At 41.3% G+C, this 135,962-nt stretch overlaps 6 protein-coding genes and 1 pseudogene across 8 annotated transcripts; 3 read left to right on the forward strand and 4 right to left on the reverse strand.

Annotated features, from left to right (window-relative positions):
- Window positions 1-12,414: 12,414 nt before the first annotated feature.
- Window positions 12,415-18,582, forward strand: LOC149299678 (NEDD4-binding protein 3-A-like). The gene is made up of 4 exons (XM_089486002.1): window positions 12,415-12,732; window positions 14,840-15,415; window positions 16,762-17,019; window positions 18,037-18,582. The coding sequence occupies exons 1-4, from the start codon at window positions 12,415-12,417 to the stop codon at window positions 18,580-18,582; spliced, it is 1,698 nt and encodes a 565-aa protein (XP_089342128.1).
- Window positions 18,583-27,581: 8,999 nt separating this feature from the next.
- Window positions 27,582-31,573, forward strand: LOC149299679 (E3 ubiquitin-protein transferase RMND5B-like). 2 transcript variants are annotated; one of them, XM_089486171.1, is made up of 10 exons: window positions 27,582-27,720; window positions 28,618-28,626; window positions 28,919-29,052; window positions 29,648-29,785; window positions 29,876-29,976; window positions 30,055-30,221; window positions 30,310-30,475; window positions 30,553-30,655; window positions 30,730-30,884; window positions 31,510-31,573. In XM_089486171.1, the coding sequence occupies exons 1-10, from the start codon at window positions 27,582-27,584 to the stop codon at window positions 31,571-31,573; spliced, it is 1,176 nt and encodes a 391-aa protein (XP_089342297.1). The 2 variants fall into 2 exon arrangements, with proteins under 2 accessions (XP_089342297.1, XP_089342295.1); XM_089486169.1 differs by lacking the exon at window positions 28,618-28,626 and having other exon boundaries at window positions 28,907-29,052.
- A 4,909-nt stretch (window positions 31,574-36,482) lies between these two features.
- LOC149299680 (H/ACA ribonucleoprotein complex subunit 2-like protein) lies at window positions 36,483-38,118 on the reverse strand. Its single transcript, XM_089486232.1, has 4 exons — window positions 37,971-38,118; window positions 37,026-37,095; window positions 36,696-36,801; window positions 36,483-36,608 (listed from the first exon to the last, which is right to left on the reverse strand). The coding sequence occupies exons 1-4, from the start codon at window positions 38,116-38,118 to the stop codon at window positions 36,483-36,485; spliced, it is 450 nt and encodes a 149-aa protein (XP_089342358.1).
- A 7,664-nt stretch (window positions 38,119-45,782) lies between these two features.
- LOC149299681 (bromodomain-containing protein 8-like) lies at window positions 45,783-55,889 on the reverse strand. The gene is made up of 22 exons (XM_089486003.1): window positions 55,871-55,889; window positions 55,098-55,194; window positions 53,712-53,781; window positions 52,872-52,921; window positions 52,598-52,720; window positions 52,015-52,095; window positions 51,842-51,906; window positions 51,470-51,606; window positions 51,145-51,363; window positions 50,883-51,024; window positions 50,445-50,675; window positions 49,648-49,913; window positions 48,940-49,323; window positions 48,765-48,846; window positions 48,587-48,627; window positions 48,271-48,491; window positions 48,090-48,182; window positions 47,768-47,836; window positions 47,484-47,661; window positions 47,066-47,170; window positions 46,452-46,496; window positions 45,783-45,842 (listed from the first exon to the last, which is right to left on the reverse strand). Exons 1-22 carry the CDS (start codon window positions 55,887-55,889, stop codon window positions 45,783-45,785), a joined length of 2,778 nt encoding a protein of 925 aa, XP_089342129.1.
- Window positions 55,890-56,732: 843 nt separating this feature from the next.
- Window positions 56,733-57,503, reverse strand: LOC149299682 (spindlin-Z pseudogene; annotated as a pseudogene).
- A 5,973-nt stretch (window positions 57,504-63,476) lies between these two features.
- On the forward strand, window positions 63,477-70,860 carry LOC149299683 (kinesin-like protein KIF20A). 2 transcript variants are annotated; one of them, XM_089486194.1, is made up of 18 exons: window positions 63,477-63,639; window positions 63,897-63,976; window positions 64,070-64,189; window positions 64,269-64,407; window positions 64,495-64,676; window positions 64,786-64,924; window positions 65,015-65,215; window positions 65,287-65,398; window positions 65,554-65,622; window positions 65,840-65,983; window positions 66,348-66,513; window positions 66,596-66,757; window positions 66,840-66,979; window positions 67,070-67,172; window positions 67,398-67,608; window positions 68,342-68,433; window positions 69,923-70,060; window positions 70,549-70,860. In XM_089486194.1, the coding sequence occupies exons 1-18, from the start codon at window positions 63,477-63,479 to the stop codon at window positions 70,858-70,860; spliced, it is 2,673 nt and encodes an 890-aa protein (XP_089342320.1). The 2 variants fall into 2 exon arrangements, with proteins under 2 accessions (XP_089342320.1, XP_089342319.1); XM_089486193.1 differs by having other exon boundaries at window positions 63,477-63,635; window positions 63,887-63,976.
- A 2,725-nt stretch (window positions 70,861-73,585) lies between these two features.
- Window positions 73,586-79,174, reverse strand: LOC149299684 (cell division cycle protein 23 homolog). The gene is made up of 16 exons (XM_089486217.1): window positions 79,068-79,174; window positions 78,474-78,546; window positions 78,191-78,328; window positions 77,827-77,869; window positions 77,146-77,251; window positions 76,931-77,063; window positions 76,400-76,577; window positions 76,217-76,314; window positions 75,918-75,999; window positions 75,672-75,825; window positions 75,333-75,452; window positions 75,164-75,239; window positions 74,812-74,873; window positions 74,353-74,431; window positions 73,933-74,052; window positions 73,586-73,762 (listed from the first exon to the last, which is right to left on the reverse strand). The coding sequence occupies exons 1-16, from the start codon at window positions 79,172-79,174 to the stop codon at window positions 73,586-73,588; spliced, it is 1,746 nt and encodes a 581-aa protein (XP_089342343.1).
- Between the last annotated feature and the right edge of the window lie 56,788 nt (window positions 79,175-135,962).

A 135,962-nucleotide genomic window follows, 5' to 3' on the forward strand; every position in this document is an offset into this window, starting at 1 on the left:
AACTGCCAGGATTTTATTTTGCCCAGGGCAAAAATGGAACAGTTTCTGTTTACAGTAAGTGGTTAAGGGCCCTCCTGCCAAATAGTTGACTTTGATAAACTATGTATCACCTGGGAGAACAGGGGTTTGGGATGAAAGAAATGAAATTAAACTGAGTCAATCCAGGATGTTTTAATTAATAGGGGAATTTTACATTCAGGCAATAAACAATCAGTTTTGCGTGACTGGAGTGTTGCAATAGTCCCAGTCTAGTGTAACACAATGATACGTAATAGAGAGAGAACTTTTCGGGCCAGACCTTGTGTCTGTCTATAAAGGAACTAGAAACCAATACCCAAAAAGCGATCTGAAACACTGCTATCCACACAAATTGTATGTTTGACAACTTAAATATGCAAATAGAAGAAAGAAGAGGAAAAATGCATTATCGGAAAGAATATGAATATGGTTTATAGGATAGGCGCAAGAGCTGGCCTGTGATTGTTAAAGGGGAACTGTCACCTTGACAGCTTTCTGTACCTGTATGTTCACCACCGATCTACTGCAGGCCTGTGTTCTTCAAAAATTCACAATAGAGTTTATTGCATGCAAAAAGATACAGGCATTCATTAGTTACTGGCATCATAAAATCAGGCTTTTCACTTATTTAACTCTTTCCTGATGGCCACTGCTGAAAGCAGTGCTGAACACGGATGTTCAACTAATATGCATGCCATTGGCTGCTGCTACTCCCACTAGTTTCAAATGGGGGGCTCAGTTCACATTGACGCGAATCGGAGTGCTACTGAGCAAGTAACAGAAGTATCCTTCCTACTTACACTCCCTAGGTTCAGTAGAGGCTGCTGGGGAAGTAGTTAAATGAGACAGAAATCTTTTTTTTATCGCAAGTAACGAAAAAAATAATATTATTAAAAAATAATAAAAAATATTGCACTTTAGTTACAGCGAGGGAGAGAAAATGAATTGAGGGTGGATACTCATGGATCATGAGTAAGGACATCTTCCAGTGGCTGTGGTGAAGTCCAAGACTTAAGAGAATCATGTCAAGTATCATATTTGAGATGATAGCCCTTGATAATTCTTATTGCTGACTTAGTCCTTAGTGACAAATGTGCCATTTTATAGAAGATGTTTTTTAAACCCCATTTGGTGAATGGTTTCATTTTTTAGGTTGGTTTTATACTTAGTGCACCTCACAGTGACAAACTGTTATGTATGTCAACCAGGTCAAAGGGACCACTGGCGAACTACTGAATTGTAACTCAATTAACCCATGACCCATCAGTGGTGTGTGTGTTGACTGGTTTGAGGTTCCCTCGATTGCTGAAGTTCTGTGATGTTTTAACAGACAAGTAAACATTGGCTTTAAATCAAAATTCACCTTATTGGGGGTCTGTAGAGGTTGAATATTTAATATAATATAGTTACTGATTATCTAAGGTTTGTTCCAGCTGGATATTTTACCAAGGGATAAATGTGGATCTACTTCACCACAAATAAACCACAACACTCTCCTTACAAATCGTAGCATTACAGTTGATATCCCTTTATTAAAAACTTAATTTTTGTATCTAAAGTTTTCACGCTACAATTGTTATAGATAGCATGACTGAACACACATTACTGAGTGGCTGAGTTGTTGAATAAGCCACCTGTTCCCTTGTGTGCTTGTGATTGATGAGGTCTCTTTTGGAGAGAAATGCTCAGCACTACCAGACCCCAGGAACCTGCTGACCTTTTGTCTTTACCCAAGTAAAAAATCTCTCCCAGGAGCTGTAGGTTTTCATTTGCCTGCAATGCTTATACGGCACACTAGCTAAATCGTTCTTATCTTTTTGTTTAATGGAGCAGTCTGTGTTGAAACTTTGAGATGTGTACTATTACAGTTGCATGGCATTTTACTTTACTAACACAACTTTCAGTGTGTAGCAAATGGCTTTTACATAAGTGGCACCACACCCTAAGGTTTGCACTTCAATAGCTCTTAATTGACTGCTAATAAATTGGGCACTCAGTGTCATACTCCAGGGATCGAGGACTACAACCAGTTTTTTGGATAGCCGGCTTGAGCAATGGTATCTAAATCAAAGGGGTTGAATCTGGTTTAATCTTTTGTGTTCAAAGCAAGGATTTACCAAAATGATTATCTTTTTGCAGCCCCCGAGGCCAGGAATTTGACACCTCAGACATTAGCCATGCTTAACCAAAGGCAAGTGCATGCAGTGGACTAAGCCGTTTCCTACAGTCCACTACATGGTGAATGTGGCCCATGAGGATGTCTGTGTGTCCGCGCCACAGTCCTGAAACAGTTTAAATGACTTTGTTAAATGTGTTTTATATCCTGCTTTTATAATTCAGCACTGCAGATATTTTTGTTCACTTACTTTTTGTTTTTTTAATAGCCATATTTTTTTTACATTTTGAGTTTCACTTCACCCTGTGGAATAGCTTTTCAGGACCTTGTGTTTTCCAAGGCTTGGCTAGCACAATGAAACATTTTATTATGTGATCATTTATTATTGAATAGTAGGGCTGAGGCACAATAGTTTGTTTTTTGGTAGTAGTAACTCTGCTACTTGTACCTGGGAAAATTCTGACTCTGGCTACCCAGAGCCCCCCTTGTGGTATGCGGGGTTGACATCACACAGGTGGGGTCCCCCCCGCTTATGATATGGATGTTGGCCCGTGTAAGTATGTTACTGTATATGTGTGTATTTTAGTATATGTGTGCAAGTTTGACACTGTGTGTGTAAGTATGTCAGTATGTTACTATGTGTTTAAGTATGTTAGTTCTTGTGTGTGTTGGTATGCGTAAGTATGTTTGTATGTAAATGTGTGTACGTTATTGTTGTTAGTTTTGTGTGCTGTTGTTAGTGTGTGTAAATATTTAACTGTGAATGTGTGTAGGGGAGGAGCTTGGGGCTCCCGGCATTTTTGTTACACCACTGAGTAGAGCGGGAGCAGCTTGTGTATATGTGCATTTATGTGTACTTTACTGTTGTTAGTATTAGTGGTACTGGGGAGGGTTAAGGAGGAGCAGGAGCAATAATGTGTATATAAGTGTAGAGTGAGTAGTGAGGCCTTGACGAAATACTGCACCTAGACATCATTAACACTATGCTTGCTCCTATTTTCAAATGGTATGCTTATGGGAGGATCTTAAGCAGGACAGTGGAATGGACATGGGGCAGACTGATGGCATGTGGGCCCAGGCATTAATCATGTATTGGGCCCCCAAGATTTCTTATAACCCCAGTTTCCCATCCTTATGGGGAATGTATAAACATGATAAATTGGTTTCCCTGTGTAGTTTATACAACCCACATACTTCAGGGTTGCACTATAGGTGGTGGTCAGCAAAATTTGCTGCATCCGGAAAAAAATGGCAGATACAGCAACCCTACTCAATAGAGAGTGCCAGGTCTAAAACCTGACAGGGTTTATATGGCCAAACACAAAAAAGGCGTTAAATTGGCTGACCTAGGAACCCACTTAACCATTGCTGATCCCATTTAACTAGATTTGGTGAAACATATTTAGAATGTCAACGTTTACAGTACCTGTTATTTCTGCATGAGACTGTAGCTAGCAGAGGTGGTGTCCAGCTGGGCTATACCTCCTATTGTTAAACCACTGGTACCAGTACTGCCGCTCTGCAGACATGCACCTACGCCTGGCTGAGCAAGCAGAAAGGCTTTCATTGTTAGGCCTGTATCTTCTGGCTCAGTATCGACAAGACAGTTCTCAGAAGATTAGTAAAACTGATCCTGTAATCTCTGCCATCTCTGGTTTTGATGCCGGTCTAGTGATTTCCATTGCATGGACAGATGAGGACTCTGCTCAAGCCTTGAAAGAGGGTTATTCTTTTCAACCATGGGAGCAGGTTCTACTGCTTGGTGATAACAGTGGTTAGGATTTAAGTGTAAACGGAGCTAGAATAGCATACAGCTTTCGTTGAAAAGATAAAGGATTGCCGCTGCACTGATGGGAAGACCAGCACGGAGTTCAGATAGCATAACTTAAAGCAACAATCCATTAATATTTTTAAAAGTAGTTTAATGTAAAATGATTTTTAGCCTCCCAGTGCATTTCAGATTGCTCCTATGAAAAACACTCTGTAGGCATACTAAACCCTTCCAATTTGCTACTAATGGATGATCAGTTTGTCTATAGCAGGTTACTGTGCCAACAGCACAACACAACAACGATGGAATCAATCCTGAACCTAGCAGTATCTTAACGTCCTGTTCTCTGGATCTGTATGATTATGTCTTCCATTTATAATATATTAGCAGTGTTGTTAAATTGCTGATTATTGTTGATTGATTCAGGTAGCCTTTGTAAGAGGGATTGGAGAGAACATTGGGACAAGAAATCGATTAAATGTTTTATTTTTACCACATTTACCACCTCTCTTGAGTTGATGGTTAAACTAAATATACCCACCAATGATATGTCAATAATTGACAAACTAAAAGTATAGCCTATAGGTAGTTTTAATTAACAAACTTAGTGATGCAAAAAGCAGTGACAGCAACAGTTCCCTTTTCAGATCTAGGGTGTTGTGTATCAGCTAGAGATAGCTTCACTGTTGTTTTGGAGACAGCAAAAGATTTGACATGGATTATTTCTAGAAGTGGTCAGATTTTGTTAGAGAGATAAATGCCCCGGATAATCTAATGCTTTGTATGAACAATTAAAGCAAAAACAAATGATGAGCCACAATACAGTTGTACTGTGTGTTTTGTGCATTACAGAATTGAAAAGTATTGGGTCCTACCTTTTGGCATTCAGACAATTACACTCATACCAAGCAAATACATCATGTTATACACAAGTGCAATAACTAGCTTGCAAAATGTGCTTCACCTTCTCATGTTGGCTTAACCATTTTGGTGCCCATTGTGTCCCTCGTCTGGCTGATTCAGTGCCACAATTCTGTTGTTTGTGTTTCAGTTCTCATGTTCATTCCAATGACAGTTTATTTAACCAGCAGGGGGGCTCCTCTTTTAAGCCTCTACTGACATATATTGGCAAATGGCAATAAATACTAGGGTTATTTTAATATTTCATTTCACCTTAATAGTCTTGAGATTTTTTTCTCTCCAATCAGGATCAGGTACAATGACCCTTGGCAATGAAAATCTGATGTATAAATTTGTTTTCATTCCAACCCCATACATTTTGGAAAGAGAAATCATAAAAAAGAAACACTAAGCTCACGGCTGGTATATATGGTTTCAAACAATTTAAAGGCTAATTTCAGCCATTTAAAAGGACAGACAGACTGTGTTAATATGCATTGGTAGAGCTGCATGGGGCACTGCAGTATCCCTTTAAAGACAGCAGACCATAAAGTTGGAACTAACCTTCAACTTTGACCTTCGGTTGTGTCTTTGAAATTGTGCAGCCAATAAATATTTGAAAACCTTACTTTTTAGCAAGTTTAACAAGTTGTTAGGAGTGTCCTAATCAAACAGCCTCACCTGCTTCCTCTTTAATCCACCCATTTAACAAGTTTAAATACCTCTCTTTTTTGTATCCATCCTACCAACACCCATCTATTCACCAAGATGCTAGAGGTCTGTGTTCATGGAGAAATTCAAGCTGCCAACGTCTGTTGAAAGAATGCTTCAAAATGTGTTACTGTTATTAGGGTAACCCAACTTAACCTGGGAATTTGAGGGAGCTTGCAGGATAGATGATCATTTCAACTTCATGATGTTACTAGGCATTAAGAAAGGCCAACCCTATTAGGCTTCTGCTGTTGGACGGACCTGTGTAATGTACAGTTAAGATTTCTTGCGAGTGCACTCACCAATTGTAAGCATGGATTCTGCAGTGACAGCTGAGCCCTTCTTGCAGAAACTTGCCAGGGCTACCCCCTCTTAATGCATAATAAAGTCATTGTATCTCTACTGCAAGCTCATCTGCCAACTACTTCTTTATTAAACCCCACGTGCTGTAAAACGGAGTAATGTCCTATTATTATATACCGTATATTTTTCTTTATATAGCAAACTAGAACAAACCAATGCATTAGGTAAAGAGGGCCTTGTTTGCTGAATATGTTTGAAGATATTAATCTACGGGGTCTAGCTAAGGCCTTGTTGTTCCCTAATTACCATAGTGCATTGGTGCTTGGAGGCATATGTAAGAGTAAGTCCCTTTTACATTTCATCAATAGTTAATCGTTGACAGTAAACTGGAATATAATAAACGTCTAGGCTTCAATCTTTGGTGGCAGATGCTGTAGTGGCTTTGTGGGCATGTTTGGTGATATATGTGCTTCTTGGAAAGCCAACGTGCACATACGGTATGCTGGGAAGCCTCCTGTAGAGTCTGAATTAATTATTTTTCTGCGAAGCATGCATGGAATGTGCTCCCCAACTCTGTGACTGCTATTGTATGCGTAAAATTGAGGTAAGCCAACAAATTCCAGGCACTAGCAGCCCTGACCCCATGGCTTACACATTATAGGTTTGCACTGTTTGTTTTATTAATTAAACAGAATCATATCTGTAAAGGAATGCGTGATAAGCAGGCTTTACTGTGGGAAGAAACTGTTCAGGTACGCGGGCAAGCAGACAGGTGCACTTAACCCCTTCTCTCTCTTCACTCGATACCTAAAGGTACTTGACACTCAACTCCCTAATAAAGGCTTTGATATATTTTCTAGAGCAGCATTCTATTCATGAGAATTTACAAAATAGAGTGGGTTATGCATCTTGAGGTCACAAAAAAGTATTCAAACAAAAAAAAATGTGTCTAAAAATTTTAATACTTATTATATCAGCGCAGCGCTGTGGAATATGATGGGGCTATATAAATAAAAACAATAACTATTATAGGTCAAAACATCCTAGAATGGAATCAGACTGCTGTGTTCTAACATTCATGTTATGACTTAAGAAAATGTTTTTTAAATGATAACAAATAGCCTATGCATTTCAGACTTATGAGGTTATTATTAAAGGAGCAGTCAGAGAAGAAAACAGAGCAGAGAGAGTGTGCCTGCAGCTGGGGCCCAAACATACTTGCGCTGAACCCTTTTCAAGAAATCGCACTGATTTAACTATGCATAAAACGGGGTCAATTAAGGTCTTATTGCACATGAGCTCACAGAAGAGCTGCAGTTTCCCATTGGCTCGATTATGGTTTATGGAGATTGCCCCTACAAAGTGTGTAGTACAACCAGTAAAGTAACTTTAAAGAATCATGATTTCATTATGCACTATAGATGGCTAGTTAAGCTATGGCTGCAGCAGAAGCTCACTTGGTCCTTTATAATGTATAGCGAAGTCAGAGTTGAAACTGCAACTGTTCTACAAACTCTCCTATCAGCTCCATCTTTAGTGGGAACTGAGCTCTGCCGGCACCTGTCTAAGCCGATGCGACTTTATCCTGCTGACCAAGCCAAAAAAATCAAGACAGAATGAGTGGAGGTAAGGTAGGCTGTGGGTCTTAAACCATATATCATGCAGTTTTCAGAACAATCGTGTTAACAGACCGGGGTGTTTTTTTTTCTTTTAATGTAGAAATAAGACCTTGAACCTACTCACCCCCGCAAAGTTTTGGTAAACACATGAGAAAGTAGAAATTCCTAAATGTAGCTTTCATTGAGGAATAACTTGCTACTAAATACACAATAACTGTAACAGATATAAAGTATGCTTTTTAAAAACTAAAAATGGTTTTCTAATGGCTTTTTTCCTCAATGAGCATGTCTAGAAATGTTAGTGTACACAAGAGTGTCCTGCAAAAATTGTTACATTGTAAAAGCTGTCTCAAGCGGAACCCTCCAGCGGAGCCATGCTTCTAGTCAATGCACAAAAAAAGGTCTCAACGAGTCTGCTCCTTCTGGTTATCTTGAATATAGGCTATGATTTTTTCAAATTATGTTATTAAAATATTTTAAAAAGCTTATGATTCATTTCAGGACACCACATAGGTGATTATATTCCTCTAAATCGAAACTATTTTATTAGGTAACAAGTCAGCTTTAAAGTTTAGAATGAGAACAAAAAACAAATAAGGAGATGACTTCTACCTTCTTGTCTTTAGATTGTGTTTACACTTTAGATAATCACTTTGGCTTCAATGAAGGGATTTGCTAGTATTGATAATGTTTTCAAATGTACCCGTAGTAAGCAGATAAATCCAGATAATGGTGAATTTTTAACCTGCTTCCCAGCAAACTGTTACACAGAAATACACAACTAATGTATTTCATCATGCGAACTCGGTGAGCTCATTCAAGGTGCATTTGTAGTAATTTTAGTGTTTCTGATCTATTTGAATTTGAGACAGTCAAGAGTACCCTTGCAACCTCTCTATCCCCTTTTTGGATATTCCTACCCAGCAGAAGTGAAGACACATTATATAATGGACATGCGAGTGGTAATTAAAGTTCGTACACAGTGGACTGTTTTGTATTCATATAAATGAAGGTTGTTTTTAATATTCTAGGTAATCATTAAATTATGCCAACCTTATTATTATTACTCATCCAAGTCAATATCATAATAATAATTGTATTATGCATTGTAATACTGCCCTATAACAAAACATCTTGCAAAAAGTTATGATAGCACACTAAAGGCATTCCCGGGAACTTCCCAGGACAGGCTACCCAGTGCTCTTTCTCCTCTGGGGGAACGGCTTTGTGATGGACCAGGGTTAGCCCCAGAAAGTCTTTGGTGGGAGTGAAGTCTTCCCAGTAGTGTTCCCAGGTATGACTTTAAATGTGACCACCCCCATCACATATAATGGTTCTTTCTTTAGTTGCCATGTGCTTTCTAGAACCTCCGACCTTGATACATTTTATGAAATATTCTCTACTGTTCACAGGTTTGGGGTCACTTAGCTGCATAATTGCAAAAGGATTTTCTAATGATCAATTATCCCTTTAAACTTAGACTAGAGAAAACAACCTACCATTGATAAAATCACGCCAGTCATTAAAAATGACTTGTTTTCAGCTACAAGTCACTTACAACAACGTCTGCACTGAATTTCTGAATATTTCCTGATCCATTTCATGTTTTTTAATGGACAAAATGTGCTTTTCTTTCATAAACATGGACATTTCTAAGTGACCTCCAACTTTTGAACGGTAGTGTATGTTGATGGAAGGATGCAGGCCACTGGACCGCTCCCAATTCCGAAATATGGTTGTTACGGCGATAACACCACTTTTAACATTTTTGCTCAAGAAGTACTTTTTAAAAAATAAACCCCTATACCTGACAAAGAATTGTTTAACTTGTAATAATGGTATATTGAATTACAACTATTTGTTGATCTATTCTTTCCGTCACTATCCATCTTAACATGTAGGCACAGACGCTAACTTTGTCTCAGTTGTACTGCTTTTATAGATACCCCTATCTATCTCAGGGTATATACTCAGGTGTGTGCATTGTGCTTAAAGCTAGTTTGTACAGTGACAATCCCCTGGTCAGAAGCCAGTTTTTGTTTTGGTTTATCTTCTCTTTCAATTGACTTTGGGATTTCTAGCCTCCTGTCTCCCTTTGTAATCACATGCAGATTATTTAAAACATTGCATTGGTTGTGAGTTTGTTCCCTAGTTTTTTTATGTTCGGTGGCAAGATTCCTTTTAATGTCTTCTTCCCTTCAAATGAAACGAACATGATGTATCTAGGACATGTGCTCACTTTTCTGTATGAAATCGTGTGGGTGGAATTCATCTGCCTGTGACTCAAAATGTGGGGGGGTTTTTTTGGTCTTACTTTTTTCCGTAACTAAACTCTAAGAATGGTGTATTTAAAGATAAATTGAATGCACTTGGGGAGATACGGCGTTCTAGTGGGTAAGTCGGAGTCTATGATGAATACAGTACTTTGGATGGGATTCATCAATCAGACTGATTGCTGATAATAGCCCATAAGTAATGATCTCTTTGCAAACCTCCCCATTTACCAACTTTGTCAAGACCAGATGGATGTTGATGTATGGCATGGCATTGCATAAAATCTGCCTTTAGGCTGCTGTTTGCTTGCCACCAACTGGAAATATCACTTAATATTTACTTAGCAACCAGAAAACAAATGCAAATATTAAATACAAATTGCCATGTGGCACTCAAAGGGTGTAACAGGATAAGTATGAATTTTCCAAAGAGGAGTGGATTCCTAGTAAAATATTTATTCCATTAAATCTACTGATACATCATGTCTTCCTGTCCTCATAAAACAGGTAGATATTGTCAGTCCAAGCCTAATTAATGCTAGTCCAGAGTGTTATTAATTTAGGGCGTTAGATTAGCTGACTACCCTGAATTTCCAGGAACGTTTAATCAGTCGAATTTCTGATATTCTTCTTACCGCTTGGCCCAACATTTAGGCGTCTGCAAATATTTTTTAAAAATTTGTCATTTCTGGCTTTGTTTCATTTTCATTTGTTTAATTTCATTGCTTTTGGTATTTTTTTGAAATTGTACACAAGATCATTGAGAATGTTTGCGGTTTCCATCTGGAACTGCATTTATGGGTAGGATAAGTCTAACATGCCAATAGAGATTTTTTTTTTCCCTTTGTCGTGGCTCAATACACAGGCAATAAATCAATCAATTGATATACTAGTAAGTGGGGACACTTTGCAAACAGGACATGTTTTGTTCTTTTATCCATTATATTACAGTTGGTTGTTGGAGGGGTGTTAAAAGATTGTTTGGAGGATCATTGCCCACATCCGCATTAAACTTTCCCCTACGTCTGTTTAGGACAATGTGCTGGTCTTTGTCTGCGATGTAGCATTCCACATATTCAGCAATTCCAGAGGCTTGGCACCATGCAGCTGCAGGATCTTTCTTGTGTGCATCAAAAGCAGTGTCTTTCTACAATGTTAACACTTTCTAGAGCAAGAAACCTATACAAACCTACACAAAAAAAAAGCAGCGCCGTAGAACCTGTTTCTATATGTTTAGGTTTCATATGCTTTTGTATCAAACTGTATTTGACATCAGATCACATTGGAGCATATGAGGTCCACCTTTGGGCTTCCATTTAGGAGACTCTTCTGGTAGTAAAATTTGGTTTTCTTGCATACTATGACAGTTATTTCTATATATACGTAGATTTTTAGATGCATTGTTCCACACACCTGCATCTTTCCCCCCTCCAGCTGGTGGTTGCCAGATACTGTCTGAAGTTCTATTACGGGAACATGTCTTTCTGGTGACTCAGCTGTGCTATGTAGAACAATCTCAGATCTCATGTCTTCCTCTAGGAAAAAAAATAATTATTGCTGCACTATGCAATACTTGAAAGTGTAACAAAAAAGGCCATTGTGAGGACAGGGATGTTATATTGATGACAGGCCATTACACTGTATTTGCTGAAATGTTTCAGTTGTTTCAACGTTAAAAACAACAACATTAGACAGTGAGCAATAGATTAGAATAATGTATTCACAGATAGTAAATTGCGGGTAATAAAATCTAGGGGAGAAGCAGACATGAGCAAAGCCGCTATCATGGGATTCCAACATGTACGGCTGTATGAGTACCCACTCTATAAAACCCTCCGCTGGCTCCCAATTACTTTTAGAATTAAGCTTAAAATCCTGGTACTGACATATAAGGCCATCCATAATACTGCTCCTCCATACATCTCTGACAGCATTAGCAAATACTCTCCTACTCGATCCTTACGTTCTTCCCATGGGCTAAGGCTCTCCTCCTCACTCATCACCTCTTCCTTTTCCCGTCTACAAGATTTCACTCAAGCTGCCCCATATCTCTGGAATCTACTTCCACAGAAGCTTCAGCATTCTCCCTCCCTCCCAACATTCAAGAAACATCTAAAAACCCACTTCTTCAGAGAAGCCGCACCATCTTAGCTGCTAGAACTTCCTTGTCATTGATACAACCCCCACAATACCTCTCACCTTTTCTCTGTGCCTTATGTTTGTCACCCCATTCCCTCAAGATTGTAAGCTTGCGCGCAGGGCTCTCTCCACCTATCGTATCGGTTTGTCTTAGTCTGTCAATTCTTGTCTTGTCATATCCCTTGAATATATGTATTGTATTAAGCGCTGCGTAAACTGTTGGCGCTATATAAATAAAAAAATAAATAAAAATATGAGGCCCAGTCCGGCAGTTGTTTACTTTTCTAACAAGGTGTGGGGCACGATGTCTAAATTGATACTGGCCTGATAATTCATGATGGTAGTCCTAGGCAGGAGTAGACATGGTGATGGTGGACACATAATCAGAGTTAAAATAGCCTTATATATGTATTTATTAATTTATTTTGTCTTTTTATGCAGACTCGCCAAGGCACCTGTTAATTCTTCATGGCAGCTGCACAGACAGTCAGTCTCACCTGTAACACTGGGAACCACCCCAGCTTCCAGTCTTTCACCCCTGACTCTGTCTCCTACAAGCACGACATGGGTAGCGTGGGTAGTTTGATTGAGAAGCACGACCTCTCGCCTGAAGATTTTAAATTGGATTTCCGGCCCCTTCAAGATTCCCACAGTCCAGGAAACTTCTTGAAGAGGGGGCTGCAACAGAGAGAGCTACTGAGTTATCTGAACATGGCAAAGAAAGACAGCAGAAACGCAAAGAAATTCCCATCGGGGGTGGGATTCAGGAGGGAGCACAGTGTGGATGGCGGGGAGAATGAGTACCCTGTCTCATACCATAAAGATCGACGGGGCACGGATTTTAGCAAGACATCCCTCCCTGAGAGAGGACGCTATGAAAAGGTCAGTACCTAATCTTTAAATTACGGCACTAGATGTATAGGCTTAGTCCTCAATGGTTATGTATAGACCCCAGCCATCCTCAATAACCCATAGTCTCTGCTATATTACTCCGACAGGTGAGATTAAGTATTTCAACTTCCGGACTTCATTGATCATATGCAGGGCCAACCTTAGCAGGTTTCCTTTGCATTTTGGAGAACAGGATACTGAACTGTAATTCTCATAATTTGGCTCTGAAATTGAATGCTGTGGTAAATTATGTTTTGAGTCCATGCTGATACATGTCATGTGCCTAAGAATAGTATCCATTCCCTGGACTAGCAATACTTTATGTCCAAAGGACAACTGTAAGGGGGACTGGGGGAAAATCGCTGTCGCCTTCCTTGTAACTGGGGAAAAAGGGTCTCCCTAAGAACTGTCCCACCAATCATGCCACGACACTCTAATTAGGATGCAAGAGAACGCACTTTATTGGGACTGGACAAAGTTTATATAGCCACTTTACCAGGGGAGAAGAAAAGACAATTACAGGAAACTGCAAAGGATTGGCATAACTAGCACATAACACAATGGCATGGATTACTTAATCCCTGTAAATCAATGCAAAATTGCAGTCCCAGTGATTTTCATAAAATAAGGCTTCAGCATTGGTTACAAGAACTAAACTATTGGAAGGGGAATAAAAAGGCACATTGTTAGAACCCACAGTTCAAGGCAGATGTGTAATGTCTGCTCAGCAGATTAGTGGAGTAGGCAAGGAGTATGTGTGCTGAAGCCTTGAGTAAAGCCAAGACATGTATTTTATTAATATTTACACTCAAAAACCATAGTTACTGCATTCATTCTGCTCCTCTTCGACATTGAATCTTTTTGCTGTGCATAATCGATAGCTATTTGAAAATATGGTAAACCATTGATTGTTACAGTCCTTGCTTCACCAGAATTAGCCTTTACGAATTACCCCTGATATACATTAGCTTGGGACTGTTGCTTTCATCCCTACCCTCAGCTTTCACGTCACCATACTTGCCAGTGGAAAAATTCCAACAACTACTGGCAGCTACACATACACAATACCGATATTCAGTTACTGTGCATATACCAAAGTATACTCATTATCTCACACCAGTGCCCATGTATTCGGAGCGGAGCTGCTTGTAAGTATGCATCACCATCAAATACCATTATTACATAGGAACAGCAGTATATATATATATATATATATATATATATATATATATATATATATATACACACACACCTTTTAGTTATATAGTATATACCTATAGCGATTGCTGACTTGCCGAGTGATAGACCATAATTTATTATGTAACAATAGTTTTATTTCAAAAACATTTATTATAAAAATCAATATACCTATTTTCCTTTCAAGGTATGTATTGGAGAAGGGTTTACATTGCTGGGTATATATCCTTTGGCAGGATGTATTCCAAAAGTATTGTGTTGCCCACAGGGCCGGCCCGACAATGGAGCCGAGTGGGGCAACCGCTCCAGGCGGCACTTTTGAAGTGCCTTTTTTTTTTTTTTTTTTTTAAAGCGAAAGAGAGAGAGAAAGGGGCGCCGAGTGGTTTTCGCTTACCAAGCCGTCAGTACCCGCTCGGCACCCCTCTCTCTCTCTCTCCTCTGCGGCGAGTCTCCCTGTTCGGTCTCAGTGCCGGCTTGTAATGCTGAGTTCCGGAAGATTAACTCATTTCCGCTGCTCAGCATTACAAGCCGGCACCGAGACCGAACAGGGAGACTCGCCGCAGAACTGCTGAAAGGTAAGTACAAGGGGGGGGGGGGTAAGGGTAGATAATAGGGAGGGAGGGAGAGGAAGGGTAGATGATGGAAAGGGGGGGCGGCAATTTTGTGAAGCAGACAGGACACCAATGAATGGAGATTCAACAATAAATAGTGTAAAGTTGTAACTTATTCGCCATAACCGCAAAGGATGTAAAACACTCATCAGGATCTTAATAGCGGCAACACCTTTATTTTACATCCTTTAGTACTGGGCTACTCTCAAGTCAATAAAACTCCCCCTTTTTTCTAAGTGAAGATGACTACAAGTAACTTGCCCCTAATTAAACAAGCTTTATCTTTGCAGTCTCGCTTTGGACCTTCTGCTTTGAAGCCATCAAATGTGAAGAATTTCATGTCCATGCAGAGTTTGTGCTCATCTGGTGGCCATAAATTATCTAAAAGTAACGGCAGCCTGAACACTCTGGGCAGTATGAGTACCCAACCCCATCATGGACCACTAAAGTCAAATAACCACTATATTAATCACCAGGAAAAAGAACGTGATGACGAAGAGGTGGAGAGCCTTTCTGACTCCAGGCAAAACTCAATAAACAGTTATAACACTTACAGTCCAGGATTTAGCGTAGCAAGGGGTCAGATAAGTGCTTCTATGGGACACATCAACCATATAGGAGGATCTTTGGATCGAGCTTCCCGGGTAATGCGAGACATGACATCTGGTGACAAAGCCTCACTCTCCTGCAAAAGCATGGCCACATTGAGCCGTCTACAGTGCTCAGGGGAGCCTCCACCACCATATGAGTACTCTCAGTCCGTTGAGGATGTGGCTCAGCAACTGGAGGAGAAACTCAATGAGAAAGGAGGGGAATTGAGGCAAATGAGAAGGAACCCAAATGACAACGAGGATCCTTTTACTCAGGTTGGTGATTACATAGATAACTATACCTAAAGAAGGCTCTTTAACGGGAAAATCTGTGGATCTTCACAGCCAATGGTTACATACAGGTGAAACCTACGCCAGTGTAAAAATCTGAAGGTGAAAGGTTCACAGTGAGTAGTTCAACTTCTGGATCATGTGGATTTGCTTTTTAAAAGCTGAATAGCACTGTTGAAAAAATGTTATCCAAATGTTTTTCATTTTGGTGAGCATAGCCTTTTGCCTTGCTCTCCTGACTCCAACATTAAAAACCACCTCCCAGGTAATAGAGACCTCCTACAAATTCATTACTCAAGGGAGTTGATGGTTGCTATAACAAAGTCACCGGATAACTAACAGGATTACTGTCTGTACTGTATCTCGGTCATCATACCTGGCCTCTGGAATTGGGAGATAGCAGAAACACTTGATTTAAAGAGGGTCTGTGTGGAGGAGGCTGAATATTTGTAGGGCAGGAGCTTAGTAGGAGAAAAAGATTAAAGAACAAGAATGCAGTGGGGGTATGCATTTTGTGATTAGTCAAGACTCATCCCCTTAACTCATCTCCTCCTGGTGCTCACAGTGGTGCGTCTTCCTTGTATATCAATATTTTGACCAGTATAACAAGATTCAATAATTGTAGATGTTTAGTTAACTGAACTACACAGCAACTAAAAAAGGTTAATAATAATGTCCTTAGAAGAGTAACGCACTCCCTTTTATAACATTTCATATAAATGCAAATTTAAAGATGAGTGACGTGTATTTTTCTCATGTTGTGTGTGTGTTAGAAAAATAGATATAGCAGTATTAGCCAGAGAGAGAGAGGTTGATGCCTTTTGCTGGCCAACAAAGAAAAATATGTAAAGTTATATCTATTACGTACACACTTATTCTTCTCATATACCATAATACAATATATATATATATATATATATATATATATATATATATATATATATATTTATTTATTTATTTTAATCATTTTTTCATAAATTACACAGTTTGCTCAATCACTTTTTCCTGTAAGGTAAGAATGGTAACTGGAATTGTGTAAAGTTTGGGCCTGTTCTGTTTCTTTGCTATTCATTAATTGTCTTCCTAAAATGTTATTACTGGCCCTCTAACATTTTGTGAAACCACATATAGAAATCTCTGTGCAACTACATATAGAAATCGCCTCGAGTCCAAACAAAATGTATGACTACTAAAATGTTCTTTCTTGCTCCTAAATTCTATGTAGATTCTTTTTTGCTTTGGGGAATATCCCATTTGTTTTCACCCCACAATGTGTCAGGAACCCATGTTACTAAAGTGTGTTCTTTGCTCACTTTCTACCTTGCCAACAGGTGTTTGAGGACAAGCGTCGGCTGTGGATGGAAGAACTAGATGAACTAAAGCAGATGTACATGTCAAAGCTCCAGCAGATCTCCCAGCAGGCCCTGCGCAGCCAACGAGCCCTGCAGTTGCAGCTGTATAAGGTGCAGCAGGAGAAGAAGCGTCTGCAGGAGGAGCTCAGCTCCTTGAGAGGGGAATATGAGGGACTGAGGCAAAAACAGTCCCAGACCGATAATTTGAACCCCAAACTAGAGGAGTCCAAGTGGGAGGTATGTAGCTCCATACGCAGAGACGTGCACAGAAATACGGATATAATCTACGGGTTATTGTGCAATAACATACTATAACATAAGTGGTTGTCAGGGTGCCACAATATTACGGTCTGCTTTGCTTAGGGCATTTGATTGAAGAGACATGAAATAAGGTTTGTTTATTATGAAGACTGATAGTGAACCCAGCATTTAATATAATTCTACATACACTGGAAGATAATGCATGATATGTGTGTTTGCAAAACCAGTGTATGCCTCTGCTATAACAGATGAGGACTGTGTGATTTACAGGAGGGTTCAGTTTCATTGCAATTTTGGAAAACAATAGGCTGTAAGACTGAATGAGCATCAGGTTTACCGTGTAGGCATATTTGACATAGATAGCGAGTTGAAAATAATATGGTACATTTTGAGGGGTAATGTTAAAATTGATCTGTCATCCACAAACAGGGTGGAATAATGTTGCTGAGAGTGGCGTGTGTGCCTACGATCCCCTATGGTCTTCACCATAATGCTACCTATACACATGCTGTCAGGGATGCTATTCGTGGACTATGCTAATACAATATACCACTTCTGTAATTTAAATGTCTAGTGCAATGCAGTGACACCTTGTCATTTTTATAATGTCAAGCAAGCTTTAAGATGAAGTCTTAGAGATTGAGGAACACTGCAATTGGCCAGCCTTTATTTGAATGAATCAGTGAAGAGGAAAAAGATAACATTTTGGTGTAATGTTTGAAAAGTGGTATTACCATTACATGAAACTGTCAAATTATCCAGCAGCAGGAGCGTTTCAAGAGTTGCTATAGTAATAAAGCAACAGGGGTTATTTATAAAAAGAAAAATGCAATTCTTCCATAGTGCCAAGCAATGTCTTATGCCTCCTACCTAAGTTACATAGTAACATAGTTCATAAGGTTGAAAAAAGACCAAAGTCCATCAAGTTCAACCTATATAAAGTTCTTGCTTTCCATGCCTACCACTAAATAGATTGTGCATTCTTCTCTATAGATCTCTCAGAAGGCGGGTGAGATTTCACTTCTCAAGCAACAGCTACGGGACTCTCAAGCAGAGATTTCACAGAAATTAGGGGAAGTCCTCACTCTGAAGACCCAACTGCGAGAGTCAAAAGCTGTAGCAAAGGAGAAAGAAAAAGAGAATGCAGAGCTCACTATGCGGCTCAGGGCTTTGGAGACACAAGAAGAGTTGTCAAAGGTGACAGGTAGCGGTCTGTGCTCTGAAAATGAGGACTCAAAGTCTCGGACTCCAAAGGAAACCTCGGAGGCCATAGATATAGAGAGGCTGAGGGCTGAATTGATGTTAGAGAGGCGCCAGAATGAGGCACAGATCCTGGATTTTGAGACTGAGAGGCAAGTTTGGAAGGAGGAAAAGAACAAAGTACTGAGGTACCAAAAGGAGATACAGGCTAGTTATCTGGAAATGTATCACCGCAACCAGACTCTAGAAAGACAGATTCAAGAGGTGAAGCACGCTTCTGGATATTCACCAAGCACACAACCAGTCTGGGTGGATGCTGTCGAATCTTGTGAGACTTGAAGCCGATTGTTCATGGTTTTCACATGCTGCTTTGAGAACTGAGCAAAGATGCCATTGGTTTGGGCTTTTATTTATGTGATGAGACAAAGTGAGGAGTTTTTATTCTCATCTTAAAGGAAACCACTGGGTTCAAGTGACAAGGTCTTTTGTGATGAAGAACGGGGACTTATGCCAACCTAAATCACTTTGACCATTTGAATTATTTGAAAATAGTCTTTATTATTATATTTGTCGTTTGTAATGAAGTAGAAAGTCATGGGTGATAGTACTCAGCAAATATAAGAGATGAATCTGCTCTTTATTCAGTTCACTTGCTATGAAGTGGAGTTTTCTCCATCATTAAAATATATGCACAAAAATGAACTCATGATTTAATGTATAGAAACTTACAGACTACACCCCAGCATTTACCAATTTGATTGAAAGGAGGGTTTTTTAAACTGCGGCAGCCCAATGGTGTTTGGATTTTATTTTAGTGACAAAGGGATGAAACACAAAAATGTATTGCTTTTTCGGACCATCTGTTCTCTGCTTTTTGCATCACTTTATCTTTGGTTGCTAATTTACTGTTTTCTACCTGGCTGTAAATATAATTATTTGATTTTGCACCAAAGCTGTTAGTGAGCTGTAAACAAGCATATTCTTATAGGGGCTTTTAGATATCATCATACATGTGTTTCATCCTGTACATGTTAGGTAATCAATACATTAATATTACGACCAAAGACAGCCGGTGCGGAGTGTGCTCAAAGTTGCATATCATTCCGTGATTTGGCCGGTCGGACGACAAATTACATTAAAATGAGTTCACTGCATTATTGTATCCATGAATCCTGGTTGTGGTTTATAGGATTTAATCTCAGGGGTGACCGGGTTAAGCCCGTATATGTGACAATGTTGGTTCCACCAGCCATGCCAAATGCTTATAGTATTTATTGTCTCACCTATAAAGGTGGCTGGACTAGCAGCTAAACGACATTTTAACAATAGGAATGCTATGGATTATTACTCTGGACAGAGAGCTTGACCAATAAAAAAAGGTTTATCTTACAACTATAATGATCTAATGATTAGCTTCCTTAATTATAAGTGGACTATGGATGTTCAGTCTAATTGCACACATGGCTCTATCCTGATGTTTGTGGCCGATGGATGTTTTGGGGGTTCTATCCATTTGTTTTAGACCTTGATTTCATAATTACAGAAATTGTCCTGCTTTAAAGGTGTACCCATTTTAGTGTTTCTAAGGGTTATATGAAGAATGTTTTGTCACAACAGAATGGGGCTTATTCACCAAAATGGGAGTTGTCAACAATGCTTGCAGTATTTTCTCTCTGACTTCACTGTATATTTGGGCTTCATCTCCAAGAAAAGCTTGAATGGCCCTGTATAAGGCATGGTCCAATCTGTGAGATGTATAAATTATGCAGGGTCAGCCCTTCTTGCAGAGAAGCTGTCATGGATGGCCCTTTATAATGCAACGTGAGCTGAAAGAAAAAGTCTTCTTGCCAACTTTAGTGAATAAACTTCAGTTTCTTTCTGCCCTTATGTACGAAATTATCAACACCTAAAACGACTTTGCGCCAGCTTCGCAGGAACAGAAAAGTGATTTTATTAGGCATCAAGAATTTTATTGCACTATAGGTCTCTCCCACTCTGTCCTTGGGGTGATATGTAACGTGGACAACAAAACTTTGTGCTAAGAAAATGAAAAGTCAAACTGAAAATAAGGAACATTCATTCTTTGTCATCATAAAAAAAACCCCCACCCATCGCGTTATACAGAAAAAGCTCCACTTTTTATACACTACACATGGAATATGCTAGAGGGAGATTACAATGCACTGTGAGCAAAGATCATTCTTGACATCTGGCTCTGCTTCTGTATATTGGGGAGGACTTACGGTGTCATTGGCAGATTTATTTTTGGGGACCCAGGCTGCAAAAGCCTCAGTCTGTGTGAAGTAAACTTCTATTTGTTTTGTTTGTTTTTATTATTAATATTTTCAAATGTGAACTGATTATTTGAAAACAATCACAAATAAATTGTTTTTTTATTTGTAATTTGAAAACAAATGGTAGTTCATTGTTCATTGACAAACAGAAATGTCTGTCAGCAAACGTTAAAAATCAAATGCATCACAAGAAGTAAAAATCTTATGGTGAGTAACAAAGTGCCAATGGTTTTACCGCTTGCTGCCCAAAATGTATGGCCCCAGCTCCGCAATTTAATGCAAGAGTGCTGATAATCTGCACTTTCATATTATAAGGTTTTAAATGCCTGAACTTCCATTAGGGCATTTCCTTTCCGGTAATGTAATCTCTGATGTGCCCCAATCAAGTCTCCAAGTAGGTCGCCTGATAAAAGCCCTGCCTCCTGATCACAGTGTGATCAGACACGGGGAAAATGCTGCAAATACAGGCTGTCACGGTAGCCTGAAGGAGTAAGAAAAACAAAAAGTGCACAGTGCTCCTTGGGCACAGGGAAAGCCCTCTAGTGATGTCATTGTGATATCACAAGGATTTCCCCGGTTTCACAAGATATCCCTGAGTGGGATCTTTTGTTATGCCGCACCGCTCTCTTGTAGAGGGGGCATTTAGGCAAAAAAATACTTTATTTAAAGGTACACTCATAGGTACAATATATATATATATATATTAATAACCCCAAGTCAGCTCTAGTGGTGGTTCAGAAACACACCAGGGGGCCTAACAAGACTTTTGGGCGCACGCACTTCAAGGTGCCAATCGGTGCTTACGAAGTACTTTAAATCCACTATTTGATGAATATACCACCTGGGACACCGGGGATTTATGCCAGCGATTCTGCCAATCTTCATTCGTGAAAACCACAGGATAACAACTTTTTGCTGAACTTGATACAATTGATACAAAGTTAAGTAGGGGGTACTAAGAAAAGTAAGTAAATTAATGTACATTTCCCTGCACTTGGGCAACCTTTGTTAACCCGGCCCCTGTTTCTGCTGACTTAATGGTGCATAACCAGAAAAATGTATTATTTGATTCCGATTAAAAGGATACAGATTTACTATCAACACATTTCGTACGTTTCCAAGGTTTTTTCATGCATGAGATGTGTTTGGCTGATCTAAGCAAATTGTTAACATAACAGGAATCCAAAAAACAGTTTCACGTGTATTTATTTTACAAATATGTTATGAAATGCTGGCATCATCACAAAATTAGAATTCCTAATTAAATGCTTTATTCCCAAACGCAGCTAGCTAGACATAGGCTAGAACTGCAGGAGAGACAGCTTACGTAATATGAAGTCTGTTCCTGAAATGGTTGTGACTCACAGAACATTTGTATTGTTTTTCTCTAGAACGTGCCCACGTCCTGTATTACAATTAAGTTGTCTGTCTGGATTTTTTTTTTTTTTTACACCACTTGCCGTATGGGTTGCATAGAATACATGCTGCAAGTTCCCACTTGTCACCGACAGCTGCAAAATCATGAAGATCTGAGACTGAACTGCAGTGGGTGGCACCAAAACTTGGCAACCATAGCAGAAACCAAGCCCGTCAGCTTGTGTCCCACCAAGAACACTGGGAATGTTTCATCATGTGCCCAAAAATGTTTGTTTGTTTGTCCATCTAATTCCTCCTTCGGGCAAACTAGAAATGCTTTTTGTTAATTGCTACTAATATTATTAGCAACTGAATACAGAATTGTAGTGTAGTATATGCTAGGCCACAGTTGGGTGACTAGGAAACGAAACCAACTGTCTTAAGCGTAAAACAATGTTTCTCTGTGGATTATGGATTTATAAATATATTATGGATGTTTTTCTGTAGGATGTTGATTTCCTGTCCCACAGAGCTTGCAATCCATGTGGAATTTCTACCACAGCATTTGTGACCTACATCGTTGACACTCTTGAAATCATAAGGTCTTGTGTCAGTTTCCTTTAGCTTACTAGATATTTTGGCCAGTTCATGGCAGTGTTTCTCATCACCTGGTACATATAAGCCACTGGGGTACTTCTGACACGGCCAGAGTATAATATATCTCATTGAATCTAAAAATATATTCAGTTTTATAGGGTGGAAAAACAGTTTGCAAGGGGTATCTAAAAATTATGGCTCACTTTTAATGGAAACGGACACTGATCCTTGACTGGGACTACCTAAGGTAGCTAACCTAGTCTGAGTGCTTTAGGAATGAAGCAGAAGGCATGACGCTTACATGAGGGAACGGCCACCTTCATAGCATTTAACATTTTAATCCTTTCATGTCCTTGTTAAGGTGGACCTTGGGTGCCAACAATATATCCCAAACATGGCAGCACGCTTTCCCCTCCTCAAAAATATTTTCTGTGGGTAGTGGGACTGCTGAACTCTCATCTCTCATGACCCTTAGTCTGAATGATGATGAGAGTTATGGGTGTTGTAGCCATTAAAATGAGTGCTGGAGTTTTACCTAGATTTTTGTGCATGCCTGGTAACTCTCCAGGTTTCTTCTCTCTTAAACAGGGAGCAGTGTTTGGATGAATTGGCTCCGCTGCCTACTCTTACACATGTCCTCCTCACTCCTCATCCACTAAAGGCTGTGTGGGGCTAACTCAACCTATAAGCAACAAGCCCTGCCAAATGTGTGACTAGCTCTGCTCCTTCATGAAGACACTACATCAAAAGGGGAGAGCCCCTGGAAGCATACCCTATGAAGTTCCCATGTAGGAGCACTTTTTTTGGGATACCACCATACCTTTTTCCATATTCAGCTGGGGACTGGAAGCTCATTACATAGAATTAACCTGCTGCAAGATTTTTCCATGTACTCATTTACATGGTCAGCTATAGTAAATAGTGAGTTTTTTTTGTGCTGGCACCCTTTTGTTCACATAATTATTGTTGGATTAATTTGGTTTAACCTAATTAAGAACATATCTCAGAATAAATGTAAATTAAATATAAGACATGCCTTGTTTTGAGCAATTAATCTACGGGCAATATATTAACTCAAGCCCTAGAAATTACTGTTGGGCCCCTTTCTCTTCCTTAAATCTAATGTAACATGAGATATTGATTGTACCTGGGAGAAACCTCCATTACCTACTTACCCTTCCCTAACTTTGACCTATGTAATGTATTGTAGGTAAGGTTCTGTTTATCTGCCTTCCAAAACTCTCATAGGAGCCACGTACAGACATATATTATGTGTAGTAAATTTAATCAAGAATAAGTTTAGAATCTTTATTTATTTGCCTCCGACAATAAGCAGAAGTAGTTTAAGGTTATTCTAACATTACATTTACTAAATGGCTGACCCAGAGGAAGGCAAAGAAAAACCCAGAGGAAGGCAAAGAAAAAACCCAGATGAAACTACAGCCAATTATGTTTCATAAGGGGAAAAGATGTATTCCTTCCTGACCCCAAGTTTGGCGATCGGTTATTCTCCCTGGATCAATCACATTGGAGTATATAATCCTGTATATATTTACAAGGAAGAAGCATTTTCTTGCTTCTAGAGCTTACAACTACACAATCAAGCAGACATGTGTCACAAGCTCTTGCTGCCGACATCTTTTGTGAGCGCTTGCCGCCATCTGCTGCATGCTCTGCAAACATCTGCTGCATGCTCTGCAAACATCTGCTGCCTGCACTGCAAATATCTCCTGCCGCAGACATCTACCATATGCTCTGCAAACATCTTCTGCCTGCTCCTGCCGCAGACATCTGCCCAAGAGCCCCTGCTGCATGTTCCTGCAAAAGACACCTGCCGCAAGCCAATGCTGCAGACATCTTTCACCTGCTGTGAAACATCTGCTGCCTGCACCTGCCGCACACATCTGCTGCCTGTTCCTGCCGCACACATCTGCTGCCTGTTCCTGCCGCACACATCTGCTGCCTGTTCCTGCCGCACACATCTGCTGCCTGTTCCTGCCGTAGACATCTGCTGCATGATCCACAGACATCTGCCAAGTGTTTTGCCGCTGCAGACATCTGTCGCATTTTCTTGCCTCAGACGTTTAACTCATGCTGAAGACATCCACCACCTGTGCTGCAAACATCTGCTGCGTACTCTGCAAACACCTGCAGCGTACCCCTGCCGGAGTCATCTACCATGTGCTCTGCAAACATCTGCCGCTTGCTCGTGCCGTGAGCCTCTGCCGCAGACACCTGCTATGAGCAACTGCCAAAGACATCTGCCACCTGCTCTGAAAACATCTGGTATGTACTCCTGCCACCGACTTCTGCCACCTTCTCTGCAAACACCTGCAGCGTATCCTTGCCGCACACATCTACCATGTGCTCTACAAACATCTGTCACCTGCTCGTGCCACAGACATCTGCCGGGAATCCCTGCCACAGACAACTGCCACGAGCAAGCTGCCCCAGACATCTGTCTCCTGGTCCTGCTCTGCAAACATCTGCTGCCTGTATCTGCCACCGACATATACCACATGCTTCTGCCGCATACTCTTCATATATAACTGCTTTATGCTCCTACTGGAAGCATCTGTTCCACCAAAGACATTTACCATCTAGCATGTGCTCTGCAAACATGCAAGTTGCTGCTGCAGACATCTGCCGCCGGCTTTGCGAAGATATGCTGCCTGCTCCTGCCACAAAGTCACATCACAGACATCTGTCACCTGCTCTGCAAACATCGGTCGCATGTTCCTACCGCAGACATGTGCCACAAGCTTCTGCCGCATGCTCTGCAAATATCCGCTGTGTGCTCCTATTGCAGACATCTGAAATGAGCTCCTGCCAAACGCATCTGCCACCTGCTCTGCAAACACCTGCTGCATGCTCTGCATGCCACAAGTGCTTGTCAGAGGCTTTTGTCACATGCTCCTCACATGCACATGGGAGACTGCTTTTGTGATGTCATCCAGTGCCCCCCCACCCCAATACATTTTTATGAGGTTAAAGTGAGAATTCAGAAATCAGGGCAACCAGCTGAAATTTCAAAAGTGCCAAAAATCTACAAAGCTCCTCAAATATGCTAAGCAGTTACAGCAACATATTTGACAAAATATTTATGGAACCAATTCCTATACACAAACATACGTACAAGGTAACAACTATATATAACATACAAAATATTGATACCTGCCTGCAAAACATACAGTATTACCCAGCTAAGATAACAATCTAAGATTGATGACACAATAGAAAGCATGAGGTCCCTGTTTGTAGAGCATATAATGGAACTCACTGAGCTTACATTGTCATTTGCAGAAGAATATCAATATATAAAAAGGATCTTTGTCCACAAGACTTACAAAGTAATATAAAGGATAAAATGAAAATATTGAGCATCTTGCACATAGTTACCCGCTCTTTTACGCCTTTCTGGACTCACAGATAACATGAAAGCTCGAAGAACAATTGGGATGAAAATCATATTGATGATTAACAGAATTCTTCCCTGTAGTTTGTGGGATGTATAAACTCCTGGAAGGGATCTGATTGCTCATACATCTCCCACACAGAGCAACACTTCACCTGTGGTGGTCAGCAATATGTGAAAATGTTATATGTACTGGAAACCTCCTTTTGTCGTGAAATATCTAGCAATGCAAGCAGCAGGAACCTCTTCTGATGGACCCCCGGTCAACCACTCCTTATATAAAAAAATAGAAATGCACTTAATAGAAATAAAATAAGGCTCATGAGCTTTTTGAAATCTAGAACAACCTTCAGCCTTCCTTCATTTTGACCTTCAGCCAGGATGATGATGATGAGGGTACAAATAAAGCTAAACCGAGCAATGTCTCACTTGCCCTGCCATACCTCCCAACTTCTAGCCTCGACAAGTCCGGATACCAGGGGCTGAAGCTTTTACCACTACTGTGCATGCGCACATTGCTGCGCAGGTGCAGTATGCATTCTCCCGAAAAGTGAGACAGAGATTGAGACAGCAGGGTAGTGGCAAAATCGGGACTGTCCCGCGCAAAGCTGGACAGTTGGGAGGCATGACGTCCAGGAATAACTTGAATACCGAGAAGTACACAGAGCCGCTGGAAGAGAATTTGTACGCCTAGAAGTGTCAGCAAAAACCCATCCCACGGTTTTGGTTTTATTGGTTTCTGTAAATTTGTAAATACAAAATCCCTAACCATTTGTTAGATGAGTAAGAGTATTGTCTTTCCCCGACAGACCATTTTCTCCTGTGGGATCATTACTTCACAACTAAATATTAACTAGATCTGAGCGGCCAAGTACATGTATTAAATATGTCTGATATTACCTCCCACGTATCTTCAGATCCTGTGCTCTCGTATGCAGCTACCAAGTGAATTCACAGGACTCTATGCTGCAAAAAGTATAACAAAGTCTACCGAGCCGGTGTCTCACGTGGATCAACTGCCGTCGTTAAAGACACAGGGCTGGCTTTCATCCCCAGTCCAGTCCTGCTCTTAACGAGGGGCTGTTGGGAGGTACAGGTAGCATGATAATTAAACAGATAAATGCCAGGTATGTTATTTTCACTTATGACTGTTAGACAGATCCCTGCATCCTAGTCTATAAGTGATGGCCTGCATCAGCTTCTTATCACATGATGTTGCGCGATAATATCAGCAAGATACAAAGCCTTCCGTTCATTCTCCCGTCTCAATGCGCCAGTGTGTATTGCCACTCGGTGGGCAGACGAGGCACTGCACGTTGTATCTTTATTAATGAACTGGCGCACTTTGTAATGGCGAGACACAAATGTAATATTGTCTCTAATTGGCCTTCCACTCATTTCATGTTTCTGGTTTTGCTTTACGTGTTAGCTAGTAACGTAAAGCAGACTTCGGCTTTAATCAAAGATTTAGCAACACGACACACACCCCGCTTTTATGTTACAATAAAAAAACACCGCTCACTCGTAGTTCCATACAAAAGCCAGGGCCAGAAGATGACTTCCGCTTTAGACCGGAACCAGATGTTCCGACCATTAGCCAATAGCGAGACGGCTCGAAGTGTGCGTGCTGTCATTCTGGAGGGCTGTTTGTTTAGACTCACACTCGGGGAGAGGAGATGGAGCGCTGTGTCGGGGTGGAGTGGGAGCTGGAGAAGGTTCTACAGAGGTTCGTGAGCTACGGAGAGAGCAGCGAGAGGAGCCTGGAGGAGCTGCTGGCGTCTGTCACCGAGCTGCGGGAGGAGCTGAGCAGCCATGGTACTGACACATATACACACACACACTCACTCACTCTCTCTCCCCCCCCAAGTGTCCCTCTTTAGGAGTTCCTCTTTTGTATGATCTTAAAATAGTTACATAGTACATAAGGTTGAAAAAAGACCTAAGTCCATCAAGTTTAACCCTTCCACCTAACCTTCCTACTCTTGATCCAAAAGAAGGAGGAACAAAAAACCCCAATTAAGTTACTTCAAATTCTGGCCTTCTTCTTGACTCCGAAAGGCAATCGGATTTCTCCTTGGATCACAAAGCTCTAAAATATTAATTCTATTTATGTCCCTGTATGTTATGCCTTTCTAATGTATTTGATAACACCGCCTCCCTAGGCGGTGAATTCCATACCTTTATTGTCCTTACTGCTTTGGTGGGTATAAATAATATAATTTCTATATAAGCAGCAGAGGCTGCAAAGTCGCATAAAAAGCCTGGAGAAAGTTTTGCACCATTAACACCCCCCCCCCCCAAAAAAAAACCAACAACAAGGGTGCTCCTCTTTGGTCATTTGAAATGTTGGGAGGTATGTGTATATTGGGTACACTTGAATACTTAATAATTACTCATATTGCTCATCATTTTCATTGTCATGTCTTGCACATCCTATTTGGTACCTTTTTTATATGTCTAGTTCATAATATGTCTAGATGCAAATGCATTTAAACTCGCAGAATGCCATTTAATCTTATTTTTTTTCATGAAACACTAATAACTTAGTGATGCCTACCAACTCTTTTGTCTGTTGGGCTCTTTGCCATCTGTTAACACATTTACATTTTGGGGATTTTGCATGCAAGTTTCTATGTTGGTCCTTTGGGGGGCCACATCCGGTCAGGCACAATTCTTATACTTACCAATGTTTGGCTCCTAAGGTACATCAAGGCCAGGAGTGTTCTTTAAAGCCCTGGCAGTTTGGCGTAGTGTTAACAAGGTTGCCAGAAAACGCCATCGGATTACATGATCTAAAATCCTTCATTTTCCATCTTTATATCCTTCGCATAGAAGCGTAAGCTGTTTCTGTATCAGTCGTCTTAGTAGTTTCTGCCCCAGTGTTCATGTGACTAATCACTGGCTTCTTATCTACATATTTGTTCTTTATATTTTTTTTTTGCATGATTGATATGTGTTTTTGTGTGTTGAAAAGCTTTTTCTTTCTCTATTTTATATATAGCTCAGAAAGGAGTGCCATTGTCCCCTGCTCTCGCCTTAATGATGACGCAGCGCTGCCGTAAAATCAGGGAAACTGTACAGAAAGTAGCATCTGACCACAAAGAAATGCACAGCAGTGTTTCTAGAGTAGGAAAAGCAATTGACAGAGTAAGTTTACTTGGCGAATGCCTTGGTTACGTTTCAAGAGTAACACAATACACTAACCGGTATGTATATATGTATGACGTGCTCCTGTCACTGTGTAATCACGATATGCTCATGTGAATAAGCAGATCTGCCAACCAGAAAAATCAGGTGTACGGAAATTCAAAAAAGCAGCTTTGTCTCGTTTTGTTAAACTGGTTAATGTTGGCAGAAAGCAAGACCATTGTGTCTTGTGAGTCAGGCTTTGTCTTGAAATAGATATTTTATATACTGCCAAATGGATCTTATTTTTTATTTTTATTTTTTTACAATCTGATTACCCTTGCAATGTAAAGTTTCAAACATTGTCCTGTTGAAACAATGAGTAACGTTAGGGGGAAATGATTGTAAGTGGTGTGCTGAATATTTGGCACCTTACTCTTGAATTGTCAGATTATCCCCACACCTCTCTGGATCTTATTTCATACATTCTTTCTCTCTGTTTGGGCGACAGGCTGGAATGAATAAAGATATAATTGTGGTGGCTCAACTTTCATTAATCAGCACAATAATAATACAGCATTACCTGCCTTTAGCTCCTTGAATGTTGTGCTTCCAGAATTTTGATCCTGACGTCTGTGCGGTAGTATCAGAGGGTGTTTGGGAATCGAGAAACAAGCAGCAGTTACTTTACAGTGCGATTATGGAGCATCTTTTCCAGCAAGGGCTTCCAACGGTGGCTGAGGAGCTCAGTCAGGTATTGCTAGTAAATATGTCTACAATTAATATTTCCCATCGGCTCCATGTTTGATTAAATAAACCTTCTACATCGTATCCCTTTTTGCAGGAGTCTGCCTTAAATATTGACACGAGTTTCAAGGAGCCGTTTTTGGAACTGAACCGAATCCTGGAAGCTCTCCAGAAGCGTGATCTCAGACCAGCCCTAGAGTAGGCATCAGGAGACCATACTGTACAAATATGTTCTAATGGTGAGGAATTAAACTAATGATTTCCTTTTGGTTCTAGATGGGCAATTTCGAACAGGCAACACCTGCAAGAACTAAACAGCTCATTGGAGTTTAGGCTTCATCGTCTTCATTTTATTAGTCTACTCAGTGGTGGGCCACACAAGCAGATGCAGGCATTAACATATGCCCGTCAGTTTCAACCTTTTGCTGCACATCACCAGCAAGGTAAAGGAGCAACAGACTTAAAAACTAAGGAACTCTGCAAGATTTGCACTCCTGATCTAACTTTGTGTTTTCTCCATTTCTGAATAAGAAATCCAGGTGATAATGGGAAGTCTTGCATACCTTCCACATGGGATTGAGAACTCTCCTTATGCCCATTTGTTAGCTGTGGAGCAGTGGATAAGCATTGGCGAACAGTTCACCAGGGATGCTTGCCATTTGCTTGGTCTGTCTATAGAGTCTCCTTTAAGTGTTGGGTAAGGTGTGTTTCAGGAAAATATAGAACTACCACTGGATATTATCTATCTCACTGGCCTTTTCCTCCCATGCCCAGCTTTGCCTCAGGTTGTGTGGCTCTCCCTGTGTTGCTGAACATCAAAGCCGTTATCGAGCAAAGACAGTGCGCAGGAGTGTGGAGTCACAAGGATGAATTACCTGTAAGTGTTGGCCTAATTTGTACTGACTCTCGCTTTATGGAACCTGTGAGTAAGAAGTTCTCTGCTTTTATCAGATTGAGATTGACCTTGGAAAGAAGTGCAGATATCACTCTGTCTTTGCATGCCCTATACTAAGGCAACAAACCTCTGATGCCAACCCACCCATCAAGCTAGTGTGTGGCCACGTTATCTCACGGGATGCTCTGAACAAGCTGATTAATGGTGGAAAGTAAGTTACTGAACAGTTTGTTTTGTTTGTTTTTTTCTTAATTTCTGTAAATAAATTTATCATGAACATTACTACATGAACATCGGGGTCTATTCACTAACAAGAGTCACCAGGAGATTCATACTACTTGTTATGAAGGGCCGACACTGGCAAGGGCAAAGAAATGCATAATTCAATGGGTAAGGAGACTGGAAAAATCTCGCTAAGCTAACTATACATTAGTCAGCGCCCGCCATGCTCTTCCTGCTTTAGAAGCTCACTTGGGTTAATCTACAGTGAAGTCAAGGCTTTGAAACCATAACACACCTGCAAACTCCTCCTTACTATATTACATTTCTTCATTCCCTGTTTCTTTATTTGGGTTATGAAAATTATATTTTTTTATTCTGCACATTTAACAATTTCTTGCAGTATTGTATTGAATTTGCATTAGCTGAACTGAAAGCAGCATGGAAAGAGTTTGTTTTGCTCTTCTTGAAACCATTAGTTCTCTCCAGATTGATGTTTTTTTTCTCCATATTATGAGTGTCTTTCAAGAACTGCATTTTTGCCCTTCTGTTGGCTTCCCCAGTGCGGTTGCCTCTGTGTTGCCCGTTATTTCTGACAGTCTTATTTCCTTCGTTAGGTTAAAGTGCCCGTACTGCCCCATGGAACAGAATCCAACAGATGGGAAACCCATCATTTTCTGACGCCCAACAGCTGGAAGGGCTCAAGCAATATGCATAAAGTATTCCAACTTTTACAGCTGGCACAGTGTTGCTCAACTATTATGCTACGACAGTGCAGTCTGTATATATTCTGTTCTATAAATGTCAGAAAAGACTTTTCAAACATTAAAAAGGAAGGTGTTTACAGAGTGGATGGCTCTGCTATGAACATAAATAAATCTTTACCATATCATGTGACCCTGAATATGTGAAGTGTTGCCTTCCTTTGTGAGAAAACAGTATTGGAAGTAAATTAGGGATTTGTTCTAGATGTACAGTGTAATGTACATGCTGTACCCGCCCCTCAAGTTCGACTTTCTGGCTTCTCTAGACGGTATCATGGGCCTCATTTATCCTGAAAAGCCTGAGTTGCTCCTGCTTAATGCATAGCTCATTCTTCTACAAAAAAGGCTGTGAAAATTCTTTTTTATCCTTTTGATCTTTTGTCTCAAACAATTCCAAACGAAACACTATTAACCAAAAAAATAAAAATTGTTAAATATGTGTGCCACAATTACTGGCACCCCTATGAAATCATGAGAAAAAATAGTTGATGTATATCTCTGGTGATCTTACATCTTTTAGTACACCTAGGTGACTAGGAACAGGAAATTGGTCAACTGTCACTTCCTGTTTCACAGGGGTATAAAAGGTTACACACAGGCTAAATTGTCAATAGTCATTCATCACAATGGGTTGTTGAGCTTCACAAGATGTGACATGGCTACTTAAATAGCAGATGCATTGAAGATGCCATAGGCTCAAGCCAACTGAAAATTTCATGAATTTACCTGGAAGAGGACGTCTCTCATTTTAATGCACTGAAGAGGATGGTTCAAGTAGCTCAAGTTAGTTGCATCTAGGGGTCAGAAGGTCTCCAACACTAAAACCCGATGTCACCTACATCACACGTGGTTAGAGGCTTTTTTTCTTGAAACCCTTCCTCTCACCCGAAAAACAAACTCAACCGTCTTTATTTGGCCAGAAACTAATGGAACTTCAAATGGGATTGGGTTTTATGGTCAGATAAAACCTAAATAGAGCTTTCCGCCAATATATACCATAGGTGGGTTTGGCGCACACAGAGATATGGAAAGGGACCTCATGCCCATGGTTAAATGTGGTGGTGGCTCTTTAATGTTTTCGAGCTGGTTTTCTGCCAGGGGACCTGGGCATTTTGTTAGGATCATATCAACAGATATTAAATGAACACCAGAGAAAGCTTAAAATGGGCCATGGTTGGATCATCCAGGAGGGCAATGAGCCAAAGCATGCATCAACACAAAAATATGGTTTACCAACAGTGATGTCGCTACAGGGGGGCAATTGCCCCCCCTAGGTTATTCCTTGCCCCCCCTGCCGAATTTGGATCCAGATGTCCCGGATTCAATCCGGGACAGTGCACCTCACTGAACGGGGCTGTCATCACCCACGAAGGTTATTGAGCTGCGCTGGCCAGCTGACTCAAATCTATTTCGGATCGACTGGGGTGTATTCTTAAAATAACGCCCCTGTCGATTTGAAATTGAATTGAGTCAGCTGGCGCCGCTCAATAACATTCGTGGGCGGCGTCAGCACGGCTCAATTACATTTGTGGGGCGGTGCCAGCCCCGTTCAGTGAAGTGGGTGGAGAAAGTTGGCAGCGGGAATTCAGCAGAGTCCACTGTCAGGCCGCGTGTCTTCAGTCAGGTAAGTTGACAAACTGGGGGCATGGTTGGCAGTGGGAGGCTGGGACAAAGATGGCTATGGGAAACTGGTGAGAAACTCTGTCCCCGGTTTCCTATAGGCATCTTTGTCACTAAATAGCTCCCCATGGTCCCATGTTCAGTGACAAAGATGCCTATGGGAAACTGGGGACAGAGTTTGCCTTTGCCCCCAGTTTCCCATAGGCATCTGTCACTAAATAACTTACCATGGTCCCGTGTTTCGTGACAAAGATGCCTATGGGAAACTGGGGGCAAACTCTGTCCCCAGTTTCCCATAGGCATCTTTGTCAGTAAATAGCTTACCATGGTCCCATGTTTAGAGACAAAGATGCCTATAGAAAACTGGGGGCAAAGGAAAACACTGCCCCTAGTTTCCCATAGGCATCTTTGGTCCCACGTTTAGTGACAAAGATGCCTATGGGAAACTGAGGACAGAGTTTGCCTTTGCCCCCAGTTTCCCTTATGCATTCCAGGTATGCTGGAAAAATGCAATAACTCAATTATGCAACCATTGTGAATAATGATAACATTATTTATGTATACCTGCAAATACAGGGTTTGAATGTCATATTTAGTTGATCATTACCTGCAGTGCTGTTTCCATGTATTTATTTGATCTATACCCTCAGTGCTGAGTTTACATGTGATTTGCAGTTGATCTATACCTGCAATGCTGTTTCCATACATTATAATTGTATACCTGCAGGATTTGTATGTCTGATTCTGTTTATTTGATCTATACCCTCAATGCTGAGTTCACAAGTGAATTTCAATTGATCTATACATGCAAAGCTGGGCTTGTATGTTAATGTGTGGATCTATACCTGCTATAGGCACCAGGGTCTAATATATATATATATCTATATATATATCTATCTATATATATATATATCGGCGGCAGGGCCTAATATTAATATAGATAATAAATAATATATTAAAGAAACTGCCAGTTCAGCTGTTATTTTGAAATCATATTTCAATTTCAAGTGATAAGTACTTATTATGATAGTTAAAAATTCATGTCTAAGGCATATATGTGATGGGGCCATCACATAAATCAATAATAAAGGGAGGGGCTCGCTGGGGGCATTAATACAAATAGTGCTGGCTGGAGATCATACAAGGGTGTGGGGGCACCACATTAATCTATACTAAAAAGGGTTCTGGCTGAGGCATCAATACACAAGGGGCAAAAACACTAAGAGGGGTATCAACAACAATGCAGTGGGGAATGTCCATCCTGGTGTAGATGTCTGTGTCATAGATTGTGTCCTGCTGTTTGTGTATTTTGGTTATCAGTGTAGCAGAGCCTGTCCTGGTGTGTGTGTATGGGTGTTGATGTGGCAGAGCCTGTCCTGGTGTGTGTATATGGGTGTTGGTGTGGCAGAGCCTGTCCTGGTGTGTGTTTGGGTGTCATTGTGGCAGAGATTGTCCTGGTGTGTGTGTGTTTGGGTGTCGGTGTGGCAGAGCCTGTCCTGGGGTGTGTGTTTGGGTGTCGGTGTGGCAGAGCCTGTCCTGGGGTGTGTGTTTGGGTGTCGGTGTGGCAGAACCTGTCCTGCTGTGTGTGTCTGGACGTTGGTGTGGCAGAGACTGTCCTGGTGTGTTTGTCTAGGTGGCGGTATGGCAGAGCTATATCCAGAGATAAAATGCCCTCCTGAATTTGTAGTGACTTCAGGGGACAAAACTTTCAAGGCCCAGAAATCATTTAGTGGAAAAGTTAAGGTATTGTGTTATTTATTTGTGGCTTCAGGCTTTCCATGTTGAAGTATTAGTCCAATAACAAAAGTATCATTACTTTTGGGAATAATTATATATATGATTTTTTTCAGTGGTATGATTTAATGGTGGAAATTATTAATGCCTGCCCAGTTTTGACTGTGGTATCTTTTGTGCCCCCCCTATATATTGTTTCTAGAGTCGCCACTGTTTACCAACCATAAAAGCAAGGTCCTACCACAGCCCTCCCAGTCCCCTGACTTGAACCCCTTAGAGATGAACCGAAGAGGAGTCCACCAGTGTCTACCCTGAAATTTGAAGGATCTGAAGAGATACTGTATGGAGGAATGGTCTCAGATCCCTTGCCATGTATTCTCCAACCTCATCAGGCATTATGGGAGACTACTCAGAGCTGTTATCTTGGGAAAGGGAAGTTGTATACAGTATAGACTAAAAAAGTGTCAATAATTGTGGCATTCATATTTAACAATTTTTTTGTTTAACCTATGTGGTATGTAATTGTTTAATATCCATTAGAGCAAAGTATTTTTGCGTATTGTATGCAGAAAAAAAAATTAAAAAGGTTAAAAAAATGTAACACCCTTCTTTGAGATTATATATATATATATATAAATACACACCGTTACACTGATGGTGCTTTAAAGAACTATGAAACTGTGGTGTTTCAGGGCAGTGACAGATACATGTATTCAGCTTCTACTAAAATGTCCTGTTCTGACACTGGAAATGTCTTCACCCGACAGGGCACATTGAGTAATTAGAAGCCACAGCGTTGCAGTGATTTTATATAAAGACGCAGCCACGGTAAATTATTTCACCTTTCTTTAATGGGAAAAAAGCTTCCCTATATACATGTTGTATGAAAACTACTGATTGTGTATTAACAAATGGCAGCACTCAGTTTGCAATAAACCCTGTTATTGACTGCACAGAAACAAAGCAGATGCTTAGAAGCAGAGCTGCAATGAAAAGAGTTCTTTGACTTATGCAAGTAGTGCCACACACTATAAAGCCGACAATTGGGATTCATGTTCTAAATGAATGTATCACACTGAATCTGAAATGCCGGAATCCATTTGACAAGCAATATACACAACGTAGCAGCTAAGATGACTGAAATAACTTTACTTAAGAATTTTAAGCCACAATAATGTTGCTGCCCCTAAATATACTGTCGAGGTACCTGGATTTTATACGGAACCAGGTGGGCCCAGAACAAAAAGAAAATCAAATTTGTTTATGGCAGCTCCTGTGCACACATCACATTCAAAATAAATCCGTTTTCTAAATAATAATAATAATAAAAAAAAACATTCGTACATCTGACAAAAATAGAAGTCCAGGTTGTAAAGATATTTTTTTCACCCCATAGCTCTTGGGGTTGTTGGACGTTGTGATGTGCGTTCTAATTTCAAAAATAGTATCTCCGTACCCCAGAAGGTACTCTGTCAATAAGGTTGAGGCAGTGCCTCCACATCTTCCAGACAGACATCATATGCCTCTTGATATTCACTGTGTGGTTTAATTAGTATTACACAGGTTGGACGCTTGGAGCCTGCAGCTGCACCTAAATCCTATTAAATAAAAGCGTAGCCATTAAGGAACAGGTCACTTTAACGGTGTCCAGTAACACAACTATTAAGTAAATGCAGTATACTTACAGATTTGGACGGGACATACGCGTATGGAATGTTGAGGTCCTCACACATCACAGGAATGTGACAATAAACTTCAATGGGAAGCGTGTCGCCAGCAAGCACTACAATGCTAGAATGAAAGTGAGACATCAGCATTGATACACAGGAGGTCTAAAAATCATTGAGTAAAATGATTGTTCATAATCTAACATAAGTACGAGCAGTTCTAGCAAAATAACCCTATATTTCTAAGGGAACATGGAATGGTCTACATACCTGGACTGAAAAAAGGTTAAGAAAAAAAAAATTCTCTTTATGCCACATACATTAGGTATTAATAAAGGATCTGCTCACCCTTTTTCTCCTTTATTGATAAACTTCTGCACTTCTTTCACTCCTCTGCGGATATTCTTTTGTTTAACAGCTAAAAGCCAGAAATGAAGAGAAGGAATGAGGATAAGGCGTTGAAGCTAAAGCAGATCTACAAAATGACCACAAGGATTATGGTCAACTTTGAGAGTCATACCCCATAAAAAAAAAAATAATAATGGAAAGTTACTTCCTTTCATCAACCCTCGAGCAGTAACGTCAAACACAACAGCTAAGCAGTTTCAAATATTTGTGTTGAATTGCCCACGGTAAACGGATTTAACCCCCTAAACCCTATATCTATACATCACCCATCTTACCTTCCAAAGGGACTATCTATAATAGTTTTTTCATTGAGTAGACGTTTGGAGTAACCAATATCAGAACACAAACATACTATATATTGTGTGTTTCTACCCATTATAATAGACTCTATATTGTGTGTTTCCACCCATCTTTAATGGTCTCATTATTAAAGTAAACAGATTTTTTTTGTTTAGAAACATAAAGATGGGTCATCAAGTACGCAATGCTAATACAGGCAAAATACATAGTTTATGTAGCGCATGTGCTCCTGATCGCCCTAAATAAATACATGATGAAGCTTTAGCCGCAGACTGTTCAGCACATGACCGCGTGAATACCTCCGAAAGAAAAGTAGTACGGCGATTATTTATCAGGACTAAACGGTGAAAGAAATACTGGTAACCCTTGAAACGACTTATAGTATTAAATATATATCATTCGGGTGATAGCTAATTAACGCCTGGTGGAGTCAATGGTTATCAGGTGAGCGATTAACAAGGAGCCGCGTAAGTGCGAGCACAAGGGAATCCTAATATTCGGTTAATAAAGGCACCGCATAAGAATCCGGCTCACGTGCAGTACATAGCGTATACTGTTAAGACGTAAATCCCCGAGCGATCCTACCTTTCTTGACGCACTTATACAGCCTCTTGGTCAGCTTACGTCCGGCTAAAGGCTTGGCGATGGGGTTGAGATATGCTAGCAAATCATCATAAGTCCTTTCCGGTACCTCCGCGGCCTCCTCCGTTTCTTCTTTTTTGATTTTCGTCATTTTAAAAAGGATCCGACCCGCCACTCACAACCACGTGTAGCAGGAACACCGTGCTTCTAAGAAGAACTTCCGTATCCGGCGGAAGTAGGCTAGAAGTCCGTGTACGCATATTCACAGCAATAAGACAGTTCCTACTGGTGATCTACGCCTTCTTAAACTTCTCTAAACTCTTGGCGAACTCCCCCAATTTAAAACCTGCCCTAAAGATTTATGAGTGTTAAATCTTAATAAATATGTGTTGATACAAATAATAGTAATAATCAAGGAATTATGCTTTGAAAACGTTTTAATTACAACAATATTATGAAAATACAAACAGTTCGGATTATTATATGTAACAAACTCGTAACAAGTAAAACGTTAGTTTGCTTTCCTGAAGGGGGAGGATCTTTAGGTAAATTGCTCAGGACTATGTGGCTCTTCACATGGGATGGCATGGAGTGTCACGTGATAAGCTGTATGCTTTAGGTAGAGGAGGAAGGATCGATGCTTTAGTGAAATAATAGCATGGATGTCTGTCCTATGGAAGGTTTAAAAGAACCTGTGGAAGAAAAACCCCCCCACAAAATATTAGTAAAAAATACTCTTGCTGTTTCATGCATGTGTCTCCAGTGGGATGCCAACACACAATGTCCACAATCATATACACACGTTTATATTCTGTAGTTTTGAATGGGGCCCGTGATCACCAAAAATGGCTTTTTTTTCTTGATTACATACTCATCTGATCTCACGGCACACAAAACACTAGCATACTAATGACTCATGTATATCCACTGCCTTTAAAATGGGATGTTTGGAATATTGCACCTGTAATAATTCCACAGTGTCCTTCTGCATCTCTACAGCTTTCTGGTAGACACTGTGATTATGGCTGTTGTACATGATGGCATTAAAAAGCATTAGCAGGACATCTCTTTGGAACTCCACTGTAGTCTTAATCCTTCCTTTTGATAGCCCGCGCTTTATTGTAGTGAGGTCCATGGGCCTGGAAAGACAGTACATTTGAAAAGCCAGCAGTGAGAATTCAGGCATTTCGGGCATTTTCAATTCGTTGCCTGGTGCCCGCATTCTCTCACACTCTCACTCACAGATTGGAGAATAATTAGGAGAGGTGTCTACATTCTTTTGGTCATATAGTGCATATCTCTTTCAGAACCATTTAAGTAAATGTGTAAGCTTCCAACCAATTTTACTTTTGCGATGTTGCAGTTAAGCTACACCTACAATAAATGAGATATTGCTGATCATGGAATGAACTCCAGCAATTACCGTATTTGCTCGATTATAAGACGACCCCCCAAAATCTAAATATTAATTTAGGAAAAAAACAAAAAGCCTGAATATAAGACTACCCTATAGGGAAAAAAAGTTTTAATAGTAAATATTAATTCATGTAAACTATTTTTTCATATTTCATAAAAGCTATGATTGAGAAAAATATATATTTTTTTATTTCCTTTTATTTGCCACTCTGCCCCCCCAGTTATGCACATCTGCCCCCAGGGTTGCCACTCTGCCCCCAGAAATGCCTTATACCCCCTATTTGCCACTCTGCCCCATGATGTGCCTTTTAACCCTCTATATGCCACTCTGCCTCCAGAAATGTCTTATACCCTCCTATATGCCACTCTGCCCCATGATATGCCTTTTAACCCCCTATATGCCAGAGTGGCATATAGGGGGTTAAAGGGCATATCATGGGGCAGAGTGGCATATAGGGGGTTAAAAGGCATTTCTGGAGGTATATATATATATAACTGCTAACAGCAATCACACTCCTATCAAGCCAAGGCAGCCAGTACATGCTGGAACCTGGGGATGATAGGAGTGTGAGTACAGCCTCCCTATGCCATGCTACCACCACCACCCCCCTTACACATCCATGCTATCACACACTCATTCACAAACATTTAAATACTCATTCATTCCATTTATCACACATACTTGCTCAAAAACCCTCCCCCACCCCCTTACTCTCACTCTAAGACTTCTGCAGGGGCCCGGCTGTGCAAGCAACTTCTCTGGCCCCGCCCCCAGAAGAAGGAAGGGGGAGGCAGAGTTATGTGACACTCTTCTAGCTTCCTGTTCTCCTGCCGCTGGTAGAAGAGAAGCTGCTCGTGACCAAAGCACCGGTAAGCAGCCTGGCCCCAGCGGAGGTCTGATTAGAAGATGACCTCGATTATAAGAGCATTTGCTCTGAATAAAACCTCGTCTTATAATCGAGCAAATACGGTATATTATTTTTGGTTGTAATGTCTCAAAAATCCATTTGGGAAGTCACTTGCCAGCATATATGGCAGATATTGCGAGGGAAGCAAAGTGACATGAGTCAAGTTACAAATTTGGTTATTGGATCTACCGGTTTCCAGATATGACTCCTTTTTCGGTAATTCTTCTTTACCTTTTAACTATTTCCTGATATCCTGGAGCCTGCTTCTCCCGCACTGGTCTCATGAAAGGTCCAACAAATCTGCAAGGTAGTAAAATAGCAAACAAAATGAGCCAGGACCATCAGAGAAGACTCTTGTGTTTAGAAGTTCACTCTCGCCTTTTTCAAGTTTTTCCAAATTCAATATGAGAATGTACCAACCCACCTGTGGCTAGCTATCATTTTCCAGATGGGTGTCAACATCTTTTTCAGTACAAGAGGTTCTTGAGATGTTTCTCTGATGTGTAAGTTGAGCCTGTAGGACAAGATTTGACGACAGTATATACAAAGAATAGTAGGGGTTTCTACCTGTGAAACACATGCTGACATTTTTAAATCTACTTTTTGAGCAGTTCTTTAAAACAAATACCATTGCATAATACCTCCTAATGTTAGGGCATGTTAGCTGTTATAAACAAGTGAACAAAAAAGAGCCACACATTTTAAAAAGGCAAAATCTAGTGTTCCTACTACCCTGTCAATGAATAATATCAAAAATGTTGTGTGAACACATCTGTCCCAAACAATTGCTCAATTTGTATGCATTTTACGTGCTACTATGTTTCTACCTTATGAAGCTGTTACGGCTCAAGTTTCATGTGAGGCAGTCCCCTTATCATATATATTAAAGTCTTGTTCCAAATGATTATGCATGTATAGTATAGTATAGTAGTTGAGAAAAGACTTGCGTCCATCAAGCTCAACCCTTTTCCTGTTCCTTGTTAACCTTTAAAACAGAACTCACAATGCTAGTAATGTAGGATGACTGGATGAGGAATCTTCTTGCATCTCATACTGGAGATCACATACTGAGGACTCACTATCACTCTCACTGGCTGAAGTACTGTCATTTGCTTCCCATGCACACCAACCACCAGTATAATCTTCATGTGAAGTCATTGGAGTCTCACACCATTTCTTTTTGTCTTTTTGATGACCCTGACAATAAAAAGCTATAGTCAATGTAATAAAAGCTTAATTATAGGCGTCATGCCTTTTAGCAGCGTAAACAATTAAACTATTGGTACTTTAACATTTTACACTGGAACAGCGTGGTTTTTACTTCCAACAATAAAATACAGAAATATAAAAGTATGAATACAGCTCCAATATGGATGTACTCTACAACGTTCAAAAAATATCCGATTACTTGGACCTGTAATGAATTCTTTATTAATCAATTAAAAGAAGCAATGGAGTAACTTGGAAATTCTACCAAGTGAAGATATCTGAACAGGTAATGAGATCTTTAATCCTATGCCCCTGCTCATAACAAGAACATAGACATATAGCTTGATTTTTATTATATTGCCCTACTAATTAGACATTACTTCTTTGCACACTCAATGGAAAGGTAATCCTTTGCGTATCGTTTATTTGAAATCACTTGAATAAGATTGACTGACCATAAAGGATTCATAGGTGTATATGATTCAGGATTCTCTAACCTGTACAGAGCTCGAGACCACACTCTGCAATACATGGGCTCTGTCCGACGCTACATCTTGGTCATGTTCTAACTCTTTTGCAGTAGATCTACCTCCTTCACACTCACTGTATGCTTCCGGTAGTAACATTGGTGTCGAGAAACAGCCCTGCTCATCGTCTGAGCTGTCGGAGGACTGAGTGCTCGAGAAATAGGAAAAATCCTACCGGAAGTAATACATAGAAAGGTAAACCATGTATGTATGTTGTAAACATGTTGAGGTATTAAGAGCAGTTCCAAACCCAGGAACATAAAAATCTGTTAAAAATACTACATATTTAATAAATTGAGGAAAAGAATTGTATAGGAAAATTATTTCCGTCTTCATGTGTGAGTCTGTAAGATGTTGAAACCTGAGGGCAGTCTAGGGGCAATATTAGTCTCCATGCCAGACAGAAGCACTTCACCTTACGTTAAGACATGCGTGGATGCAAGCAAGAAGTGGAGACCACAGTACCGAGGCATAAGGAAGAGCAAGGTCATGGCAATTGAAAGGTTAGAGGCTGGAAGCAGTAAGTCAATAGACTGAACAGACAAAATAATGGTACTAAAAGCATGCAGCCCTACTGAAGTAGCAGTCATTGTGAAGATACTGGAAGTAGAACTTTGTGTCTGGTATCTTTGGACAAACAGGTGAGATTTATACTGATACTGTTTTTAGAGAACATCTATAGAGATCTTCATTGGGTGCACTTGAAATGTATTGGTACTTATCTCAGTAGGTGCACATTGGCAGCTTCTTCTCATAGAATCATGTAATAGAGTTCAAGATACTAAGCAGCCTCTACTTCACATAATTATAGTGGGGTCATGTAGTAAGTCCATGGTCTTTTAGTCTATAAGATGCTGAAACCGAATCATAGATGTAAATCGCAATCTAGCTACGGATTTGCTTGTAACTTTGTTTACCTGGAAGATGACTGGTGGAATATATCTTTCTCCCTCATTCAAGTATGTACCAGCATCATCCAAGATTCCTTCATGTAGCTGCTCGAGGTCACCTAACCTTATGTAGCTTCCTCCTTCCTGATCTTCACAGGTGTCCCAGAAATCACTTAAGGATGTGGACCATGATCTGAATAACTTGCGCCACTCCTTGCCTGATTTGGGATGCATTTCGCGCCCTATCTGCTCAGGATTACATAGAATGGCATAAAAATGATTCAATAATGTTGCCATTAATATGAACAAAGTTAATATGTCATAATTCAAACTCTCATACATCACTCCTGTTCAATAGCACTTTATGTATACATGATAATATCTCTTAAATGGGTGTATTAAAAGAGGGAGGGTAACAGCTATGAGGCAAGCAAGGAAGAAAGCGATAAAAAAGGAACAATTCAAGAAATTATAAATGGTTACTTTTCTCATTACAAGAGACTCTTGGTTATTCTACAATTAGCCTATTACGTTCTTGTGTTTACTGCAGGCTTTAAGTTAAAATAGTTCACAAACAAGATTATATAGCCGAAGTTCAATTCCTTATGGTCCCCAAAGCTAATATGAGGGGGTCATGGGAGTCAAAGAGAGGGATTAGTGTCGCTATAGTACTGGGTAGGAGGAAAGGGTAAATTACAGAAACCACTGGTATTTATGATTAGAGACTATATCCATGTACCTTTAACAAACAAACAAAAAAGAATATATCCATGGTAAGGAGTCTAAAATTGTATTGGATCTCTGTAAGGAGTCTTTGAGTAGCATTAAAAATAACAAGGGAGATTTGTATTTCTGCTTTTGACAAATTTCTTAGTCGTGTGAATATGTATGGGGCGGACATTGCATGTACTTTTCAGTAAAAGGTGTATAGTGAACACATTGATGGATCTGAAAATGAGCTGTTTAAGAAGAAAAATCCCATCAGGCAAGTAGGTGATGATTTAGCGGCCGTTTCAATAAGTGGCACATCCAGCAGTAGATCACATTAAAACTTTTTTGTAACTTGTGATACGATTTGGGAATGTAAACATCCATTTTGGATGTCCCCATACAAGGAGGGAAACCTGATTTTAGAAATGTATTCTGCACATAATAATGCACACCATTGTGAATTAACTGTGAAAAAGGTAAGGGCCAGAAAGGCAACAGTACAGGTATGAAAAATCTATGTCATAAATTAAGTCTTTAAAAAAGCTTTACTATTTAAGGAAAAAAAATCTGGATCTGTGGTTTGAGAGCTCAGATTAACTGGGATGTAAAACCAAGATACCAAAAATCTTCTGGATGGAACAGAGACAAAATGGCAGTAACGTGATGGTGTATTGGATTTCACACAAAATTAGTACAATAATGAGATCCAGAAGTCCAAACCAAAGTCAGTAAGTGAAAGATATAATACAATAGGTGCATAGACCAAGGGAGTAGCATGTAGGGCCCCCCCAATAGATATATAAAAAATGAAAAACAGTCAAGCACACTCTATGGTAAAGAAAACAATGAATTTGAAATGAAAAAGATCCACACAGAAACCAAAGTTTCAATCACTTGTGTTGTGGCTCTTCATCAGGGCAAAAAATGAACAGGAGCCCAGACATGGAAATATACATAAACTAGCATTTAAATTCACAGAGCACAGGCAGAGCCTCAGAAAAAAGTATAAAATTGCCAAGTTTGTAGTCAGGAAGCCTCTAACTTGGCTTGGCCCCTCCAACGCTACAGCATGGAAAGTTTACCACGGTTTCTTTTCTGTAGACCTTAACTAAATCACACAAGAGACCAGAAACATACTGTAAGTCATGGAGGAAATGGAATTTTATTTCATGTAAGTCAACATATACATTAATACAAAAAGTATACACTAGTTACAATTCACATTATTCTGCTGAGAATTATTATTTTGCTTTGAAGTTAATCGTCCTTCGTTACGGCGCACATGTATTAGTCGTTTTCAATCTGATGCGGTAGAATCCATTCTACCAGTTTACGAATAGCCTCTTTTTATTTTTTTACATAATATATTCTTGTTTGTAGCTTCAATCATTGGCAGATCGCCACCATAAACATGATGCCTAATGTCACAATTTGAAGCTATACAATACTATCACTTTATGTATAGCTTTGCTGTGATACCACTAAAAACACAATGAGTATTATAAATGAAGTGGTACATATAGAATAATACTAACTAGTGGAATTAAAGTTCTAGTAATTTCTGGGCCTTGTGTTAAGGCTTCCATTGAAGATAAATACGCAGCCAATTTGTGGTACACATAAAACATATTTATAGCAAAATGATGAGTATGTCCGCTTGATGGCATGTTGATGTAATAAAAAAAAACAAAAACCCAAGCTGTAACAGCATTAAATTACAGCTGGGGTTGCACAAGAACAAAAGATAATTGTCTGATGTTGAGAATTGTCTAAGTGATTGCATTTAGAACAGGCTCCTGGAGCCCAAATAAAAACAACTTAATAAATACAAAGGGAATTGTTCTGTGTTCCACACTTCCACAAATAAATACTCATCTCCACACAAAATCACACTTGGTTTACATGGCAATCACAACGACCAATTCAGGCTTTGCACACAAGATGGTAGGCGCTATTAAGCTTGTTTGCTGTACATATCTACAACCTATTTACACCGTTCTGTCACAATACCACACGGCAGCGCAAAATGGTCTCACAGTAAAACCCATACAAAAGGGATTTATAAGCCACACAAAAACCGCCTCTAACACAACAGCGATTCTTCATTCGTTAAGCGTAGCCCAACGTGGTGCCCAACTTCAGGCCAAACACGGCTCACTTTTTCATTTTCATGTCGGCTTCAATCGCACAACGCCGGCCTCGAGTACCGCCATCCTGTGAAGCAAGAACACAAAGATCAGATTTACCCAGAACCTTCGCTAAACACATTTTCTTTTCCTGTTCGGATTTTTTTTTTTTTCCAGTAACTGAAGGTTTTCATGAGATATAAATATCTCTGTTTCTATACTGCAATAAACACGGCTCACATACCTGCGATCCTAAGCTGGGAACTCCTGCTGCCTCAACCCTGTCTGTATTCAGAGATCATGGCTTTCCCAATCACTGCTTTAACTTGGAATAAAAACTATGCTTTCAGGAACAAATCATCTTTTTCCATGGCAGGATAGCTGACCCTATAAACTCTGGACTCAACGCTGCATTATAATGGAATTGCTGACAGTCGCCCTGCATGCAGCATTTCTGTAGCTGCATCAAGGCAAACACAGAACTCTGTCTCTTTAAGGAGTAGATGGGATGAACGGAAGGGATACTTAGGAAAGAAAGCAGTTGACTTCACAACAGACAAAGTGAGAGGACTGGGAACAAGAGCAATAAATCACATTGAAACGAGTATATTAATTAGCTTTGTAGAAGAACAGCTCACGCACACACACACAATGTATAAATTATTTCCCCAACTCACTGCAGCTATTCAATACTTACAAAGAGAGAGAGAAGGAAGGCAGGAGAGCCCATGGGGACACTGTCCTGTTAAAGGACAAACAGAAAAACAGGTCATATACCACAGAGACTCTCCAAACACAAGACACACTAAGAAGCGCTCAGATACACATAAAGCAGAAGAGGAGCCAGAACCCGGACACGGAGCCCAGAGTGGCAAGCGCGAGAGTCAGACAACGGCATAGCGGGGATACTCCATTTAGTGTTATTCTCAGAACAATACGGTGCTGGCTTCTCTTGCAACTCAAAGCAAACAAAAAGAGGAGAACTCAACGACAATTCCACTCCCAGCTGATTAGCCTGACTAATGGAAACGGCAGAGAGGACTTGCAATGAATAAATGAATAGCCATCACGCTGCAACGGTGGGAAATTTTTTGTCTAACAATATTGATCCTCTATTACACGGCAAACAAAGAAAATGATGCTTTGAGCTAATTTCCACTGAAGACTTCTAGGCAGGAAAGTCCAACATAAAACAAGCAGTGCTTAACCAACGGTTATTTCCAACTATACCTGTTCCAGCATGTTGGAATTACCATGCATTTTACCAGTGATCTGATTCCTATTATCTGAATGTGTTAGGGCTGTTCATACCTTCTCGGAGGCATCCTGCTTGCGTGTGGAGTCGCGACCCCTTAAGCTCTTGGCGCTTATCCCTGACTCAGATGTCTGCATGATTAACTGGGTAGCCAGGAATTGCTATTTGAAGGAGGAGACAGAGAGTAACCACTTTTAGGCCGTCACACTTAAAAAGGATAGCAGTGCCAAAAAGCAAGTTTAAATAAAACAATATTTATGCTAAAATTAAATTTTCCGGGAATGAATAAAAGCGTGTTTTCAATGCATAAATGACAATAGAAATCCGTCAACGGAAACAAAACATAGCGAGTCGTTCTATATATTCAAACGACTGTGAGGCTGGCGGAGAGGGAATATTTGATAACTTCTTGTGATATTTATTTCTTCGTAAAAATTGTTATTTGTGTAAACACACAATGTTGTAAAGACCTACCTGGATCTGTTCCAGCACATCTCTCTGCATCTCCACAGCCATGTGATATACATCATGATCAGAGCTGTTGTACATGACAGCATTCTGAAACATGAGCATGATGTCCCTCTGGAATTCTGCGGTGGTTCGTATCAAACCAGTCTCAATGTTTTTCTTTATAGTAGACAGATCCATGGGTCTTAGAGATGGCAAATGAATCGAAGATGGCAAAGATTCAAAATTAGTCTAATTAGCAGTTACAAAAAAAAAAAAAAGTAAAAGTGCAGAATTACATACTGATTTACCTCTGAACAATGCTGTGGTAGCCAGGAGCAATATCATCCGTCACAGGTTGGAGGAAAACATTGGCGTATCTTGGAAATGAGAGGATATATATTTTAAAACCTGTGTGTTACATTGCCTTTTAAAAATGGGAGAAAAAAAACCTTCTGAAAGTGTGCTTTCATGCTTTTTACAAATATATCACCACATGGGGGAATTAGATTTTCTTTTTATATACTGTGTGCACCATTGAACATTTTTTACTGAATGGTATAATGAAAATACGTCATCATTCATATGCGTGGGCAGCCATCTTTGTTATGCAATACACATCTAGTAACTGACCTGTGATTGGCTGCAGCTCTCCATACCAACATGATGGCTTTTTTCCAGATTTTCTGAGCTTGGATAGCCTCCTGGTCTTCACTGCAGACAGAGCTGAAATAATGAGAGTTACATTGTTTGTGCAAGATAAATAAAAGCTACAGATAGGCTGACTATGCAAATTTTCAGTCCTCATGCTTACAATTGAGAAGATGCCGGGCTGCTCGGTATAGAATCAGCATGTGTGTGTGACTGAAGCTGAGCATTATGGATACTGAAACCATCATCGCTTTCACTAATAGGGGGCTCATTATCCATCTCAGACAAATACTCCTCCCCTGCTTCCTCTTCCTTCGGTTCCTCGGGGCTCCCAACCTCACTTGTGACATCATCATCGTCATCCTCTTCGTCTCCTTGGGACTCCTATAACATATGAAAAAAAGTTTGGAGAGGCATTTGTGCCAGCAATCACTTCTCTAAATGCAATTTTGAAACCATTTTAAACAAATGAAGTATACCTTGTTGATGCTGTTAGACTGGGGCTCAGATTTCACTGCGTCTGGAAATGGGAGGGAACAGGACAATTAAAACATTTATAAGTCATCAATTAATGGTTCCATTATCCCCCATACTCCATACTAATCCTACTTAAACCCCCGGATCTAGTAAATGTATTCTACTGAACTCGGTGCGCACCAATTAGCACTGGTCTCTGTTCAATGTTTTTCTCCTGATCATTTGTGAAATTCTCGCTCTGGGAATCTTCTAAATGGAGTTCCTACAGGCAATAGATAAAAAAAAAAAAAAAAATACTATAGAAGCAAGTTTCTTTTTTTGCAATACTTGAACTTTAGCATTTTAAGATTATTACCTCTGTTTTCAATTGATGGTCTGATTCTTCTTCCTTGATGGGCTCTTTCACACTGTTTTTTATTTGCTCCTCAGAATGTTCCTGGTGTCCCATTTGAAAAGCTGAGCGAGAAGGGAATGAGCTTCCTTCTGCCTGATCAGGGTCCATCTCTGGCTCAGATGGCTCGGTTTTTATTTCCGATGTCAACTCCATGATGTTCATTATAGGATCGGGTTCCTTGGCCACTGGAAGGAGAGGTTGTCCAAGGGTTTCCTGCTTTGCTGTATGCTCCTGAACAGCCTGTTCCCATGGACCCCCAAGAGCTTGGGGATCATCATTCTCTTCGCAGAAGGACAAAGCAGCCTCCACCGCAGCTACATCCAACACCTCTGGATGGTCATCCACCTGAGCCCATCAATAAAATGTTTAGTTATGCTATGAAAAGTGTAAATAGTAACGAAGCTGATGAATGTTGGTCCGACAATGTGACAAACTGTAAACAAGACATATACAAAAACTCCAATATCATCCCATGACTACCATGTTATCTACTTCAACAAGCTTTTAGACGAAATAAAGAAGAGACTTACAAATATTTACGCACACAATTTCATATCAAAAATATCTATAGTATGCCCAATAGTAGGTTTGACTATTTCCTTTCCTAACCCAGTGGTGACAACTGGTTCGGCATGGTGAATGTTTGGTGGAATGTTGCTCTTTATTTACCTTGTCTTCAATGATAGCAATGATGTCACCCACGGTTTCAAAATCCAGCTCTTCCCCTGTATAAGAAACAGCAATGTCCATCTTCTCAGCTAGGTCCAAGTCTCCTTTCCCTTCTGAGACCTCATCCTTAGGTTGGCTGCTTCCCTCACCACTTCCCAGGCACTCCTTGTTGATGGTGTCAATTATCATGGAGATGTCTGTGGCGTCCATGGACACAGTGACTGTGTGAGGATCTGAAGCTGCATCACTGCCCTCTTGCTGGGACACTATAAAATACATAAAAAGCAAAGGAACCAGTTAATTGAAAAAAGGTCTTGATTAATGTTTACATGGTGATGGGTAGCATAACACTATAGTCAGCTGTATATTGTATGTGCTGCTCTTGGAAATCTGGTAACTAAAACATCTCACTGCTGTTTCAAAATCTAGCAATTGTATTTGCCAATTGTAATGGGGAGTAGTAACATGTTCTTTAAGAAGAAAAAAGTAAACACATACATGCTCTAGCAATTGTTGCATGCCCTGGGTTGGTTAACATAGGACAATTATAACACACACACACACACACACACACACACACACACACACACACCTCCCCTTAATAATAGGAATGTAGATATACCCCCTATACTTTCACTCTTTTTGTAACTAAACTAAGATTGTTATTACAATTTACACTCACAATCTACAATGAGTAGAGAGACACATGTACTACTACAGTACATATGTAGTACTACATTGGGAAAAGATTTAAAACTGGACATCTAATCCTTCCAAGTACAAAAATCCAGGTCTACAAAAGCAGATTGATACAGAACATCCCCAAGGCAAATTACCTGGGACTGCTGTGGCCATTGGCAGTGCTGACATCATAACAATGGTGGCCTGAGACTCAATAGGGGTCAACAAAGATTTAGACGGAGATTCATTGGTGGCGGCGGCAGCAGCAGCAGCAGCAGAGAAGGTAGCAAGAGGTGTGGCAAAGTGTGTAGGACCAGCTTCTAGAAGCCGGGACAAGGTGGGAGCACCTACCAAGGGCAAGAACAGGACAAGAAAGGAGGCCAGGAGGAGACAAAGCAAGGAAATAAAATTAGAATGAAACTTAGATTAGAAACTGCGGGAAGCGTTGATGCAATGGCATTTTTAGAGACAGGAGTGTAGGGGATAGACAAAGAAAATATTTGGTAGTTGGGGCAGACTGAATCATATGCTCACTCATTTGCCTGAAAACATACCTGATGCTGCTGGGGATGCTGGGACTGTGCCTTGAACAGGATGCGTCTCACCTCCATGAAAACCTGGTAAGACCCCAACATCCATAAGGACACCTGAACCAGCAATATGACCAGGTGGTAATGCTATTTCTCCTTCACTGACCTGGAAAGAAACAAACAGGTATGGCAAGAAACTTTGACTACTAAACATCACGTACACCCTTGGTCAAACTATGGGAGTGTGGGGACACGCTCTGTTGGGACCAGGGGTGGGGTTCCATACCAGCCGGGGACTCGTGGGCAACAGGCTGCCTTTCTTCAAGAGTTCCGAAAGCAGCGGGGAGGGGGGTGGAGTTGCTTTCTGTCCCACCATCTTTTTCTGGGGTGAGTCGTCCATCACAGGGGTCAACAGGGACTCCAGGGGGGCAGAAGTAGGAGGAGGGGTATCAGGAATCCCAATGAAGGAGGAGACTGGGGTACTCGGCAAAGATCCCACACTTACCTGCAAGGAATAAGAAACAATATAAAGATATAAATAATTAAATTTTATTCATAAAACATAGCTGTTCCCTCTACATATATTTATAGTATAAATCCATAATACACACCCCTACATTTCCCTCCTCAATGCTATTTGGTGTCAAGTCCCCAAGGCCAAATTCTCCTCCAGGAGATAAGGATCCTACTGAGGTGCGGCCCATGGTGCTTGAGGTTCTGCGTGGAATGTTCTTAGCAGCCTGTCGAGCTAAAAATATACAAAGAACAGTGTTAAAGATACAGAGAAGACAATTATTAAAATAGTGTGTAATATTGTGTGTAATATAATGGTGTGTAATAACACCAAATGTATTTACTGGAACAAAAGAAAAGGGAAAACTGTTTCTTCTTAAGAAAAAAAACAGTCATATTCCCAAAACACTGAATTTTTGTGATATCCACGAGGCCATACCCATTAAATATGTGTTCAACGGAGTTCATACCTTGATATGCAGCATCTGTAGCCTTCCTCTTCATCTCTGCCTCCTCCTCTTCTTGTTTCTTCTTGCTACAAACACGAGACAGACTTCATTTAATTATAAACAGAAACAATAAGGGTCATCCACAACAGCATGAGTTTTGGTTGAAATGCAGAAATGTGGAACAGAGAACCCACACCAAAATGTCATTCCAGATCTCCTCCAGTTTGCCGTCGAGGTGCCCACTTTGAATCAGCTCCGCTTCCTTCTTCAATTTCCTACCAACAACATGAGAAACCATGTGAGCAAACCCAGAGCTGTGCCCTCTAAAGTATTCAAATACATAACTAATATATATATATATATATATATATATATATATATATATATCTCTGCATATCGACAAGGAAATTAATCTGTACTCCCCATATGGTAATTGTAATATAAGGCAACAAAAAAAGTTTACCCGCTCTGCTGGCTCTATTAGGTAGCTTGTTGGCAGCATGTACTATTTGCATTATTGTACATATCTATCGATAAACCGAGGGTTATACAGAGTAAGGCTGATATAGATGAGCTTTATAGATGAGATTTAAACTAGTAAAACCCATATCACTTTAAAGCAAAACACCAGATTAGGGGAAAAACAGATGCTAAAGATAATTGTTGACCAACTACATGTTACAATAATACTTCAAACCACACTACTCGTAAATTAACCCTCCTTTTATGTCCCAATACAGGCTAAGAGAGCTTTTGATACGAATGTGACACGATTACCTGTACTTCTCCTGAGTATCCTTGATCAGCTTCTTCAATTCCTCTATTCTTTCAGCTGTGAGCTTTCTCACAATGACATCCTCCACTGTTTCCACGACTTCCCCTCTTTCCCCTCGCTTTCGCCTGAAGGAACGGATAACAATAAATGACTAAGTGACCCATTTATTAAGCCAAATGCAAAATACGTCCCAAAAAAATTTGTGCAAAAGCATTTAAACAAGACACAAAAGAAAGATGGATATTAAACGGACAGCATGGAAAAATGTCTACTCACTTTGGGGTCTCTGTGGTCTCCAGAAGCTCGGAATACTGTGAGGCGCAATGCTAAGGGAGGAAAAAAGCAAAATAAATAATTAAAAGCACCAATTGATTTTACGGCTTTCCCTCCAAAGCTCCCAGTAAATTTTCAATATTTTTATGTAAAAAAAAAGAAAAAGAAAAAAAAAGACGTACTAACCAACGTGATCATTATGAAACATTTTCTTGAAAAATGTGTTCTAAATGAAAAAAATAACCTAGATTTTATTGTAACAAAATTGTGTTACCAAGAGATGACACACAGGTGACTATCGGTTTTCGAAAACTATTTTTGCAAAAAAGAAAAAAGGGTGAGATTAATATATTAGGCTTTTTCAATATTGAAAATAAGACAGAGGTGGTCTTTTGCATGTGCAATTACCATCATGGCCGGAAAGTATTGGTAATGCAGTGCGGCATTTTTGCTTTAGTCATACGTCAATTCTTAAAATCCTAATATATACAAAAGCTAAGTAAGCACCTTGCAAACTTTGCTTCTGTTCACTTTGTTCTAGAAGCTATATAGAGTTATGAAAGAGCACTTTGATGAATTATTTTTCACAACTGTATTTTGAACCCAATTTATTTATTTCCAAAACAGCAGACACTACAGGGTCCGAGTTCTCTTTCTTCTTTTTACCATTAAATGACTTATCAGTCCACAGCATATTACTTACATAGTGCAGCGTCTCTTACAACACATACATTGAAACAATATGACAAACTAGAGCGGACAGACTAAGACAAAACTACGCATTAGGTAAAGAGGGAGCAGCTCGCAAGCTCACAGTGTGCGGTACCATCTCCAATCTCCTACCTTTTGAGAAAACCAGTCTGGGGGACGACCCGGTTCGGCAAAAGGCTTTATGGCGCGACTCACAGACACCCTGCAAATAGGAAACTGTGTTTATTAAGCATTCTCAAAAGCCCAACTTCAAACGGGGAAAAGACTGCGGGGAACCCATAGATTAGACGAGAATAGAAAACAAAACATCCTCAATATTTAGCGTTTAACCCCTTCAATCCCCTATAGACGTACCAGGACGACCAAAAAACGCCTATTAAGAAACCCCTATGGACGTCCCGGTACGTCCAGCCCTTCGTGCAGCGTCAGGGACACATCCCTGCCGCTGCACGGGAGACCAGCCTGGACTCCCCACTGACACCAGAAGCCGGCATTGCCGGCTTTCTGCTGTCCGATCTCCTGTAACAGCTTCTGGCATGAAAGCCGGTAACCTGTTACACTGTAAACTGCCCGATCGCGCAGTTTCAAACGCGCGATCGGGCATTCCCTTCCGGGTTGCGTCACTGCTGACGTAACCCGGAAGGTCATCGGAGGACAGGATATCCCCTGCGGTGATATCCTGCCCTCCAATGAGGCACAGAGACGCTGCTGGAAAAGCTGGGAAAAAAAAATGTATTCATTTAAAAAATATTAAATCATTAAAATAATAATATAAAAAAAAATTATAATATGAGCTGTGATGTCATTGTGACATCACTGGCATGCTCAGGAGGTCCCTAGGAGGACCTCTAACCCTTTCTGTGTAAAAATAATATATAAAACACACAAAAAATGTAAAAAAATTAAATAAAAAAAAATATATAAAAACATTATTAAAAAAACCTTACTTCCCATTGCCCTAGCATAACATCTAGCCAGTATAACCCTCCTGCCCCCGTTCACAACCCCCAAACCCGTTAAGCCATAGGCATAAAAATTATACAAAATTGTACACCTAATAGTATGCTCCCTGGTGCTGGGAAAGTCTGGAAAATCTATATAAATTAGGTATTTCTGAAATCAGGACACCTGAATTGATAAACTTGGAGGGGATTTTCCATCACTTTACCTAATTTTGTGAGGATTCAGAGGGAAAATGTAAAAAAAAATTAGTTTATTTTTCTAATCTTCGCTAGTTTTTACTAAATTTCTCATTGTAAATTTTCAGCTAATCATCCAACTATGGTATCAAACGAAAGCTCTATCTCTCCTTGAAAAAACAATATATAGTTTACATGGGTACACTATTCACAGGAAAAGAGAATCATCTCTGATCCGACATACCCCAAAAATGGCAAAATTGCTCCGGGCTTTGAGGTACCACAAACCCCTGGGATTGAAGGGGTTAAGATTACGGCCAAGAGAATAGATAGTCTTGCATTCCTGTGTTTGTGTCCGTAAACGAAAGGGACTTCTTACCAGTTCTGGTCGCCACTGCGCATGACAGAAGACGCGAGGCACAGCTTCTCCCGGATGGACCATGGCTCCGTCGGACCAAGGTTTAACAGCTTGTGCTCTTCGGAGGGAAATATGGAAACAGACCTCATCGGTTAAGGACCCTAACAAAAAATTAGCCACATACAACCAACTGGACACCACATGAACCCTAGTCATAAAGTGGGATGTTAACTCTTTGTACACAGACTGCCGCCCCCAGATACAGCCTCCAATCTGTTTGTCCTTAAAAAGGCAGCTGTCAGACCCATCCTTCTGTGTGCTTTTCCTTTTAATCAATGAAATCACATACACATTCATCATATTGCTTCATCTTTAAATTTCTTTCAACGGATTTTTTTTTTTTTTTTAAGAGATACATGAAAAAAAACCTGCTTGATGACCGTTTTCTGTTAAGGAGCAGCAACGGCTTGTAGGTATCCCTGTCTAACGGACACAAAGCTAGGATGTTCAATTCTCTTAAAATAATCGCATACGAGCCAATAAGCGGACATAAAACCATTTATTAGACGTATGCGGCCGCGGACACAACTATTGTGTTACGTTTTAACACAACTCTATAGGAAAAGAAGGTACGATGCAAAGTAAGCACCTCCCCGGCACTCTAATAGTTAACAATGCAATATACGCTCTGCAAAGCGAACCCAGGAGCGTTTTATAAGATGTAAGCATTTCGGTGTTTTCACTGTACACAAAAAAAAAACAAAAGTGATAAATAAACACGCCAAAATACTCACTCCCCGTCCCAGCCGCCATTTTCTCAGCTATAAAGTACACGCCCCCCGCCGGAACACACAGTATGACGGGAGCTGTGATTTAACGCAAAGGCTCCTGGGGATTGTAGTCTGCTTTATTGGGTTGGATGGAAAGCCGTGCCAGTTGCCTGAGGATGCAAACAGATGCTGTTTGTTTTCAGCGAAACGGGAAATCTCCAAAGGCTTGAAAACTCGTTTTAACCAAGGTTTCTTTTTACCTTTTGTTTCTCTGATTCCAAATTGCTATGTGATGCACTTCTTGTTATGTACTCGTTGCACAGAACAGTGAATTACAACGGCATTATATAAACAACGGCGCTATACTCCCTACAGTGCACAGATCAGGGAGGGCTGGCACCTTCTGGCCAGGGGCAGGTAGTACCGAGTGGCCCCTTTGCACCCCTCCTGGTGATAAATGTATGCACTAGCACCAACACTCACGCACCATAGCAATTATTCACCCTCACAAATCCTACCTCACCCCGATCACAAGTCCTACCTCACTCCCTCGCACCCTTATGTTGCTGGAGCCTCTCTATAGCTGTGCGAGCGACAGCGATATTACATCAGGGTCACGTAACATCGCTTTGCGTGAAGCCACTGTGCTCCCACCTCTACAAGGGTTTAAAGAATCTTGGACTACCTTGGTGCTTGTTTTAATATATCAAGATAACCATGTTTATGGATTGAGCGTGCTGTAAAATTAATGACAGATGGCTTTTTACAGTTTTTGACATTTTTAATTCTAAATTTCAAAATTTACAAAGATAGTCTTTCAGAGCATCTCCATTGCTCATTTTTGCCCCTGCAATCCTTATGTTTGGCAGTAGGTCCACGGCCATATTTAGGATATCTTCATCAAATTGTAGACATGAATTTGGATGTCGTCATCAAATTTTATGAAATAAACAGAAGGCTTGGCTTCCACTTGATGAATAACCATGCCAGTCCTTTTCAAGCCATCTTCTCTGGCACATTCCACCTTCTTTCCTACTAGGCTGTCCACAAATTCTCTAGAGTCCCATTCAACTGAGGGGGGAACGTTAAAGTCTGTCATGATGCGGAGATCTCCATTCTTGTAGTCATCTAGAAGCTGGTACATATATAAGGCATGGTCGTTTTCGTAGGATATATAAAAGTATGTACTCAAAATGGGAGCTTGTGCTAAAACAATTCCTCGCCATTCATCCTTGGAGCCGTCTTCTGCTTCAAACATATGCTCCGCTGCTTTTCCAATAATTGTATCTGCCAAGTGGACATCTCTGATTTGGGTGGATGCAACTCTGCCCGGAAGAACTTCAACAGCTGACACTCTTTCATCCTTGTAAAGTTCAAGTCCATAGACCATATCAAAGCTGTCATATTTTATAAGATACAGTGAGGGGTTCACTGACACTTGATCCAGAACAGTTCCTTTCCAGTGAGTTATTGACCCATTGGCTTCTTTCCACCCGTGTTGTATTCTACGGCCAACTATATTTCTCTGAAGGTGTGAAATATTAGTTTTAGTTGGTCCCGCATCGCTCCGATGTTTTTTCTTAATGGTGTTTGAAACACTTGCATGTGCTGCTTCAGCTCTGGATCGAGATGTGATCTTGACAGATTTGGTCTTCATTCATCCGTGTATATGCGGGCAGCAAAGCTGCCAGACTAGGGTGGAAATCCTATTTCCTCCAATGTTGGAGAAACACAACCTGCACAATTCAAAAAGACTGCTTTCTTTTCAAACTCAAGTGCTGGGTTACTCCAATCTCTCAAGGACAGGATTTGGTATGTCAATGCCCACCAGAAAGCCTTGAAATGACAACATCAACAGCTCTCAAGAGTCATGTAATTGTTGAAGAACAAAGGAATGCTGTGACGTCATGAGTTATGCAGGAGAGCATTTTGGGGAGTTTTTTTGTGCACACTTAGAAAACAAATACAGATATTACAGATTTGAATAGAAAAACATGGATTGTATCTAGTGTATCTTTTTGATCCATAGTGTTATCACCATGAATGAACCTGTCAGAGTAACATTTATTTTAGAAAATAAGAAGGCCTCTAATAAAAGGGGAAACCTTCTAAACAAATCTAAAAATATAAAGCTAAAATTAAGATAAATTAATCATTCAAGTTTAAAACCTCTGAACTGTGCTTTTGTATTTAGAAAATTCTGTTTTTGCTTCATTAATGCTTGAGGAAGGGACCTAACAACTTGGTCTTGAAAGCTTGCAGTTAAACTGTCAGCCAATAAATGGTATCATCTTAACCCCTTCCATACCGGTGACGTACCTGGTACTTCCTGGTTGGACCGGTACGTACCAGGTACGTCATCGATGATGCGCGATCCAGCGTTGCTATGGACGATGGGATCGCGAGGGGCGGCTGCTACTGACCTCTGGGTGTCCCCAGCGATCTGTAGCAGCCACTCCCCCTCAATTCCGTGCACGTGATCGCTTTGAAGCGAATTAAAACATTTCAATAAAACTGCGGTCTTCAAGGGGAGGCGCAGTACGAGGACGCCGGTCCTGAGGGGGTTAACTATACTTTTCTCCTGTTTTTCCACGGCTATCACGGTACAAACCTTTTGATTATTATAACTGATTATAAAATATAAAGATATGTGTCGCTGTACTTTTATAACCATCCTTGCTTACTTGTTACTGATTGTGGTACAGAAACTGCATAATATCTGCCGGTGCATTATGTAGTTAGAGCAGAACTCAGATTATATAGTAAGTAACATCATTATGCATTACAGATTGTTTGGTTTTCTTATACAGATACATTAACACATAGTTAAAAATCACATTATTATTTAGATTACTTGCCCTATTTAAGTGTTCAGTGTTTTTTTTTTATAGCATTGTACATATTCCCTTTCGTATTTAACTATCTGACTATACTTTCCACCATTAGCAATCCTTAATCTTTCTATTTGTAGCAGTCTATGCTGATGATTATATTGATTATTGCCCTTTTCTTTCCCTAGATCAATTGCTGATTTGTTCATTTCATGTCTTGTTTATTCTTTTGGTTATATAACTTATTGTAGATTTTAATACTTTTAATTGTTGTGCCTATTTGGAGTTCTGTTGCCGTTCTGTAAATTATTACAATTCAATATATATGTGTATATTTATATATATATATATATATAAAACGTGTGTAACAGAATTTGGTTCACAATTTAGGGTGAACTTGTGGGCTCTGGCTATCCGGAGCCTACCCTTGCAGGACCCGGCCAGGATTGCCCACTGACGTCGGTAGGTGGTCCCGCTGACGTTGTGGGAGTTTCCGCTAACATCAGTGGGCGTTTACACTGACATTGAAGGAAACACCCCCATCTAAAGGGGAAATGGGTGGGGAGTAGGGTGTGTCAGAACTCCGCTCCCACCCCAGGCAAGATTCGGGTGTTGAAACGGAGAAGCAGCACTTCTGGATTTCAATGGGCAAAGCCTGGACAGTTCCCAGGTATGCACATATCCCATTACTCACATAAGACACAAATATAGATTTAGTCTTACAGTGGCCTTTTGATCAATAAAAAGAGCATTTACAACATGTAAAAAATTGGGAATTAGTTTTTTTTTTATATTAACCTACCTACACTATATCTGATTATACATGTAATGCCACTTCCTTTTGAAATAGATATTTCTTAATAACATTGTGGGTTTGTCAGCCAAGGTTGCGTGCCTGCTTTACCATGGCAAGGAGAGAATTTAAATAAAGAAAAACATTTACATATTGGAAACGTGGTATTATCTTTTTAAAAACAAGGGCTTTATATATTAAAAATTAACATTTTGCACCAGGGAAACTAAATCAAACGTGTTGAATAAAATAAAAAAAAATATGTTCTCTATACAGTCAACACAAAGAAAAAGTTTTTCATGAGATCATAACCAGAAGCCTTGGGTGGGCCGGATCTTCTAGGATCTCCCCGAGGAGGGAACCACCGAAGTCTTCTCATCTGCAAACGGAAGTCTTCAAAGGGGGAGTGGGGCCAGGTTCATTACCATACAGCTTTATTGTTATTGTTTTATACAGCACCATCAAATTCTGTAGCGCTGTACAATGGGTACACAGGACATAAAAAGTAGTATGTAACATAACAAATTGACTAACAGAGACAACAGGTGAGGGGGGGCCCTGCTCAAACGAGCTTACAATTTGCGCAATAAAAATCATAGTTAATTAATTCTGCGAGAGATCATTTGCAGCGAGAGCGAAGCCCATTTGGTTAAAAGAGACTTTTGAAGGAACACGCCAGGATTTCGATCAGTAGCAGCATGTACAGGGTATATAGCCATGAGCCAATGCATGTTATCATCGACGGAGCGGCTTTGTAAGGGGTCACCAGAACCGCAGCATAACGGTCATTTAATACTGAAGGGGAGGACGATTCCTTTCCTCCTGGATCAACACTGCATTAACATAAACTAAATTGCTAGCCCCACCTCCACATGCAGCCACCCCCCAAAAAAGAGGACGAGCTCCAGGAGCCTATCCAGGGAAGTTCCCTGGTATGCTTATGTGTGTACAATGGCAGCAGCCATCTTTACTTGCTGCTGTTGTGATGTGCATGATTATCCCTCCGCATCCCAGTGTCTCTGTGTCTAAAGTTGCTGATTTATTCAAAAAGCCTGGTGCAATAAGGCTTTTCCCACAGATCCTTCAAGATATTTCCCTTTACAGATATTTCCCTAAACTGAGCGATCAGTCCAGAGCTCCATGATTCTATATAGATTGTTTAGTATTTCCAAATTTTGCTTGGCTTGTAGTATTAAAGTCATTATAAGACATTGGCTTAATTCAAGGAGTAAGGCTTAACTTCTGTCCCATGTTACTCTAAGAGCTGTTGAGCAAAGAAGGCTTCTCAGCCTCCACAATCTGTATCCTTGTCACTCAAGCCACTTGGGAGAACCAGGAAATCAAGATACAATCCCACCCAGCATGGCATTCCTTAGGCCAGTGCTTCTCAATCTGCAGTACTTGTACCCCTTGCACTTCTACGGATAGGTTTAAAAGATTTTTGAAAACCTAAATCATAAAATTTATGGTATTACATGGGAATCCATCAGGGGAGGGCCGGCAGCCTCTGATCTGGGGGGCAATCACAAGGCAGGATCATTTGGCATCCTCACATAGGAGTAGAGACATATGGCCACTACCTCACTCCATTTGTCAGTCCCTGGGTGTACAGTAAATGCACAGAGGGACTTAGCAATAGACATGGTTATGGCCGCCAGCAAAGCCCTCTCCATTACGCTTGGTCTGAGTGCTAAAATAGGATCTCCTTTCCCAGCACTTAGAAGCAGGCAGTGGCAACCCACTAGAGCAGCAGGACAGGGATAAGCCTCCTCCTGAGCCAACAAAAGCAGGCGAGCCAGCAGCGGTACCTAAAAGTAGATGTAATCTAAAGTCAGCAAATTAAAAAAGAAAGTAATGGCCAAAAGCACAAGCCAGGGGGATGCCCAATGGGCAACTTTCCTTCTGATTGCCCCCGGGCCAGCCCTCTCCTGGTCTATGTAAAGGGAAATGATCCTAGGGCACAGACTGGGTTTGTACAAGTTGTGATGAGCGAAAGGGCTTTGCCGGCAGCGTCTCGGTCAGACAGCCCCTGTATTTTAGTTTTTTGGCCCTTAGCACACGACCAGTTCATAAAAGCCTAGTAAGGCCTGAAGAGCGCATTTCCCAGGTAGTACTATCTGTTACAACACTGTGCTTTAACGCTTAAGTGACATTTTACTGCAGGGCTCTAACACCTATATTAAATATTCAATTTCTTATGACAATACAAGAAATATATTTAACTTCCAATGTTATTATAACAATAATGCATGAAACAAAACGTAAATAACACACATAAAATGAAACCAATTTGATTGGTGGGTGAATGTATTTATTTTCTATTACTAAAATAAACTACAGAACGCATTGAAGGGGTGGAACGAGTCACCAGCACAGTATTCTCACCCGGAAGCTTCAAGCGGCCCACTAAGCTAGGTCGAAAATACAACAAGTTTGTTCGACTTGGCGACTTCCCTTATTGGGCAGACGCTGCCGTCTTAGTAGTGATTGGGTAGAATTGACAAGGGTCATTGTGATTGGCTGAGCGTAATAGCGCCTGGTTTGAATTCCATACTTTCTAACAGTTGGGGAGTCGCGAGCGTGAGTGAAAGCAGTACCTGCTCCGGGAGGTAAGGATCGGTACCGTGGAGCGGTGGGTTTCCCGGGGCAGGGGGGTGTCAAGCAGATAATGTCAAGTTTTATAAATCCTTGTCGTGTGTTTTTATTTATAAATTAAAAAACAAAGCACGACTCCTAATTCAGACCTTTTACGCAGATTAGGAAATGCACACCCACTGTAATACAAACCTCTGCCTCTTGTGATACGGTTATAACGATTAATGTCCGTGTGTTCGCAGGTAAAGAGTAAATATATCAAATTACTTGCATACCTGTTCTGTATAAAAACCAGTGTGCTCATACCTCCCAAAGTCTGCCTTGGGCCAGGGCACCTTTAGATATATGTATGTGTGTATATATATGTATTACTAGATACATATATAATGAGATATATATGATCTAAAATACCCAGGAAGCATGCAATGTGATGGTGGTGTTTTTAACAGAGGGATTGCTCTGTGGATGGGATAAGAGGGGTTTGTTTGAGAGTTCTACACAGGATTTCGCAATCCACTGTTCAGCGACCCTTCGCTTATATTTATTAAACGGGAAACATTTGAGTTAATTAGTGCTTGTTCACGGTGAATGATAAGGGATTGAACTTTCCACAAGGTTTCTTTACTGTGTGGAACGGGGGCAAAAGAACACAGATCAGGTGACTTTTTAGAGGTATAGGTTAGTATTCTTTTGCATTGCAATCGTACCGAGTGCCTAAGGTCACAACGGTCTAGCTGGAATCACACATCTCTGCTACATACCAGTAGCACTGTTATAGAATGCGCTATAAATACACTTAAGGATTGCTGATGTAAGGCTGGAAAAAACCACCAAGGTAGATCAGACCGCATAAGGGCTGTGCGGTTATTGGGTGGCGTTGCCCATCCATCTATTCTGTTTCTTTTTAATGTGTTAATGACTTGTATGTGGTAAAATATGCTCCAGTTCAGAGCATGCTAAGCTTCACACAATTTACTGGATATCTTTAAATTTGATTCGTAAATAATGGAAGTAGATCCTAAGAGCTTTATCTCCATACCTTCGAACGTTGGCCCTGGTTTGTCGAGCAAAGTGTTAAATTACGATAAGAATAAATCTTTAATTTTTTATGTGACCTATACAGGGCCAGTTTGGCATTTTAACCCCTTAATAACAAAGCCCGTACATGTACGGGCTCAAAATGCATTGTTTTCAATGGGTTTAGGGACCGCCCACTGTCCTTAAGGGGTTAAAGTGTATTGTTCCTTTAATTTTAACTTGGGATCAGGGAAGCCATCAAGAAGCCCTTTAAGTTTTTAATAAATTAGTTTTCTGTATTATGAATATTTTCCCCGGTGGTTTTCAGAGTTCTTCTTTAACTCCAGTACTTGTTGTCCCCTGCTCTACGATAGGGACTTTAATAGGCATCAAGATGTCAAACAATGTCATTTCCCCTGGTCCTGGCATGCTGTCTGATGATGAAGAGACCCCGGTCTTTGAATCCACTGCTGCTGACTGTGCTGCAGGAATACGCAAAGATCTTCTTTCTGATTTTTCTGTCATCTCGCCGGGTGTGGGACATCCTTCGCAGGTACGTAAGGATGATGCTCTTGAAAACAGGCATGGCCGCCACTACAGGTTTCTATAACTTACCATTTATTCAAATGCAGTCTCCTACTGGATTAGTTTTTATGGTATTCAGTTATTGTCTCTAGTGAGATGGTTAAGCCAAATTCTCAATTTTCTTTTACTTTTCTTCGTTGGTTCAAATATTCCCATTCTGACAATGTTGAGGAATGTGACCCGGAAGGCTATGTGATGTAAGTAATATCTTGTTTGCAGATCTTGCCAGAAGAAGGCAGTGAGAAAGTCTTGGTTTATGTCAGGATTAGACCTTTTGTGGATGGGGAGCTAGAGAAAAAAGAGGATCAGGTAAGTGGAACAGATCAGTTTGTGCTGTGATTGAAGCAGCTCGTCGATTTGCAGTAAGAACATTTTTTAAACCGCTCCAATACACTTCCCCAGGGCTGTGTTAAGGTGGAGAATCAGGAGACCCTTGTGCTGCGAGCTCCTAAAGACTCTTTCACCATGAAGAATACAGAGAGAGGGATGGGACAGAGTGTGCACAAATTCACATTCACCAAGGTAATGATAAATACAGATGCTATGTAGATGCCGTTTAGTTTGAAGGTTATTTATTTTTTGAACTCGTATCTCTTTAAAGATTTTCGGACCAGAGGTGGATCAGAAGCAATTTTTTGACGGAACAATGAGAGATGTGGTTAAAGATGTACTTAATGGACAGAACTGGCTTGTTTATACATATGGGGTCACAAACTCTGGCAAAACCCACACAATACAAGGTATGCATTTTGTCAAAGCTGTGACTGTGCTACAATTGGCTTTTAAATCTGTGAGTTCCTAGTTTTCATTTTTTATTTACTACATAGGGACTAGCAAGGATGGTGGCATTTTGCCTCGTTCTGTTGCTCTCATCTTCAACAGTGCTCAAGATCGCCTGTACAAGAGCTCTGATCTCAAGCCACTTTCTAATGAAGTCATATGGCTGGACAGCAAACAAGTGCGGCTAGAAGAGCTGAAGAAGACTTCCTTGCTCTCTACTGTGCGTGAGGTCAGTCCAGTGGCTTGTGTGTGGCAGAAACATTTTACAACCCCGTGTCTGTCTGTTACTCTCTCGTGTGTCTATTGTAACAATAATAGGCTATGTTTTACAATTCCAGGAAGATATTTTGATCCCCCTAAAAAGCAGTGGTAGCAATGAGTCTCAACTTCGTGCAGGCACAAGTCTCAGTTTTGATAGTGGCATTGGTGGACTTTCTTCTACAAGTCATGTCAACCAAACAAGCATTCAGTTGGAAGGTACTAGCATCTTTTTCCATGAAATATCGTTGCATATGCTTCCTTAAATGTGATTATCTTTGTTACGAACACAAATCTTCTCTCTTTCAGAGTCCTGCTCACGCTTGGGTTACCAAGATGTGATCTCCCTCCATGAGCCCATGGATGTTCAGTTCTCCATCTGGGTGTCATACTTTGAAATCTATAATGAATTTGTCTATGACCTACTAGAACCATTGCCTTCTGGTCCAAACCGTAAAAGAACCACATTGAGGCTGTGTGAAGACAGGAATGGAAATCCTTATGTAAAAGGTGTGAACGATTTACATTTCTTTAATGCATTATGTCATTCAAGGTGTTAACCGTCAAGCTTGTGCCCACAGATCTGAACTGGATTAATGTTCAAAGCGCTGACGAAGCCTGGAAAATCCTGAGGGTGGGGAGGAAAAATCAGAGTTTTGCTAGTACTCACATGAACCAGAACTCCAGCCGTAGGTGAGCTGCCTCTTTGTGCATTTTCAACGGCAGTTTCATGCCCACGCTTTAGTAGCTGCAGTGTTTTTGTTTCCAGAGTGTTTGGTGTTGGGCAATAGTTTGGATATTGATATTCATGACTAAACCTTTTTTTTTTTCCCTTTTTCCCTCTTCAGTCACAGCATATTTTCCATTAGAATCCTTCACCTACAGGGTAAAAATGACATGACGCCCAAGATCAGCGAGTGAGTAAAACTATACAATATGAATTGTTTTGTAGTCCCCCCCCCCCCCCTTCTTGTAAATCAAGGCTTTCTAAAGTATGTATGTATGTGTGTGTGATATATATATATATATATATATATCATTTCTATCCAGATAACCGTTTATACAGGTGTGTAAAATTAAATATCTACAGATAAACATATGTATGTTTTAGTAATTTAGTGTTACACTTTGCAGACTTTCTTTCTGTGATTTGGCTGGGTCGGAGCGTTGCAAAGATCAGAGAAGTGGAGATCGTCTTAAAGAGGCAACAAACATCAATACTTCTCTTCATACATTAGGTCGCTGCATCTCTGCGCTGAGAACTAACCAGCAACAAAAGTGAGTGACAGGCTTTTCATATAGCCTGCCTGCGTATCTTTCTAATGTCCATGTGGTGTGTTATGTGGAACCGTAGCCTCGGCAGCTTTTGGAACAACCACTTATTTAAAAGAACAATGCTGTTTCACGCTACGTTCATCTAGGCTTAGAGAAGGAAGAATTGTACATTGAGGGAGCTGGGATGTGGCAAAGCATGCATTACTTAACGTCCTGACTTCTACCCCATATCAGCTCAGCGTTAAACGTTTGCCGGGTTTCTTTTACTGGGTCGTAAAATGTAGGATTCTGGAAAAGACACCGGTGTGCTTTAAGGGATTGTGCTATGAAAACACCTTTTCATCATACATTTCTTGTACTGCTCCAGATTGCGGCAGAATATGGTCCCATTTAGAGACAGCAAGTTGACTCGCATATTCCAAGGATTCTTCACTGGCCGTGGAAGGTCTTGTATGATTGTCAACATTAATCAGTGTGCTTCTACCTATGATGAGAGTCTGCACGCCATGAAGTTCTCTGCCATCGCAAGCCAGGTATAAGACCCTTGTCTAATGCTGGAGACTAGCTTATTTAACATTTGGTGAAATGGTACTCATGTGGTGTTTCTTCCCGCAGCTGGTCCAAGCTCCTCCGGTGAAAATGAACCTTCGTTGCCTCCAGTCCCTCATCAAGGAGGGCAGCGTCCTGGCCAATCGCAGCTGCACAGATGATGATACTGAAGATTTATCTGATGGAGATAGTGATGATGAAGCAGACATAACAATGTTTAATAGGGAGGTGAGTGTTTTGGGATTCTCTTTCCTCCTCATTTGGAATTGTATAGATCAAATTCATAGTCCTTGTGGTATTCCTCTTGCAGGAGCTGTTTCAAGTTGTTGAAAGCATAAAACAGCTTTTGGTGAAAGAGCGTCAAGAAAAACTTACCTTGGAAATGAATATCCGTAAGGAAGTCTGTAACGAGATGATGGAAATGATGCAGCAACAGAAGAATCAATATAGGTAATGGGGCTCTGTTTTGTTTTTGTCTTTTTCATTCTTAATAATTTTCAGTGACTTATGTTTAGCCGCTATTCTGGTGTTTTCTTAAAGTGAGCATTTGGAAGATGAGAAAGACCTGCTGGAGGAAATGTACGAGGACCGCCTGGAGAACCTCAAAGATTCTCTTACTAATTATTACAGGCGGGAAATTGAGGTAATGTTGCCACACCGAGCAATTTATATTCCATTTTTATACTCGAGCTTTTCATAACCTGTCACGCTGTACCTATCTAGGGCGTTGAGCCCTAATCTTCCTCTACAAATGTATATTTAGATTTCCCATCAACTGCTATTGCTCGTGCTACTAAAATGATTTATTTATTTTACCGGCAAGTAACTCATGAGCAACTTCAATGAGCTTGTTTATTTTCCTCAACAGGAGCGAGATGAGAGGATTGAGGAGCTGGAAGCTGCTTTGGAGGAGTATAAGTCTCAGTCTGATAAAAAAGGAAAGTCCTCTAAATGCAAAGAGGACAGCGCTCCTCTTCTCAGAAGGTCCAAGAGGTTGGCGACAAGTGATGAACCTGACCTGGACAGGTTGAAACAAGAGCTGCTTATTGCGAAAACAGAACTACAGTCCAAAAACGAGGGTGAGATTACTTTCTGATTTAACATGAAATTTCCAATGTTTACATTTGAACGTGACACCTGGGGATAAAGATCTCATGATGCTTTTGTACGTCATGAAGTTCACGGAGTCCAGGCGTGTGTCAGTGTAGCAGTACGATCCAAATTACGCCACTACAATTATGCTAGAAACTGCGACAAATGCTTTGAAATCTGTCTAATGGGGTTTTTGATATTCAAATGAAATCGTAATCTTAACAATTACCATATTCGCCCGATTTATAATCGGGGGGATTTAGCATTTTTACCTTCCCCAGGGTGTCTGGAAGACCGGATCAGAAGACTGCAGAGCGTTTTCGGTAGTGCGGTCCGGCGAAAATGCGGTCCCCGCGAGCAAGAAACTTTAGTTCCGCCCTGATTCTTGATTCTCAGCGTTGATGTAGATGAGGCAGACTGGTGCAGGAAGTGGAGGTCACGTCTGCCGCATCTACACCAACATTGCAAAACTAAAGTTTAGATATGGAGGGAGCCTCCTACCATACACTTAATTTTTTGTTTTTGTTTTTTACATTTATTTATATATATATATATATAATATATATATATATTTATTTATTTTTTCTTTTAAGTAGCACCAAACTATAAGGGTATGGCCTATATTGGAGCCAATACGGTACTAGTCGTATTACCCCATCATCGTTTACCTTTAATCTTGTTTTTGTAAAATGTTTTATTGTATTTTCTAAAATTGGACAGAACTGGAAAGATATAAGAAAATGCAAGAACCTCCTGTGTCTACCAGGCCGTTTACAGTTGATGTGGACAGGAAGATTATAGAGGGACAGAAGGTAAGCTACATCACTAAAAAAAAGTGTGTGTTTAATGAAAAAGACACTTAACCCCTTATGGGCAATGTATTGTGAGGCCGTACATGCTCTGTCGTAAAGGGGATTCAGGTTGGTTGATAAGGTAACTGTCAATATAATTAAATCAATAATATAAAGGCAGAGTGTGTAGGGGATTCTTCATGAAAGTTGTTTTCAACTTCTTGACTATATGTAAAGAGTCAACCCTACTGAGCTTCTGCTGCAGATGGACCTCGGTTGTAGGATGTATAGCAAAATCAGAGGGGTTTTTTTTCCCATAGGTATCTTTACCCACTGAATTATAGCTTTAGGAACCTGCCATTGTTGGTCTTTCATAATTCAACTTTCCTGCAAGTGCTGTCCTTAGCGAATAAACCCCTTTTATCTTATTCTTGTGACTCGTGACTCCTTGGTTGGAGTCGCCTTTTAACTGAACCGTAAGATATAGGAAAGTGCGTATTGAATAGCTTGTTTAATCTGAAAGTAGACAGGTTCTTCTTTTTGAGTCTGTAAATATTTCCTGTATTTTACTTTTCAGTGTAATGTTGTGCGCTCATCTCACACGTGCACAGAATATCAGCACACAAGAGCTCTTTGGGTAACCACCACATTGGCTGAACCTCACCTCCAGATTCTGGGGAGCTGCTTTGATTCCATTGCTTTAGAGAATAGCTTTCGTAGCTGTCTGTCCTATTGTCAGGTTTCTATGCGGCCTGTGACTAATACCGCACTGTATTTCGCTAGCTGCCTTTTGACGTGTCTGCACTGATGGCTAAATTACGGAAAGTGAGACGTCAGAGCATTGCTTACAAAGTCTCAAGTTCCTACGTTACATGATAAAGTGATGCTTTAAGACATCCCCAAGTAAAATTTCCATAGAAAATGGAGTGACTACATACATTTGAGACTTTAGCACACTTACAGATGTATGTTGTGGGATTCAGCAGAATTTTACATGCAGTTTATGGGATTTATAAAAACAGCACCAAAAAATGATGCAGTAAAAACACGCTTCTAAAATTGGTAACTTACCATGACCTGTATACATTGGCTAGATGGAGAATGCGAGGTTTTTTATTTGTTTGTTTGTTTGCTATATATACACTTGCTCGTATTTCCACTAGCCTTTTTTTTTTTTTTCTTCTTTTTTCCGTTGCCACAGATTAGGCAAAGGACTGTTTAGATGGTAATATAGATTGGGTCTGAAGCCTGTCTTTCTATATAAAACTGCATGTATAGCAAACACTCTGACTTCTTACAGTTCCCTTGTTAATGGTAAAAATGATTGATTTTTTTTTTTGGCTGATGTGCTCCTCTGAATCTGGGGTAGCACTCCTGTTTTGGTATGCACAGAAACCTGATTTCTTCCTTTATGGCATGGTGACAGTCTTAGGCTTGGTGTGCGGGTGGAAAGTGCTGGTTAGAAGTGAGGTTACTACGTCCTGATCTTGAGTTTCACTTTCTTCCACAGAATGTGAGGCTGTTGCGAGGGGAGCTGCAGAAGTTTGGCGATTCTCTGCAGCAGGTAGACCGGGCGTGCTGCCACACAACCGGATCCGAGAAACTCCGGCACGCTCTGAATAACTGCGATGAAATTCTCTCCAAACAGGTAGGCTGCACGCTTCAATGCAATGTCTTTTATATACGTTGATCCTTTATCAAACAACAAACTGATATTAAAATAGGTAATTCTGGCTGCTCAGATATACCATAACAAGAAGTTGCGTGTTTTAGAGACAAAGGGTCGGAGGCAAAAAATCTAGTGACCTTTCATATAAATCAAATTTATTGTGTAGGGTATCGGTCTTTTTTTTTCCATTTTTGGAGCATGTGACACTCTTTGGAAAGGCTGAGGGTCATATAGAATAACTTTATGCCTACTTTCTTCTGATGTGATACATGCATAAGAATACCGGCTGGGTTTCTGCTGTGGCCAAAATACGCTGTATACCATAACGTGCATAACGCTGATTTAAGGACCGGTCTTGCTGAGCGTAGCATCTTCTTGGATTTTATCTAGAGAGCGTTTCATTCTTTTCTGCAATATTAAAATTCATTCTCTGTATTTAGATCTGCCTTTTTTTCCCCCCCATGTAGGAAAAGGCTCTGGCTGAACTGCAGAACAATATGGTTCTTGTAAAAATGGACCTGCGAAAAAAGACAGCCTGCCTTGCAGAGCAATATCACACAGTCCAGAAACTACAAGGAACACCCTCCAGTGTTAAACGCGTCTGCAATAATGAGAATATCCAGCCCAACCAAAGCACAGAGAAGAGGCCTTTCCTTCGCCACTTTATGGGCAGGACCCCAGCTCAAAAGGGACTGGCGGAGAACGGCCCTTATAGTCGGGTCCTGCGTGCACGCAGATCTCCTACGCTAAAGACTATCGCGTTTGGCACCAAGTTTTAAGTATCCAAAACCACTGCTCGCTTGGGTTTTTACCTCCTTTGATCTATCACTGCACTGCGATGTTGACAGTATCTGCAATTGTCTTTTATATTCTGCTTATGGCTTTTATACACGTTGGTCTGCTCCGGCAAACACTTGTGTACAGCTGCACAGTTTGTAAGACACTATGTGAACACAATCTATAGTAGTGAAATTTAAGTATTGTAGACAAAAGCTCTGTGTAATAGCAGAACCACTATGGCCTGTCCAAAATTGCTTGGCTTTGCTTTAAGAGGTCAGTGTCCATCGGTGGCTTAAACCACAAACACCTGATTCAAAGGAAGTGTTTAGTGTGTTTAATCTTAAAATACCTCTAAAAACTGCGAATGCTCACTGGCTGTTGTTTTGGCATTCCAAGTATTCTTGCAGTTTTGTAAATACTTTTTCTTTTTTTAATCTGTTGCCTACATTTACATGACTATGCATATATTTTTTTCTTCATCCGGCTTCTAAAAGGGAACGTGTAAAGACAGCTCCATTTTTGTCTTAACATTTTAAAGATTGAGGGATTTTGGAAGCGGTTCTATGGTTATTTACTCGTGTGCAATATTCCTTGTGTATGGTTATAAGCGTTTGTAATAAATCTTGTACAGTTCTCTGGTTACAATTATACATAAAAATCATCATGTGACCAACTGGACAGTCTTATGGGTTTTCTTTAGATGGGGATAAGCAGTTTTTTTTTTTTTTTTACATTTTTGAACACAGACCGGTTCTTTTCCATTTTTAAGGTTGGAGATCCATTCTAAAGAATTCAGCTCTGACAAGGACAATACCCCTTCTCGAGCTATAGGCTGTGTCTTTGGAGTTCCATTCAGGTGTTTGTTTCACCCCATACCCTTTTGGTCTTTAAGTACAATATGGGGATATAGCACATTCCTTAATATCGGGGGGGGGGGTTATGTTACTGAAGGCTTTCAGTCCTTAGAAGTTGCTCAACTCAGAAGAAACTGTCTAGACTGCACCTTTATTTCTATGGATTGTATACAGAGGGATGCCTCAGTCTCATGTGTCAAGATTCGGTACTAAAGCACCACAGAGAGGGAGGTTATTGAAGGTGGAAGACTGAGGGAGTAATGTGAGAAAAGTCTGCTTTAGATAAAGGGGAGCAGATACATTGAACAGACCTAACGAGTAAATGGATTAAAGTACTGTAAGTGCTAAAGCTATCCTAAAGAGTGCAAAATACAAATGGGTTAATTGCTTGTGTGTAGATGTCATCTAAGGTAGTAGTTGGATCAGGCTTGGAAGAAACTCCATATATACCGTATTTGCTCGATTATAAGATGACCCCCCAAATCTGAATATTAATTTAGGAAAAAAAAAAGAGCCTGAATCTAAGATGACCCTATAGGAAAAAAGTTTTACCAGTAAATGTTAATTCATCTAAACTTTTTTTTAAAATAAAAGCTATGATTGAGAAAAATATTTGTTTTTTTTTCTTCTATTTTCCAATCTGCCCCCCAGTTATGCACATCTGCCCCAGAAATGCCTTATACCCCCTAAATGCCACTGTGCCCCATGATATGCCTTTTGACCCCCTATGTGCCACTCTGCCTCCAGAAATGCCTTATACTCCTATATGCCACTCTGGCATTTAGAGGGTTAAGAGTGGCATATAGGGAGGTTTAAGGCATTCAGGAGGCAGATTGGTGTATAGAGGGTTAAAAAGGCATATCTGGAGGCAGAGTGGCATTAAGGGGGTTAAAAGGCATTTCACAGAGCACTATGCCTTATGCCCCCCATTTAACACTCCCCCGCCACCCCCAACTTCCCTGTCATGTAGCCGGGGCAGCGTGTAGATCCCACGCCCTTACGCTGCAGCCAGAAGGAGGCGTGGCTAGCAGCAGGGGTTGTCTGCGGCCATCGCGCAGACCTTCCCCGACAGTCAGATCAGGTACCGGTACCGGTGCGGGGAACTCTGACAGCCGGGGAAGGTCTGCGTGATGGACGCAGACAACCCCCGCTGCTAGCCACACCTCCTTCCTGCTGCAGCAGAAGTTGTCTACACGAATCGCGTAGACATCTACACGCTGCCCCAGCTACACACCGGGGACTCGGAAGTACCGGTAAATGGGGCGGGGGGGAGACAGGAGGATCCAGGTCCCCTGCAGCTGCGGGGGATCTGGATCTTAGTCGTCTCATAGTCAGACCTATTTGAGGTCTGATTATAAGACGAGGGGTATTTTTCAGAGCATTTGCTCTGAAAAAACCTTGTCTTATAATCGAGCAAATACGGTATATCACTGTTTATGCATATCTGTGCACAGTTCCTGGTTCAGGCTCTGCACCAGTCCTACACCAACATGACGTATTCCTTTGTATATGGAACAATTTTTTTTCTGCTTGTTAAAATCCACAAGGAAGACCCTTAAGCACTGCTTTGGAAGATATTTCTTACAACGTGATTAGACACCACTGAGTGAGACAGGACACAGTATAAAAAGTTTATTAACAAATCCAAGAATAAAACAGATAGGCCTTATTAAATCTGCTCTATTCATTGGGACCAGAGCTTTGGACTTTGCCAGCAGAAACCTCACCAGCCATGGAACTTCTCTGCTTTGAGTTTTCTCCACACAAGCTCTTTTATAAGAAGTTTTGAACTTCCATAGAAGTATTTAAACAGTTCATATTGCTCTCCTGAAATCAAACACCCGTACTGAAGCTGGCTGCAGGGTCCCTGCTACGGCGTGACGGAGGAAAGGTTAAGCGGAGACACTCTCCGCGTGGGAGTGTTGCTTGCTGAAACAGACTGCGGCAGGAAGAAGGGAGCAGTTGTGGGGAGATCACTCGATGGACTTTCATTCTGGTTGCGTAGCTGCAGAATCTGACGTAAAAGGGCTTTACCCTCTTCTCTGGTCTGAAAAAGTGAATGTATCGATAATAGTCAAATATTGCTAGGGTAGATGAGGTCAAGAAATTCTATCACTGTCTTTGCTACTTTAAATACCTCCTCCTAAATGGTCACCATACCTTGCCATCTGGAAAAACAATTCCTAAAAAAAAAATGCGATAGTATATAATACTTACATCATTAAAATTAAAGCATTTCTGAGCACAAGCAGAGGCTTCATCCCAGAGTTTGCACTTGAAGTAATACTGGGCCAGGTAACGGAACGCTGTGCTCACCTCCTGATGTTCCACTATCTCCTAGAGAATAGAGCGAGGGGGGTCACACAATGGACACAGGATGGACTGTCTCAGTGAGAGCCTGAGGTACAAACACTTTCATACATTTAATGAACAGGTAGGGATGAAACAAAAAGAAAAACCTGCAATGCGAGAGGGTAAATCATCTTCTAGCGCTACCTCACCACCATCCCACAACAGTGGAACAGAACAGCCAGGTTGGGGGTGTGGAAGCACCTTGGGCTTCAAGCCACCTTAAGGCCAGAGGATCATGCTTTTCTCTCTCACGGGCTGTAAAGTAACCTTAGCCAAAATACTTACCCCACATGAATAAATATCCTGGATATATTTGATGTAGCACTGAGCAGCCTGTTCAGATTCATTCAATTGCTCATGGAGCCTAACAATAAAACATGGCAAAGAAATAGGAGATTTAACAGTACAAAATGGATGAACACAATAACTTCAACAGTGATTTATTTAAGAACATTATTAATAAATTATAGAAATATTCACCTTCAACCAGCGTATGTGCTCATCCTGCCACCTCCCCTCATACTCTCACCATGCAAAATGTCATTACGTCCATTCTACCCCATACCTGCCTCTCAGGGATCAATCACATTGCAGCTAAATCACTACCGCCAGCCATGCTTTAAAGGGGTAATCAGAAATAGAGGGCATGGGGGGTATCCTGTGTTAATTACTGCTGGGTGTTTTCTTCTTTTAGGGGGTTCAACATTTTTTTTTTTTAATACACAAACAGGGAAAAGCACTCACTTGGCCAATTTAACCAAAGCCATTTTCTCGACATCCCCAACCGCATATGCTCTCCCATAACACTGCGTGAAAAAGAGAGGAAGATCGACAAACTCCTAAAAAACACACAGTACGTTCCCAGCTATACTGAGAAAGCTACACACTACACATGGATTCCCCAACCCATATAAATGTTACATATTTCCATGTTTTTGAATCTTTGGATGAAAACATCCACACTACTGACATTAAGAGTAAAATAAATAATTCAAGACAAATTATATTAGCGATCTCCTAAATACTTTACAGGGGAACCGGTTCAAAAATCACTGACAGCAGGATGAACAAAACAATAAAGAACAACCCCACGTACTTTCTTAGCCTCCACAAGCTGACTGAGCTTCTCATAACATTCACCCAAAGCGACAAGCATTCGAGAGTCGTTAGGTCTGGAGAGAAAAAAAAAAAAAAATTAGGAACGCTTTTTGTCTGATCAAGCATTAAACGGCCCTGGCCGGCATATACGTGTGATGTTTCACTACCTTAGCTGGTGGGCACGCCTGTAGTAATAGAGGCAGTAAAACGGCATCTTTAGGATTTCATAAGTTTGGCCCAAACCATACCAAGCTCGATAATCTCTTTTGTTAACTTCAATGGCATGCCTAGAGACACAAAAAAGGATTATATATGTATATATATTTTCCACATAATAAAAATGTAGATAATATAGACTTTTTTGTTAAAAACTATTGCAGTCTAAATAAACAGGGTTTCCCTGATACAGTTAAAAAGAGCTATGAAGAAAAAAAAAATGAAAAACAAAAAGGAGTAATTTACTAGCCAGTATATGCTATAAGAAGTGAAACACACAGCCCCTATACCTGTAAGCCTGTATCGCAGCAGAAGTATTCTTCATTTCCATGTATTCATGGCCCATTAGTGTCCAAGCACCAAGATAACGTGGATTGAGTTTTAATGCTCGTTGGAAATACAATGCAGCCTTTTCGTGCTGGGAACGGAGGCTGTAGTAATTCCCTGAGATAAACCACACAGATGTTTAGATAATCTGTGCAATTCGCTTTTCCCACCAACTACAGCGCATCCAGGAATAGCCAGCCTTCACTTACCAATCACACAACATGTTTCCACACGATATTTGTCAATATCACACAGGTTGTGGGCTAAAAAGCTCAGCTCGGGCTTTAGACCCTAAGGGAACAGAGCAAAACGATGCCGAAATGCCACTAATTCTAAACTTCAATCATTGCACGTTTGTATCTACGGAGATCACCTAAGCTGTTAATTGTTCAGATATAACAACTATAGTAACACAACATAAAATACTACAATGTATTAGACCTCCTCTGTCAGAACTTCCCCTCCAATAATGGTGCAAACTGGGAAAACCAAATGAAGTATAACTCACCCTCACATACAGCAGATTGGAAAATGTATCCATGTTTTCTATTCTGTAAGGATCCTGCTTCCGCAACTCATTGAAGATAGAGAGCGCCTTGTCAATATCTGTAAGAAATAGAAATGACAAAGATGCCAGGACACCCCCCCCCGCCACAAACAATTATCTTGTAAAGTTGCCATCTGCCTCTACCTCTGATGTTATGATAAGCGACAGCAATCTGAGATATAATGTAGGTACTCTTGGAAAACCCAGCATCGATGAGGCTCTGGTACTTCTGTAGTGCCTCTTCTATCAGTTGCAGCTCTGTATATATGTGTGCCAGGAAAAATTCCTTAATCCAGGAGTCAGGCAGGGACAAGAACTTCAACTAGTAAAACACAATTCAATGCAGTTAGGAAACACAGTGACCACATTAAGGACATCATTTGAAGACTAGCCTACAGTCTCCAAGTATTTTCCACTGTAATAGTTAGAAACTTTTTAACCATACCCGGACCTTGTTTTGTGTGACAAATAGACAAGACACATAGAAAATCTAAAGTAAAAGTACAGGGAACATCCCTTTAAAGACATAATATTACACCCACATTTCTAGAAGGGGGTTTGGCATTCAACAATACCAGGAATGATGTTTTACCATTAAATTCAGAAGAATTGGTGGAAGAGCACCCTTAATTAACTGCTTAAACAAGCATAGCTTTGATGCCGATTACACTTTACCATTTCTTTATCTGTAATCAAGTTACACAACTCCAGCCAGGTTCCCCAGTGCAATGGCAAAACATGCGTAGATTCCACAAACACATCCACAGCTTCTTTGACCAGGTCCAACTTCCGCAAAACTACACCATACCTAAAGACAGAACGTGTTCTGAACCTTTAAAAGGAAACACGCGCAGAGTGGAGACAGATGAAGCCGTAATCCCGAGACTTACAGGTAAAGGCCGAATCCATCAAGCTCCCTGGCTTTGTGCTTCTTGCTCAGCTCCACACGCAGCTCCCTCAGAGCCTCGTTCTTCACCTGCCCTTTCTCAAGAGGACCTGAAGGTTAAATGGGATACATGACTTTAAAAGAGATATATCTGCAGATGTTTAGCTGAGGTTTTAAGATCTTTCAGAAAGTGTAAACGTGTATTTTCTCCAATAAAAGATTTAAAAAAAAAAAAAAAAATCATATTTCTGCATAGTTTTTGATCAGCTTAGGTCAATAACCCAACAACGTCTTTGTTGCCAGCACATTTCAAACACGTCATGTGTGCATTGGAAGTTAGTAGAACAAACACAATGATTGCAAGAAGGCCCTACACAATGTTTTTGTTGCCCCCCCCATAAAGATCATCAAGATTTATATGAAGTTTAAACAGTTAAACCCAATCCTTGTGTTTGCACACTTTAGCATGGCATGCACCTTTTAGTATACATCTCTAAAATCCTTTTTTGTACATAAGATTTTAAAGATTGACATAAAAAATGGTAGTAACTATGACAAACATATTAAGGTCATCTTCTGTTAGCTAAATGATTAGCATGAAATAAGTGCTACACCCTAACAACAGAAATACACCTTTATAGCCAGTTAGGATTCAAATCTCATTATCGTTCATTCATACACTTACCCAAGCTATCCACAGTCTCATCATCTTTCTTCTTTTCACCAGACTAAAGGTTTGTCCCAAAAAAAAAAAAAAAAGTTAATTACTCCACTTACATGCAAAGCCAATAACAAAACAACAAACCGGCCGCAGAATTAAATAAAATGGACAGTACGAAAGGTTAGGCCTGTGAATATAAACACCAACGATGACCGGTTGACATTCTGTCCAAGAACACAAGTCGATTTTGAACGTTGGCCACTATAACGCACTCAAGAATGCCAAATTACAGCTATCACAATAAAAAGCATGAACACCACAACTATTTCAGTAGGCATACAATGCCTTTGGATATGAAACACAAGCTTTTTGTGAATATCGTTCTTACCAAGTACCTGGAGTACATATACAAGAAGTAGGCCTTCTGGCTTTTACATCCACGCAAAAAATACGCTGCTCTGTCATACTCCTTCAAGTCAAAGTAAGACTTCGCCAATGTGTAGGCATCGAGATCCTGAGCATCTTCCTGTATATATAAAATAAAAAAAAACAAGAAAGAAAGGAACATGAAATCATCCTCTGTGCCAAAACTCGCAAAAGAAAAGAAAAAAACATTTTTTTTGATTTTATTAATTAGGAATTAACCATAATGAAGCATTCTCTGGACTAACCTCTGTTAGTTCTTGGGTAGGAGGCAGCTCATTTACAGGGATTGGTTCCAGTGCAAAAGCCAATTCAGATGCCCTGATGAGGATGAAAGTGAAAGACTATTGTTTTATGTAGCGCCATCATATTCCATAGCGCTGTTAATACTCATCAAGCATTTACAGAAGACACCCTCCTAACCAGGTATATATTTAAGCCACTTCCTGTATATCCTTAGAGGAAAGTGCCATTCTTTTAGGAATTCTACAGATTGCCCTCATTAAGCAACACAATGTAATAGAATTTGGAAAGCAGAAACCAAGTAAAAAGTACTATTCACCAAGCAACATCCGAATCCACAGAATTGTTGACACGCGTGACGTGTAGAAACAGACCTGCTCTCTGGACGTATATGTTAACTTATTATCATGACAGGCCGCATTTATAAATCCTTGCAAACACTGTTCCGCATTAACGTCATTCTAATGCATCGTATAATCTCACGGTAAGTACCCCAGGGATCTAGGATAACGAGCGGTTGTGTGCACATCCATAGGCACGATCACCGGACTACGCTTTAATGTCATCTGTTTTTATTTACACGGCCAAATCCCGCTCACCATTTCACGCTGTGCATCAGCCCCCTCTCCCTGCACAGCCAGCTCACACATAAGAGCTGCTTCTTGATTTCTCGCAAGTCCGAAAACAGACCACTTGGAGCCGCCATCTTTCCGAACAGAATTCCGGCGTCCCGTGCGCTCTATGACATTAGCCAATCAGGGGGAAGCTTACTCTTTCCTTATTGCCGCAACTCGCAGATGAGGGTGGTAGGACCCGGAGCGAGCTGTTGCAAAGAGAACGCTGATTGGCCGAATCAGATGAGGGTGAAGGCGCGAATACTGATGACTCCCGGCGGTGGGGACTGCTTTGGGTGCAGATGGCTGCTTTGTACTCAAACTCATCAGTACTTTATTTTACATCTTTAAGTTTGCTTCAGTTGCATTTGAATCGTTGGGAGTGTCAAACGAATATGCTGCTGAATGCCTCATTGGACCTTCTGGAAATCCACTGGGGGTATGGGAGGCCCTGACTGCTCCCGCATTGTGTGAGAAAAATAGTATCCTAAGGTAGCCCTTCTTGTCCTGAAAAAAACAACAAGATATAACTTGTGTGTGTAATATATATATACCGTATTGGCTCGGATATAGGCGGCACCCTAAAAGTTTGGTGCTTTTTCTTTAAAAAAGCACCAAAAAACATGCTGCCACTCTGTCTCCCCCCCCTTGAGATATGTCGTCCCCCGAGATATGCTGCCACTGGCCCCCCCCGAGATATGCTGCCACTGTCCCCCCCCTGAGATATGCTGCCACTGTCCTCCCCCCCCCTCCCCCGAGATATGCTGCCACTCTGCCCCACCCCCCACTTACCAGAGCGGACTCCTGGGTGTCTTGCGGGGCCGGCCGGGGACATCTACGCAATACGCGTATTGCGTAGATGTCCCCCGCCGGCCCCGCAAGACACCCGGGAGTCTGCTCTGGTAAGTCTTGGGGGCAGGGGAGGCTGTCTGAGCGTATCGGAGAGTAGGATGCAGGTCCCCTGCACCGCTGCAGGGGATCTGTATCCTAACCCCGCTGCCTGCCCAGCGCTAGACCCCGAATATAGGCTGCACCCCCACTTTAAAGATTTAAAGTGGGGGGGGGAAAGTGCGGCCTATATTCGAGCCAATACGGTATATATATATATCACTAAATGGCATAGTAGAATATTACAGCTAAACACGAGCGCCACAAAAGTGTTAAAACAGCCTTGGTCACAAAGGATACAAAAAATAATAAAAAACAGCCTGGTTCTTAATGGGTTAATAATGTGCTTGTGTGTTTTTAGCAGGTCAGTGCTGTTGAACCTTTGTTTTTGTTTTTTTAAGTACTATTTTAAAGCTGATCCTGTTGGTACTAAAGACACCCGCTATCGCATTACAACGCAGTTCTGATGCAATTGCGGCATCAAAGGGATTAATGCTGCCTTCTCAGCATACCTGCATGCCTCAAGGTCCATGAATCCTCAGCCCGTTTTCCCTTTAAATGGGGGTGTTTTCCCACTGCTGTCGGTAGGAACGCCCCCAACGTCAGCAGGACCTCCCACCGACGTCAGTGGGGACTCAAACCAACGTCACAGGGCCGCCCGCTGACGTCAGTGGGCAGTCCTGGCCGCATCCCGCAAGGAAAGGTTCCAGGAGCCCAGAAGTTCCCAGGTATACTGATCAGTATCATGGAGCGATCATACAGTACAGGGACTTAAGGGATGGTGCCCATCATTTATTTGAGAACCAAAGAAAGCCAGGATTTCATCCGTACAGATTCTTTGGGCAGCTGGGACCTGATTACTGGTAGGTCGTCTGCGCAAGGGAAGTCTTCCCTCCGCACAGCAGTGTTGCTTGGGAGGGCAAAAAGTGCATCTGTGTACACTAATAGCTGCCGCTCTAGTTGCTGATGCTTATGACAACCCATTCCTTCATTATTTTTTTCATCATTCAAAGGCATGAAGGGATTCCGCTGAATACTCTGCTTGCATTTTGCTTGTTTTTTCATCCACAGCTGCTGCTCCTTGCAGGAGATGCATTTGGTCAAACAAACTGCCTGCTCCAGTTCCTGCTAAATTTTCACAATGACAACACCTACACTGAAAGAAATGGCTCTGTTGGTATGTAAAGTAAAGAAAGGATTTCACCAGGTAAAACCCTAAACTAAATAACTCAGTGAAAAATACTTAACTTTTATTTATAGTGTACTAAAAACCTTTTTTTTTTTAATCAAAATATCTGAAACAGTCCCTAACTACCTCTCTCACAGGAATCATAGGGTGTAAGAAACCGTAGAGAAAAAAATGTCTGCCTTCCAGTTAGATTGGCGGTTGCAGTGGGCCACCTAGAAGTGTAAGTGGGGTGTCGGGGCTTCCAGGGAATATTTTGTTTATGTGGTTATTTTGGTGTTCAATGGTAGCTACCCCCAAAATCATTAGATGTACATTTTTGGTTCACGTCTGAGAATTTCTCAGCTTGAACCCACTTTGCGCACTCATGACTTGGAGGCCTCTCATTGATGTGTAATGCTAACATACCACACATATGTGCAAGCTTTATGTTCAAGAGGCCTAGGAGATTAATCTTCCGTGTTTATTTTTTGTTCTAGGTAAATAAGGATGTAACATCTATCCTCAAATATTCCTTGAAATTTAAAGCATTGAGAGAAAATAAGAAACATATTGTAAGCTCTTTGAGCAGTACCATCCTTACCTGTTGTCTCTGTTAGTCAATTTGTTATATTACATGCTACTTATGTCCTGTCTACCCGTTGTACAGCGCTACGGAATTTAATGGCGCTATATAAAACAATAAATAATAATAATAAAAAAATACTCTGAATGCACAACACTTGGAACCTTGAAGCAGATGGGCTACAGCAGCAGAAGACCACACCGGGCACCGCTCCTGTCAGCTAAGAACAGGAAACTGAGGCTACAATTCGCACAGGCTCACCAACATTGGACGAGGGAAGACTGGAAGAACGTTGCCTGGTCTGATGAGTCTCAATTCCAGCTGCGATATTCAGATGGCAGGGTCAGGCTTTGGTGTAAACAACATGAAAGCATGGATCTATCCTGCCTTGTATCAACAGTTCAGGTGGTAGGGAGGGGAGGGACATTTTCTGTGGGCCCCTTAGTACCAATTGAACATTGTTTAAAAGTGACAGTATTGTTGCTCACCATGTCCATCCCTTTATGACCACAGTGTACCCATCTTCTGATGGCTACTTCCAGCAGGATAATGCATCATGTCACAAAGCTCATATCATCTCAAACTGGTGTCTTGAACATGACAATGAGTTCACTGAACTCCAATGGCGTCTACACTCATCAGATCTCAATCCAATAGAGCACCTTTGGGATGTGGTTGAACGGGAGATTTGCATCATGGATGTGCAGCCGAACAAATCTGCAGCAACTGTATGACACCATCAGGCATATATGGGGCCATAGGGCAGCGCCAAAGATATACACGCCACCTCATCATTGTGATTCGAACCAAAAACTTTGAGCAAAATAGCTTCCTAACATCTGTAGCATTTAAAGAAGAGGTGGAAGTTTTTTCTGTTGGAATAAAAGTATAGAATAATAGATAAGCTGTAATCGATTGGAGGGCATTTCAACCTTTCGTGTTATCTGGTTGAAAGATTTTGCAACCAGATACAATCCATTAGTGTATCTGCCGTAATCTTTTTCCTATCTAACAGATGATTTATTCTCTACAACACGTTTGTGCATCTCGCAAAGATTTTGTTTTAAATTCTATTTGCTCCTTCCAAATAAAGGTTGTCTGGTATCTGCTATATTTCGTATAAAGCAGTAGTATTTCAAGCTATATAGGAACGTTTTCACTTCCAAATTGTTGATCCCTCAAATAAGTGACAATTTAACTGCTGCAAATGTTTTAATTTTCAAATGTATTCAACTGTTTTATACTGTCGAACATACCTCTTTCTTTCACGTATCTATCCCATTTACTCTTTAAAACAAAAGTAGTCCAATATTTAAACCATGTTAGTCTACTGCTTGCTTTGTTTTACATGGTATACTTCTGAATTACTTCTTGATTTATAGCCTCCACAACTAAATGACATATTGTAAGGATTGTCTTACTGTAAAGGTTCTGTCCAGTTCTAATTTTATTTCTCCGTTGGTGTATATGCCACTCTCATATGTATGGAGATCCTTTAACATGGAAATCTTTCTCCATTACATGCTCGGTTCATTAGGAAGCATAAAGAAACAGTGTGTGTTTCTCATTAGCACTCATCAGCACTTACAATGAGAAACCGGGAGAATTATTTATGTATGAACCGCCTGATAATTGTAATCTAAAGAAACGGATTTAGTAAAAGTCGTTAAGGTCCGTCCTATTTAATGTGTCTCAATCTATAAAAACGCCATCATACCAATAGTGTAACTAGATTTACACATCCACTTTCCCATTAATACAGAGAGTGGAAAACATTCGAAAGGAATAAAATGTGAAACCTTCAGCCACTTGTGTAAAGGCCAAAGAGGGAAACGTGTTTTAGGGGTTTGTGGGTGCACAATTTGTGTAAAGCAAGGCTGACAAATCAATACCCATCTTAATTTTTTTTTAGGACAAAGAAGCACACCAATTGAGATTAATAATAAATATCAAGCAGTCCTGATGTTTTTTCTGCCCTGCGTTATACCAACTTATTGTTGGGCTATGTATTTTTTTGTTTTGGTTTTTTTTTACTATAGTTTTTATTGTGTTTCCATTTTACAAAATGAAAATGACATATTGTATTGTTGTTGACCAGGCAGACGTTTGTATACAATATTCATCGTATCCATGGAAATATACCAGCAGTACAAGGACAATGAATGTCCCTCATTTACTTCCTTCTCAAATTGAGCATCTTTAGTCTTAATGAAGCGTAAATACATTATTGTAATTGAATGCTATAAAACACAAACAAAACTAAAGATAAAATAATAAATATAATAAAAATAAGACATACAATGTATAACATGAGAAGATTTTTGTTTTTACACAATGGTTTTCTGAAGTTACCAGCAGGGGGCACTATGTCAATCCCACATTGCCTTAACAAAAGGAGGCTGGTTCGATGTGTAATTTAGTTTCTTGGCTCTGGCTTCATTGTAAGAATCCATTATTCATTCTGCCGCTGTACTGCGTGATAAATGCATGTTCACTGAGACAGAGTGCTAATGTTTGAGGGTTGGAGCTAATTAAAAACTCTTTGCATGTGGATAACAAAGTCATTGCTGGCAACGGGCTGTGCTGCAAGCCGCTCTTCGTCATAGCTCAGAACAATTCTGTGATACAAAGAGCTATATGTATGTTTGTGTGTGTCAAAAGCCATGGTTTTCAGAGGTCTGTCCCTCCTTTTTGTTTTGTACCCTTTAGTCCTAACAATATGGGGATAATTCACAAAAAAAAAATTGGCAGAAGAATGGCATACCCTCAATGCACTACTCTGCAATCAGCTGGTTGCATTTACACTATGGCACAGCCTTCACAGACAACCATTAAAAGTCACAGAGCATAGGGATATGATGTAATATCATCCCTCTCTGTGTTGGATGGTGAGGGAGTGGCTGGGCCCTGACACAAAGTAATTATGCCTCTGATTATGCAGGGGTATCGTGGCCCATGTTATTGGAGACACTCAATGAGGTTGGCTGTTCACACATCACAAATTAATTGAGTGGAAGCCTCCACTCTTCTGCCAACTCTCTTGCCAATCCCCAATGTGGTTTATTAACTAAAGCAGGGGGTCTGCAGGGAATTTGCATTTTCGGCTTACAGTTCACACTGCATCATGAATGCATTGATTGAATTGAAACATTTTTTGGGGAATAGGCATATGGCTGTCCTAAGACCAAGAAGTGATTAAGATTTGAGTCTTTACAGCAGGAAGAACTGGCAAACTAATAGGCTACAATGGTTCTTATGTGTCGTCAAACCCTTAATGTCGCTATAAAGGGACAGCAACAATCAGCTCCTCCTGAAAATAATAACTTGGAGTCAGGGGAGGACTGGCTCCTTCTGTCCTCGCAGTCAGGTACAGCTGAGTGGCGTCCCTGCCTCCTGCTCCTCCAGTAACTAGCGCACATACTCACTATACCAGATACTCACTCTAAAACATATTTACACTAAACTACCCACTCCATCAGGCCTCACATCTCCCATACTTTTACCTTTACTTGGCTGGAGACTGTAAGCTCTCCTTACCTGTTGTCTCTGTAAGTCAAACTGTTATGTTACATATTACTTGTTGTGTCCTGTCAGCCCATTGTACAGCGCTATGGAATTTGATAAATAAAACAATAAATAATAATAGCTGCTCACACACTATGTGAGCAGCCGCTCAATCGCTGAAGATTCATGACTGAGCTGCATTCCCCCTTTCTGTGAGTGGCCTGGTAATGTTTGACGGAGATCAGCTGATCAATAGCATGTAGAAGCCAATGGTAGAATATGATAGAGGATAGTGATAGAGGCTAATACAGTGAGTGAATTTAAACTTGCATGAGACGGGCATACAGTACAGCTTTCCTGAATCTAAGACGAGGCCAAGGACTGATTAAGGTCTGAGACTTTACACCTAGAAAAATGGCCAGACTAGATGTTCAGATTGGATGGTCTGAATTGTTTCTTGACAATGCTTTAAGAGGCAATCTTCAACCATGTATGCAAAATGAAAAGGAGACACACTACGTGCTGATTGCATGTATATATACAAATTAAGTATGAAGAAAATAGGTGGACTTGTGCCTTATAGAGGAGCATTTCCATGCTCCTAGTTGAATGGTGTTGATATAAATCCATTCCCAAATAGTATTGGTGTTCAGGCAGGTTTAATGAAGAAGGTACAGAGAGGGGGGATGGTTAAAAATATAACTTAATATATAAAAACAAAAAAACATGGTAACCATCTCCACTTACATAAATATATTGTCTTGCAGTCTTCTGAGTTAGTCTGTGTTACCAAATGGGGAAAAAGGGGGCAGTCAGATTACGATGATGGAAACTGTTGGCTTCCGGGGCCTCCCACTTCTCTATCCATGTCTCAATACTGCACACTGCACATTTCGCCACTTATAGGCTTCCTCAAGGTGCTGTAGCGTCTATAAATAATGTCTATATTTGAATAAAGGCAGAGTGTTTTATACGAGGGGAGGAGAAGGGGACTTACAGCACCTTGAGGAAGCCTATCAGTGGCGAAACGCATTGTGGGCAAGTATGGAGTATTGAGATGTGTATAGAGAAGTGGGAGGACACTTAGCACTCAGAGTTTTAAACTGAATTTTTCATTTTAACTATTAGGGAAATTATTTCTATTGCTTACAAAAAGATTTTTGTTCAAAATATTGCATGTTCAGGCTTTAATTCATACATTGCATTCAAGTTCTTTTGTAGTTTGGCCTACCAACAAGGGATAGTTTCATGCTGGCTTTGCATGTTAAAATAATTTGCAGTTACCGCAGAAGGTGATCTCCTCGGTGACTCAATATTTCTTGCCACTGATTGGCTGCTTGAAGGCTGGAAAGCGCTCTCATTTAAATCCCTGGGACTGCTTGCAGCCCTCAACAAACACCAACATTGAACTCAATAGGAGTGCTTGCCGCGGATTTGCACAGGCCCCTGAACAAACCCCTGTCCGCAACATTTGTTGAGCCAGCGCTGGGGGTAACTAAAGTGTATCACATGCACAGCGGAACACAAAATACCCGGACCGGGGGAAGGATCAAATGCAAAAAGAGGGGGGTTCTGAAGAATCTCCTCATTCATTTGCAAAGCAACACCACAAAAAGGGGCAAAGTAGCTATCATCTGCATTAAGGTGCATATAACGGCTGGACTGTCCCTTTAATTGTATTATTATAATTGAAGGTTTATCCTGGAGAACTGCTCATGTTTCTTCTGCAAGTGCTTTGCTGTATTTAATATGTTTTACTCAGGTTTAAGAAACAAATTAGGAAGAAGGGATGTTTCTTGTGAGCTTCCTAATAAGAATATAGTGGAGCTCGCTACAAGAGTGTCTCACTCCATTATTCCAGTCTGTTAACATGAGTAATGGACAGTATTGTCTATTTGTTACATTTGCATCTGATGCATTGCTATCCTGGCTCCAGTCCCTTGAGTATTGTATGGAATAGATTCACTTTGAAGAAACATGGATTGCTTCTCTCAAATAAAACCTCTTAATAAGCTTCATTAGGATGACTAAAGGCATTTACTTCCCAGCATCTGGCACAATTTACCTTCACCGTGGAGAATCTTGCTTGTTTTATATCACATTTCCTAGACCCATACTGTAATTGATGCTTTTAAATTGTTTACATGTAAAGAATTTAAAATACATTCTACATCAAATGTTACACTTGCATTTAAAGGGGCAGTGTACACTTTGGTTCCCATGTGAATGTTACGCATTCGGAAGGGGGGGCGATTGGTCCTTTGTGAACAATTTTGGACTGGCACAGGGAGGCAGGAACGCAACTGGGTCACATATCACAAAGCTACATGATCCTGCAGATAAGCGAATAACCAGAGAAAAAGCTGCCAGTGAGGTTAGGGGGTATGTACTGTATATATGTATGTCAGAATGGAAATGTATGTGTAAGTGTGTATTAACATATGTGTGTAAACATGAATTTGTATTTGTAAGTGGTGTGAGTGTGTTTTGGTCATTGTGACTAAGTGTATGTTAGTGTAAGTATACGTAACCATGTGCATGTATGTTAGTGTGTGCGTAAGTTTGTGTTATTGTGTGTACATGTGTGTGTATTGGGGCAAGGGGTCGATAGGGCCACCTGGCTTTACTTGACCCTAGGCCATTTGGAGGAGAAATCATCCACACGAACACACCGTATGAAAACTTCTAAAAATAAACACCTTTCTTACCATATAACTAAAAAAGGTTAACGTTTGGACCCAATCTTGATTTTTTTTCCCTTATCATCCATAATCCAATAAATCATAACATCCTCACTGCAAATTGTAGCCTGTTGTTTTAATCTGCCGCATTCAGTTGTAACTCTCTAAAGCCGGAATTAGATTGGTTCTTCAAAGTTTCTTATTATTCATTTTGAATTATTTTCAGAATATCAGTATGTGAGGAATATGGATGCCTTTCTTTAGGTCATCCCCAAGCAGATCTCAACAAAGTCTCTAAGAAGAAGATCTGCACTGATTCTACATACAACCTTGCTAGTTACCAATCATCAGCAAATCCATGTGTATTGGCACTCTAAATACCCATGCTGGTGGTGGGGGTTGCACAAAGAAAAATCTGTGGTTCTAATGGGGCATACATTGTTTCATCTGATTTCATATGGGAATTATTTACAAGAGAGAGAGTGCCGGAATTATTAATGTGATTCTAACTCCGACTGTAGTTAAAAATGTGAGATGCAGCAGATTAGCTGCAAAGCGCTAATGTTTTCATCAAAATTCCATACTGTATGGCTGCAAAATTTCACGTAACTAAGAAACCCATTTGTGTCCACTAGGCAAATTTGCGTTTTCATAATTTACATAAATCTGATGAGTGAGTATCCACTGGGAACAGGAGATTAGTTCTGGATTTATTGCTGGATGGAAAATGTAGCACTGCCTGCACTTAAATCCCCATTTTCCAAAACTGATACATGACACTTAACAGTAACTTACCACAATGTGGTTTTACACAATGCACATCAGATGCTGTTACAGGTTTACAATCTGCAACTGATTTGTATGGCTGATACTATATATATATATATATATATATATATATATATATATATATATATATATACATATATATATATATATATTGTATATATATATTTTTTGGAACATGTGGCCAATCATTGTCTCACCCTCCAGGATAATAGAGAGCCACCCACGTTGCCTTTCTTTTTCTCTTTAGGACCAGCACAAGGCTTTTGGCTTGGATCCATCAGCAGAAGTTCAAAAGAAATGGGGAATAAGTCAGCAATATGGTAATACATATGTTAGTATCATTTAGGTCTCACATCAGGGTCATACATAAGCATAAGTTGTTGTAGCTGCAGGCAAGGGGAGGTAGTGCCATTGAATGGTGGAAACCGTTATCTCTTGTAGGATATCCCCTTGATTTGGCCAAAGAAACAGCTGCAGGAGATGTTGATGTAACAGCTAGAGGTTGGTTACAAAGTGGCAGCCTGTATTAGCTGCTGGTGTAAGGTGTATGGAAGGCCTCAGCACAGTCCTGAGTCTGAGTCGGAGAAGAGTTTTCTTCAATGTATTTGTGAGTGTAAGGTAGCTTTTGTAAGCCCTAGTGAAATTGTTTGTGTACAATGTAAATATAACTAATGATATTGTAGCTAGTTGTTTTAACCACAATGCACTTATGATTTATAAAAGATGGAAATAGCAATAAAGGAAATAGGCTGCGGTTAACGAATGGTTTTATTTACACATTCTTAATGTTTCGTATTATGTGTGATATCGGCATGGGCGTAGGAACCCCTTAAAATCTGGGGGGGACAGCATTTTCCCCCATCAGATCCCCACTTTCTCACACTATCTACCCCCTCTCACACTTTTTTTTTTACTATCTACCCCCCTCCCTACCCTCCCTTCTCACTAGCTACCCTCTCCCTATCGCCCCCTTCTCACTAGCTACCCTCTCCCTACCACCCCCTTCACACTAGCTACCCTCTCCCTACCCCCCCTTCTCACTAGCTACCCTCTCCCTACCCCCCCTTCTCACTAGCTACCCTCTCCCTACCCCCCCTTCTCACTGTCTACCCCAGGGGTGTCCAAGGTTTTTCTGCAGTGGGCCACTTCATCAGAATTGTATACGTGCGCGGGCCACACTCATTTTTCACTGTGAGAAAATATGGCCTTTAATAAAATATGCAGATTAAAATAAGGTAAATAACACAAAACCTTTACTTTTCCTCTCACTGATTTCTGGGCCTAGTAAGTTTTGTGACTACAAATTCAGGACTCAGGATAATTAAAAATGAAATAGTTCTATTTATTCTAGGGATGCACCAAAATGAAAATTCTGGACCAAAACATTCACGGTTCACTTAGCCAAAACCGAAAATGACCCCCCACCTTTAAAAATAATAAAAACTCACATTTTTAATAAAAGTAGGTAACACACCACAATTGGACAAAAAAAATTAGCAATATGACTTGGCATGATAGGAGTGTGATTGCTAACAGCAATCACACTCCTATCATACCCAGGCAGCCAGTACATTCTGGTACAGGGTGGCTGTAAGTGATGTGCAGACCCCATACTGCTGGCAGCATCAATACACAAGGGGGGCAGCTAGCTATGTTTCAGCATGTACTGACTGACTTGGCATGATAGGAGTGTGATTGCTAACAGCAATCACAGTCCCATCATGCCTAGGTTCCAGCACTTACACATCCATTCTATCACACACACACACACTCATTCATTCACAGATTCATTCCCTCAATCAGGCATACTCATTCAAACACCCTCCCCACCCCCTTACCTGCACTGCAGCTCCTCGATGCCGCTCACAGTCTTCAGCAGAGGGCGCGGCCTCCCTCTGCTTTCTCTGGTACTGCACAGAGGATGTGATGTAATGTCACGTGAACTCTGCTGGGTTCCGGTTCCTCTGTGCAGTACAGAAGACCCTCCCACAGGTAAGTAGCAGAGCTCGAGGTGCGGACCGCGTAAGATCGGTTGCCCTGGCCCTGGGGGGGATTTCTTAATTATCGGTCCCCCCCGCATGAGTTACTGGGGGGGGATCTATCTGAATCTATCTAAGTTACATCTGAATTTCTTTGGTCTATTGTCTCTTAATTTTGAAACAGCTTATAGGTCTTAAGTGTTAAGTATTTACCGTTTTTAACACCTGATTAAACATTAATCGAAGTCCATATTACTCTTGCTTCGGACATCTTTCTAAAGGATACATTCTTTTCCGTTTATATATATTGCTCTGACAGCACTGCTTAGCTTGTAGTTCGATGCACACCTATCTGTCTAGAGGAACTTAGAGCAGTGAGTGGAAGGACTTCTGAAGTTAAAGCATTTGGGCTTCTAGCCTAGTCAACTGTATTTAAGAGACTAGAACCCTGGCCTTGCAGCATTACGCTTGGCTGGAGCAGTCACACCACTTTGTAGGCTGGGAAGCTTTCTTAATCTTAGATGCTTCAATGCCTTGGAGCTTAATATGTGACCTCTTTTGTGATGTCTAAATCTGAAGGAGTACAGTGCAGTTGAATATCATAGTAAATTTGACACATTTGTATTATCTAAGCCTGGGACTAGCTTAGCGCACCAACATTTTTCTTTTCTCTGCTTGCGAATATAGCAAATAAGCATGACATTTTTATTGCCATTACAAATATGAATGCAATTTTTATTTAATAACAACTTGCGCAGCTAAGTCTTTATCTCTTTTCAGTAAAGCCACATATACACATGCTGACCACAGGGTAAGATATGAGTGCTACTAATATTTATCACAATCCCTTCAGTTTCCCTTTGCATATGTTTTAGATAGTAATTATATGTTTAAAGCGACAGTTTGATAAGTATCATGAGTGATATACTCTGAGTATTCTTCCAATGTTAAAAAAATAAAACAAAAATAACTTGAGCTAGAAGTTGCAGCCCTGCTCATGTAGCTGTTGTTCTCCATGGTTTGACAATTCTTGCCACTGATTAGCTGCTTGAGTGATCTAATCATCACCAGCTCACTGCTTATAGGATCCACAGCAGTTTGAAGTGCTTCCATAGGAGCACAGCATTGATTCACAAGCCATGATCACATCACAGAAGCTGCAAAATGCAGCTTTGCCGCAATCATGGCACTGAATGGGTTAATTGATGCACAATCATTCTAAAGAGTGATTGTGCAGCAGACAGACACATGAGAGCTGCCCAGCAATACAAGAGATATGTGATTGGCTCCTGGGGTCCATTTTTCCAATCATGTATCACTGCCATTGCGGGGTAAATATGCATGATGTAGGCATAAGGCTATCCTGAATTTAAGACAAGGACCAAATAAGTTTTGAAGTCCTAAATGGTTCTTATTTGCCTGCAAAAATACCACAAAATATTAATATGCCTTACATTAAAATGTTTTATTAAATAACCTTTCTAAAAAAACAAAAGTGTCTGTTCTCACTATGTTCGGAATTGTTTGCCTTGGAATATACTATATAAAAGTAGATTGGAAGATAGAAAACTAGAATGATGGTGATTGGTAGAACAAGATTTGTTAATTTCATCCACTAAAGCCTCATTTATACATGCTTTTTATGCTAATTTACCTTTAAGTAACAAATCTTCTAATTTATCTGCCTTGGAACAATCCATATTCTGGCCTGACGCTTTGTTAGTTAAAAGATGTAAAACTCAGGGATACAACCAATTAATAAGCAAACATCAACAGCAAATTAATCCTGACAGTATTATCTCAATGCCTGGCAGAAGGACTCACTCAAGTCAACACAGGTAATAAATGGGAGTAAGCACTTCTAGTACGTCAGTAGGATGTAAATGCAAGATTTATATGTGTCACATTTAATTAAAGTTTGAGGTAATGGAAAAGTCAAAGCAGGGGCCAGTCGCTTAACATTACACGGGCAGATTCGGCACTATACAACTTATCGCTTCACACTGCTTGTGTTTTTCGAGTCCAGTAAATAAATGTGTAATTAGTTACTGCCAAAATAGTATCACAGTATCCCATCAATTGATCAATAACAAATCCATTTGCGTTGGTAACATGATAATAACAATTATCCTGGAATGTACCCAAGAGGAACCAACTGTCTTGACCAAGCCTTCAGAAGGCCATGTTTTCTGCACAAATTATTTCCTCTGATATTTTCTTCTATATTCCTATTTCCTTTAGATAAATTTAATAGAACGGATTAAACGATAGACTACCAACCTTTTACTTCTCTGGCCAATAATTTATATTACTGCAGTAATACATACATTGATAATATACATATTTGTGCAAAACACTTACAAAAAAGTGCCTAGAACAGGAGTGCTTGGCTGACTTGCAGAAACTTTCGATGATTTTGTAAGAAAATCACCAGGATCTGAGGTAGCCAAGGAACCCTTGCAATGTTCCCATGAGAAGGGTCATCCGATGCATTGTCCCTAAGTCAGTCCGCTTCTATACACTGCCAATGTTCCAATGCTCAACCAGGCTGCAAAGGGGAAAATATACTTGGAGCAAGTGAAAGGCTGCCTAGCTAGCAATGAGAGAAGCACTGGGAAACGGGGACACAGATTGCTTCAGCTTTTTCATTATGGCCCCTTTTAATACATTAAATCAAATTTAAACTTGCAGAGTGCTGCTGAGGAGTTGTCTATGAAACTGGAGCCTGATGTTTTTTATCTTTAGTTGCTGAACCCTATGCTTTTCCATACTTAATGGTTCTCTTTCAATAAAAATATATGATTATGTTATTCCTCGTATACGGGTTCATCTAAACGAAGGAGCAGCTGGGGTTTAATTAAGCAATAACTTCCTGCCTGCCAAGCCATAAAAAGCTTTGTGCGTAAATGTCAGTTGGTGACTTGGCTACCTTGAGATATATTTCTACAGCGTCAGCCCGGTCAGTGTCTTAAAAACAACCGAAACACAATCATTTTTGTATTTGCTCATATCTTTAATTTGTAATGGACCATTGCACTTGACATTTCACTTGGCTTCCATCAATGTAAACAACATTATTAAGAATTACCTTGTTTGGATGTTGAGAACTAAACAAGCTACTTAAAGTCTATATATATATATATACCGGTGTATATATATATATATATAGCACATAAACACAAGAGTAGACATGATATACTGTATTATAAATGGTATCAATATCAATGTAAATTGATTAAAAAAATGCAATGCATGTATAGCAATTCTATTTAGATTTATATCACTTCCAATATTCATCACTATATGAACTAACAATGCTATTCAACTTTCTTTGTTATTACCAGTACTTATATATGATTTTGTTTTTATGTGTATACTGAAATGTATTACATCTTTAAGATATATATATATATATATATATATATATATATATATATATATATATATATATATCAAGAGAGAGAGAGAGAGAGAAAGATACAGAAATACATTACAGAAACCTTGCTATGATTTGGCGATGGATCTCACAGTGAGAAATTAACCCAGAGCAGAACTGCAAGCTTAATGGCTGCAACGTATATAAGGTATGGCTGCTGGTGTTTTGCTGGCCACAAGTGGTTGTCACCATGTATCCACATGGACAGCACAGGCTGTGCTTTAGCCACTATGGAGTTAATATTTATTATGCAAAATGCTTGTATTAATTAAGGTTGGGGATATTAACTACATTCTCTCAATAAAAAAAAAAGCTTTTTTTCATGGCCAATAAATCTAGGGTAGGAGGACAACCCTTTGCATGCCCTCATATGACATTGAAAGCAGACCATGGAATACGAGCATTACCATAAACAATTTAAAGACCCTGTGGGAGTACACGTCCATACGTATGGGATCGATTTTGCAATATTACAATATTTTATTGTGCATCTAAATGAAAGTGTAGATGCAAAGTTCTTTAAGGATTAAAATGTCCTGATTGGAAAGTTACTGATTGGTAATATTTCTAATATTTTGGTGGTGCCAGATGTCAACTAAAATAGAATATTTTACAGTAGTTATGGACATTTCTATTTTGTATAATTGCTATGGCATTTTATGTGTAGAGTGTTCAGATTTCATAGCCCTTCACCATGAGGGTAGGTTTACAAAATTAGCCACGTGAGCAAACATAACACATTCTAGTACAAAATGAAAAGAGGGCCCTGCTTCGACAATCTTACAATCTATTAGAACGTTAAGAGTGGCTGAGATTACTATTATGATTAATATTCATTAATTAAGCACTAACATATTCTGCAGCCAGGCACCCTCAGGCTAGGTAAAGTTGAGTGCCCCCATAATATATGCACTAACACACACATGCACACTTACACATAAAAATGCAGTCTCCCGGTAACACACATACACACACATGCTCCTCTAAGCACACTTACAGATACACACTCTGTCATCACTCCAATCTCATCACACCCTTACTTACCCTTGCTTGCCCGCAGCCTTTTTTCTAGTTGCTTGTAGACACCGTGCCAGCAGCCACACAATTACCTCTGGATGATCCCACTTTGTTCCTGCCTCACCTTTTATTGAAGAATTTTGGATCAGCTTGGAGTGCAATTGTGCCCCCAGCCCCTAGGCCTGCACACTCCTGCCCACAATGCTGTAGAATTGAGGACCCTGTCTGTGAGCTTGTCATCTAGCCTTATGGTACTTTCATACAAAGTTCCTAACAAGCTGTTTGTGATCTTACAATCTAAAAGAGATAGAACATGACTGGCTACTTGGGCAAGGGAAATTTGATTGTAGAGATGGTCAAGTACAGAAGTAGGGCAACAGATGTAATAGGTAGGGAGATTTTGACCAAAATGTAGGAGACTCAAGAGAATAGGCACAGAACTGTTGAAAACGTGAGGCATAGGTGGGAAGAGAGTGAAGGCATTCTTAGCAAAGTTTTGAGAGAATAGAACAGAGGTATGGGGGGCAGTGTTGTTAAGAGCTTGGGAGCTTGCCCCCAACTTTTAGGCATGAAATATTTCTATCTACATTCTGTGTTTGTACTGTAATCAACACTAGAATGTGAAGCATTCTTTACCTCATCAGCTACAATGAAATAGTTAAAAGAACCTTGGCAGGCATGTCAAGCATGGATATTGACAGTAAAGGTCATAGTGGATGATTAGCCATTTAATCAACTTGACTGTTTCCTTCACTGAATGCGCTGTAAGTACTGCCCTGATTAAAAGGGTGCTGAGATGTTACTGCTGCCCTTGTGCTCTCCCTGATTAGCTCAGCCAGAGTATGGATTGTATCCTCATGAATATACACAACGAGCTATCTTTGAAGTGCCACAGAAGCGTCAGAAGTGGCAATGTATCAGGGTGAAGAGCAGAACAACATCCTTGCTGCTAATGTCTACAGAGTTTGTCATCAACTATTGATTTAAAATACATGTAAATTAAAAATGTGTGTTTTTGTACTTGACATTTATTTTTATTTCCATCAGTCTGAAATGAATAATTAGAAATTACCGGACTTCAGTGATATGTTATTGTAATTGTAAAAAAATCTAATTATTTAAAGACCTTGTCATTGCTTAAAGGGTCAAATGATCTCATTCATCTTTTTGGCTGGGCAGTATGAGCATTTCCTAGATCAGTTTGTCTTGCATTGCATTCTTTTTCCTGTGAATGTTTCTCTTTTAAGCATCTTTTGCACATATTATAATCAATGTTCCATCTAATTTTTCTTAGTTGGCGTGCGCAGAAAATTTCTCTTGTGCAAAAAGTTTCACAGAGCAAAAATTTTGTGCGCACAATATCCGCGCCGCATAAAGTTTCAAAAAAATTATAATTTTTTTCTTTTTTGGGGAAAAACTGTTGTGCGCACAATTTTTGGACATGTGCGCTCTCTGAAAAAGCTCAAGCGCACAGCTTAGAGGGAACACTGATTATAATATACCTTGTAACTCTATATTTTACTCGCATGGACAATTGTGAAAAATGTCTGTACATCCTTATGGAAAGTCCTGTGACTTTGAGGCAGGGTATAAGGATGTGCCAAGTGGACCCAATATTCTTTGCTTAATACACAAATAAGTTTTTACTAACTTTGCCTATTGTCAGTTTAATGAACATTCAAAAAAATATCCATAAAATCACATTATATACTGTGACACAGTGTAAAAGCATTATTAGTACAAACTATTCATACAAACACAACATATAAGTACTGCAACACAGTCTAATCCCATGCAAGATCTTTACAATGCCTTTTTCAGACCATGTGTATAAATATGGTCTGACAGATCAAGGGCAGACCTGGGGAAATGTGCTGATGATGTGACAGGCATGAGTGTAGGGTGCAGGCTTGGGGTGAGTTGAGGTAAATGAAGGGCTAAAAAGTAACTAGGCTAGGAGGCCAGTGGGACTAGTCCTTCCTCTTTGCTAAAAGATTATTCTATCAGCCTTGAGGCAGTCTTAAGGAGCCCTCCTTTACTGCCCTTTCAACTTTTGTTGTACCCCTTTTTTGCCTGTGCCATGTATCCCCTACCTCTCCATCTTCTGATATCATCCTTACCTTTTCCAGTCTCCGTGCCTCTGGAAGTATTTAAAGTTTTACTGTTTTTGTCAAAGTTATTATTTTTATTATAATGATCAGTGATCAGGTAGGCGGCCACCACTTGGCATGTGACTGCTCTACCTAATGAGAAATCTGACCATAGAAATGGCATAGTTCAGACAGTTTAATGGCAAACTAGGCATGCTGTTAGTGCCAAGTGTCACAGGAAGAGGCCTGGAGTGTCTGAGTAAAGGGGAGCTAAATGGCTGCATGACAAGTGCTTAATTGCAAGGGTCATCAGTCCAGCTCTGGACCCCCAGTCTGGAGGCCAAGCTTCCACATCTTCTTGTTCTTCATCTTCTCTCTTTGATCTTCTTTCTTCAATCGCATCTCCGCAGACATAACCTGGTGCGGCGCTTTTGGTGATGTCCTCTCCTATGTCAACAGAAGCGCCATCAACCAGGGTTTTATAGTGATCAATTAGCCTTTTAAATGTAAACTTGGCTTACGCAATGTATGACTGGAGCAGAGGAGTGATGGTTGTTGATAAAGGACCTATGAAGACTGTTTCCAACTACAAGTCATTTACAACATTAACAACATCTGCACTGCATTTCTGATTAATTTGATGTTATTTTAATGGACAAAATGTGCTTTTCTTTCAAAAACAAGGACATTTCTAAGTGACCTCAAACTGTTGAAGGATAGTGTATATTAGATACATACATTACATTTACATTACATTTATTTGTAAAGCTCCGGCCGATTCCGCAACGCTGTACATACAAAAACAGTGATGATTTCTACTTTATTATATAATTTTCTACAGCCTGTATAGTATCGTTTATTAAAGTCTGTATTTGTTATATTGCCAAGACTATTTAGAAAATGAGTATTTTAATCTATCCACACGTTTCGTTTAGCAGCAGTTCTGCAGGGCCCAATTAAAGGAATTTGTACCAAGACTTACTAACACAAGTCAATGTTGATTGCCCACTAATATCTATTGGATTTTAGCTCTGGTGTTTTTTTCTACAGCAATGAGCTCTCACTTCAAAGACTCTTAATACATTTTCCATTGATTTTGTTGCTAATAACATAACCTTCTATCATAATTAACTGCCAGAAGAATTCAAAGCAACGTGATCGGCTTCCACTTTATGGGCATTTTTTAAAAAATTCTTACAAAATGGGCTATTATATTAATCTTTTTTTTAACATCTTTAATCTATAGTATTTAAAAATATTTTTTATGTTTAACTGTTTACAAATGCTTTAACGAAGAACTCCCTCCTTACTAGTATCACTAAACGCATATAAAAAAAAGTGTTGTTTATATTTCATTTTTAAAAGATTTGTAACAGCTGTATAGTGTTTTTTGTTCTTAAGTTGGTTATCTTGACCCCATCTACTTGATAAACACTTTAAGTTCCTATCATACTGCCTTATGGTAAGCAATAGAATGGCTCAGTGGGAATCACCCAGAGGGATCCTACAACCCTTGAAAGTCTTTCTTTGTATTAGCTTTGCCATAAACAGTTGGTTAATTGTGGTGCTTGAGTTTGGAATGTAACCAAAATATCTCCTGACTGCCTAGAAAGGCAAGCTACACATCTGTGACTTTTGGTTTTAAACCTGATGGTTTGAGGCCTGTATTTTCTATTTAACACCAAGGTACTTCTTCAATGCACATTTCTCTCTTAGCTATTATTAGAATCTTTTATTGCCAATGAGCCAAACATTTGTTAACACTATATATGTTCTGCAGCCAGAAGAATCCAGGGGTTTGGTAGGCAGTTGGTATTACCATTAAACAATTCAGAATATTGGGGTTTTTTCATTAAAAAGAGAGACTGCATGACAGGTTGCAGGAGAGCTGTCGTTTTAACGCTCTAACGTTTTGCTATTCATTATGAAGGACCAAAACTGGCATGTTCTCCATTGTGAAGGACTGAGTTGGCCAGTAGAATGCAATTCAATGTGTAAGGAGACTTAGATGTTATACAGGGCCAACCAAGCTTAGGAAACATGAAACTATCCTGAAAACTCTCCTATCAACTCTTCCTTTAGTGAATAAACCCCACTGAAACCAGCAACCAACACTGCCCATGCATGCTTTTGCCTATTTGGGCTGTTATGTTGCAACTGCTATGTGCAGCTCAGTTTGTCTCTCCGGGTTGTGTGATTTATTCCATTGCTGTTTTCACTTCATGCCACAATCTGAGGTTCTCCAGCCGTTGAAGGAGGTGAATTGTTGATTTGTACCTGATTTTCTAAACTATGTATTGGGAAACTTGACTTCAAACATAGCCTTCCCGTTTAAATGTGGAAAAACACAAATAGTTTAATTTTCAAGAACAGTGGCTGCAGGTGAGGTAAGCAGGTTAGAGAGTGTGAGGGAGTTAGTGAGAGGCTGAGAGGGTAAGGGATTGAGTATGTATGAATTTTTGTTAGAGTGAGACTTTATGTATACGTGTATTTTGCATCATGATTGTGTATGTGTAAGTGTGTGTCAGCATAGATGTGTATGTATTTTGTGTGTTAGCTTGTGTGCTGCATCAAGAATGTGTAAGTGTGTGTTGCATCATGAATTTGTATGTGTAAGTGGTGTGTATGAGCATGAATATGTAAATGTTTGTTGAATCAAGAAAGTGTACGTGTCTGTGAGCATGAATGTGTTAATGCGTAAAAATGTATGCCAAAGCATATGGGGCCACTTGGAGTTTTCTGCCGTGCCAGGCCAGAAGGTTTCAGCCTTCCCTTGTATACTGCATGACCGGACTACTGCTTCTCCTATTAGGTTCATTAACATTTGGGTTGTATGGCTTTAACAGGACATCTGGTATTGCTTTTCTGTACCAACCCTGCATCTCGTGAAAGGCACACCACAAAAGCAAGAGTCAGCAACACCATGAGTCTGATGCTAAATGATTCCAACATGTTTTTGTTGTTCAGACTGTTGAAAAATGCCATATTATCTCAATTGTAGGTTAAGCTCTAGAAATATTGACAGAAAATATCTGTAATAGAATCCACCAGTATACGTGTTGTGAAGAGCCATGTCTGATCTTCACTGTTATTATTATTATTATATTTATTTGTACCCTGTTTGAATGTGGCTGCAGCTCCAGCCTTCAAAGAGACGATCCTATAATCCGGCTGGGGCTTTTAATCAGCCAGCACAACCCTGTCTGCCCCGACGGCACCCGCACTACAGGGGGGATAACACAGGTGGGGGAAACCCATTGTATCCCTTAATCCCCTCACCTGATACATCCCCTGTATACTGATGGGATTTGTGAGGGGATGTGGCTGATGGGATTTGTGAGGGGATGTGGCTGATGGGATTGGTGATGGGATGTGGCTGATGGTATTGGGGGTTGGGTTCGGTGCACAGTGAATGGCGATTGTATATAAGTTCGGTGTGTTTGTAATAAAGAGAGTTCTGTTTTAACCTCAAAGCATGAAGTCCTGTCTCATGATTGAGGGAAGTGCTGGTCTGTGACTGCTTTCTTCGGACAGCCACAGCGTGTCCGCTTACTGGGAGAGGGAAGGAGCTGACGGGCGGATGTGTCCAGTCTGGGGCACAGGACGATCCATCACACGTGTAATGTAGCAAATGAGAAAATGAGAGATCAACATCAAAGATGAATCAGGTTAGAAACAGCAGCCAACCTACTAGGGCTTGTGCCTGGAAGAGAAGCTAGGCCAATACCATCAAAGTCCTTAACCTCATTCACTCTGCTAGACTGTCACAGAACCTGGAGATGCTTCTGCTGTTAACCGATGCAGAAAAGGCATTTAACAGTGTTGACTGGTCATTTATGTTGCTGTTAAGTAAACCCATGTTGTTTTTGATCTTGTGTCCCATGTGACTTTAGTTGTCCATCAATCCTATCCTTTAACAGTTAACATTAATTTCCCAACTACTAATGCAAGACTTTCTGGCCTGTAGTTCCACGACTCCTCCATACTAAGTGAAGATTGTAATATTGATTGTGAAAGGCACTGTAAGCCTAAATTTGGTTTTGGGTAAACCGAGTAATACTCTTTTTGACTGTATACAGAACTTTATTTTGATGATTGATTGTAAACACACTGCCTTATATACTGCATGCTTTTTCTCTTCCCACCTCTATTCTTCCTTACTTATTCTTCTACACCTTTGGAATTGGAATGCTTGTACACTTTGTACTTGAAAACACCAATAAACCTTTTTTGAAAACAGCATCCCGCAGGCAGTACCTGACAGACCTTTCCCCTAATTATACTATTTTAGTGGCCTGTGTGCTGGCTGCTGCTGGGCTCCAGGTTATGATGTAATTTCCTGTGCCCTGCTCTATGTTTAAGACAGTCCTGGCTACCTTTGAGCCTAATACCAAGCCCTTAATTAATTCTGTTTTTTTTTTTTTTAAGTCAGTTATTTTAAAATATTACGTTAAGCTTTTAAAATCATACATTGGTACTCAATGAGCAACATTTTTCCTACCTTATGCTTTTAATATTTATTCTTCTAGTGCCTTCCTGATTGCTATTTAGTTAAAATAATTGATCTGCACTAAGCTTTTAATGCTTTTCACTCTTTCCAGCATTTAAAATATTGTGACCTTGATAATAAGCAGCATGGCTAGATCTATGAATCTGATTGGTATGGATTAATTAAATGAGCTCATACAGGCGGTCTATAAGAAAAGTAAATGTGGATGTCATCTGAAAATGAGGTAATCCAGGAATCTCTAGGTGAATTATAAAGATTCTTTATGTATCCCGACATCAGTGTCGCAAGAACCAGGCTGAGTTCAGTCTTTGCGAAAGCTTAATAATTGATGAGACCCGAGGTCAATAACCTTTTTCACTGAAGAAAAGCATTGCTCAAATAAAAGGAACAGTAATATTGTGTGATCTGACCTATTAGCATGTAAAATGTGGGATTTTGTGTGCTTGGAGATACAAGTGTATAATACAAGTGGGCATAAACTAAAATAAATAATTAAAAACACATTTGTTAAAAACAAAGTTGCTTATGGTGTTGTGGCTTAGCTGGAAAACACTCCTTTGTCGGGCTATGGCTTATTTGGTAACAGGAGATCCTGAGTTGAAATCTCAACAGTGCCTTGTCTGTTCTTCCACAATGGAATCTGCTGACATTCTATAACAAAAACCAGGGATATGCAAAAGGTCTGTACTAGTAAATGAGCAATGTCAGTGCCTACCCTTAACCCCTTGATGACAATTGACGGTCCAGGCATGTCATGCAAAAACAGTTAATGACAATTGACTGGCCAGGACCGTCATGACTTTAACGGGTGTAGAAAGCGATCTACGGTGGCTTTCTTCACCCAAACGGTGTTGCTGTAATGCCTCGATGTCAAGGCATTCAGCAACACCGAGATTGGCATCAGGGACCATGTCTGGCCCCTCCCCGAGGCGCCAACGTCCGCCATACACTGGGCGCCCGCTTTAGAAGAGCTTTGATCGCCTCCTAAGCTTCAATGGTGTTGCTGAATTGCCTCGATATCAACACATTCACCGAACACACTGTGACCGCTCCGGAAAGCGGTCACAACCGCCACTGCAAGTGATTTTGCCACCACCAAAGACTGCTGCTAGAATACTAGTATTTGAAATACCCTGGGTGTCTTGTCTTAAAAAATATATGGTTTCATGGGGTAAGTTGCATTGGCCAGCTTCAAAGAAGTTCCAAATAGCACATGGAGGCAGAATTACCAGATTTTGAAAAATGTTTTTGAAATAGCAAAACTCTACTTGTAATTTTTGCTCTATAACGTGCAGAAAAAAGCAAAAAAACATAAAACATTATGGGTGTTTCTAAACTCAGGACAAATATAATCTATTTAGCAGGTTTTTCCATTAGTTTTTATAGATGAGTAAAAGATTTTTCAAGTAAAAGTCCTTTTTTCTCAATGTTTCACCAGTATCCTTATTGTAGCCAATAAAATGTCCTTATTTCCCTTGGTATTCTAAATTACTGTGATAATTACAGGTTTTAACCCCAACCACAATATTGCCCCAGCTGTTCTGATGTGCATGAATGCTATGCAAGACAAGGTGGAATAACCTCATCCTTAGTAGGATTTCTTAAGCCACTAATTCACCTCCCTGTACTGCAAGCTAACTGAAGAATAACATTACACATTCAGATGATGCCCAGATAAACGATCTCCTTGTAAGAAGAACAATACAATGTTAAATGAAGCATTTACCGTATTGGCTCGAATATAGGCCTCACTTTTTCCCCCCACTTTAAGTCTTTAAAGTGGGGGTGCAGCCTATATTCGCTGAGTGCCGGCACCGGAAGTCGTATACGCGTATTGCGTAGATGTCCCCCGCCGGCCCCGCAAGACACCCGGGAGTCTGCTCTGGTAAGTCGGGGGGGGGGGCAGAGTGGCAGCATATCTCGGGGGGGGGACAGTGGCAGCATATCTCGGGGGGGGAGGAGGAGGACAGTTGCAGCATATCTCGGGGGGGGGACAGTGGCACCATATCTCGGGGGGGGACAGTGGCAGCATATATCGGGGGGGAGGACAGTGGCAGCATATCTCGGGGGGGGGGGACAGAGTGGCATGTTTTTTCTTTAAAAAAGCACCAAACTTTTAGGGTGCGGCCTATATACGGGGGAGGCCTATATCCGAGCCAATACGGTATATGTAACGTGACACTTGCTGGTTTATGGTTGTGATTTGGTATACTGGTCATGGTGTTCAAGGACTGGAGGTTTGGATTATTCCAGCAATAATATGCATCATATTAAAAGTGTTTTTTCATAAAGGATAAAAAAAAATATTTCTGAAATTCTCAAACTTCATGTGCATTTTCATGTACGGTAGGAGCATTGTTAGTATAATGTTTATGTGTGTGTTTCTCTGTGTGTTTGCTACTAGAAAACTCCAAAGATATACACTAGATATGTATAATCCAAAGTTGTTTAAAAGTCCCACATGTATTTTCTACATCGGAACATGCGTATTCCTTTGGGTACATACATGTATATCACTTACAAGGTTGAGTCCCATAAACGTCTGACAGAACAGCTGCTTAGTTGGATTATCAATTTAAAAATATTCTACAGTCTGTGGTTAAATGGAAATGTGATTATATGTTCATAACATGGCACTTAAAATATCCCTATCAATCGTGTACAAGATAATTATTGATGACTTTCAAAGCATAATTCAGTTATTATAATTGGCCATAGTGTATTATAGTGCATATTTTACGCAAATTGATATGGCGAGTAGAATACTGGTGATGCAGCGGATATTTAGTGTTTATCACACAAGAGAAATTGTCTTGTCTTTTAAAACAACAATCTAAAACCCCAGTGACAGTAATAACAATGCATATAGAGCATACACAGGCTTAAAGCGCACAGTAACACACGTTACTCTTAGTCTTACTCCACGGCCCAGAGTAGTCATAATAATATTAGTAATAATACACTGTGGTATGGAAAGGTATGGGCTTAGCTTATTCAGTACCATGGTCAGCACTTTATGCAGTCAGCGGGGCAAAAACCTACAACGGGCCTGCAAAGAGACCCCTGGAGACGTATAGGCAGAAGGGGTTACATGACCCAGCCATGCACTCAGGAAGGAACTGGGGGAGGATTTGGGGTCAAACATCGGTCAGCGACTCAGTATCACCTGGGTGGGATTTATTTTGGAGGGAAAATATACTGTATAAATTTATGTGAAAATAACCATATTTATTATTTCAAACTGATATACAGAGGAGAGGAGATTTCCGCCCTCCCTCCCCGAGTCTAGGAGTTCATGTTGTGTTAGATGTTAGATGTTAGAGTGATGCCCATACAGGTTTTCTACATTCAAGGTGTTTATTGCCCCAACCCATCGTGTCCTGAGTTTTACAACGACCGGTGGTATCTGGCGGGGCTGGTGTCGTCAATAGGACCATTAAGTTATGGTCGGTTCAGTTTTAAATTCAGAATTTTAAGACGTGTACATTTTTTTAATTCTGTTAAATTTGGAGTAATAAACAATGTCGCGGCATTTAGTAAATAAATGCCGTGGCCAATTCTAAATCCAATGTGCCTCCGTGTCATTTATTTGGTGTTCGAACAGTTTATACACAGTGCCGTAATGATAATGTGTAGTGCATGGGTCATGTTTTATTTTTATGATATGCATCTGCCAGTAACAATTTTAAATGGAGGCAATGTTGTACATCCCAACACAACTTGGAACACACTTGTTTAAGTATCATGTGATGAAGCTTTAGCCTTTTATATATTTATATATATTTATATATATATAAGTTTCTATATATTTTACTTTCTACTATAATTCAGTAGGATGTGACAATAACTACTGTGGGAGAGTTAGGCTAGGATTTCATTAGTAAGACTTCCCCGCTGGAAGTGTTAAATATAATAGCCTAACCATGGTTAACCTATTGAAGAAGTATTTTCCACCTCTCGTAGCTCAGAATTTATTGAAGTAATATTCTACAGCTTCTAGTTCATATGTTTGTACATAAAACCCAATAAAAGCTCTCTTTGACTGAAAGCACTCGAACACATCAACCATTAGAGAATTTCTGAGATTTGATTGTAACATCATCATTATTCCTTACATTACCAGACCTTCCACACACCATAACACTTACTGTTTATTTCTGTCTCATTCTATCCATGAAGAAGGGTTTACTGACATACTGCATTGTCACTTACATTAGGCAATGTATTAAGATGAAGGGGTAGATTTGCTAAACCCTGAGCTTTACTACTGAACTACTTTTTTGAGTGTGCATGAGCGGAGCAACTGTGTAAGCTTGAATTTTAGTAAATCAACCCCAAAATGTGGCATAAGTAATGAAGGCATTTTTCGTTCAACATTCTCACTTTTATACCAAATTCTCTGTATCTAGAGAACTGAGTTAGGGGATGCTGCATTGTATTCTTCCTATCAAACTACTCATTCTGCTTCAGGAACTACTAAACAAAAAACAAAGTCTATTGGGTGATCAAAGATTGACCAGGAAAATTAGCAAGATGAGATCCTTAGCTTCTGGCCCTATATGTCTTGTTACGGTTCCCTATTGCCTAGGGTGAACAGACAATCCCTTTACCTGGATATATCATATTTTTTTCAAAGTATACCTTTTAAAAGGGCTACCTGGTCAATCTAATTCGTGCCTATTTTTTTCAAGATGTCAGATGATACCACTGAGCTGAGGGATCTACAACCCAAGGTAAATTGAAGACAATCAGCCATAAATATAGAATATTCTGTATATAAAAATATCTTACTTAATATTACATAATGCCTCTAGTAAGCCTCCTGTCTCCTGCTTAATGTATTCTGCTGTAGACTGTGTTATAGAATTGATAAATCTGTCTTGTGAAAACCTGAAACCATATTTCAAGATCTAAAAATATTATTAATGATATCTCTCTTTGAGCAATTTGCAGAAAGTCATGAAATGCTTTCTGAACCTTAATTAGCAGGTAATGATATTATGTTATTTCCCAGATCGTTATTCGCTACTTTACTTTTCTGTTTATTAGAGAAAAGTAGTGAAGCTCTGGAGGCAATTTAATTAGTGATGAGATAGAAAGCAAAAAGCTAACATTGGGTATGTAATTAAAGTTTTCTAATGTTTACCACTCAAAAGTGGTGGAATTAGAAAAAAGAAGAATGGATTCATGACATGTACAGTAAATAGATAAGGTCGTGGCCCTTTTCCCATACACATTATGTCATAAAGCTGTTCCCTGGATGGATTAAAAGGTCAGCTTCATTTAAATGTAGCTTGAGTGAAAAAAAGGGAGAACAGGGACAGTGCTAGACCAAAGGGCACCTCAGGCAAAAACATTCTCTGGCGCCTACCTACTCAATGTGGGAGCAGAATGAACAGAGAGTGCATCAAAAATGAGTTAAATTTGCCATGCATGTTTCTTAGTGTACTTGATGTTCATAGTAATATAATATATCACTAAAATCTATGGAAATATGGGAAAATCCATGGGAAATAACAAGATGATGCTAATACAATTTCTAACTATCCAGAAATACATGTGCACATTACTCAATACCTAAAATACCTTAAAAAGACACAAATAATATACTGAAATCATGGTTGTTAGAGGCACCAAACAAAATATGTAAATCTTATAAAACATGTATCTAGAAATATCTATTAAAATAAAAATATATATGGTAATGGTAGTATACAACACACACATAAAAAGATGAGCAAAACATTATGGTGAGGTTATCACTAAACAAACCTCCAAAAGTGACCATTAACAAACTAAATTACTATATTCCTTCTCATATAATGTCAGTAGTGGTGTAGGTTCACATAACATTGCATTATGTGACTGCATTACCTGCCTCATAGCCCTTTGTTTACCTGTAACTAGATTGTTAGGATTGTCCCTGGGTGGGAGATGTCACGGTAACCCCCTGAGGCTGAGGACACATTGGGGTATGCTTGAGTTTAGGAGAGGGACACTGGTGGATTCCTGGGCAGACTCCTTACCTGTCTTCCCAGTCCCCTCTTTTGTCTAAGTAACCCTATGCTCATTGGGGAGCACAGGGTGAACATGAAACCCAGTCTGGTCTGCCCTAACCAGACTCCCATGAACTAGCCAGCTATGGGGGTTCTACAAGCCAGGAAACGCTTCATGCGTCTGACCGGGACCTAGCTGCAAATTCATGGAACTGTATGGCAGCTAGGAACCGTGGCGATGCCCACCGACAATTGAAGCTGCGTCATTACGGACACCCTTTGTAGGTTATATTAAACTTGTGGTGGGCAAGACTCATTGTGGTTACAGAGAGGGAGCTCATTTGGGAACCCTGGTTTTATTACAAATCTTTAACACCGGGGTTTACCCAGCCGCGGCTATGGAACTCTGGTACAGCTACCGTGCATACTATTCTTGGGAGAATATAAAGGCTTAATCCCTTGATCAATTGAGCATTCATGACAAGGAGGATTTCTACAGCGGAGCGCCGGGGTGCGGTTCTAGCAGAGTGCAGCGTGTGGTGCAGCACATTTCCTAACTACCATTCAGGGACATATACTTTTTTTACCTACTTTTTTACAAGTAAATTGCCACATATGGTGGTACAGCATGACTTCTATCATTATATAGCAAGCCAGACACATATGGTGGTACAGCATGACTTCTATCATTATATAGCAAGCCAGACACATATGGTGGTACAGCATGACTTCTATCATTATACAGTTAGCCAGACACAGACGGTGGTACAGCATAACTTCCATCACTATATAATGAGCCATTACATTACATTAATTTTTAAAGCGCCGGCCGATTCCGCAGCGCTGTTACATTCATTAGAACAATTTATAAACACATACGATAACAAACTGGTGCAAAGGAGAAGAGGGCCCTGCTCTTGCGAGTTTATAATGTAGTCGGTGGTTGAGGGGAGTGAGACAATATGAGAGGACAGCTTGGGTGAGGATGAGTTGATCTGCTTCTGATGTGTTGAAGCCGTTTGTTCCGATGGCTGTGATTAGGATGATGGTTGGGAGTACTGTAAAGCAATGTTGTGCGCTTCCCTGAACAAGTGGGTTTTCAGAGAGGTTTTGAAAGTCGCGTACGAGGCAGAAAGTCTGACTGAATGGGGAAGGGGATTCCACAGGAGGGGAGCGGCAGGGGTGAAATCCTGAATACGGGAGTGGGAAGAGGTAACAACAGTAGAAGAAAGCAGCAGGTCTTGACAGGAACGAAGAGGGCAGGTAGGGATGTATTTGGATAGGAGGGTAGAGATGTAAGGGGGTGCTGAGTTTTTGAGGGCTCTATAGGTCAGGGTTAGAAGTTTAAATTTGATTCTGAAGGGTATGGGGAGCCAGTGAAGTGATTGGCATAGTGGAGCAGCAGTGTTGAGGATGGATTGAAGCGGTGAAAGGCGGGAGAGGGGGAGACCTGTTAGTAGGGAGTTGCAATAATCCAGGCGGGATATCACAAGGGAGTGGATTAGTAGCTTGGTGGTATCTTGTGTGAGGAAAGGGCGGATTCGGGAGATGTTTTTCAGGTGGAGGCGGCAGGATTTGGTGAGGGACTGGATGTGAGGGATGAAGGAGAGAGCAGAGTCGAGGGTGACACCAAGGCAGCGAACGTGGTCTGTTGGATGGATAGTGGAGTTATCAACAGTAATAGAGATGTCAGGAAAAGTGGACATAGCAGATGGCGTGATTACCATGAGTTCGGTCTTAGAGATGTTGATCTTTAGGTAATGGGACGCCATCCATGATGCAATTCCTGATAGACAGTCAGTGAGGTGAGCTAGAAGAGAGGGGGAAAGGTCAGGAGCAGAAATATAGATTAAGGTGTCATCTGCATATAGGTGGTACTGGAAACCAAAGGAAGAAATAAGTTTTCCGAGTGAAGAAGTGTAGATGGAGAATAGCAGAGGCCCAAGAACTGAGCCTTGAGGAACACCAGACATTAGGATGTTAAAACCCCAGGTATTAAAGGGTTTAAAAGTATCATATGATTATAAAAATATGCAACTGTAAGTGATAGAAATGTACTAAAGAAATCTGAATAACTGTAAAACTGTTTTTGGAAGCTTCAGCTTTATTTATCAATAAATTCAACTGATAATAATTCTAATCCTGCTATAAATATTTCACTAATGAAAACAACAAACACAAATAAAAATATCTAATTTACCATCAGGGATTGTTATGTAAATGTAGAATCAGTTATGAAAACACTTATTACCATTTTCAATGAATAATTTAAAACAATTAGATCATGCGTAGTCTTATTTACAATGTTTATTTCTTCTTGGGTTGTGGCACAGCATTTGAAGGTGTTTATTGGAAAAATTGTGCTAATTGGAAGTGTTGCTTGATGCAGAAGAGCGTGTGGTTTTCATAATATCTTTTTTTCATTTATTTTGCCAAATACTTCTTGACATTTTGAGGTATAGCACAAGACATTATGGTTAATTTTTATTTGTATCATAACATATAAATTTAAAATGCGTATTGACCCTTAAGTGTTTAAAACTGAGCACTCATCAGCGTATAAGATCTTTAAAGCTTTAGGGTGTCAAAATAGAGGAATCACCCCATCTGCACATTCTGTAGACCTACTGGGTATCCAAACATAATTAGACGCATATTCAAAATTCATTACATAAGCAATTTATATTACAGTACGAGGGCAGTGTGGCCACATCTTTTGCTTGAACGCTCCGATGTTGGACTTGTACTGGACGGTAAGAAGTGGCTGCATATCATTAGTTTGGCTTTACTACAACTATATATATATATATATATATATATATATATATATATACTGTAGACAAAGACTAAAACTTTGCTAAACTTTTAATTCTTACAAGTCAAAGAACTTTTCAGTGTATCATAGCATATAGGTAATGAGGTTTTGTTCCTTCAGATCTTTTCTTGCCTTCGAGTGATTCTATATGTGGTACAATAACTTTAGGATGGGGAAAAAAAAAAGAAGAAAATATTTTTCTTAAAATATAAGAAAAAAAGGATTTTGAATGGAAAAAAGAAAACAAATACAAAAATCAAAAATCTGTTCTGAATCTTGAATAAGGATCCAGAAAATATGCATCACTGTGTAGACTGCGGATGTGACTGCCACTGTCAAATCTCCATTTAACTTCAATGGGATTTACCCAAGGTAAACTTGGAACTTTTGCGTTGGATCCCCTGATATATTCTGACATCTTAACAGACACGCATTTGGACAGAAGCTAAAACCCCTAAGAAATGTCATAAAAGACACATCTGAAAGCATGTTCCATGCAGACTCCACTGTGCACCTTTTACCTTATTCCACATTCTGAACATATTTTTGCTTCTTCTTTTTCTGGTTTTGTGTGTTCTTTTGGTGTTTAATACAAATATCAATTTTCTATACCTTTAGGCCTTTTTGCTGATAAGTATTTTGCAGTGACTTCTTTCATATTAATGACTCGAATGTCATTTTATATGTAACACCACTACTGAATTGTTTTCATTCCAGTTAGGCTTACAAAACCCTAATTCACCAAAACAGTCATCCAATTAATGAGAAAATACACTCAATCTTCGCTCAATCCTCCCTCAGGGGTTAGGTTGCTTGAAAACCCTGTGAAGGGCTAACACACGTGCGCTGCACTTGAATCCCTTTATTCTATCTGTGACGCTGACCCTATCTGCAACATGGCACGATCTGCTTCTCGCTGCGCATGGCTACGATTACCTGTGCGATGCATGTGAATTACAAAACAATGGGTCTTGATCTTGCGTATATAGCAAGGCTTTACTAAGTTTAAGAAAATTCCTCATGTTTGCTTGAATTGTGTGAATTAGTATGGCTACCAATACAAAATATCTTACTGTCTGTTTCCTGCTCATCAAACTTAGGCATCTAAGGAGCCAAGCCATAATTCAAAATTTTTTCATGTAATTAGTTTTCATGTCTAATGCAGTACCCATAATGCAAATAAATAATATTAGTTCTCCATGTGGTCCAGCATTAGATGTTTAAACTTACAAAACTTGCACTTTTGATGGTGAGGAACATACAATAAAAATGTCTATTGTGTTTGCATTACTTGAATAATGTTTATATATATATATAATATTTTCCTTAAATTTGAGTTTTTCAGCATCAAATAAAATGTTATTCTAAAAAAGGCTAAGGAATGTGTGATAAAGACAGAATAATTTTTAATAGGGGAAGAGTCCATCAGCTGTAAGTTGCATTATGCATAAGGTTTCAGTTGAGTGTGCTCTGGAGGATTCCTCTAGTGTGCATTAAAATCCCCCTAGAGATCAACAGAAAACACTTGCTGTTTTGACTGATGAGTGTTAACAATTGAGTGCACACTGAATTTAGTTTCAACTAGGACTTTGAGTCCTGGGTGATGTTGACAAATTATCTTTCAGAAATATGTCAACTCAAATTACTAGTCAACTATTCATACTGCTAATATTTCACCTACGTCTTTTTGACTTTTGACACATAAGTGAATCTGTTTGTGTAATTTAAGTACAGTACACATGCTGGGGGTTATTTATAAAAGGCGATTGGTGCAGAAGGGTGTTCTTGTCATAGCAACTAATGGTATGTCCCTGTTGATTGCACTATTCCACTGATTGGATGGTGATAAATAAATACCTTTTGTACATTACCCAAATTGTTTATTGCCACTATATTGATCAGGGTCATTTGAAAGGAAGCTAATTGATATAGTCCCACCAAAAGGATAATCCTTCATTCTGTATAAAAATGCACCCATTAGCATACAAAACCTGGCAAATTGCGAATCTACAGGTTGAGAGGTAGGTTCTACTCTGCATTTATTATATAAAAGATAAGATTTTGAACAAGATTTAAAACTGATAATATTTGTAAATATCTAAAATATCTGTTCCTCTAAGCCTCTGCTCTTGCTTGCATGATCATACTTCAGCTTGGATGACTGCAACTTTTGGCTTTTGTTTAGTTTGTGCTCAGCTCCTGTGTTATCACAGGGCACATTGTACAGAATGACTTCTATATTCAGGTTTCTGATATAATAGGTTCTGATGAAGCTAAAGCTCCAGGTCCATCAGCAGGCAGAGTTAAATTATTGGATGTATTTCACCGAGGTTCCATTAGGTGGCAGGCAACTGAACAAAAAAGTTAAGAAGTCATCCAGCACAGAAGCGCAAGAGCATGGGAGTTGAAATATGTAGGCCTTTGCAAGAAAAAAGATCAGCAGAGATCCTACCTGGGAGCTTCCCTGGAGCTCTCTCTGATAAGGGGTTGGGGTGACACGTGCACAAGGGGGTAGAGCTAAATGTGCAAGGGGCATAATCAACTATATGAGGGGTGAGGTTAGTCTCTGACAAGAGTGGGGCCAAGCCGGTTCAGATAACATTAAATGTGCTAGGACTGGGAAGGGAATTGGACAGTAAGTTAGTGATAAACTCACCGTCATGTGTTTTCACCTCCTTTTATCTGACTATGTTAATAATACAGTTTTGTTTTCTCATATATATATATATATATATATATATATATATTTGGGTTCTACTGTCATACCCTTAAACAGCTGGTTGCATATTAACATCTAGTTTGGTGGCATGTTCTGGCCCTGTGGAGCAACCATGTCTAAAATGGACTGGCACCCTCGCAGAGGCAGGATCACAGCAGAGTCATTTATTGTGATGTTTCTGCCCTGTATGCACCTATATATATTAAAGATTGTTTTATTGCAGCTTTATACAGCTGCTCTGTGAAGTGTCCATAACTTTGGGGTACGACATCAATCTAAAATATGACACAGCATCAAGGTGGCTCCAGTGGTCAGCTATTGCCATAGGATCCTTGTGAAGGAATGTCAAAAGGTTAAAATGTATATTAATTTATAATTGCATATATTTATTTATATAGCACCCAGAAATTTGAATGTTGTATACAGTAATATGAGTTTGAATCTTGGTGGTCTGGGATGTCAGTTGAATGAATAAATCTCTAAGGGCTCTTATTTAGTAGTGTGTCCTTTACACACAATAGCATCTGTACCAATGTAATGACTTATTATTACTATCGAAATGGAGACATTTTAATGTTGTTGTGAATTCCCACCTGGTTTCACATGGGTTAAAAGAGGTCACTTAATGTAAACCAGACTTTTATTCAATTTTGCATCCATCACACTTGACTTCTCCAAGAGACAGAGTCTGTAATACACTGTCACCTTATGTTAATGGCATGAGAGAGCTAATAATAGGTAATAATGGAATATTCCATTATGCAGTAAAGAGCTGGTCATGCAATTGAATTGTATCCTGAGTGCCACAAATGAAGACTAAGCAGACAGACACAAGCCACAGGTGATGCCATTCCGGCTTCAAGCTACACATCCAGTCTCAATCTAATCAATGTACAAGACATCCAGTTTCAGTCTGATCTGTTAAAATGCCCAGCATGCCCCAGTTTAAATTCTAGAATATTTATGAATTTAAAGAAAAAATATAGCTTTTCTTTGACATATCTGTTTCTAATTGCAGGGCTGGCATTGGGTTCAACTTTTTCAGCATCCCAAGCCCCCAAATGTCCCAAACTTGTGTACTCCCCTACCTTGAATATTGATGCAGGAAGGGACTTGTAACATGGGGGGAGCTGGGATGGGGCTGTACGTCTTTCATATGGTGGCCCTGGGAGAAGAAGAGGTGGACTTTATATATGGCACCATGAGAAATGAAAGGAACAGTCATGTACACCAACAATGGATGCATCTTAAAGTACCCTTCTGTGTGTTCAGGACCTAGGTTCATAGTAGGGCCAACAATTTCTGGTGGTTGCCCTGCTATTAGGCTTCCAATATTCTACCCAATAATGTAAAAATGTATACTCTACTGTATGTTTCTTAGCCCACATTACTTAAACCCAAGCAACATACCGTAAATTGTATTTTAGTCAAATCAAGAAATGTTTTGCCTCTGGTAAATTCTGGTGGACTCTAACACAAATTTTGATGGAAATTGTGCAAATATATATTTGTTGTCATTTGGATTGACTTCAGACCTTCCTACAGGAAAACCGTTGATGTGTTGTGATAAAAAGCTAAGTGAAGGTCAGGACTGTGATTGATTGAACTGAGCCTTCACTAAAGGAATGCATGCTTTTAGAGTACACCCAGAGGACCTATTGATGGCCACGATGCCCTATTGATTAGTATACTTTCAAATTCTGATGATTATTTCTGGTGTTAATATCATGCCTATGGCGAGCCAAAGAGCTTTGGGTGAAGGAAATGCTGTCTACCTAGCAGAATGTGGAGCTGGAACAAGTACTTGGAACTTGAAAGGGAGATTGAGATTAAAGAGAAGCATATTCTATACTAAACCTTTCTCAAAGGTGTTGAAATGGGGCTGTTCAATTAATCCTCTAATGACCTTAGGTTTAAATAAACTGTATTTTTCTCCATTATGCAAATATATTTGGTTAGTAGGAATGGTTAGTTACAAAAATGAACCTATGTTATTCCTTACAAATTATTGTAAAGCCTCAGCATTTGCTAACTGCAGCCATAAAATGTCCTTCTTAGTGAAAGGTGTCCCCACACTCCACCCAAAATACCGTTTACACCCACAAAAGGGAATTTAATGCATCAATGAAGTGGGCTGTTTTTCCTAGCTCTCATGTCCTACCAGACTCTTGGCATTATTAGTTTAACATTCAATTATTAGGCACACAAAAGACATGGGTGATTATTTAAAATACCTTATAAATATACATGTTTGAAATCTTTTTTCGATATTACATGTTTCTTGCACAAGGCTGATATAATTGCCTACACTCATATTAAATAGCTTTTTTTTAAACAAACCAACAGCACATTTTTTGCCTATTTTTACAGTATCACAAGCACATATTTAGAAAAGTGACAGTGTTGAAACATTTCACTGGTTAACTCTCAGATTTTCCTTCCTCTGTCCAATGGAAAGATGGGGCAGGTGTTCGGAATTGTAAATGTGGAAATCAGTCCAGTATAAACTCAGTGCGCAGCAGTAATTGCTTAGTTCTATTTAATCAGCTGCTATGTACATATGGAGAAGTAATGTGTGTTCAGAGACCATTTCTTAACCCTTTTGTTCCAAAATAATATTGCAATCTATTATCTTGCTGTTCGTCGGACATAATGCAGTTATGTCATAGCCCAAGGTTCCTGAAAGGAACACTGAATAAACCCTCTGAAATGCATGTTTTCTCCATAACCTGACATAATCATCACAAGTTGCTCTTTTATTAGCACATATATATATGTATGTATATTACATGTCTCATGTATGTGCAGGATGATTTATATTTCAAAGGTTTCTATTAGATTATGCTGTTTTTTGACATTCTTGACAGTCTGACAGCCTGGTCTGCCTTCTGACAGGGGCGGTCAACATTTTGGTCCTGAGATGTCAAGCTGAATGTAATGATGCTCCAGCTGAGCCATATTACTTTCAGAGGGGATACTCTTGATCTGGCAGGGACTCACATGGTCTTTAGAGACCCTGATCCAAGTGACACATCTCCACATGAGGTATGTGTATGTATGTGTAGTGTTAGAGTCATTGTGTGTTATTGTATGGTGCTAGGGTGGATGTTAGAGCAAATTTGTGTTTTAGTTACAGTGCGCAAAAAACTACTGCATCCAAGCACCACTAACCCTAGGCTCAATCTTGCTCCTGCCATAATGCCTCACTGACACAATAATCAGTCATTGTGTTTGTCTGTATGTTGCAGCCCCAAATGACAGACCTGTAATGGGGCTGCATATAGCATTCAGAAGGCTCCCCATAGGATCTCCATAATTGCTGTACAGGGAAACCCTACTGGGATACCCCCCGATTGCTAAAGAGGGGTCATCACATCCCCATGTGCCAATTCATAAAATACCCAAATGGATTTTTGTGCACTGCTCTCTTATAAGAGTGTCCCTCTTTCACATTTTGAAATGTACATCTTCTTCAACGTACATATTTTATACAATAAGAGATTAGTCTGAAAATGGACATATTAGGAGTGGCCAGGAAATCAGATGCTAATGAAATGACAATGGCTCTCCTTATGAGTAAGGTAAATAAATACCCTCTACCGTGAACCACAAAGGGGTCATCTAACATTTAAGCCTTAGACTGTTTGGTATCCTAATCAAAATCTTTCTTTTTATTTTGACAAGTGCTCCGCTTCCTTTCTAGGGCAATACAAAGACTTAGAATAATAGTTAGTGGTTGCAGAGAGTAACCCCCCCCCCCCAAACGTCTATATATGAACTGTCTACATTAACACTAAACTTTATGCCTCTGGTAATCTGATGCCCATGGGGTAATGAATGTTAGGTAGAGAGCTATTGCAGTCAAGCAGCAAGCATTGGTTTACATATTTGGCATGAAATTTTAAGGTCAAATGCATAAATATTGTATTGGAAATTACAATTCAAAATTACATTCCAAATGATCACATAAGCTTAGTTTTTTCCTATTTAAGGACAGAACAGAATGCATTTATGTTCACATGGCCAGTCTGGTAACTATGGGCTTTTGGGCAGAAATAAAGCCAGGAATAACCAGGGCAAAGTAAAATAACAGAGGTTTTTTTTCACAAAGAACACACAAGTGGTTTGATTAACATAACATCAAAACAGAATGATTTGATCTAGATATATCAGAAACTTAGGTGAATAGAAAATTAAGTTAATATAACAGCTTCAGTTACTGTCAGACACCAGCAAGTGTCTGTGTTAGCAGGGTAGAAGGAGCCCAGAATGCAGGACTACTGGAGGTAACCGGAATAGTCCAGAGTAGTAGAGATAGGACGCAGTAGAAAACTCAGGTAGAGGCAGTACTCAAAATAGCATAGACAGGTAACAGGCCAGGGCCAGGTCCAGGCAGCAAAGTAGCGAAAACAGGTCACAGGCAAGGGTCAGGTCCAGGCAGCAAAGTAGCGAAAACAGGTCACAGGCAAGGGTCAGGTCCAGGCGGCGAAGTAGCGTAAACAGGTCACAGGCAAGGGTCAGGTCCAGGCGGCGAAGTAGCGTAAACAGGTCACAGGCAAGGGTCAGGTCCAGGCGGCAAGGTAGCATAAACGGGTAACAGGCAAGGGTCAGGTAACAGATCAAATCAGGAGACAAATGGGTAAAGGAGCACAGTACAGGAGACGCTGTGTAGGGCACAGAGCGTCTCAGAATATCTGAGCGCCGACATAAGGGAGCTTGAGGGTTTTATTGAGATCCCAGACGTGGCGTCTGACGTCACGTCTGGATCTCCGCCCTCGGTTCCGCCCCCAACCATCTCTCTCCTGTGAGACGGCACCAGAGGTGCCGCCCCTCCAGGGGAAGCCTCTCTCTCCACTCCTCCCCCTCCCCCCTGCATACTGTTAGCAGGAGGAGAGGAACTTAGAGCGGCGTGCTGGAGCGCCGCCCCCTCCGTGGGGACCAGAGCCGCGTCGCCGGCGTGTTCCCCAGCTCCCCGCGTGGACGCGGGGAGTGAAGAACAGACTGCCCGAGCCGGCGACAGGGACCGGGAGCCTGTCACGAGCAGACGCGGTCTGCCACGGGAGGTAAGTCCCGGACCTTGAATGGCACGTACCGTACGCCGGGCGGTACTTGCCTTACAGAACCCCCCCCCTAGACGACCCCTCCGGGGGCGTTCAAGTTTGGGGCGATCAGGGTGGTTACGGTGAAATGCACGGAGTTTAACAGGCGCATGAATATTACTAATGGGTTCCCAGGAACGATCCGTCACCCCATAACCCTTCCAATGTATGAAATATTCTAACCGGCCGTTCTTTATGCGGGAATCAAGAATGTGCTGAACCTCGTATTCATTCTCTCCTGCAATCTGCACAGGAGGTGGAGGAGGAGGATCTGACGAGCGTCTCCAGGGTTTCACAAGGGAAACGTGAAAAACAGGGTGGATACGATATTTGTTGGGTAACTGGAGACGGACTGCAGCGACACCAACCATCTCAATGACGGAAAACGGACCAATAAAGCGAGGGCCAAGTTTCTTCGAGGGACAGGATAGACGGAGATGTGTAGTGGAGAGCCATACTTTGTCTCCTCTTTGGTAACACGGGGTTGGAGAACGAAGGCGATCGGCATAGTTCTTGTAGGACTCTTGGGCTTTAAGGATGTTGGTTCGTATGGTATTAAAGGACTGGATGAGATGCTGAAGTCTCGTTGCAGCTTCAGGCACAGAATCGGATATAGGCACAGCTGGCAGGGAAGCAGGGTGATACCCAAAGTTGGCGAAAAAAGGGGAACAGCCAGTAGTCCTTTGTGTTTGGTTATTATAGGCATATTCGGCTGTTGGCAATAATTGGATCCAGTCATCTTGAAGGTAAGTTATATAGCAACGTAGGTATTGTTCGAGTATCTGATTAACTCGTTCAGTCTGCCCGTTGCTCTGAGGATGAAAAGAGGAGGAATAGTTGGGCTGTATCTGTAGTCCCTTGCAGAAGGCACGCCAGAAACGAGAGGTGAACTGTGTTCCACGGTCAGTGGTGATTGAGCGGGGTAAGCCATGAAGACGGAAGATCTCTTTGAGAAATAAAGTGGCTGTTTCAGAGGAATTGGGTAGACCTTTGGCTGGTAAGAAGTGGGCCATCTTGGTGAACCGATCCACCACTACCAAGATAGTTGTGTAACCATGTGAATCAGGTAAGTCTACAATAAAATCCATTGAAATATCAGTCCATGGTTGTTCAGGTACTGGTAGTGGTTGAAGAAATCCGGCAGGTCGTTGGCGTGAGGTCTTAGAAGTAGCACACACTTGGCAAACTGAAACGTAGGCGAGGATCTCTTTGCGCATAGCCGGCCACCAAAAGAGACGTTGGATTAACTCCATCGTTTTACGTGAACCTCCGTGTCCTGCAGCCAATGTAGAGTGGTGAAGACGGATTACCTCCTGTCGTACAGGAGGTGGAACGAAAATCTTGTCGCGGAAGTACAGCAACCCCTCCTTACGAGTACAGAAACGAGGGGCAGTAAATCTCTTACAGGTGCTATGGTAACGAAGTCTATCCCACATAGACGGGAAGGATGCTAGAAAATGACCCTTGTGTAAGATGGTCTCATCAATGTCTGGTGTACTCTCAAATCTTTCAGTCATACGTGACAGGGCATCCGCTTTGCCATTCTTGGATCCCGGACGGTATGTAATGTTAAGATCAAATCGACTAAAAAACAAGGCCCAATGAGCCTGGCGAGGTTTTAGCCTTTTAGCTGTGCGGAGATACTCCAGGTTACGATGGTCAGTGTACACCAGTACAGGATGAGTAGCATCTTCTAAATGATGTCTCCATTCGTCAAGGGCAGATTTTAGGGCAAGTAATTCGCGGTCACCGACATCATAATTCCTCTCGGGAGGAGTCAGTCTCTTAGAGAAAAAAGCAACTGGGTGTACCATGTTCTGAGGGCCATCTCTTTGAGACAGTATAGCCCCTATCGCAGAGTCAGAAGCGTCTACTTCCAAAATATAAGGTTTGGAGGGATCAGGGAAAGCAAGGATAGGGGCTGAGGTAAAGAGGCCCTTGAGACGATCAAAGGCCACTTGAGCGGGAGGAGTCCAGGCGAACCTACCCTCCTTCTTGGTCAAGAGTGTAAGAGACTGTATTACTTTAGAGAAATCACGAATGAATCTTCGATAGAAATTAGCGAAGCCTATAAAACGTTGGACCTCTCTTTTATTGGTAGGGCAAGACCAGGAGGTGATGGCTTGAACTTTCTTGTTATCCATCTGAATCCCTTGGGGGGTTACAAGGTACCCGAGGAACTCCACTGTGTCAGTCTCAAATGCACATTTCTCCAATTTAGCATAAAGATTATTTTCACGTAGACGGACGAGAACCTTGCGTACATGTTCTCGATGCTCTTTCAGGGTTACTGAATATATCAATATGTCATCCAAATAAATTACAACGAAGACATCCAAATAGTCCCGGAATACATTATTCAAGAAATGTTGAAAGGTTGCTGGGGCGTTGCATAAACCAAACGGCATCACAGTGTACTCAAAATGTCCGTACCGTGTCCGAAAGGCCGTCTTCCACTCGTCTCCTTTTCTTATTCGTACCAAATTGTATGCCCCACGTAGATCAAGCTTGGTATAAATATGCACCCTTCTTTTCAAAAACATCGGCAAAGGTATAGTAGTTGGAAGGGATACCCGGCGTTATCTTGTTGACAGGTTGTGACTCCAGAGAAAGCAACTGTCCATGTGGAGGAGTGCGTTGACATAAACAAGTAGTTCTGCAATGGATGGAGGAGAAGGAGAGTGTTCCCTTCTCCCAATTTATACAGGGGTTATGCCGTCTTAACCAAGGTAAACCGAGGATAACAGGAAACAAGGGGGACTGGACTAAATCAAATTGAAGAAGTTCATGATGACGGGTTCCCAGGCAAAGAGTAAGGTGAGTGGTCTCTTGAGTAACAGGACCAGAGGCTAGAGGATTACCATCGACCAGGTGAATATGCAGAGCTTTGGACTTGGTGAGACGAGGTATACGATGCACGGAAGCAAATGCTGAATCCATGAAGTTCCCGCTGGCACGGGAGTCCACCATGGCCGACGTGGTGACGGAACCCTCAGTCCACTGTAGAATGAGAGAGACGGATAAGTGAGGAGCAGAACGAAACACGGTGGGTCTTTCTGTGGAATGCATCGTAAACAGCTTACCTCCCAACTTAGAGGGTCTTACAGGGCACTCGCGGAGCATATGGCCAGCCTTGCCGCAGTAAAGGCAGAGATTCAATGTCCTTCTTCTGGAATGCTCCACGGCTGAAAGTGGTCCCCGAAAGAGGCCTATCTGCATTGGTTCCTCCATGGAGGGAGAAAAGATCTGAGGAGATCGGACAACCGCAGGAGTAGGGGCTGGAGCTGGAGCAGGAGCCTGATAGAGCCGACGCCTCGGAGGGCTGGATTCCAAGGTACGCTCCTGTCTACGTTCACGTAATCGGCGATCAATCTGAATCACCAAGTCTATAAGTACCTCCAGGGTGGTAGGTATCCCAACGCGTGCCAGTTCATCTTTCAAAGGGTCCGAAAGACCTAAACGGAATTGATCAAGGAGGGCTGCCTCATTCCACATAGATTCAACCGCAGCTTGACGGAAGTCGGTAACATACTCTTCCACTGGTCGCCTACCTTGCCTGAGGTGGCGCAGTGTTTTCTGGGCAGTAGCTGCTCTTAGTGGATCATCATAGACCTTGATTAAAGCTGACTGGAATGTGGACCAGGAGTCAGTGACCGAGTCATTAGTGCGGAGGAGGTGATGGGCCCACTGCTGTGGTTCGCCTGCTAGTAATGAAATTACTGTGTGTACCCTCGCACGGTCTGAGGCAAAGGTGCGGGGTTTCAGTGTAAACATCACCTGGCAAGCTGTAAGAAAAGTCCGGAATTGGGACCTGTCTCCGGAAAATTTATCAGGCATAGCTATCTGAGGTTCCGGGTCCAAAACCCCTCCAGGAGCTAGGCGTCCGGATCGAAATTCCTGTAGCTGAGACCGGAGATCAGCTACCTCCGCTTGAAGTTCCCCCACAGAGCGGTTAAGGGAGGTTATCTGGTGAGACATAGACGTCATGGCCTCAGCTAGCCCCGCGGACTCCATGTATGGCTCAGATATTATGTCAGACACCAGCAAGTGTCTGTGTTAGCAGGGTAGAAGGAGCCCAGAATGCAGGACTACTGGAGGTAACCGGAATAGTCCAGAGTAGTAGAGATAGGACGCAGTAGAAAACTCAGGTAGAGGCAGTACTCAAAATAGCATAGACAGGTAACAGGCCAGGGCCAGGTCCAGGCAGCAAAGTAGCGAAAACAGGTCACAGGCAAGGGTCAGGTCCAGGCAGCAAAGTAGCGAAAACAGGTCACAGGCAAGGGTCAGGTCCAGGCGGCGAAGTAGCGTAAACAGGTCACAGGCAAGGGTCAGGTCCAGGCGGCAAGGTAGCATAAACGGGTAACAGGCAAGGGTCAGGTAACAGATCAAATCAGGAGACAAATGGGTAAAGGAGCACAGTACAGGAGACGCTGTGTAGGGCACAGAGCGTCTCAGAATATCTGAGCGCCGACATAAGGGAGCTTGAGGGTTTTATTGAGATCCCAGACGTGGCGTCTGACGTCATGTCTGGATCTCCGCCCTCGGTTCCGCCCCCAACCATCTCTCTCCTGTGAGACGGCACCAGAGGTGCCGCCCCTCCAGGGGAAGCCTCTCTCTCCACTCCTCCCCCTCCCCCCTGCATACTGTTAGCAGGAGGAGAGGAACTTAGAGCGGCGTGCTGGAGCGCCGCCCCCTCCGTGGGGACCAGAGCCGCGTCGCCGGCGTGTTCCCCAGCTCCCCGCGTGGACGCGGGGAGTGAAGAACAGACTACCCGAGCCGGCGACAGGGACCGGGAGCCTGTCACGAGCAGACGCGGTCTGCCACGGGAGGTAAGTCCCGGACCTTGAATGGCACGTACCGTACGCCGGGCGGTACGTGCCTTACAGTTACCTGAGGGCAGAAATACGTTTCATGTAGGCCTGCCACATACAGATTTTATAACCCCCAGGTAATGGAGAAATTTGGTCACCAGAAGTCACCAACACATGCTTGACTACTGAACTTCCTCATGTTAGTGACAGTCCTATGTATCCCATGGCTGTATACCCTTTTGCAAAATTAATAACTGATTCAACAAATAGTTTTATATATCTCTTAAACATTGAATTCATTAAAAACTAGATACACAGTGATGCTAATAAATCATTATTTACCATAAATTTACTAAAAATTTGGATTTTTTTATTTCTTTTCTCATTCCTGCTGAATAAATAAAAGTATCGTTTACACATACATGCAAATTTGCAACCTATAGACCAGGTTTTTAATGATGCACAATTTGCTTTTCCATCCTTAAATTAGTCTTCAAGCAATTCCAGAACATGTCAGTGGTGCTCATCTAAGCCAAATGGCACATTCTTCAAGGCAAAGTAGTGTTCTATACCATTTTCATATTAAAAATATTAGTAACTGAAACAAAGATATAGATGGGATGATATGGAGCTTGAAGCTAGGTCTAAAATTTTTGTGACAGTGAGACGGATACACAGCAGGAGAGCGTCCTTCAAAAATGGTGCATGAGTGTAGTAGTCTCAAAGGGGCAGAATGTTATGTAGAAAATCAGGTCATCTGTAGACATTCAAACCCCATTGTACCTAATTATGGAACCTGTATAGCTCCCTAGATTTCTTTCATTTTGCACACAGAGGCATTGACAAATTGTACCTGTAGGGTCTAAGTAACAGATGTCAAGGTCATGGCAGAAGCCTATTCTCCAGAAATGGGGTATCAATTGGTGACTGTAGGCTTGAGCATGTGCCAGCTAGTTCCTTTTTTTTTTTTGTAAATCAAAAGTTTATTGGTTTTTAAAACATTTTATACACAAAGTGAGAAGGGGAAACAACAACAAAAAACAAAACAAAAAAAAGAATGGGGAAGGGAAGGAAGACCAAAACAAAATCAAAATTAAATATGGACAGCGCATGACCGCAGGAGCACATCACGACACCCTGACGCAGCAGGGCTAAACACAGTGACACATCCCAAGCAGTAGAAACATGACAGGAAACAGAGACTCCAACAAAGGAATCCCAGGACCCCAGCCTAATCACGGCAGCAAAAGTCGGGTGGAGGGGTCCAGAAAGAACTGGGACCAGTAGAACCAGGTCCGACTATGGCGCTCACCCTGTCCATCAGAACGGGCCACCAGCTCCTCCAAAGCGCGCACCCTTTCCACCCGTAGAATCCATTCCCTAAATGAGGGTGGGGTGACAGAAGCCCAATGGAAGGGAATCAAGGCTTTACCCTCGCCCAGCAAGTGACGGAGCACTGACTTCTTATACACCGCAACAGGCGTGGTGGTATGATGGAGCAAATAACTGGCAGGATGAAAAGGGGGCGGAGAATCAGTGAAACGCGGGAGGACAGCCTCGATAGCCTTCCAGAAAGGAACAATAAGGGGGCACTCCCACCAGATATGAAGGATCGACCCCACTGACAAGCCACACCTCCAACACAACTCCGAGTGGTCAGGGAACATGCCATGCAGGCGAGAGGGCGTACGGTACCAGCGCGTAAGTAACTTATAGGAGAGCTCCTGAGACCTGGTACTAAGGGAGCAACCATGCGTTAAGGAGAAAATCTTCCCCCACTGCGCCGCTGAGAGGGACACCGCGAGATCCGATTCCCATTTCCCCACATAGGCCGGCAAATCCCCATCCCCCACGCTCGAGAGCAGCCGATAAAGCAGGGAGATCCCACGAGGAGGAAGAGCATCCCTCAAGTGCAGTGATTCAAAAGGCGTGGGGTCCCTAATAAGGTTGGGTTTCTGAGGGATAGACATAACATAAGCCCTGAGTTGCAAATATTGCAGAGTCTGCAGCGCAGTCGGGGCAGCGCCCCCAACAATGGCAGACAGGGAACGGAGTCGCGTCCCTTCCATATAGGACCCCAATGTCGGCGCATTGCCCGGAGCCGATACCAGAAACGAGCCTCCCAACACACCCGGGGGAAAATCAGGATTATATTGCAACGGCGTCTGTGGCGACGGATAGGTAAGTAACCGGGATTTACGGGAAACAGAATGGAGAACCGCCAGAGTAGCCAAAAGGAAGGGGTGACCCCCCGTCTGCCTCCTAGCCACAGACGGCTTAAGCCACAAAAGCACCTGTATCGGCACTGAAGCAGCGTCGGCCTCCAGAGCCACCCACAACTTATGGGCAGGGCGGTAGGTCCACTCCAGGGAACGTAACAGATGGCAAGCAAAGTAATAATTGCGAACACAGGGAAGGCCCAGACCTCCCGCGGCCTTAGGCTTCTGCAACAAGGCCAGAGCCAACCTCGGAGCCCGCCCCGCCCAGATAAAGGAGAGAAACAGCGCCCGCAAGGAGGAAAAGAAAGCACGCGGCAAAGCAATCGGTAAGGCTTGGAGCAAATACAGCACCCTGGGGAGGATGTTCATTTTAAGAGCGTTCACCCTACCCACCCAGGAAACAAACAGAGAACCCCAAGACCGAAGATCCTTCCGGATCGCATCAAGCAGAGGGGGAAAGTTAAATTTATATAAGAGGGAGACATCATCCGCCAACCAGACCCCTAAGTGCCGCAATTTACCCACACACCACCGGAAAGGGAAGGAGGAAGCCAACGCCTCCACTTCAGTCACAGGAAGGGAGATATTCAAAATTTCAGATTTGGACAAGTTGACTTTCAAATTAGAAAGACAGCCGTACTTCTTGAACTCATCCATCAGCACAGGTAAGGACACACGTGGGTTCACAAGGGTGAATAACATATCATCCGCAAAAGCCACCGCCTTATGGTGCACGCCCCCACCCACCACACCGGTAACGTCCGGATTAACTCGAACAGCCTCCAAAAGAGGCTCCAGAGAGAGGACAAAGAGCATGGGGGACAACGGGCAACCCTGCCTAGTGCCATTAGATATAGGGAACTGGTCCGAGAGGGCCCCATTAATACGCAGCCTAGCCGACGGGCAAGTATAGAGCGCGGAAACCCAGCCCAGCATATGCGGGCCAAGGCCCACCGCCCCCAACACCTCAAGCATAAAAGTCCAATCAAGCCGATCGAAGGCCTTCTTGGCATCCGTAGATAATAAAATAGCCTTGGCGTCCGACCGCTTAATCAAGTTGATCAAGTTCACCGCCCTCAAGGTCCCGTCCCTACACTCCCTGCCAGGCACAAACCCCGACTGGTCAGGATGTATCAGACCAGGGAGGAAGCGCCCAAGACGCATAGCGAGAACCTTGGAGAATAGCTTCAGATCCACATTGAGAAGGGAAATAGGCCTATAACTCCCACAAAGCTCCGGGTCCCGACCGTCTTTCGGGATCACAGAAATCGTAGCGGCCAGAGTGTGGGGATGGAAGCCCGCACCGTCCAGAATGGAGTTAAACACAGCTACCAACCGGGGGCCAAGAACATAAAAAAAAAACCTTATAATAACTCAAAGACAAACCATCCGGGCCCGGGCACTTCCCCGGCTTAGAGGACTTGAGCGCGTAAGCCAATTCCTCACTGGAGAGCGGGGCCTCCAGGAGCTCAGAGTCGGCAGGGGACAAATGGCGCGGCAAATAACGCGATAGATACTGGCGAGTAGCCAGTCTATGGCTCTCAAGCGCCTCAGGGGCGTCGTGCGTAGGGGAACGATTATACAGGGAGGAATAGAAAGCAACAAATTCCTTCGCTATAGCTGACGGGAGATAGCGCAGGCGACCACCCGGGGAGCGAATTCTGGGTATATAGGACAGTTGCCTCCTCCGACGCAAGGCGCGAGCCAAGTACTTCCCAGGCTTATCTCCATGCTCGTAAAAGATGGCCTTAAGCCTATCATAATGCCTCTGGGATTGACTATGAAGGATATCGGCGAGTTCCGCCCGAAGCACAAGCAAACGGTTAAAGTCGCTATCACGCAAAGAATCCTTATGAACTGTCTCCAAGGCAGCTATCTGCACAGTAAGATCACTAAGCTTCTGAGCATAGACCCTCTTCCTCTCAGCACCCATCTGGACAAACCGGCCATGCACCACACATTTATGAGCCTCCCAAACCGTAGGAAGGGGCACATCCGGGGTGACATTGGTCAGAAAATAGTCGCGGAGAGCCGTGGCTATCGAGTCCCGCACCCCCTCATCAGACAGCAAGGACTCATTCAACCGCCACGAAGTCTGAGTAGGACGGGTCAACGGGGATGCAAGGGTCAGCGTCAGAGGGGCATGGTCCGACCATGTAATGGAACCATAGCTGGCTGCCTTCAAAAGGGACAAATGGTAGTGCGAGAGAAAAAGACAATCAATACGGGAGTAACGTTTATGAGGGACGGAGTAAAAACTATAGTCTTTGTCCGTCGGGTGAAGGGCCCTCCAACAGTCAACCAACTGGTCAGTAGTGAGTAAAGCATGAATTCTCCGCAAAACCCCAGGGGGGGTCTGGGACGCACCCGTGGAGGAGTCCAGGTTAGGGTGGAGAGCCACATTGAGGTCGCCGCCAAAAAGCAATAAACCTTCCTGAAAGGTACGGAGCACCCGCAACGTCTTAGAGAGCCACGTATGTTGTTTCACATTAGGGACGTAAACATTAGCGAAGGTATAGGCCTGACCGGCCACCGGCCACCCACCCCTTGACGAAGATAAATCTACCGCCCGGATCAGCCAGGTGCTCAACATCAGTGAGCGGAAAGTGTCTTGAAAACAAAATCGCCACCCCCTTCGACTTTGGCTGAGGGTTATTACTGAGGAAGGACACAGGATAATCCCGTGACATCAAACTAGGGTGGGCCGAGCCCCGAAAATGAGTCTCCTGCACAAAGGCCACCGAGATACGGTGACGCTTCAAATCACGAAGCAGGGCCGACCGCTTCTCCGGCACATTAAGGCCCTTAACATTAAGGGACAGGACAGCGAGATCAGCTGGCCGATAAGCCATGACGGTGTCCACAAAATACAAGGGGGGAAGGGGAGAAACACTAGGAGAGGGAGACAAGGAAGAGGGGAGGGAGCAGGTATAAACCGACCCACAAACGAACAAACAAACAAACAAGAGGAAGGGAAACGAAGGGAGAACAAAACCCTCCCTCCCAAAAAAGTACCAAGGGCGTCAGCTGGAAAAGAAAACACTGTAGGTCCAAAAACAGCAGAACCACAGTGGACTACCAGCACGGCACGACGCCTACGGTCAGAGGCGAAGGAACGGCCGAAAAAGAAGAAGCCGGACAAAATCAAACAAAATAAAAACAGCGAAAGGAACAACAAACATGAGACCACTCCTCGGTCCCCGGCCTGTAAAGTAGCGCGACACAGCAACAGCCCCGCCAGGATAAAGAAACGAGACCAAGTGGAACCACGAAGCAGACAGAAGGGGACCACGCAGCACGCCGCCCTTCACCAGGACTGCAAAACAGAGGACCTCGATAGTGTAGCGCAAAGAAAATAAAAACGAGAAACAACCCCCCCCAAAAGTGCCGAAACCCCCCCCCCAACAAAGAACCACTCTCGCGCAGAAAAGGAAGTGTTGCCCGCAAGGAGAAAGGAGCGAGCAGCCGCGGCTCGCAGCACCCCCCCACAGGAAACCGAGCAGATGGCAAGTGACAGTAGTGGTACATGAGCGCAACAAAAAAGAAAAAGGAAAACAAACCCCCCGCCAGCCAACCCCCTCCCAAAAGAGCCGAACCCCCCAACCAATACCCAGAAATGCAAGCGGGAGTGTCGTCTAGAAGTAAAAAATAAGAAGTTAGCAAGCGCAGTACGCTTCACTCCCGCTGAGACGGCATATCAAAGGCTAGAGGTAGTATCAAATTATCACCGCAAAGGAAAACATAAAGGCAAAACATAACCCCCCCGACCCAACCCCCACCCAAAAGAGCCGAACCCCATCTCCTGTCGCAAGAAACCACACCCAGAGCCAGCATATGAACACTCAAGGCATAAGCCCAGGGCCCCAATCATTGACAGACGTGAGAGCCTGACGGCAGCGGATGCAGCACCGAAAATAAACACTCTAAACCCCCCACCCACGACCCGCACAAAAAGTTAAAGAAAACAAACATAACCCCACAAAACATAAATAAAAATAAAAATAAACTTGCGCGGCGATACGATCATAAACTCTGCACAATGACAGAGGTGTCCAGGATCAGGATAGAGTCCCCGAAAGCGGCAGGAGGGCCCAGGAAGACCCAGCCAGAGCCACCACACAGGTCCCGAGATGGTAAGTCAGGGGCCCAAGGCCAACACGGACGTCCAACAGCGGAGAAACAGCAGGGACGCACCACCCGAAGTTCATTCCTCCGGGTCCGTAGCCTCCGGAAGCCGCAAAGGCAATCTGCCGCGACGGGCCGCGTGGCCCGGCGACCGCTCCCGACGACGAGAAGCTCCTCCAGGGCGAGCCGCACGATCCACCGGTATGGCGGGCAGGTTCCAATCCGGAATCTGAAGAGCAGGTAGGCGGAGGTCCCTTAAGAAAGCAGGCAGCTCCCGGTGACAGCGAAGCGAGAGAACAGATCCCCCCGATCTCACATTAAGGCTAAAGGGGTAGCCCCAGTAATACGGGATTCCACGGCCTCAGAGCTCGGCTGTAAGGGGTCGCAGCACCCTCCGATTCTGCAGGGTGATATCGGACAGATCCTGGAAGAGGGTGATCGCAGTGCCTTCGAAAGTCCAGGAGCCCACTTCTCTCGCACGTCGCATAAGCTGCTCCTTCAGCTGGTAGTCGGTCACGCAACAAATAACATCTCTCGGGGGCGCCGACGAGGGACCCCGAGGTCTCAGAGCCCTGTGGGCTCGATCCAGGGAGAGCACAGTCTCAGGAGGCCGCCCCAAGAGGCTGTTGAACAGGCGAATCACCAGGCCCCGAACATCCTCAGGGGAGTCAGAAGTGACCTCTGGAAGGCCCCGGATCCTAATGTTGTGCCGTCGGCCTCTGTTATCGAGGTCCTCCAGACGCCTCCTGTAGTCGGCCAGGTAATAGTCGTGGCGAGCGGAGGATAGCTCCAGGGCAGATGTCCTCTGGGCCTGCTGAGCCGATTCAGACTCCCGGAGCGTGAGGCGACGGTCCACAGCATCCAAGTCCGCCCGAAGGCCCGCCACGGCCTCGGTCACGGTCTGTTTAAGCTCCGAAAGCAGCGTGCTGAAGTCCTCCCGCCACGGAGCAGAGGAAAAGAGCTGGCGAACCTCCGCGGAACAGGTAGGTAAACCCGGCACTCCGGAATCAGCTCCCTCTCGCCTGTCTCCAGAATCGCGGGAACTCGCGGGCGATGCTACCTCGTGGTCTTCAGGCGCCTGTGAGGCCAGCGCCGCTGGGGTACGGAAGTACTCCCTAAGGGAAGCCACTGACGACCCGGCACCCTCCCCAGGCACCGACGGGGCAGAGGACTGCCGTCTATTACGCACCATGGTGGCTATTGTTGGCTAATAAAAGCTAATATCACCGGGGGACCGACAGAGCTCAGGTCTCAAGCAGCCATCTTCTCCAACGGTCGGCCACGCCCCCCCAGCTAGTTCCTTTTAGTGCAATCACAGAATCGTTGTGGTGATCTAGCCCAAACAAAAGCCACTAAAGGTGCGTCATAAGCCACGCGTTAAGGAAGTTATTTGATAAAAGCATAGTTTGTAGAAGGTGCTCGTTTGCAGAGCCAAGTAAAAAGTTTAATTTCAGCAAACCATTTATCAAATGTAGAAGTAACTTGTACAGCAGTGAACACTTAAGGTGCAGTTTTGCAGTGAAGATTGTAGAGAAACAGAAATTATTCCCATGTTGTGCACAGGTCTACAATAAGCAGTACTTTATCATAAAAAATGAGTTTACTCTTTGGGCTCGGCACAGCAAAATTAAGGTACCAAATTTAAAATGGTCGGTTCTCGGTGTACAAACCAGTACATTTGTTTTTAGTTTAATGCCATATTCCTAAGGAGCAATTGCAGCAGGTCATCATGTTCTGCCCTCTTGAGAGTTGTAAGCTTTTCTTGGTAGTAATATACATGGAAATGTATGTAATTGTTAAATTATGCAAATACACATACAAAGAAAACATCTTCAGTATTAGAGAAACAACAACCAAAATAGATCACATCCATTATATTACAATGTTACATTAGTTGTTCTCTTCTGTTACTTTGATATGTCATGATTCAGTTTTTGCAATTATTTGCACTTGTTTGAAGCCTATAAACTTCACAACATCTGTTTGTTTTAAGCCAGGCCAAGTCAAGCATTTTTCATAAATCATAGCTAGATCAATAAGAGTTCGAGAAATCTCAGGGTTTTAGTATGTATAATGTTCAGCCATTGTCTCATGTTTAAATAGAAAACATTTCATTGGGAAGTTGGTTTGGAGTCATGTCAGGAAGACGTATGGTTTCATTTTACCAACTGAACAGGGCCGTTGCCAAAGCCACATTGAAGAAACTAGCAATGGTCATGGTGTCTTCTGTTTTCTACATATGTTGCTTCAACATAAGACAATAGGAATCCATTGGCAATGCGACTGCCAGAGATAAAGCCGAGAAAACACAATTGTTCTGGTCTTTTCACCTTTAATTATCAAATATGTCATTAATTTAAAGTGGACTCTCATCTTCTCATTATCTAGCGCACTCTTTAATGTCATTAAGATCTTTCAAAGGACACAATTTCTCTAAGAGCCTTATCTCTGCATCGCTAATGGAAAGGTTTTTGGCTTTGTTCCATGTGAGTGAAAAGCAAGGAGTTGTTTACCAGGAATTCAGGAGCACATTACAAAGGGAATTATCTCCAAGCTGTTAGTCTGATTAATGCACTTAACTATTCCTGACCATTCCCTTCATTGGCAGTGGTAGATAATGCATGGGGATCAGCTGCAAATGGAAAGGATGTGGGGTCATACTGTGGAGGCAAGAAATGGAGAAAGTGCTGGAAAGACTGACCTATATTGACATTGGGGTTTTGTACGAAAACAACATGAGACTCAGAAATCATTTCCTGGACACAAGCTAATATTGTCAATTAAGACAATTTCCATTAGGAATCTTAAACTTGCTGAGTTTCAGACATCATTTTCTTTTAGAACGAAAAACAAAAAACCACAAACAGTGAATAGTGCATCCAACGTGGGTCTAATTAGCTGGAAAGTAAAAGAAGTATGTTTAGCGTGTTGGAAAGAACTGCAAGAAGAGGGAGATGTTAATGTATAATGGTCATCGAAATATATTTACGGAAATATACACAAAATGTAAGGTTTTTCACAGTTGGGCAAATTCTTAAATAATGCCCTTGAGTTCCTATTGGCTGCAGTCACTTTAATGCTGCCGCAGCCAATAGAAGCTGAGTGCAGTGGATACAGAGATTCCCGGGTCATGTGAAGTGGGATGGCACAATGTTGGTCACATATAAAAACGCTGGGAAATGAGCATTTTCATTGTTACTGTTTCTTTAAAGGTGAACTCTCACCGTTCTTCTGTAATTTTGTTATAATTTTAAGGGTTATAATAACTTTATCAATTATTTATGTTCCACGCAAGGACTTGGCTTGCTATGATCCTCTGTTATTTGTGTAGCTAGTTTGTGGGACCTGGAGGACACTTAAAGACTGGAACGTGGTACTAATTGTGTCACACCTGTAGCAGCTTGCATGTCACTGTGTATATATTTATGATTCAAGATACATCAAACACCCTTAAGATGTATTGTCTCAATAATAGCATAATGCATTATTATTTGCAAAAATACTCTGGCCTCACTACGGCCCTTATAATGGAAACTCACTCTTTAGTGCCTGAAGTCCGCCTACGAAAGGCAACACAACGAAGACACTGCAGGTTAATCACACTGGAAAAACCCGAACTATATTATGTTGGTATTTTGTAGATGATTGAAGAATGGCTATAAATTAGGGAAGAGTGTTGCAAACACAACACTATGTATCATGCACAGATTTGATCTTTACAGTGAAGTATTATTAAATGTATATAACAAGTTTATTATCAGTAACAAGAGATGATGTACTCATTTCTCTCAAATTTCAATGTGCTGATTGCTCTATGGCAGAGCTTAAGAAGTCTGTTTTAAGTAATTTCTCCACAGACCTTAATTAGTTAAAGTGTATATCTGGAAGATTACAACTAAGGATGCATCATTTTTGCAGGTTGGTCTCCGGAGACAGGCCAGATAAATGTTTAAACAAATGTACAGCATGAACACAAGCAAAAAAAAAAAAAAAAAAGCTGTTGCAGGTATACATGAATAATTTCCCATAACATGCATGCAATGCAGGTATGCATATACATCTTTACATCAACTAGTCTGGCATATGGCTGTTAGGTGATGGAGTTACATTTTTATAATACCAGCCTTGGGCTGGGTCATGAAGTACTTTTGCGAGTGAAGGAATGGCCCACATATCCCCAGGCAGTAGTGTGGTCCTAGAAGGAGAAGATTGGGGACCCAAGTCCATTGTAGCCAATATGCACAAGAACCATTAGTACCTTTATAAATAGAAAACAGAACTGTAAGCTTAACCAGAGAAAAAAACTATATTAATTGATAAATTGGGTGCAAATAGGGTCTCCTGCGCAGCCAATATGTTAGAAAAATGCTTATGTAATCATAAATATTATTGCTGACAAAGACAGTAGAAAATGTCTAGTCTATGATGTATCACGAGTTGCGCCAACATATCTACTAAGAGGCGTAACCTGCTTAAAAAGTAACCAATCAGAATGATGCATGCTATTAGAAGTAGATAAGAAATATAAGAAGTTATATAAACCATGTAATCCAAATACGTAATTAGACAACGCTTCGACTTTTGTGTGTTGTGTGCCTTGTCTCGATTATGCGCATAATCTATTAAAGGAAATAACTTTTTCTGAGGAGAATTCGACCATTAATTCAACCAACACAATAAAACATTTATAGAATACTTAAAAGGAAGCAGGGCCGTACACCAAATAAATAGTTTAAATATATTGACTTGATTCAAGTATCAAAAATCTTTTTTATAATGAATTTATGTGGAACAACCCAACATGTGTGTATATCTAATGTAGCAATATTTTGCAAAATAATAGAAAAATAAAAAAAGGAAAAAAAAAAACAACAAAAATGGGATCCCACACAAAAAATGCAAAAGGTATAGAAATAATTTCATAGTGTCTGAATTTATGCATTTATTAAGCAAAATAGTGATAGATAATCATGTCTTCTCCTTTACAAAGATGTCTTCACGTGTAGAAAAATCATTCCAATATTAATCCGTACAGCATCTGCTGTGTGCAAAATCTTCAGTGTGAGTACAAAATGTCTCTAGGGTTAAATGCAATGGAAGTATCTCACCAATTTAAGCATATGGCATTCCATGTTGAAGACAACCTGTGTCTGTCTGTGTTGGATTAGTGTTCAAAATATAGCCATAGCTGAGGGAGCACTACATAGTACACATGTGTAGCCATCATTGTTCTTCCACAAAGTCCTCTGCAGCTACAAAACACTTGTTGACTGCCAGTAGTGGAAAGTCCTGCAGAAAAAACATGACTTTGCTATATTTTGAAAAACAGACCTAGACCATTATCCTTTTATCACAAACGCTTACTATGTAATTTAGGTACGTAGCGTTCTCCTGGCATCTGTCCATCAGACTTCTAGATTCATCACTTCAGAGAACCTGTTTCCATTGTTCAAAAGGCGGTGTGCTTAACACCACTCCAGCCCCACACCTGGTATTGCGCATACTGATCCTAAGCTTGTGTGGAGCTGCTCAGTCATGGAAATCCATCTCATGAAGCTTCTGAGGCACACAGTGCTTGTGCTGATGTTGCTTCCAGAGGCAGTTTGGAACTCCATAGTAGAGCCCTGCGCGGGACTACTTTTTTAATCCCGCTCCCGCCCGCTCCCGCGGTTTTTAATCCCACTCCCGCCCGCTCCCGCGGTTTTTAATCCCGCTCCCGCAATGTGGGTGTGCCGCTCCCACCCGCTCCCGCCACATTTGTGGCCAATCATGCCCGCCTCCTTACCTGATTTCCCGCGCAGTCCCGCGCGGCTGCCCTCGAGTTGTTCCCTCACGGCGTCTCTTCTCTTGCTCCGCCCAGGAACAAGGCGGAGTCACAGGAAGTGACTTCACATCACGTGACTCGGTTTTGTTCCTGGGCGGAGCAAGCTAGGAGACACTGTAAGGGAGCAGCAAGAAGGCAGCCTTGCGGGACTGCGCGGGATTACCTCCTCCCAGTGCAGTCCTCTACTCCATAGTGAGTGATGCTACAGAGAACAGGTGATTTTTATGCGCTTTGAGCATCTGCACTCAGCAGCTCCTCTCTGTGAGTGTGCGTGTGATCTACTGTCCGTGGGTTAGTTGTTGTTACTCCTACAGTAGATTCTTCCACTTCCCAATAATAGCCCTTACAGCGGACCGGGGCAGATCTAGCAGGGCAGAAATGTCATGAACTGATTTATGGCAAAGGCCGCATCCTATCACAGTGCTTTTGGAGTTGGCTGCCTATGGGCTTGATTTTATATACCTGTCACCAGCAGGTATGGCTGAAACACCTAAGCACAATAACTAGGGGGGAAGGCAAACAGACACTTAGAAAAAGACAAAAGAAACAACAAACAAATGTGCGCAATACGAAAATCTTTGTTCATTTGTTTGGCTGCCAGTTTAACTATACTAAGAGAGAGAGAGA

This window comes from Sceloporus occidentalis, unplaced genomic scaffold (assembly GCF_023333645.1).
Source record: "Sceloporus occidentalis isolate IW3139 unplaced genomic scaffold, rSceOcc1.0.p SCAF_28, whole genome shotgun sequence".
Taxonomy (NCBI): Eukaryota; Metazoa; Chordata; class Lepidosauria; order Squamata; family Phrynosomatidae; genus Sceloporus; species Sceloporus occidentalis.

Excerpts from the sequence above, each read along its gene's own strand:
- LOC149299684 (XM_089486217.1), bottom strand. The coding sequence starts at position 79,174 with ATGGCGGCTCCAAGTGGTCTGTTTTCGGACTTGCGAGAAATCAAGAAG. Across the intron at positions 78,547-79,067 it reads CTGATGCACAGCGTGAAATG|GGCATCTGAATTGGCTTTTG; the intron begins GTGAGCGGGATT and ends CATCCTCATCAG. Across the intron at positions 76,000-76,216 it reads CCAATCTGCTGTATGTGAGG|GGTCTAAAGCCCGAGCTGAG; the intron begins GTGAGTTATACT and ends CTGTTCCCTTAG.
- LOC149299680 (XM_089486232.1), bottom strand. The coding sequence starts at position 38,118 with ATGACGAAAATCAAAAAAGAAGAAACGGAGGAGGCCGCGGAGGTACCG. Across the intron at positions 36,802-37,025 it reads ATCAATAAAGGAGAAAAAGG|CATTGTAGTGCTTGCTGGCG; the intron begins GTGAGCAGATCC and ends CTTTCATTCTAG. Across the intron at positions 36,609-36,695 it reads CGTATGTCCCGTCCAAATCT|GATTTAGGTGCAGCTGCAGG; the intron begins GTAAGTATACTG and ends TTTATTTAATAG.
- LOC149299678 (XM_089486002.1), top strand. The coding sequence starts at position 12,415 with ATGGGTAGCGTGGGTAGTTTGATTGAGAAGCACGACCTCTCGCCTGAA. Across the intron at positions 15,416-16,761 it reads ACGAGGATCCTTTTACTCAG|GTGTTTGAGGACAAGCGTCG; the intron begins GTTGGTGATTAC and ends CCTTGCCAACAG. Across the intron at positions 17,020-18,036 it reads TAGAGGAGTCCAAGTGGGAG|ATCTCTCAGAAGGCGGGTGA; the intron begins GTATGTAGCTCC and ends TCTTCTCTATAG.
- LOC149299679 (XM_089486169.1), top strand. The coding sequence starts at position 27,582 with ATGGAGCGCTGTGTCGGGGTGGAGTGGGAGCTGGAGAAGGTTCTACAG. Across the intron at positions 29,053-29,647 it reads TAGGAAAAGCAATTGACAGA|AATTTTGATCCTGACGTCTG; the intron begins GTAAGTTTACTT and ends TTGTGCTTCCAG. Across the intron at positions 30,222-30,309 it reads TGCTGCACATCACCAGCAAG|AAATCCAGGTGATAATGGGA; the intron begins GTAAAGGAGCAA and ends TTTCTGAATAAG.
- LOC149299683 (XM_089486193.1), top strand. The coding sequence starts at position 63,477 with ATGTCAAACAATGTCATTTCCCCTGGTCCTGGCATGCTGTCTGATGAT. Across the intron at positions 63,636-63,886 it reads GTGTGGGACATCCTTCGCAG|ATCTTGCCAGAAGAAGGCAG; the intron begins GTACGTAAGGAT and ends TCTTGTTTGCAG. Across the intron at positions 64,677-64,785 it reads TGCTCTCTACTGTGCGTGAG|GAAGATATTTTGATCCCCCT; the intron begins GTCAGTCCAGTG and ends TTACAATTCCAG.
- LOC149299681 (XM_089486003.1), bottom strand. Across the intron at positions 51,907-52,014 it reads ATCTGGAATGACATTTTGGT|CAAGAAGAAACAAGAAGAGG; the intron begins GTGGGTTCTCTG and ends TCGTGTTTGTAG. Across the intron at positions 48,847-48,939 it reads ACCATCAATTGAAAACAGAG|GAACTCCATTTAGAAGATTC; the intron begins GTAATAATCTTA and ends TATTGCCTGTAG.